Below are 144,179 nucleotides of genomic sequence, written 5' to 3' on the forward strand. Positions count from 1 at the left end.
TGGTAGGGAATAAATCCTGGTATTCGCGGAGAAATTCAACGACTTTATCCACCGCCGTGTCATCCCAGTAATCTCCAATCTTCGTGAATTTGGGCTCTGCCTCCGTACTAATATTTACTTGTTTCATTTTCAGTGGTGTGGTTATATCAAGATTCTCAATTTGCAGTCCTTCAACCTTGCGATGACCTTCTATTTCAGGGATGTTAACCTTTCGTGGATCCTCATCTTCTTCTTCAGTGATTACATTATAGCATTCCAATGCCTGACTCAGCTAAGTAGTCCAATTAGGCTGAATTAGGTCCAAAGGATCCTGCGGTATCCCAAAGATTGTTGCTTTTACTTCTTGTAGCACCTCATCGATACAGTCAAACCCATCTTCAAAGCTAAATGTCATTATAAATCCCTCACGCAGAATATTCCATTCACCTCTACCATGGTGAAGCTTCGTTTCTAAGCACTAGTTCATCGGGATGACATCTAGGGTGTGACAAAACAAGTGCACCCATTCAGGTTGGGGCTTCTCTCCATAAGCTTGAGCCCATTTTTCCAAGTGCGCGTGCGGATCATCCTGCACATCATATTTGTCTATCATTGTTACCTTCGGCTTCCCAAAGCATGTTCTCATCATCCTCCTACATTCACGCCAATCATCAAAGCTTCCCTTATGCGTACCCCACCATCTTGCGGGCATAGCGCGCAGTGCCCAGTCCAAAGCTTAGAAGCGTTGCTTATCTAGTACCTCCCTCTCAAATGCATCCAAAAATATATCTACATTATTCAGGCCATCATAACTGGGCAAATTTCTTACCTCCGACGATACACAGTGTAGTGACTGGATCATCATGTTACAGCTCAGTGTGGTTACTTCATGTAACCGATTCTGCCAGCACTCTAGTTCTTTATCAGATTCTGAGGTGCAGGAAATCTTGTGATCCCATGTAATTCGTCCATCCACTATTGGATTCACCCAATCTTGGTCTCACGTTGTTATCTTATATATACAGTCCAGATCGTCATCGCTCTCATAATTGCGGACTGGTTCAGTATAGTGCGATCCTTCAGTAGGATCTAGGGGTACTATTACGCAGAGCAGTTTCTTCTCAAATATCATCTTTTGCTTCTTTAGGTTGATTACCCCATTCATAGTAGTAGCCCAATCAATGCCAAGGAGTGTAGGGTAGGGGTTGTTATCATCCACAATTTCTATTATTTCAAAGTCAACCAGTGCACTCGTGCCTTCAATATCTATAGTCACCCCTTACAACCACCCCATGGGGATGATTTTCTGCTGATTTTCCATCCTTAACTAAATCGAAGACCACTGCAGCGCGGGTCTTCCCATATGTTCCCAAGTCTGCTTTGGTAGGACGTTCACGTCTGACCCTAGATCCAAAATAACTCGATCCATCTCATACTCTCCTATCCGCACGTCCAGTCTCATCTCCCGTCCTGTCCTTCTTTTATTCTTACCAATATTTCATACCACGCGTGGTTCACCCAGAGTGTTTCTGACGCATATATTTATAAGCTCCTGTAATCCCTTCAGAGCCTTGCTATCGCGCAACAACTTCATGCAAGTTTCCAGAAAGGTCGTAAGCATAGAAGGGTCCAGTTCCTGATCAAGCTTATCCTTGCTTCTTGAGGTGGAGGCCTCAGCGAAGCTCTTCTTTGCTTCCATGAATGTTTCGCGTGCGCGCTCCAAATCAAAGTCAACCTCCTTCGTCAGAGGTTTGCGAGCCCATGCATTATCTTTGGGCTGTTTCCTCTTATCATCTCTTATCGCAATTCCACTTTGGAGCACTATATTTACATTCGGATCCTCTTTACAAGGCTCAGACCTCATCATCAGCAGGTTCTGAGTCGGCTGAGGTGATAGCGCCCCTTTGTCGCGTATCCTTGCTATCAGTGTAGGACAGTCCTCCATCTCATGATCAAACAGAGTGCAATATTTGCACAACAGACGCGTTGGGTTAGTGCAATCGCGGGCATAGTGTCCTAGTCCTCCGCAATTGTAGCAAATCAGCTGTCCTTGACCTCTGCCAAGTCCTCCTCCACCTCGGTCTCGTCCGTGCCCCTGAAAGCTTATCCGCGCCATCCCTGCGCTTTGGTCAGGGGGCCACGTTTCTTCCTGAACCCTATAGGTGGGTGTTCTATCCATCATCATTTCATAACTCATACAATTGTACTCCTCATGCCGTACCGACCTACAAAAGTTGTAGAACAATTTCTGTGGCGTTTGTACAAACTTCTGCAGCAAATGACAGTTATCTGTGGCATGTTTTCCTACTACCTGACATATAGCGCACCACAATGCAGACCCCGTGTTTGGTCCTGCTTGAGCTTCAGGCCTCAAAGGCATCAGTCCTCCTCCTGCCATGTAGTTCATAAAGACCAGGCAATGGTCTTTGTCATGCTTCTGACCCTTGCATTTTAGGCACCATACCTCTTCGCGCACCTCTGGTCGGACTGTTCTGTCCTGCTTCAAACTTTACATCTCAAGGCATAAATTTTTCAACTGCACATGGATCTGTTGAACCCCCAGACTTGGATCTTGCATCGGTGTTTCATGCAATCTCATTGCAATCTCCAAGGCCTCTGCCTGAGTCGTTATCTTCTACTATGACAGTGCAACCCTTAGGTGTGGCAGGAGCGAAGCCACAAACCACTCGCAATGCTGTTCGTCTGTCAAGTTCATATTAGCTCCGCAGATCTGACACTTCAACCTCTGATCTAATTCCTAAGGTGTCTCGCCTAGCTTCATCGCGATTTCTTTAAACCCCATAATCAACTATGCCCCAAATTTAGGCCTACTGAATTCTTTGTTCAGCGTGGTCTAGATGTCTACCACTCCAGCATTTGGGTTATCATTAGAGTACTTAATGTACCAAGTTAGCACGCGATCCTGCAGCGCACTAACTAGTGTTGCCTTCTTCAAGTGATCATCTGTAACACCTTGAGCTTCCCATACAACTTTCACCACGAACCAGAACTAGTCTGGGTCCTCATTTCCCAAGCCTTTAAACAAAGGCAACTTCATTGAAGTTGCCATGCTGAACCGCGATGGAGGTGGAGGTGGTACAGGTGAAGTCGCAAGTGATGGTGGTGAAGTTGGAGGTGGTGTGGGTGGAGGTCGCAGTTGCAGGAATCCTTGTCTTATTAACTGAATGGAACTTCATAGAGAAGCTTGCGCTACTCCCTCTTCGTCACCCAATGGAGGTGAAATCAATAGACTATATTCAGGACCCTTTCTTCCTTCGTTCTTGTAAGTTTTTCTGCTTCACGTAGCTTCAAACATCAAGGTAGCTGCATAACCTATTTTTCGCACAATAAAATTTCAATCCAAGTATTCAAAGATTTCAAGTACTTATCTCGCAGACCTTTGAAAAGGTGCCACTTCACCTCGCTGTAGCTGACTGAGGTGTTGACCACGAATTTAGTCACAAATCCTCCTATGATGTGGTCGAGCCAATGATCGACAGCGCGGGAAATCTTGTCTTCAGAGGCTTCCAGTCTCTATACTAACTCTAGAGTCCAAACAATAGGATCGTCAAGTCTCCACCTTCCTTGGCTATCTTCTAGCTTCGCGATCCACTCGTATAGCTCAACCAGAAAGGAACATAAAAAGATCTCATGTATTTCTATATATAGGTACCTATCCAACCACTGTTCCTTTGTCAGTCACAGACTTCTATTCTCTTGCGCTTCGAATTCGTGGATCTTCCTATCCAACTAGTCTCTGATATCTTTCTTAGTTGGATTCCAGTGATACGACATCACACATATCTTATGCAGATTTCAGTCCCGGCAACGGAGCCATTTGTTGGCTTGGTGGGGCCTGACCCATGTTCAACGTTAGTTAGCTAAACAAATCCCTACACTACTAGCCCTTTCGGCATCAGCCCGCAGAGCTCGGATCGAAGTCTCACCCAAAGCAGTATGGGGGGATGTTGGAACCAAGTTTCCGCACCCTGAGATGGTCGTGATGTCGTTTTATTCCTTCTATTCTTACTTTCGCGCAGGTCGTTAAATTTTAGGGCTCTTTCTGCCTAGCCCTTGATTCCTCCCTTTCGCAGATACCCCTACGAAAGGGTATGACTGACCTTCGCGCAGCCCTAACCTGCTGTTCAGGTACTTTCGCGCTGCTAAAGCAGCATATAGAATAGATTCCCAAACTAGCTTAAGTGTCTTCTTTATCTTATTAAACAATCACAGTTAGCACCGTGTAAACAGATATCCTTATTTACATTTAATTATTCAACATAATTACATACATTCGCGCATCCCATAAGTATTATAAATGAAATTCATACACAATATGACAAGATGCATTAACAGGAAACAAAGACATAAGATTTGTAGAATACTTCTCTTTATTAATATATTCAGATGATTACGGACTCTACCCACCATGCGCACATAGCTGCAGGGCTCCACGCACTCAGCTGCGGACTTCTACCCTAGGCTTCTGCGCACTCAGCTGCAGAGCCTCTACCTATGCTACGACCTGAACTTAGACTTCTCTCCTTATCTCTCAAGACTTCTTACTAAAATTCATGAATTGTTTTTTTTTACTTAGAGCTTACTTACTTAGCTCTTTTTATACAATCCGGTAGATCTTTACAGCTAACTTTACTTTACAAAATTAAGGGTGGACAACCCTTTATGACTCATGACACCTTCGTGTTCTGCAACCACAAAATGCGGAGACTTTACAATTTTATTACAAAATTTGACCCAAAACATGGGCTTTTAGCCCCAAAACTGTCCTTGTTGTATCCCGTTCCAAACAATCCCTCTTCAGGTTTGCCCAATAATAAAACTTCTTTACTGCAGTCAATGTCTTTTGATAACCTGGGTGACCCAAATATGGTTTCGCATGAAACTCTCTCAAGATCACCTTTTTGAGCTCACTATTGTTTGACACATATATCCTGTCTTTGAATCTAACTGATCCATCCACTTTAAGACAATAATCCACACCCTATGCACCATGACAAGTACCTGTACATGTACATGTATTATCACCTATGCCTGTACTATCATCTGTACTTGTACCTATACTATCACATGCACCTATACATGTACTACCACTTGTTCCTGTACCTGTACTCTGCTGCAACCTATGCATAATCTCCATGTACCTGACATTCTTCTGACCTGGCTACAAGATCCTATCCTGTAGATTTGTCCCATAGGAGCTCATAGCTACTAAGTGATTTACCTATATCCATCTACTAAGAGCATCTTCCACTATGTTTTCTTTGCCTTTGATGTACCTAATCTCACAATCAAACTCACTGTGGTCACTCATCAGTACAAATCTCCTGCCAAAAAGATAGTGCCTCCACATATTCAATGCATGTATGATCGTTGCTAACTCAAGATCATGTGTGGGGTAGTTCTTCTCATGCTCATTCAATTTCCGCAACTCATAGCATACCACCTATCCATCATGCATAAGGACTCCACCAAGTCCTTTCTTGCAAGCATCTGTGCATACTATAAACTCTTTATCTGAATCTACAATCTTTAACACTGGTGCATGTGTTAACAACTTCTTGAGCTGCTCAAAACTAGCCTCACACTCCTCTATCCATTCAAAATTCTTACCTTTCCTCTACAATGATGTGATAGGATAAGAAATCTATGAGAAGTTCCTGATGAACCTCCTATAATAGCCTGCCAACCCCATAAAATATCTCACCTCATCTACATTCTTAGGAGCTACCCACTCCATGATGGCCCTTATCTTTTCTGGATCTATTGTAATGCCCTCCTTTGAAACAACATGTCCCAAGTAGTATACCTCAGTCTGAAAGAAACTACACTTACTGAGCTTAGCATACAATTGATGCTCTCTCAACAACCTCAACACTGCTGCCAAATGCTCAGTGTGCTCTTCCTCATTTTTAGAATATACCAATATGTCATCAATGAACACAATAACAAACTAATCCAAGTAAGGAAGCAACACACTATTCATCAAGAACATAAATGTAGTTGGAGAATTAGTCAAACTAGATGGAACTAAAACAAACTCATAATGCCCATACCTAGTCCAAAATGTTGTCTTGTAAATTTCCTCCTCTTTGATGCCTACCTGATGATATTTGGATCTCAAGTCGATCTCGAGAACACTGTTGCTCCCTTCAACTGATCGAACAAGTCATCAATCCTCAGCAACGTATACATATTCTTGATGGTCACTTTGTTCAACTTCCTATAGTCAATGCATAATATGAGAGTACCATCTTTATTCTTCAAAAATAATATCGGTGCGCCCCATGGTGATACACTTGGCCTAATGTACCCCTTTTCCAACATTTCGTTCAACTGTAGCTTCAACTCCACCAACTCAGGTGTGCTCATCCTATAAGGTGCTTTTGATCTAGAGCTACCCCTTGCACCAACTCAATAGAAAATTCTACCTCCTTGTGAGGTGGCAACTCTGAAATGTCCTCAGGAAATATATCCTTGAACTGCAGAAAATTGGGTACCTACTCAACACATATGCATCCTCAACTTCCTTACCCTTATCACTAGAAATGTGCACTGCAAATAACATACACCCTTTCCTGCAACTACACTTTGCTTGAATAGTTGTGACCATCCTAATTAATGTGGCTTTCTTCTTTCCCTGTAAGGCTCTTGGTTCCCCATTTTCATCAACACCTCAATAGCTTTATCATAACAATCCACCTTGGTTCTATGAAGATACAACCAATCCATGCCCAACAACATATTGTATGATCCCAATGGTAATACATTCAAATGTGTTGCGGTAGGCATACCATTCAAATCAAATGCACAAGCTCTTACCCAATGATGAACTCGCTTCTTCTTACCTGTAGCCAACTTCACTAACCAAGACTTTGCATGCAATTCCTTATTCAAACCACAGTTATCCACCAAGTCAGGACTAACATAGCTATAATTAGATAGAGGGTCAATCAAAATAGAAATAAATTGATCATCAAGATTATCATCCATCTCAATGATAGATGCCTGATGGTTTGCCTGTTTTTTATCCAATGTTGCATAAATGCGAGAAACACTCTGACCAACATCCTCAATAGTTTGTGCCTCCTGCCACTATATATCTGAGGCCTACCACCCTGATTCTGCGTACAATATCTCTTGTGATGACCTTTGCCACAAGTCCAACACTTTATAGGCTTCCAACCTGTCTTCTTGTTCTGTTCTCCTGATTAGAATCCTTGTCTTTGTATGTACTAACATTTGATCATTACCATACAAACATTCAACATCAACATTAGAACCATAGGGAACCAATCCAACCTTTCAGGCAGCCATCCCCTAGTCCCACTGAACTTTTGGACAACTTGATCTCTATACGCTCTCATGTTATAGGCATGCCAGTGTCCAGGGACCTCTGGACACTCTCACAGACCTGCAATACATTGTCCAGGGACTCTCTTTGTCATTTCTGTGCTAGCATCCCTAGGAATTAAGCCACATTTTCAGGCCTAGGGCCTAGGTCACTGCCCAAAATTGCATGATACCTTCATAACAGTAAGATAACATGAAAACAACAGTGTTAATGAAATTTCTTGAGTAAGACATTGACTGGACCCCTACTAGCCATGGCAGGCATTTCGTCAAACATATCACGAATATGTAATCTATAGGTGTAAATAACATATCTGAGCATAGGGGTCTCATACTTAGCTGAGAATCACTAAGAAGCATTGATGCCTCAACACATCAACTACCATTTCATCCATTAGGTCACATATACATTGATCATTCATTTACAAGTAAAAACATGAGGAGATCCATAGATAGCTATTGTCATAAAACATTTAAATAACTAGCATAATAGTAGCATAAATACTCATGAAATCACAACCATATAAACCACATATAAACCAATATAATACTCATAGATTTACAAGGAGAAATAACCTCATATTTATGATGCAAAACCCATACGTGGGATGAGACTTCCATGTTCCACCCGCTCGTAGAATGGCTGAGCCAAATCTCTCTTCATCCATTCACCCTCCTGCCATATTCCAAGCATGAAAGTGGGATCTCGTAGAACACATCAATCAAAAAACTATTCAGGGCTTCCAAAGGCCATCCACCTCAACCCATTAAACAATGATTCCACCTCACGAATGGACATAAAAAAACCATCATCAGATTGGTCTCCATCCAAGCCTTCCAGGGCTTCCATAGTGTTTGTTCCAACCAGGGCTTCAAGGACTAGTAACTCAACCCACAGCTGTCGTCAGGCTTCCAGAGCGTTTGTCCAAACAAGGATTCCAGGACTAGTAACTCAAATAACCAAGGCTTCCAGGACTAATAACTCAACCCAAGATGTTACAGGGCTTCCAGAGCGTTTGTCCAACCAGGGCTTCCATGAAATAATAACTCAACCCAAGCTAAGGAAACATGAGAAACAAGAAAAACAAAACAAGGAAATAAACCCACAAACTCCATGATTATCTAGGAAATGGCAACGCTAGGCAATCTATGTCAATCTAGGAAATCCTCCATGCCAGTGACAGATCATGACCAAAAATCCACATGCATATGCCATGCATGCCAAAACTAGTGAGGAAAACATACATGCAACTCGGTACCTGTAAGAAAATCTCGATGTAGCTGTTGATCCCGATGTCCTCTTGCACTTTCTTGCTCTTCCTTTGCCTTCTTGCTCCAAAAATCCAAGTATGCCACACCCTCCAAAAGTGCTCTAAAAAAACTTTAAGTAATCAAGAGTATGAAAGAGAGAGAGAATAATGAGAGAACTCCAAAACTGAACTAACAAAAGGTTACCAATTGATCCTCATAAGCCTTTTTATGAATGAGGCCTCTATTTTCTTCATTTTCCATTATTTTCCTTCATTTTCCTCCTCACATGCAACCTATGACCTTTCACCTCCCTTTTCTCCTAATTTCCATTATTTTCATAAATAAATGTGCCAAAAATGCCATTTTGCCTTTCCAAAGCCTTAGCCATTGCCTTTGCCAATTTCCTTAGCCATTAAAAATCACAAATGATCCCCGTCACTAGGATTTTGTTCAACATTCATCTTGGAATAAGTGTTCCATCCACCGTGTTTATTATTTTTCCTTTATTAACTTTTATTACATGGAATTTTCACTAGGGTTGTTACATAAATGAAGCAGAGTTTTCTTCTTTTGGACCCCAATGCAAGTTTTTAGCAGAGGTATTGAAGATCCAACAAATACTAACCTTTGGAGTCAAGGTTCACTGAATGCAGAGGCATTACATTTAGTCGGTCAAGCTCTAGAATGTCGATAGGAATATGTAGGGAGGATGGTTCAGACTTACAGAGCAATGTTTGAAGAGACAGGAGATGCTCCATGACGGTCGGAGAAGATTTGGAAAGTTAAAGTTACAACAAAGTCCAAAATTTATTTTTGACTGGCTATAGAAAATAAAGCTTCAAGCTTTGACACGACATGGGAAGTGTCACAGAGAAATGCCACATAAAGGTCGAGAATTTGATTTCTTTGTAGACATATAGTGGAAACAATTGGGTCGGGAAGGTCATTCTCCTCTTGGCTAGAGGACAAAACTCTTAGCATGAGTGCACCTTGCTAGACTGTATAAAGGTTTGGTTCAAGAACAGATCCTTTAAGATCCTTATCTCTTTGCCTCTAAATGACTCGAGTGCCATTTGATTCACTAGAAACTCAATTACTTTTGGAGGTAAGGAGATCCCTCCAATTCAGGTGCAATCAATTATATGAAGGAATCAAACTCTATTAAGAAAATATTACCAAGGAAGACAGATAATATGGAGGTAGATAAATCTCATGCATGTGTATTGATGGTGCATGCCAACGTACCCATATATTGGCATGGGGTGTTATTTATTTTAATGAAGCACATAAGATCTCCTTCAAAATTGGCTTAAGTGCAGGTACAAATAAAATTGTTGAGCAATAAGCATCAATTTTTTTCTTTGTTAAACATGGTAATAGGACATGAGGTTATTCATCTACAGAGGCTGGGAAATTTTGAGCTGGTGAACAACTAGACAAATGGACAAACACATATGCATAATATTGTTCTAAGGCCATTATATGATGAGGTTAAGTTTGCAGAGTACTTCTTAGCATAATTCAAAGGACTTATTCTTGGATTACAAATAACATTGTTGAGCAGTAAGCATCAACTTTTATCTTTGTTAAATATAGTAATAGGACATGAGCTTATTCATCTACAGAGGTTGGAAATTATGAGCTGGTGAACAAATAGACAAATGGACAAACACATATGCAGAATATTGTTCTGAGGTCATTATATGACGAGGTTAAGTTTGCATACTAATATGACCAAGAATAAGTCAAAAATTGTGCATTTGCCATTATTTTTTCACATGTATTGGGATTTGTCTAGGCACGTAGGATTTATCGCTCTGATAATATGTTTCCTTCGTAGTTCCAACTCCGTAAAATTAAATTGACGATAAGAAAACCCAAATATTTATAATTTCTCCTTATTTATAGCAGGTAACTAAAACCTGAAAATCATCCATACCACATCTCATTGGAATAGGTTGGACATGACAAAAGCAAGAGGTCGAAAGGCAGCGCATGCTTATGGATACTTACAGTTCAGAAGTTTTGCATAGGGAGGTCAAGGAGTTCTGGAGGCGCAGGGAGGTCGAGGAGTTCTGAAGGCGTAGGGAGGTCGAGGAGTTCTGGAGGTGCAAGGAGGTCGAGGAGTTATGGAGGCACAGGGAGGTCGAGGAGTTCTGGATGCGCAGGGAGGTCGAGGAGTTCTGGATGCGCAGGGAGGTCGAGGAGTTCTAGAGCTCTGGAGTTCTAGCACGTTTTGTTTTGGCTCGATTTTGAATTCAAGTCGCCCACCCGCTACCCTCATTGCATTAACGAGCGGAGTAGTCAAGCATCCGATGCCTAGCTAGACGGAAGGATGTGACTAGATCAGATTTGGAAAGATTCTAATTCTGACTGATTCTGATAGTCACATCAAACGGAGCCACGTCAGAGGGGTTGAAGGAATGTCAGTCAGAGCCGATTTTTTCCCTGCCGGGAATGAAATCCGGGCAATTCCTCCGCTTAGCTAGACTACTCCTATTTTTTCGTTTTGTCGCCTTTCAGTGAAAGTTTTCATACTCCATCAAGTTTGAGTTGAAATTGATATAAAATTACTTTTTCATTTGTATTATGATTATTATTAATTTTTTATTTATTTTATATGAATATGAATTTCTCGAAAATTGATAACTTTAAAAACTTGATTGTTATTGAATATAATTATTTTATAAATGTTACAAATGGACCACTTACAACTTAAACCTATAATTAAAAAAAAAACAAAAACAAAGTTTTCATCATATTACTCTTAAAAAAACAAAGTGTTCATCAAATTACTCTAATTAAAATTTGTTTATTAATTTAAAAATAAAAATAAAAATCAACCTTATGTAATTGGAACACTATACAAAATTCTTTATTTTTAATTTTAATTTATCAATCTTATTCGTAAAAAAAATAATATATATATGTTTTTGTGGACTTTATTAAGATCTCTTTGATTAATAAAAAAATATTTTATTATTATAGTTGATATTTACAATATAAATTTAAAAATAAATAATAATATATTTATTACTATAATTAATTTCTAATACAAATTTAAAATAATAATATATATTTAAAATTTATTTTAATTTAAATGGGAGGGGCTAGTTCCCAAGAGAAGCGGAATGAGACCCTCTTTTAATTATATTATATTGTCAGACCAAGCTAACTAATTCTTTTTTATTACAATTTAATAAAAAATAATTTTATTATTATAATTGATATTTACAATATAAATTTAAAAATAAATAATAATATATTTATTACTATAATTAATTTCTAATACAAATTTAAAATAATAATATATATTTAAAAAATATTATAATTTAATAAAAAAATATTTTTTATTATTATAATTGATATTTGTATTATGTAATATAAATTTAAAAATAAATAAAAATATATTTATTATTATATTTATTTTTTAGTACAAATTTTAAATTATATAGGTATATATATATAAAATAATAATAATAGTAATAATATTTTTATTTTATATCATTTTTACTTGTTAATTATATAATTTAACATAATTTAGCCCCACGGGGTAGGTGAGTTGGTAATCACAATGCACTGAAGTTCCTTAGAAAGGCGGGCTCCATACTGAAGGTCACGAGTTCAAATCCCCCGGACTAGCTCGAAAGCTGTGGAGAGGGGCGGGTGCAGTTTCCCAGGGGTTATAGTGGTAGCGGTCAGAATCGACCTCATGTAACGCGAGTTGTGAGGCTGCTCCAGTGGCCGATTCCTCTGTAATTAAAATATATATATATATATATATATATATATATATATATATATATATATATATATATATATAATTTAACATAATTTTATTTTACAATTATAATATATCGTAACATTGATGTGTCATTTATCAACATTGTTGTAGTGAGGGACCTTTGCCTAGTATAGTAGAGATGTTAAAATGTAATGTTTAATATTTTGATTAAGTCAAATTAGATCAAATAGAAATTAAATTAAATTAAATTAAACGATTAATGCAATGTAAACATTTAAGGAAAAACTCTAAAAATAAAAATAACCCTATAAAAATAAAATAATAATAATAATAATTGACCATGGTATTCATGTGGAATATAGTTTGTTTAAAGGGGAAATTAAACCAACCTAGATCCATCTTAACTTTGGATCTACCGAGAGCCGAGAGGGACCAAATCTCTTGATATGCAAACTTCTTTTAGAGTGAAAAGAGATTTGATCCCTCTCGGTGCCATTAATTTCTACTACAAATTTAAAATAATATTATATATTTAAAAATTCCCCTGATGGGGGTGAGTGATCAATGGATCAAATGGCCTCAGGGCCCCCCTACCTAACATGTGACAAACACGCTCTCAGCCATAATGGTTATTAAATGATGTGATATCCAGACTATGAAGCCTCTAGAAGCAATGGGTATACTTATTATATTGCTTAGCCGAATGTGGAATGTTGCTGTGAATTGGGAGATGAATAGAGGGTGTAGGGTTACAAGTTTCAACAGTGCCCACCAAGAGGGCTTGCTCTTAGAGTCGAACGGGTGGTGAGAGATTGCGGAGGGTTTTAATGTTGAAGTTTTTATACTGGTCAACCCTCAAGTGTTTATTTGGGGTTTAGGAGCGCGATCGTCCTCCCCTAAAGGTCTCCTTCTTTGGCTAGGTTCTACAACCGTCAACGACGACTTCCACTAGCGTTGTTGGCCCCTTTCCTATGAGTTGTTCACTGGCATTTAGGTATTCCATACTTTATGTTTGTGGTTTTGTCATAGGTCATTTCTTTTCATGGTTATAGGAACCTTGTTTCCTTTGTAAGGATTTTCATGCTTTAGGTATTGGGATCTCTTGTTGCAGCCTGACTTGTGGGGTGTTTACGTCGTAGAGTTGCTCTCACTCCTCTCTAGGTTGTGATTACGGTCGTGTCACCAATGGATTTTCGGTGGGAAAGTATTTGTGTCCCTTGGGTCCTTCTCCATTATGCCACTAATTTTTCAAAGGTTCTTTCAGTCCAGCCCCGCCCTGGAATCGTTTCATAGTGTTTGTTGTTTTAGTGCTCCGGGAAAGTCTATTTGGAGCTTGGTCTGTCGCAAAGCATTATCTATCTGGGAGTATTGGTTGGGGTGGGGAATTATTATAAATTTACCAAGTCTTTCCGTCGCTTGGAAGCTCTATCTAGGGTTGGCCAAGAATTTCACCACCCTTGAGCTATGTGGGGTCTGCCAAGCACTGGGGTCTGTCTTCATTCCTCCTAGTTTGGTCTATCGGTGTTTGTTTTGGGTTCTTGTGGTGGGTGTCATCGAGGGTGTTGGTGACCAAATTGTGGTCCAGGTCTAGGTTATAAGTTTGTATGCATGTATGCCCTGAAAGAGGGGTCAACCCCGTAGAGGTGGTCGTTAACATGGGCAGGTTGTGACATGAGAAGATAGAGAAAATTTGTCTACTAAAGATTCTGCGAGCATGGAGGGAGAGGGCAAAGTTTCCCAGGATCAAGGTCGCTCCCCGAGGCATGTGGACCTTCCGATCAACTTGGAATTGCTAGCTGAGCAATTGAGGGGCATCCATGCCAACCTAGATATCCTCGGGCAGCATAGATATCAAGGCATGAATGCGTTAGTGGCATATATGAACGACATCCAATATGGTCAGATAGAAATTCTAGAGTGGTTAGCCAACTTACGCAGGAGCCAACAACAGACTAATGATTGCCTGCATGAACTGGAGGCCAGAGTGGAACACATAGATTTCCACATGCATGAGTGTCTTGGCCTAATGGAAGCTCCTCCTATGCGCCCTCCTCAACCACCACCCTGATATGTCATCCACAAGATGTCTTCTTATTTTGTCTCTCTTTTGGCATGTATGACTATTTAGCCCTTCAGAAATAAAGGCTCACTGGAAAAAACTTCTGCACAATACTCTGATTCTCCTAACTAACATATCCGGTTGGGGTGAAGCTGAGAGAATCAATAAAACTCATTTTGTATTTTCATACTAATATAATAAAAATTATTTGAATAACAATAAATAAATAAATATAATTTATTAAAACTTTTCATATTATTATAATTGATATGTGTAATATAAATTTGAAAAATAATAATAATATATTTATTATTATAATTCATTTTTAATATAAATTTTAAATAATATATATATTTAAAAAATTATTTTTATTTTATATTAATATTTTTGTTTCATATAGTTTTTACTTGCCATTATATAATTTAACATAATTTTATTTTACAATTATAATGTATCATAACATTGACGTGCCATTTACTCAATATTATGTTATTGCCACGTCACCAACTTAAATATTGTACTTTTGACTCTAGCGTGTTTATCATTTTCCATTGTCAGGAACAATACATAAACATTTCTTTACTGGCATGCATAGTTGTCAATTATTTAGTCAAGTAAATGATTAGAGCACATGGCAATATAGAACCGAATTTCTCCATTGGACGTCTTTGCATGCATTGGGGAGACTATGGTTTGATTGATGATGACATTGAGGGCATCTTTTGTCTCTATGTGCCATTTTTGGAATATCGATGAAGACAAAGAGACTTTAAAAAGCAAAGGTGGTAAGGGGAAGTGATAATTTTTTGCTTAGCTCACATCTTTTGATGAGGTCAATTCACACGCATAGGATAGGATCCAAGATCTCTTAGGTCTTTCCTGGAAAGGCACTATTCCAGTCAAGATGAAACCAGTTTTGTTATGGACGCCCATGGTTTTGCAATTTAATATTTGAAGCACTCTTTTTCTCAACATGCTCCCGGGGTTATTTACATGTAGGGGGTAGCTACCCCTGTTTGGACATGGAATGAGTTTGACCTAGTTGGGTAAATTGGGCCAACTTTGTTAGATCGGACATGGGAATGAGTTTGACCTAGTTGGGTAAATTACGCAAACTTTGTTAGACATAAGTTTTTAAATATTTTTTTGGGTGAATTTTTAATAAGATATGCAATATTTAAAGTATATTTTTAGGTATTAAAAATGTTAAATTTTTATCATTTATAATTTTAATTAAAAATTGAAAATTTAGATTAATTTAAAATTGGTAAAATTTTTAAAAATATCGTTTTAGTATATATATTTTTCATTATTATAAAATTTTGTTATTATGAAAAAAATTTGTTATTTTAAAAATTTATTAGATTTTTGGGTGAAAATAAAGTTTATTTATTTCAATATTAGATATTTGATATCAATATATTGTAATATAAAAACTATGTTTATAGAAATGATTAATAAGATATTAAATATGATCAATTAAATGAAATAATTAACTCATGTACAACATATATATATATTATAATTTAATTTAATTTATTTTATTTTGTTTTGTTTTTATTTTTATTTTTATTTTTTTTATATTTTTATTTTATTATTTTTATTATTTATTTTTTTTTTATTTTTTTATTTTTCAGAACTAGGCATAACTTAGGTCGGGTCTATCTCTAATGTTGGATGGAATATATATATATATATATATATGGAAATTTACATTTTGCTAGTTAATATCCACAATCCACTAAAACAAAAAATGTTCCATAGTAAACAACTTATATTGCCAAACAAAATTTTCAAAACCATTAAGAGAAAAGACTCCCTCCAACACCTATCTAGACTTTCAAAAGAATATCCTTGATTCTAAATTTCATAATAACATACAATACAAAGAATACTAGAAAATAAATCAAAGATTCCAAACTCGGTATGAAAAGAAAGTCAATGAGTTAAATGATGTCACAACTCTCTCAAAGATTCCAAACTCGGTATGAAAAGAAAGTCAATGAGTTAAATGATGTCACAACTCTCTCTTAATTATATAATAAGAAATTAATATTATTGTATTAAACAAATTTGCAAAATAAAAAGATATTATTTACATTGTATCAAAAGATTTCATTCTAATATTTTTTAACATGTCTTTCATACTCTGTGCATTCAAAAATTTAATAAATAATTTCAAAGTCACAAAACATTGACACAATCTTGAAGATTAAGTTGATTAAACTTTAGACATGATTATATTCTAAAATTAAAAAGATAAAATAAAAGACTCAATTATGTCCAAAGACAAATATTTGATTTTAGAAAAAGCTAAATGTTCTATGCTTTTTACTTTTTCTGGTTCATCATCACTAAAATGTATTGAGAGATATTCGATAAAAGTGCAATTTTAGATAGATAAAAATCTTGATTTTTTAATAAACACCCTTAAATAATCCTACTATAGCTAAATTTTGTAATGCTAACATATCATATTTACAATCTAGTCCAAAATAGTTCTTATTATATTTTAAGAAAAAATTGTAAATTTCTCCATCCCCTTATTTTAAACTATTGGAAAAAAAAACCATTCATCACGCTTTTATACTATTTATTTGATTTTTGCAAAATTTTATTTTCACACCAGACTAAAACCAAAATACCAATTCATCACACTTTTATACTATTTATTTGATTTTTGCAAAATTTTATTTTGCAACAAAACTAAAACCAAACATACTAGGTTTGAAATTCATATTTAACGAAAGTAGCATTATAGGTTTGTTTCATATTTCATATTTCATGCTATGATATATAGATTATATAAGTTTGAAAAATAGATTACATTTGATAATTATAATAGGTTGGCTCCATGAATTGTGGAGAGGTTCCATCAATAAAAATCCGTGCCTCGTGATTTGAATCTAATGTGTCATACGATCACAAGATAAATGAGAGAAGTCAGTAGCACCATAAGACATGTCTCTATACTAACGAATATCTCTCTCACTTTATTTACAAATAACACATTTTTGTATATTAAACAATTCTTACAACTATCTCACTTTATTTACTAAGATAAAATAAGATGAGTTTTTTCAAATCATTCATACTAACATAAGTAGTTATTATCATGCATACACATCATGTAAAGAGATAGCACAGAAACAAAGGAAAAACCTATTTCCTGGTCCAACTATAAGAAATGACCCACCAACCATTCAAGTTGACCCAAATGTAACTTTGATAAGGATAAAGGTATATTTCCAACACTAACTTTTAAAATTGTTGTTAAAATTTCATGCTTTGGTGTGTTTGAGTTAAATGTGTTTTGGGATGTGTGATATTTTAAAGAGTCTTAGTTATTTGGTTCAAATTTGTAGGTGATGGTTAATTTCATGTGCTTGATTTTATTGTCAATACTACTTTTTCACCTTTATGATAATGGCCAACTGTAATGAGTAAAAAGTAGATTATTCAAGCTCATTAAAAATCAATAATTCTAACTAATGTTCACATGAGATATATGATATTTTAATAACTCACTCTTCAGAGTGAATCATAAAAATAATATCTCACATGCCAAAATGTGTAGCTTTCCTTAAACTTATGAATTTTACTTTGACCAAAAAAACTCAATGAAATCTCAAAAAGATTTATATATTAAATTGTTTTTAAGAAATAATTTTTTTAATCGTTAATTGAATATTTTATTTTATTTATAAGATTAAAGTTAATTATTTAAAAAAAACTTTATTTTTATTTTTATTTTATATTGTCAATTAGTATCTAGTTTTATTTACGAGACTAAAGTTAAATATTACTTAAAAGTATATGATTTTAGTGTACAGAAAATTTTAAGGGTTAATATTCATAGGTAGGTTAATTTTCTATGTTTTTTCCAAAAAAATAAATTCACCAATTTTTTTTTGTCCAAATTTTATGGGATATATATATATATATATAAGCTAGGTTATGTGAGTTTTAAGATGATTGGCATGCCTAACCTGTAGCTTGAGTAGTCTCGATTTGGGGGCATCTAAGTCGTGAAAATCACTTGGGGATCACACCCAGCCTAGGCCACAACAACCCTTAACATGCCACGAAGTTTCAAACCAATGACCTTTACACCATGGAGTGTCTTCACAAAGCACTATGTCACTATCTATTCTACGCCCCATGGGCTTATAGTATAAAATTATTTTACCCTAAAAATTGCCAAAATTTTATAAAGGCTATAAAAAATAATTAAAAATTTGAATATTTTTACAAAAATATCACCAAATATTTTACAGTTTGCATACTAAGGACTAGAAAGCTTCACCAAAGTTTCTAAACTTTAAAATAAATTTCTCTCCTTAAAATTTTTAAGTTGAAATCAATTTTTAGTCCTTTACTTAGATTTAAAACTACTTTTAATTATCCAAAGATTCATCTTCCTCAAATATAAAGAAACACGTTAAAAACCCAAAATTGAAAAACATTTAGAAAGAATATAAATCTACCTTTTAAAAACTACAAATAAACCATTTCAAATGTTACAATTTTTTTTTTTTTTAAATAAATAATCAAAATCAACGACTCTTATTTATAAATAATAAATACTAATCAAATATCACTTAACCACCAAACTAAAGAAAATTTTACTATCTAAAATTACTTACCACCTAAAATTATAATACCACCTAATAATACTTTAATCTACATAAAATATTTATTTAGATTAAACAAATAAGTATCAATTCATACTATAATGTTCATCACTCCACTTACGAAACACGAAAACCATCGAACCTATGTCTTACAGGGGGCTTGCTTATTTGCTTTAAAGAGTTAAATTTTACGTGGTTAATGGAGCGTTCGTAAAGGACTTATCACGAGGAGACCCCACAACAATAGGTGGCACTCATTCAACATAGATTTTTGCTAGGAAACATGTTTTAGTACTTGCCACTTCAATCACAAGTCCCTTTAAATTTAATATATGATGTTTTTCTATTTCAATAATAATAATAAAAGTCTTATATCCTAAATAAGTCAAATATCTCTTACTTTCAATAGGGTTAAAAAAAATATTAAACTAAAAATACTATTAATTTAATTTATCAAAATATTTTAATAAAATTTATATTAATTATAAATTATAATAACAAACGAGTTTTAATGGGCCTGGAGTATGCCCTAAAACTGCTTCTGCTTGGCTGAGAGCTCGTCTTCCTCGGACGTAAGGAAACAGGTTAACGGCCCAAGACCCAGAGGCATCTGGCAGGAGTGAAAGCCTGCTCCCTTACGGACCACCAGCGGGTTATTTCAGGTGGCGTGGTTTTCCTTGATAACAGTGATGTGTCAATTGACATTCGCGGATAGCAGCCAGAGATGGCTGTCCTCACTGTTGGTTTGACAAACTGAGTTTGATAGGTTTTTCCACCTTTTGAAAAAAAAAAAAACAAACGAGTTTTAAAAATTATATATATATATATATATAAAATTTTAAGATACCATTACATAATTTTCACGCTAAAGGTTTATGGGAGGAAGGTAAGCCAATCAATATTTTTATTTTTTTTTGGGAGAGATTCCAATAAAGTTGACTTACTTTTAAAAATCTAAATTGTTGGTATGTTTTGTTATTTCTAATTGTTTTTCCATTAATGTAATCCGCTATCATGTAATACGATATCAAATAAATTGTGCATGGTATTTAAAAATAAATTAAAATAATATTGATTAATAAATTATTAAATAGAGTAATAAAAATAAATATATAGTAATACTAAAATATTTATTGATTAACGAAATTTTTTCGTTTACAACCATATAAAATAATTTAATATAAATGTATTTTATTTTTTATTTTTAAAGTATAAGAGAGATTTTTTTTAAGTGTAAGTTTAAGTTGTATAATATGTAGAATTTGAGTGTTTAATAAATTTTTTAAGGTGTTGAATTTATTTATGCATTCAAAAATATAATTTTAATAACAAGAAATCACAATCTTGCCCAAAATTACATTGCTAGATTTCGACAAAAAAAAAAGAAAAACATCTAATAGTTAGACTACACCATATAATATTTGTCTATTTCCTAAAAAATGACATTAACCAAAAAAAAAAACAAAAAAACATCTAATAGTTAGACTACACCATATAATGTTTGTCTATTTCCTAAAAAAGGACAAAAATAAATAAATAATTTTAAAATTCCCATTTTTTTTTTAAAAATTCAATGTACATTAATGCAATATAAATCCACTTTAACATTAAGGAGATTCATCTAGATTTTATACCAAACTTATTATATAAATCCACTTTAACATTAAGGAGATTCATTTAAATTTTATACCAAACTTATTACATAATACTTTAACGTAACCCAAGTTAATTACCACAAATGACATATAGCTATAATAAATAGATATAATTGAATTCTACTTCATTTTATAAAGTCATGGTTTGTCCATAATTCTATAGAACATGAGGTAAATTTCAAAGTATTATATCCTCCATTCATTTAATTATGTTATAGAGAGGGTTGGGTACACAACACATGAGACTTTTTTTCCACTGGAAAAATCGTAATCTTTCATTAACTTGAAAAATTACATATTGTAGATGCATTGTGCATATGCTGTAAGTTCTTCTGCCTCATGTGGGCACAGTTTGTATGTCTATTATGTCTGTTATAAAGCAAAAATCATCACGCAGGATGTTCCTTGTTGTTCTGTTTATATATACATATTGCCACGCAGGGCTTCTGATAAGTAGTACTGTCATCTATGTACAAAAAGTTCAAAAAGTATCATTTTTCAGATCTGTATCTCATGGTCACAACACATGAGACTATTTGTATTCTCTTTATATATATATATATATATATATATATATATTAGGAGACTTAACATTAAGGAATGGAGTTATAAACAAAAATAGTAAGAAATGAGTTGTTTTAGAGGTAGCAAGAAAGGTATTTGAAGGATATGTTTCCACTAAAAAGCTTCCTAAGGGAATTGATCATATTAACCATGTTAGCTTATAGTGGTCCCTCGATTGGAAGCTTGAAAGTAGGTAGTGAAAGATAAAGTAACATTGTTCCAAATATAATACTTAGTATCTATTTCTTTCCTTTAAAGGATAGACTTATAGTTGTGAGTGGAGACAAAACTATATAAGAAGGGTGATGGGTGGACACAAGCAAAGGGTCAAATAGAAGATATGAGGGACATGACTCTTTGCTAGTGATTTAAACATTATACCAATGAGCAAGGATTAAATTAATTAGTATTAGAAAAAATGGTTGAAATGGATAAGGCAACATTTACCTATCCATGTAAAAGGGTTCCCATGAAGGTGACATCTAAGCCTTGATGCAATGAGGATACAAAAGGCGACCCTTCTTTGGGAAGGGAGTCTTTTTTTTTTTTCTCTCCTTTACATCTTTCTCACTAAATCTCTTAGACATCATGTCTTATAACAAGCTTAATTTTATGTTAGAGGGGTATTGTCATTGAGAGTGGAAGTTAGAGAAGGGCCTTTACACACGTTAATACATAGCCTCAAGTTAAGGGTGGTGCTATTGTTACATTACCTATAGTTAGAAGACAAATTATTTTTTAACAACCATTTTATACATAGATTCAATTTTGATCATAAATACATATATTTTGTTTATTTGTCTTAAATAGCTTGTTTTTTTTCCCGTAGAAAAAGTCGTAATTTCTATTAGATCATAAGAAATTACATTCTGTAGATGCCTAAGCATATGCATAATGAGGCTGGCCGCCTCCCGGATAGTAGCAAGAAGAACACAGTTTGACTACAACTATGTACAAGTAGCACCAAGAAAAACCAGTTTTTGCCTCCACGCAGGGAGTTACGGATCTCAGATGGATGTTGTAGCATAATACAAAGAGGGAGGGAAATTATTTTTTTCTCCCCTTTTTCTTCTCGACCTTTCGCCACTCTCCTTGAGTTGGAGAGGATGAAATAAGGGCTAGAGAGGAATCCACCACAGTACAAGGCGCGTCCTTATCTGAATCAGAGTGTTCTGGAGAGTGATGTCTTTTAGCCCCGCTAGTGTCCTCAAGAACTGGATTTTTCTTCGACAAAGAGGCCAACATTCCCTGAGCTGCCAAAGTCTCTGATTCTGGCGACATGTGAACTTGATTAGGTGCTATGGGAGAGGAAGCCGCGGCTTCGCCCCCAATTGGATCATCGTCATGTTCAGGTGGAGGGTTGTCTGCCTCCTCGTCTTCTGTTTCTTCTTCTGGGTTCTCAGTGTGTTGCCAGCCTCTTAGTTTTTTTGCTTGTTTCTTGTTCCTTCTGTTTTCCCTTTTGGCTTGAGGGCAGTTATTACGGAGGTGACCTGTCTGTTGACAGCCTCGGCATCTGAAGGTCGTGTTTTCGTAATCTAGTGGTTGTTTCCACTGGGAGTTGTTATGGATCAAGATGATGCTGTCAGGAAGCCCTTGACTGAGGTCAACTTCGACACAGATTCTGGCAAAAGTGTGTATGCATCTAGCAATTCTTTCGATGTCTTGCTTGATGTATTTGCCTATTGCATTCCCCATTGCTTCAAATACTTTGGGAAGCCAAAAGTGAAGCGGGAGATTATGTAACCTGACCCAGATCGGCATTTTGGAGACTACCATAGAGGAGGGGTCAAATCCCGGAAACCAGGGGGTCGTAAAGAGCCCTGCATTGCCCCAGAACCATGGCCCCTCATGGAGGGCATGGTCTTTTTCCTCAACTGAGTCGAATTTTACAATAAAAGAACCTTTGGAGCATAAAAGGATGTCACATTTTGGTGTCCATGTGGAAAAGATCCAAAGCCATAAAGCATCTGTTTTAGGCCAAAAGCCATTGAATCTACAAATGACTGCCAAAGAAGAGAAATCAGCATGAAAGTTGTTTACCTCCGCCATATCGATTGTCAGAACTGGATTCTGCTTACTTTGCTCCACTATATAAGGACCAGGCAGATCTTGTGGTGGTGCTGGCTTGTTGGTGGCTTCCCCTTTTCCTTTGACAGCATCCTTGAACGAACCTGTGCCCTTTGAGCTAGATCCAAAGCTTCCTCCTCTCAGCCTCATACTCAGAAAAATTGTTGAATCTCTCACAACTCCATAATGCTGCACTGTAAATTTTTTCTGTAAAATGTGTCCTGCATAGACCAAGCTCAGCAGACTTGCTGATATGCCTAATAATTCTTGAATTTCGTCCTTTAAGTTTTTTATCAGCCTCCCTATTCTTATTTGCATGCAGATTGTATTCCCTGACAGGGTTCTGATGAAAATTTGAATCTCTTCTAGACCGGAATCCTTTATTGCTAGTTTTGTTTTTTGCCTGGCTCCTTCTGCTAGTTGATTCTCCAGCACAAGAAGGGGAGCAGGCTTTTCATGGTCGATTCTCCTGCATTCGTTTAAAGTATCTGGAGTGTTGGCATTATGATACATATGTTGTACTTGATGGCAACCCACTCATCTCAGATAATAAATTATAGTGTAGAGAAAAGTTCACGCACTTATATGCAGAGAAAAGTTTATTTCATGTAGAGAAAAGTTCACGCACTTTTATGCAGAGAAAAGTTTATTTCATGTAGAGAAAAAGTTCACGCACTTTCATGCAAGGAAAAGTGCGTATATGTTGGAGAACTTACCTTTGGTCCATGGTAGTTAGTCCTTGGTATTTGAACCTACGAGGAAAAGCGCGTATATGTTGGAGAACTTACCTTTGGTCCATGGTAGTTAGTCCTTGGTATTTGAACCTATGGTTTTGGCCCGTGGTATTGCATCCAAAAGTGTTGATCTCACGCACTTTCATGGTTGGTTCATGGTATTAGTCCAACAGTTTTTTGATCCTATGGTTTTGGCCCGTGGTATTGTGAAAGGCCTAAGACTATAAAAGAGGAAGGAGATCATTTGGCAAAGCATCTTCTGAATTATCGAATATCTGATAAAGTGCTAGATCTGGAATATTGTGATTGGGTTTTGGTGCAGATCTGGATCTGAATGAAGAAGGAACCTGAGCGTAAGGAGAAGGATAAGTTCTATTGATGGGTCAAAATCTTAAGGCTGGAATAGTGGTATCTCTATATGATTTTGATCAGTGATATGTGGCATACGCTTGATCTATAAATCTAATAATCTGGGTATGAATTATTGATGCATGTTTTATTTTACACATGTTATGATCTGGGTATGTCTGATGTAACAACTGCAAAGTTATAAGGAAATATTTGCAGATCTGTATGCGGGTTGGCTTTGGTGAAATCAGAGATTGATGATGCAAGTGTAGTTGATGGGTTTTTGATGTTCTTGGATCCAGTTTGAAAATTTATGAAAAGTGGTCCTTGAAAGAAAAAGGGGGTTGTAGCTCCCTTCCAGGAGAGACTGGAAAACGAGAGAGAGTTGTAGCTCTCTGCAGGTTGCAGCCTGCGTACTGGTAAAGGACTGCACCAGTACAAAACCATTGTAAAAGGAGTTTCTAATTTGAAAGAAGATAGAGACATATTGCAGCAGGTGGTTTTCACCCACATTGGGTTTCCACCTTACATCTTGTGTTCTTTGGTGTGACTATCTATTTTCTTTGTTCATGCTCATTATTTTATGGTACTGACATGCAAAAATAATTCAAAGAATAAATAAGGAAGATTTATTAAAAGAACTTGATAATACTGATTCACCCCCCCTCTCAGTATTATTTCCAACAATTGGTATCAGAGCAGGTCCTTCAGAGAAGCTTGATCGCTTGAAGGAAGATCATTCATCATGAGCAACTACGAGAGGGAAGCATCAATCAGGCCACCAATTTTTGATGGGACAAACTTCAATTATTGGAAGGTAAGAGTTACTGCCTATCTTCAATCTCTTGGTACAGAAGTTTGGAATATCATAGATACAGGCTACACTTTTCCTTCAGCTACTCCTACAGATACGGCCGAAAAGAAGAAATATGAAACAAATGCTAAAGCAGTCAATACTCTACTGGGATGCTTATCTCAAACAGAATTTGTGAAGGTTATGCAATATAAATCCGCAAAAGAAATATGGGACAAGATTGTCTTGAGCTACGAAGGAGATGAACAGGTAAAGCGTGCTAAACTTCAAACCCTCAGGATTCAGTATGAGAATCTCAGAATGTATAATGATGAAAGTGTGGCTAACTATTTCCTTCGGGTAGATGAGATTGTTAATTGCATGAAAAACTTGGGTGAAGAAATAAAAGAGGCTATTGTGGTTGAAAAAGTTCTAAGATCATTGTCCCCCAAGTTTGAATCTAAAGTGTCTGCAATAGAAGAAAAGGAAAATCTACGAATTCTTACTATGTCTCAGCTACACGGAATTCTAACTGCTTATGAAATGAGAAAGGGAGGTCCATCAGACAGAAGAGAAGCTGCTTTCAAGGCTTCAGGCAAAGGAGACTATTATGAAGCAAGTCACGTGCCAGAAGAAGAAGAAGAAGAATCAAATTTTGTCAGAAATCTTCAAAGGGGAACTGGAAGGTTCAGAGGTAAGTTACCTTTTAAATGCTTTGCTTGTGGAAGAGTAGGTCATTATGCTGCAAAATGTCCTCATAAGGATAAAGGAAAGGAACCTGCTAGATGGAACAAGAAACGGATTGCAAATAAGAAAAGCTACTACACTCATGAAGATAGTGATGGTCTATCAAATAGTGACGAAGATGAACGAGGTAATGACTATAAACTCTTAATGGCATTTGAAGATGATGATTACATGGATGCTATAGATGTGGATAACTTTTGTGAAGAAATTTCTAGACTCAAGACATGTATAGAAGAAAAGAATAGGATCATTGATACTCTACAACTTCAAATTGATGAAAAAGAAAAATATCTTGAAAAGTTAGAAGGCGAAATTGTTGGTCTTAGAAAAGAGATTGAGAAAACAAAGGCTATTAATCTTAAGTTTGTCAAAGGATCTGAAACTCTGGATGAGATCATCAATGTACAGCGCTCTCCTCTAAACAAGACAGGTCTGGGCTATAATGGAGAAACTTCTCAAGCATCCACCTCAAAGAGTTATCTTGATGCAGCAAGAAGGAATGAGCAAAAGCACAATGGAGATCACCAAGTAAAGCAGGGACCAATTACAAACAAAGACTATCAGGCAAATCAGGGGCAATCTGTCTTAAGGATGAACAAAAGCTACAATGAGCCACATGTAAAATCCTCTCAATTTGCTTCAAGAATGAATGACAATAGAAATTACAATCGTTTGGCCGGAAGATTTGATAACCGCAGAAATTTCTTCAATGGACAATGCTTTTCTTGCCATAACTTTGGTCACAAAGCAGCTCAATGTGTTGCATATAAAACGATCATGACTAGAGAAGCTCAAAAACAAAGAAGTATGACCGGGATTACAAAAAGGACCTATAACAACTTTTCGGTTCTTGAAAATGAAGTTGAATGTTCTATTTGCAATAACTTTGGTCATGAAGATTCTGAATGCAGGAGCAGGTTTCAGCAGACAAAGGAACAAGCCTCAAGCACCAAAACATGGAGAATAAAGGAACCACAAACAGAAAGATGTGGGATAGCATTTTATGCAGAGGGACAGGAAAATCTATGGTACATTGACAGTGGATGTTCGAAGCATATGACAGGTGATAAATAAAAACTTGAATCATATTCTGATCTAGAAAAAGGAAAGAAAGTTTCTTTTGGAAATGATACTCCTGCAACTATAAAAGGAAAAGGCACTGCTCAGTTAAAAGAAAAGGTCAAAGTTGGAAATGTTTTGTATGTTGATGGATTGAAACATAATCTTCTAAGTGTCAGCCAGATGTGTGATCAAAGAACCGAGGTGATATTCAGATCAAATGGATGTCTTGTTCGTGATCTTGATACAGGTAAAACAGTGATCAAAGGTAAAAGAACTCCAAATAATCTATACATATTTGAAGAAGGACAACAACAATGCTATCTGAGCAAGGATGATGAGCACTGGTTATGGCACCGAAGGTTGGGGCATCTAAGCTTTTCACAAATAAGGAAAGCATGCAAATATCAGGCAGTTCGTGGTCTTCCAGATATCAAAGTTCCAGACGACACCATATGCAAATCATGTCAGTTTGGAAAGCAAACCAGAACTACCTTTCCGGAAAAGGAAGGATCAGCTAGCATGCCTCTTGAGCTAGTACATACAGATACATGTGGTCCATTCAGGAAAAGGACACCTCGAGGAGAAGAATACTTGATATTATTCATTGACGATTTCTCCAGGTTTGTCTGGTTAGGACTTATGAAGCACAAAGATGAAGCATTCGAAAAATTCAAATCCTTTAAAGCCTTGGTTGAAATTGAATCAGGATACAAAATTAAGTGTCTTAGATCCGACAGAGGTGGAGAGTTTACCTCAAATGAATTTTTCGATTTCTGTGAAGAACATGGGATAAGAAGAGAATTCTTTACAGCTAGAACTCCTCAGCAAAATGGAGTGGTGGAAAGAATGAACAGAACTATCCAACAAATGGCTCGTGCTATGCTTGATGAATCTGGAACTCCCGCAACTTTCTGGGGTGAAGCAGCACATGCTGCAGTTATTATTCTCAACAAAACAAATGTCCGAGTGAACAGCACTCAAACCCCTCATGAGCTCTGGTATGGTGAGACTCCTTCGGTAAAGCACTTCAAAATCTTTGGGAGCAAATGTTATATTAAAAATACTGATGAGCAACTTGGCAAACTTGAACCTAGAGCAGATGAAGGCATCCTTCTTGGTTATTCTCCACACAGCAAAGCATACAAGTGCTATAATAAAAGACTTGGAAGAATTGTTGACAGCATTGATGTAGTGGTTGATGAGAAGGGATACATTCCTAGGCAAGTAAATCATGAAGATATCGAAGAAGATGAAGGCCATCCTCAAAGACAGAATGATGAAGAAGAAGAACCTCAAGAAGAACCAGAGGAGCAGATAAGGATAGAAGAGAAGACTCCATCCAGATATGTTCAGAAGAATCATCCAGAATCTCAGATTTTGGGACAGAAAGAAGCAGGTGTACAAACAAGAAGAACAATTGCAGAAGCTTCAAGCTATTTGGCATTACTCTCTTCCACTGAACCACACAATGTGAAAGAGGCATGCAAAGATGAATGTTGGGTCAAAGCAATGGATGAAGAACTTGAGCAGATCAAAAGAACAACACTTGGGAGCTGGTTCCTAGACCAAAGGATAAGAATGTTATAGGAACAAAATGGGTCTTCAAAAATAAATTGAATGAAAATGGAGAAGTAATTAGAAACAAGGCCAGACTTGTTTGTAAAGGGTATGCGCAGCAAGAAGGAATAGATTTTGAAGAAACTTTTGCTCCTGTTGCAAGACTTGAGGCCATCCGAATGTTCCTTGCTCTCTCAAGCTTTCAAAACTTCAAAGTATTTCAAATGGACGTGAAATCAGCCTTTCTTAATGGAGACTTGGAAGAAGAAGTATACATTGAGCAGCCAGATGGTTTCATTCTTGGAAATGATCCAAATCTTTTATGCAGATTGAAAAAGGCTCTCTATGGCCTCAAACAAGCTCCAAGGGCTTGGTACTATCGTTTGGACAAATATCTTCATCAACAAGGTTTTTCAAAAGGATCAGCAGACAACAATCTTTATATAAAAGTTGAAAATGACAAATTGCTGATACTTGTTGTGTATGTAGATGACATTATCTTTGGCAGCAATGAAGAAGCTATGAGTCAAAGCTTTGCCTTGGTGATGCAGAAAGAATTCGAAATGTCCTTGCTGGGAGAACTGACATATTTTCTTGGTTTGCAAATCCAACAAAATGAGGGAGGGATCTTCTTGTCTCAAACCAAGTATCTCAAGCAAATTTTGAAGAAATATGGTATGGAAGAAGCAAAACCAGTATGTACACCCATGGTCACAGGATGTAACCTCAGTGCAAATGATGAATCAACAACAGTGCATCAACCAACTTACAGATCTATGATTGGAAGTCTACTTTATTTGACAGGTACCCGACCAGACATCATGCATGCAGTGGGAATAGTTGGAAGATTTCAGGCAAATCCAAAGGAAATTCATCTTCAGGCAGTAAAGAGAATCTTCAAATATCTTCAAGGGACTCAAAACTATGGCTTATGGTATCCTAGAGATACAGATCTCACACTTCATGCTTATACAGATGCAGATTGGGCCAGAAGCGTGGATGACAGGAAAAGCACAAGTGGTGGTGCATTCTTTATGGGTTCCAGATTAGTATCTTGGTTCAGCAAGAAACAGAGTTCGATTGCCTTGTCTACAGCTGAAGCAGAATATGTTGCTGCTGCATCTTGCTGCACTCAACTCCTTTGGATGATGCAGACCTTGCAGGATTTTCAAATCACTTGTACACCACCCATCTCCATCTTATGTGATAATACAAGTGCAATCAACATTTCAAAGAACCCAGTCATGCATTCAAAAACCAAGCACATACCAATCAAGTATCACTTTCTTCGGGAACAAGTGCTTGAACAAAAGGTCAAGTTGGAGTATGTTCCTTCTAAGGAACAGGTTGCTGATATACTCACCAAACCATTGCCTAGGGAGACCTTTGAATACCTCAGGCAAAAGCTGGGGGTTGTTGATGCATCATCTTGTTGTTGAATCTCTTCTGATTGTTGGTTGTACGCAAGGTTCATCTGAAGTATATGCGTACATGTGCTGGGTTGCGGATTGGTCAAAGATCGAATGGCACAGGTTCAGGGGGAGCATATCATGCATTGTTGGCATTATGGAGGAAGTACAGAAGGAGATCATGGATGCTGGTCTGAATATTGCTGCAATACGTCTCTATCTCTTTCATGGTCATGGATTATGGTTCTTCTTTGCAGATCTGGTTTATAGTCAGGGGGAGCATGTTCTTAGGGGGAGCATAACCCTTTGCCCTTGATGTCAAAGGGGGAGAGTGATTGGTTTTTGTTGCCATCAAGTCCAAAGGGGGAGATTGTTGGCATTATGATACATATGTTGTACTTGATGGCAACCCACTCATCTCAGATAATAAATTATAGTGTAGAGAAAAGTTCACGCACTTATATGCAGAGAAAAGTTTATTTCATGTAGAGAAAAGTTCACGCACTTTTATGCAGAGAAAAGTTTATTTCATGTAGAGAAAAGTTCACGCACTTTTATGCAGAGAAAAGTTTATTTCATGTAGAGAAAAAGTTCACGCACTTTCATGCAAGGAAAAGCGCGTATATGTTGGAGAACTTACCTTTGGTCCATGGTAGTTAGTCCTTGGTATTTGAACCTATGAGGAAAAGCACGTATATGTTGGAGAACTTACCTTTGGTCCATGGTAGTTAGTCCTTGGTATTTGAACCTATGGTTTTGGCCCGTGGTATTGCATCCAAAAGTGTTGATCTCACGCACTTTCATGGTTGGTTCATGGTATTAGTCCAACAGTTTTTTGATCTTATGGTTTTGGCCCGTGGTATTGTGAAAGGCCTAAGACTATAAAAGAGGAAGGAGATCATTTGGCAAAGCATCTTCTGAATTATCGAATATCTGATAAAGTGCTAGATCTGGAATATTGTGATTGGGTTTTGGTGCAGATCTGGATCTGAATGAAGAAGGAACCTGAGCGTAAGGAGAAGGATAAGTTCTATTGATGGGTCAAAATCTTAAGGCTGGAATAGTGGTATCTCTATATGATTTTGATCGGTGATATGTGGCATACGCTTGATCTATAAATCTAATAATCTGGGTCTGAATTATTGATGCATGTTTTATTTTACACATGTTATGATCTGGGTATGTCTGATGTAACAACTGCAAAGTTATAAGGAAATATTTGCAGATCTGTATGCGGGTTGGCTTTGGTGAAATCAGAGATTGATGATGCAAGTGTAGTTGATGGGTTTTTGATGTTCTTGGATCCAGTTTGAAAATTTATGAAAAGTGGTCCTTGAAAGAAAAAGGGGGTTGTAGCTCCCTTCCAGGAGAGACTGGAAAACGAGAGAGAGTTGTAGCTCTCTGCAGGTTGCAGCTTGCGTACTGGTAAAGGATTGCACCAGTACAAAACCATTGTAAAAGGAGTTTCTAATTTGAAAGAAGATAGAGACATATTGCAGCAGGTGGTTTTCACCCACATTGGGTTTCCACCTTACATCTTGTGTTCTTTGGTGTGACTATCTGTTTTCTTTGTTCATGCTCATTATTTTATGGTACTGACATGCAAAAATAATTCAAAGAATAAATAAGGAAGATTTATTAAAAGAACTTGATAATACTGATTCACACCCCCTCTCAGTATTATTTCCAACATGGAGGACCTGCAGGAGACAGGGAGACCTGGACCTCTCGACTATAAGGGATCTTGGAAAGGGGGGTCCGGAGCTTTAATTTTTTCGCTGCCGAGATGGTAACCGCCCAAACCTGCGCTACAGAGAACAGAGAAAACTCAAACCGCAGGGAAGCCAAGCCAAAGCTCCCGCCCCATACTTGGTCTTCAACCAAGCCATTTGAAGACAGCCATAGAGCGGCAGATCGGATCCGCGGCTTACCGAAAGGGGGCAGAGGAACAGGCAGCCGCCTCTTTTTCCTATAGACGCAGACAGATCTGCCTAGCCTGGGCAAGACACCCGCGGAGGAGGGCGCATCAACCCGAGACTGGGTAAGGACCGGTTGTTTTGAAACAAAAAACCCAGGACAATGAGGAAAGGTGTCTAGCGCCGCCCTGAGAAAAACGACCTATGCCAAGAAGGGGGAATAACCTCCGGTCTCTGTTTGCTTTGGTTCGAATCATGAAGCTCCTTTCCAGCACAGGTTCCGGGCTAGAACCAGAGGGTAACATCGAGCTTTGAGAAACCAGCGGTCAGGCACCTTACCGTTTCAGAACAAAGCAGATCTTTGGGGGCCGCGGCGGCACAGAGCGGACCTTCTGAAACCCTAAACTCACGTACAACCGCCATCGCTTTTCAAAATCTCTAGAGCTCGTCTTAAATAGCTTGTTGTTATTGTAATTACCATATTTACTTTAAACAATAAATATACTATATAATATTTTAACATGTTTCAAATTAAATAGCACCCATGACATATAATTATAATAATTATAATAATGGATTAAATTGATTTTTTTTATGTACCTATATTTTAGATATCATTCATCCATCTTTCCCTAAAAATTAAAATTTAATTTATAAATATTAATTATTTTATTATCACAATACTATCATATAAAAAATTAAATATATAATCAATTGAAAACCCATTATAAATATTACCAATTTTAATATTACAAAAATACATTATTTAATTTATTATAACATAATTCCAAAAATTGAAAAACCATTATAAATATTACTAATTTCGATATTACAAAAATACATTGATTAATTCATTATAACATAATTCCAAAATTTATATTAACATAATTTATAATAAATTTTCCCATATTTAAAATTAATATTAAAGTAAAATATCATTTCAACACAATTTATAATAATTTCCTATATTTAAAATTAATATAACACTAGAATATCATTTTAACACTTTAATGCATGGAAAGTACATTTACCGATACATCATAACACAATTCAATGCATCTACTAATACATCATAATGTAATTCCAAAATCTCCTTTACCCTAATTTATACTTTTCCATATCTAAAAATATCCCTTTTCATATTTAATATTATAAAGACTACGATATCTTGTGACAAGTGGATATATACCTACGTTATGAAGACTCTATGATATCCAAATACAAGGGGATATCTCCATATAAAAAGCTGCCATGCAGTGGAGTTTGTATGCTTGTGTGCAGGGCAAGGCCTAGATGATAAAATGGGAACCAAATCCTCAATTACCTTAGTTGTTCTAATCCTCCCATTATGTAATCAAATATATCTATCCAAAATGGCAAGCACATGACACTCATAACCATGATTAAAGCTAGAAATGCCTTGACCCTAGGTCTACCTACCCACCATTTAACACGATCTGCTTCATCCCAAGTTTGTTTATTTATATGGTTGATGGGAAGTGGCTAGTGGGATTTATTGTTGTCCTCGGTAGGTTTAGTCTATTATACTTCATCCCACCACCATTGATTTCATTATTAGAAGGGTAGGTAGTGAAGATAATGTGGAGATGGGTTTATAATATTCTTTAATTTGTGTCCAAGTTGTTTTTTTTTTAAGTAATAATTTGTTAAAATTAATTAAAAATATTTATTTTCTAGATAAATATTTTTGATTTTGTATGATATATTTTTTTGGTTGATTTTGTTAGATTGTAGAGGAAATTTGTAATCTTTTGATTTCAGATTGATTTATCAGTGGTAATAAATTTTTATTAATTTCTGTAAATAAGGTGGCGAATTTGTTTCTAGAGACCCCTCTCGATTTGTGATTCAAGATCGATTCATCAGTGGTAATAAATTTCTATTAATTTCTGCAAACAGGGTGGCGAACTTGCCCCTTGAGACCCCTCTATTCGTGATTCCACCCCATCATGGATAATTGAATTGAATCAAATATTTTTACTTTTTATTACTTTTTAATTTAGCAGCCATTATGTTTTAATTTAATTAAAAATATTTATTTTCTATGTGAGTAGTAGATAAACATTTTTGATTTTGTATGGTATATTTTTCGGTTGATTTTGTTTGAAATTTGTTAGATAGTAGAGGAAATTTGTAATCTCTTGATTTCAAATTGATTTAGCAGTAGTAATAAATTTCTATTAATTTATGCAAACAGGTGGCGAACTCGCCCCTCCAAACCCCCCTCGATTCGTGATTCAAGATCGATTCATCAATAGTAATAAATTTCTATTAATTTCCGCAAACATGGTGGTGAACTCGCCCCTCGAGACGCCCTCAAGACCCCCTCGATTCGTGATTCCACCCCATCGTGGATAATTGAATTGAATAAATTATTTTTACTTTTTATTACTTTTTAATTTAGCAGCCATTATGTTTTAATTCAATTAAAAATATTTATTTTCTATGTCCGTAGTAGATAAACATTTTTGATTTTGTATGGTATATTTTTCGTTGATTTTGTTTGAAATTTGTTAGATATTTATTGGAATTATAAATTTGAGTTGTGCAATATACATATTGGGTTTTTCAGGGTGCTTAATCTATTTATGCATTCAAAAATGCATTTTGAATAACTAAATATCACAATCTAACAAAAAATTCTATGATCAAATTATAACCCAAAAAACTAAAACATTGAATAACTAAATATCACAATCTAACAAAAAATTCTATCATCAAACTATAACCCAAAAAACTAAAACATTGAATAATTAAATTACGTCTTTTTTCACCCAAAAATTATATAAATTCATATATATATATATATATAAAGTTAGGCTCTTTTCATTCTGTCAAATGAGGATTACATAGACAAAATTTTCTGCTACCTAGTAATATAAGTTCAGAGTATTGGGGTTGCTAAGACCTCATCTAACTAGAGCATCTAGTAAATAGAAACTTACATTGACATGAGAAGACCAAAAAAAAACTACTAGTGTTGCAAGCAACAAACCAGTGAGTCATAGTAATTATTGGGCAAAATCTCCAAGCATCCACGCAGTTGGTCAATACCCTCATCCTAGGAGAAGGAGACGTTGGTTGATCTCCTAGCTAGAATGACCAACTTGTAGTCAATACCATCAATTTTTTCCTCTAACTCTACCAATTTGATAAAAATCTGATGTTGATTCCTTCTGTACGTCCCTATGCCACTTCCAATATTTAAATGACACTTAACCTTATACAGACTTCATGGCATGAATATATTGATCATGCCATGGTCAATATATTAATGAGAACACATGCAATGTACTACCTATAATAAAAGTCATAAATATAGTGAAAGTCATAAGCACTTTTGTATGAACACCATACTTGTGAAAATAAATTCTTATAATATAAAAAAATTTAATAAAAAGGTTGTAATTAATCGATCTTGTGGACATAATTTAGACAACCAAAATATCCACTCGGAAAAAAATGCAAAGGTATAAAAGTTTTACCCAAAAAAAGTAAAATTGAATCGTACATGATTACACTAGGAATTTTGGAGAGGTCATGGTCACCTACGAACAAACCTAAATACACTGAAATTTAGTACAATGAAGCGGGCGGCCAATCATGTGCTCAATTCCCAGATAAACAAAACAGACACGGGAAATATTAAAAAGAAAAAGGTGAAAATGGGGTCCAACTAATTATTAGCAATAACTTTAGGCCGTTTCTCTAAATTCGCATTCGTCATCGCCTCAAAAAAAGAGGGCGGCCGGTCGTTGGCCGGTAAACCACCCAAGTTCCAACCCCTGGCCAGAGGTGCGGCCCACAGCGAGCAGAGAGGGTCTCCACTCCGCGGCCGGTGCGCCACGTATTCAGTCCGCGAGAGGTGGACACGTGGAAGGCCGTGGGTTGCGCCCGTGATGTGACCGCGTGATGTATGGGATTAAATGGATAAATAACGAGATGACAGGTACGTACGTGTGAAAGGCCCCGGAGAGGGGCAGGGTTCGAATCTCGGCGGGCGGACGGACTTTCCCGGCGGGTGAACGAACTGCTACAGATTTTTATTGTTTATTCCCTTTTTGCTTACCTAACCGCCTTCTATCCTCTCTCCTTATCTCGTTGTATTATTTAACAATCCTCTGTTTCTGTTACGCGTTTTTTTTCACGCGTCCGTTCTTCGTCGCTCGATCCAGAGCTCTCGGGAGGAATTCGATCGATCTCACGACATCCGAGAGTCAGCGGATCCGGCGGACGAGGAATTGGCGGAGATTTTGTCGAGAAGAAAAATTTGCGGTTTATTTCGGTTTTCCTGCATCAAGAAATTTTAGCGGGATGGAGGACGATGGGTAGGCCGAGCAGAATGGTGGTTCTTCGATTCACAACGCCATCAAAAAATGGTGAGGCCTTTTTGTTTTGTTTTGTGGGTTCTTTTAAAGATTTCTGTTATGTGGAATTTCTTGTGGCAAAGATTTAGTGTTTTTCTTGTGAGCATATTTTTTGGTCAATTTTTTTGGAAGGCGGATCTGTGTACTGTTGGATGTACGATGGAGAAATTGCCGGCATTTAATGCCGGGGCTGTATTTCAGGTAGGTGCATTGTGTGGATCCGCGAGTTTCTTTTTCCTTAAGGTTGGGAATTTGAGGGGATTAAGGAAGAATTTAAGGCAGGGAATTTATTTTGTGTGTTTTGGACGGGCCGAGGGCTGTCTTGCGCGTGGTGTTTCGGTGTGGTTTCTGATGTGCCCTGTTTTAGAAATCTTGTGACGAAACTTCTGTATTGTGTGTTAGGTGTTAAATATTTTGATAAGACGCGTTTCTTGACATCTGTTTTGGGATTTCCAAGAAACGTACAATGTGTGTGTTGCGAAGCCTTTGTGAATTCATTTGCATACTATTGTTTAAGATATATACGATTTTGCTTTTTTTTTCCATAGGCAAATAATCATAATGATAATTTTTTTCAACAGCCTGCTCCAACAGCCTGCAAACTGGATATACCAATGACTTGTGTCTTAACAAGAGCTGAGACATTGAGTGGATAAGGCATGCCTCCTATTAAACCCTTTTCATAATAGGCCAAACATGTCCCTTCAAATCAACCCAGGTGATGGGAAAACAAGTCGTGCTCCCAACCATTCAAACTGAAAGGCTGAGTGCTGTCTTCGTAGTTGTGTTTAGGTTTGCGTTGAAAAATTTGTATGTTGTCTTCGGATTCGATTGTTGACTTTTTTTTGGTATTTGCAAGAAACGTAAAGCGTGTAAGTAGAAACCCGTGTAAGTAGAAACCCGTGTAAGTACGTTGATTATGATATCTATGATTTTGCCTCTTTTAGTTAATATTTTGTTTTAGTGGGCAGAAGCTCAGGATCAAACGAAAGTCCATGCATATTAGGCGTCCACATCCTCGCCATGGCTGGGAACGTCCACATTGTTGGTATTATATAAAACTCTCTTTTCTGGTTCGACAAATTTTGTCGATATTATATAAAACTCTCTTTCTTGGTTTGACAAATTTTGCAGAACATGCCCACGTGAGATCACCTTGTAGGATTTGGAACTTAAACCAGGGCTGGATTTTTTTTTTGTACCTGTGTTGTGTGTCCACGGATCATACTCCATGATACTTGAATTGTTGGGCACTGTCCATTCGTGGTTTGCATATTATCTGTCTTTAAGAGTGCAGTGTCCTTATATGCATGATTATGGATTGACGATCTGTAAGAAACACCAGTGTGATCAAAAGAAAGTCACTCCATTATGTCAGAGTCTTTGATATTTTGATCCACTGACAAAATGCACTCTGAAACATGATTCCTTAACCCAAAAACCATACTTAATTCATATTTTTGGTTGGCATCTTTTAAATGCACGATCTCTGAATCCGATTCAAAAACTTGACTGCAAGAAGTCAAGGAAGTAGTGTTTTACTAGGGATTTTATGATTGCATTGCTCCACTTCTGATGTTCTTTGTTTTTTTCTCATTTTTCATTTACTTATACATGCAATTGCTGCTTTTTTGTAGATATTACAAGATTATTTAATGACTTGTGAGGTATGAGAGTGTCATGTCCCTTCCTAAATCATTTTGGAACAAGATTAAATTTTGTATTATGGGGCCAATTTTGGAGTTAGTGGACCCCATTTGATTTTATTAGGAGATTAGACTTAGGAGAAGATGTTTGTTTTGTCGTTAAGTTACGCATGGGGACCACCCTCACTAGGGAATTACGCACTCCTTAGTTCGATTTGCATGGGGGTGTTAACTTTTGCTCGATTTGCATGGAGGGGGGTTAACTTTTGCATGATGGTGGTTAAGTGAGGGCCCATGATGGAGGACAAAATGGAGGGAAAAGTGCTCCACGAAAACTATATAAGGAAGGCAACTCTCCTCTTCTCATTCATCATTGGAGTATATCGATTTCTCTTTGGTTGCTCGAGCTACTTAGTTGAGTCACTGGCTGTTTAGCATGAGTTCTTCAGGGAAAGAGCTCACCCTTTCTTCGGGTGACTTCAAGTGCCACCCTAGGAAGGTTTTCTTCATTTCTTTAGGAGGAGGATCACATTGTGATTTCCAGCAATAGCATTTCCTTCCAGGTGGTGTGTATTATTGGAGGACGAAGTGGAGAGGAGGCTGAATTTGTTGGTGGTGCTTAGCAGTGGAGATTTGATGTGAGATTTTTTGGAGAGGAGGCTAGGGAGGATTGTCAGCATTTGGGAAAGCTTGGGAGCTTATTGAGCTTTTGGCTTGGCAGTGTGACTTTCACTCTACTTGGGCCAGCCTAGAGGCAGTGTGTGGGAGCTCATTTGGTGGGTAGAGTATCAGTTCTTGAGGCTGAGCTTTGCCATGGAGGTTAGAGGAGATATTTGGAGTGGTGTTTGCTTCCCTTTTAGAGCTTGGAGGAGGACTTTGTGGCCATTCCTTGCAGGCCGTATTTCTGGAGCTGTTTGGAGGGCATGAGCCATAAAGGAGGTTGAATATGGGAGGTTGGATTCGGGGCAAACCATTTCTGGGTTTTTATGGGTTTTTGGCCAAGGAGCTTGCGACTGAAGTTTCATTATTTTTTGAGCATTGGAGACAGGGTTTCTTGCAGCTCCTTTCCAGCCAATAGTTGTTGTTATTGGGAGACAACGCAGAGTATTAGAGGAGCAGTTTTTTCCAACATTGAGATTACTATTTGACACCTGGGTTCTGTCAAGCTTGCCCTTGAGGCAAACCTAGGTGCATTTTCCACACTATTGTACTTGCTCCATTCCATTAATAAAATGGCTCAAATGGTTCTCATTTCTGTTGTGTATTGAGCATTTGCCGATCGTTTAATTTTTCTGTGTATGAATCATATTTACTTTGTATAGCACTGTTTGATTAAGTTTGGAACATTACAGAGAGTGTCATTGTTGGTAATTTTGTGAAAGTTCATGGCGCGTGTCCTTGTTTCACTAGTTGTTGATTTAAAACAAATGATTTTAGATGGTAGTGTCTTCCTTCTATTTGGAGGGCCATTAAAAGGAACCAATGAATTGATTGATGATATCACTTGGAGAATATTTGGGGTTGAGGGGGCTTCACTATGTAATCTTGGGAGAAATCCTAGATCAAAGAGATACATCACTCTTAACATTCAAGGCTAGGGGGAAGAATCTCCAAATAGGAGGCAACTCTTTGTATATAGTGAGTTTGACTTTTGGCCCTTCTAGTGTTGGTCTAATTACTTGGTTGGTGAGATTTGTATTGGAATCGAAAATTGGTGAGATGTGACATATGAGGTGTTGCTTCGAGTTGGTCTCTTGTAAGTGACATAGTTGGCAAGTCCTCTAAGGCTGTGGGTTGTGGTGATTTGTATTAACTCAATGTTGATGGAAACCTAGTTTCAACTACCCAAGGGTGATCTTGAGGTTGTGTGTCCAATGTTTGTTTGTAATACTAATTTTCAACAAGAAGACTACGTGTCAGTTGCATGAAGTGCTTGAAATAAAATGCCATCAAAATAACGATGACCTTAAGGTGCAAAGGATGGGCCTCAAACTTTGCCGAAACATGCAATGGGATATTGTCTATTTGCAATGGACGATGCATTATGATAGAAGGGTCTAGACTCTATACTTTCTCTTCCCTAGCATAGCCAGTGTGAAGCAAGCTTGGTCCTTAGAGGTTGAAACTATAATTGATAGTGGGTCTTATGATTGTGTCTAAAAGGTGCATATTGAATGAGATATTTTGGAAGTGAAGATGAAAAGCACTATTTCTCTAGCTAGGCAAGGGACTATATCCCTTGTTAGGTTGAAGTTGGAAAGCATACCTCAAACTAAAATGAGGCTTTGCAAATGAATCTCTAAGTGCATGTACTATGTAGGTTGTGGTAATATTAATCTAACCCCCTTGAAATTAGAAGTGGTGTTTTGAGAGAGCATGCTAAGACATATTGAAGACCATAACCTTAGTCTGACTAAGGTTAATCGCCAATTGTTGAAGGCCACTAAAGTTGGATAGGGTGTCAATCTATCTCTATAGCCACTCAACTTAGGAGGCCCAAAGAATCATGTTGTTCACAACTAAAATCAAGGAGATCAAGTTGTTGTGTAGAAGACAACATAAACATCTCAAATATTCTTCGTGAGATGGAATTCCAACTCATCAATATATAGATTCCAAAGAGTCATCGGATGCATGAGAGGGAGTGACCTTGTTTGACCCCTTTGGTGCTCTAATAAAAGTTTAAGAGGTTGTGGCAATGCAAAGATACCAAGCATTAACTAATATATTTACATGATAGTAACCAAAACGGTCTATAAAATACCAATGTCATGTAATCTTTGGAACAAGACCTCTCTTGGATTAGAATAGAACACCTTTAAAAGTCCACAAAGCCAAACAATATTTTTGAAGAGTGATGGCAAGTCTTATTAATGATGAAACAAAGGTTAAGGTTTTGTTATTCATGATGATTTTTTTCTATCCTCTGGCTTCGAGGTGCCTCCACTTCAACTTATCTAACATCCAGGTAATGTAAATTGTTTTAATTCTCTTGTTTAAGGAGTGATCTAAAGTCAATATTGAGGGATGTTAAAGGGAATTAATGGAAAGCACTACTATGCAAGTAATTAAATGGCTTCTTGAAATAAGCAATGAATCATGAAAGATGGCAATGGAGCCACCCTCTCAATTTTTTGGGAGAAATAAGTGCAAAGTATCAAAATTGATAGATGTAGTTTTTGTTGTTGAATAGTTAAATGACATGCATTGCTAGTGTATAGAAACATTAAGCGAGACTGTCAAACAATCCTTTTGGCAATGGTGTTCTATTGGTTTTGTTTGGTCAAATTGTTGGGTAATTCCTTTGGATTCATAACAAGATGGGTTCTCAGGTTTCTTGAGCCACATATCGTGTCATTAGAGACCCCAAAGTGTTAGTTCTCCCACATTCTTCATTGTAGGTGTTATCTCATGCAAGTAGTAGGTATATGTGAGCTGATGTTGTGACTTTGCATGTTAATTGATGCTCATTGTAATTTAAGAAATATTGAAAGTGAGTTTCTCAAACTTTGTATGGACAACTCTAATTAATGAAGTGGATAATTATATGGTTACTTGTCCCTTTGGAATCTTCTAGGTGTTATGGGAATTCTTTCAATTTCGATTGCTCTCATTAACTAATGTGGTGATGAACATGAAATGCATGTTTAACAAGATTTTATGGTGTACATTACCTTGTTGAGCATCACTGTGCATTAATTTATTAATGGATTTGTTTCACTAAAGCATTTTGGTTCTATTGCCTAATTGACATTAGCATTGGTCTAAAGTGAAAAAAAATCCTTAACTCTTATCAAATATTTTTCATCATTGTTTCTCAAGAGCTATATTGAAAATATTAAGGAGAAATTATGGGAATACCCAACTTGGATTAGAAAAGCGATGATCCTAAAGTGAGAGAATCCTTGCCAATGATGGGGGGGCATTACTTCTAAATTTCCTTTTGGAGACCTTTGAAATATTAATCTTTTGGAAAATATTTCAAGTGGTAGATTTTAGGGTTAACATTTTGGCATTGTTGTTGGAGATAAGTCCAAGTGAGTGTTCGTTTTTAGAAGAGCATACATCTCACCTAGTTCTTCATTATGAGGGATTGAATTATTTGAATGATGACAATCCTAAAGTGGATAACAAAGAGGTATGCCCCTTTGGTGCTTATTACAATAACTGGGTATTCTAAAGTAGTTACTTGTGGAAACCATTGCTAAAAGTTCCTTGCAAAGTTTCAAGATTTCAATTGAATTTGTCCCAAAGAGCACCTGGCTCTTTATTATAATTTTGCTAGTGCCTTTAATGTGACTCATGGAAGATCTTGTGATTAATGTACTTGTATAAGTGTTATGCAAAAATATGGTGCAAATGCTTAAACGTGGTGAAATTGTAACATGGGTTTCTTTTGAGTATGTTTTTGAAGAAGAATGAGGTGAGACCGTAGAGAAACCATTTCTTTATTTTTGTCAAATTGAATAATTTTATTACATCTCCATTCTTTTTTTGGTGTAGGGCATATGAAGCTCTCTCATCACAAGGATTGTTGTGGCATGTTTGGGCAAATGGTATATATTCATTGATCATCGTGAAGAAAGAGAAGGTCAATGTGAAGATCATCTAGAAGTAGTGGGCGAAGCTTATGAATAGAAGATTTGTGGACAAGGAACATTTTAAGAGGAACAAAAGGGAGATTGCAAGACTTGTTGATATTGCAAAGGTGTTTTGTAGGCTGATCATAGTTGTAGAATCAGTCTTGTTGATGATTTTGATTCTAATGGTTCATAAGAGTGCCTTTTACCCATGCTTTTAAAACTTTTAATTTATAGATTGCAGGTTGAGGATATTTATTACTTAACTGTTGTTTTGAAAACTTTGCTTGTTGAATTTAATATTGTATCATCAAGAATATTTTAATATAAAAAGGAGTCAATGTTTTCAACAGTAAGGAAAAATGAGCAATATTTACTATTTATAAGCGAGAAGACACATTTGCAAATTCGGTAAAATTTCACTGTCTATCTCCATATCAAAATTAAATCTTGTTTGAATTTTGCCTAGGTATAGGTGGTTTAGGTGATTCAATTAAGCCATGGATAAAATGTGTTTATAACATCAACTTGCGATAGTATTGAGTTATTCTCTTTTGTTGGAATGCAAGGTATATGAGCATTTAGTGGGTTGTGGTTCATAACCAAACTATTACCTCGTCTCCTTGTAAGGAAACCTTCCACCTAGTCAATAGATTACATGATTGGTTGCTCTAGGTGTTTGACTTTACTCGACAAGTTGTACGTTTTGTTAGCTAGGGTATTCTAGGTAGATCTTTGAGTTGGATCAAATTATTAAATTATAGCTAGATTCTAGGATAATCTTATGTGTTGTCTTTCTAGTGTTCCTTTTATCATCTTCATGCTAAACAAACATTGTCATGAATTGTTTCCAAAACATGACATAATGGTTGATGTGAGACTCAATCGTGAACTTTTAGGATAGTAGATTACGTCCATAGGCAATTGTGCCACCACATCATATAGGAAGATTGCATGTCCTATCTTTAAGTTGCAGGGTTCAAAGTTAACAATTGTCATTGTTGTTTACATAGATTCCAAGGTTGTGAATATCGCACAAGGGGATTTTGTCCCCAAGTTTGACCCATTGTTAATGCCGAAATATGCACCTTTGTTTGAGGGCATTAATTTTGCAAGGGTGAAGGTATATCACAATGAGATGAGTAAAACTTGATGGCTTAAGGGCCGGTTGGTTACATATCTAATTTTTTTGGCTTTATAATTTTCTCTTTGAAGATAATGCAAGTAGATTTGCTAGAGGAAGGATGGCAGGTTTTTGTTGGACTTTGGTGAATGTTATGAAAAGGGGAGGGCCTCATTAAAATTCAAATACGTTTCTTCCCTCTTACACAATGTTAATTGGGAGTGGGAGTGAAAACGGGAGCGGGAGCGACATTTTCAGAAGCTCCCGGTTTGGGAGCGAATCCCGGAGTGATTTTTAAAAAATATATATATATATATATATATATATATATTTATCTTTTTTATATTTTGATACATATATGTCAACAAAAACATGTAGAATGATGAATTAGATAAAAAAACATAGATTGATCATTGAACCATATCACATCAATCATCTAGAAGTTATAATCTTCATCAACCATGTCCACAAGTTAGTAACATACATATTACAATTGCAACATATTGAGTCTCGTGAATCATGATTCATCAAATTCAATCTTAAAGTTTCAACTTCAAGCTTTCAAAATTGAAATTCAATATATAACATTTATCATCATTGATCACCAAAGTTGTTCTTGTAAGCTAAGTTTAACCATTACAAGAAATAATATCTTAGATATTTCTAAGTTCTAATTGTTAACATGAAATGAAATGTTATAAAATGAATTATGAATAATGAAATGAAATGAAACAACTTTAGTCTTTCACGAAGCATCATATTCATAATTCACAATCATTACCAATGAGTTATAATTGCCAACTTCAAACTTCAAACTTTCATTGTCATAGTCATATATTGTTTACAAAAAATATCATTATGATATGAAAGAGTCAAGAGTCAAGAGTCAAGAGTCAAGGACTCAAGACTCAACAGTTATGAAAACTAATAGAAACTAGAAAAGACAAGTAAACTGTAAATCTACATGTGGCCCTTGCCACGAGAGTTTCCTGTATGAGCAGGTCATGGTGGTCTTCTAGGAGTCTTCCGCACAGACCGACGACCAGAACTAAAAGGCACATGCGCTCCACGTGAGGGTGTAGATGGAGGTGGCGACAACAAAGGAACAAGACTTGGAACTCGAGCACTGCTACTGGATGGTGGAGGTGGCATGGCTGCTACAACTGCTTCATCTTCATCCCTTATAAGTTCCTCTTCTAGTTCTTCAAGATATATAGTGCCATCCTCCAAATTGTCATCCTCTGGGTGGTTGTCCCAAATTTTATATGTTGGATCCTCATAAGCTCAATCACAGTAATGACTCAACAACCTCAAGTTGTAGTGCACATAAACCAAGCTTTCTGCCGGTTTTCATTGAGTTTGTTTCTTTTCACATTATGTATGAAGCTGTAGGTGCTCCAACACCTCTCTGCAGAAGAAGTATTTACAACTTGTGATAGAACTTTTTTTGCCAATTTTGGCAAAAGTCCCTGGCCGCCATATGTTTCCCACCATGTGAGAGAATCAAATCTGTCTCTGTCTTCCATTGCATGGAAGGTACCAAACAAACCAGTGCCACTGAAGTATCTGCCTATTTCAAGGCGCACAGCTGCACATTCCTCCCTGTCAGGTATCAACTTTTCTAATGCATCCAAATATCCTCTAGTTACCTCTGCATCTAAATGGGGTTTGGTCCTAATCCCACCCCCTGGTGCAGGTTGGCCCAACCAAGATGTAGAGTAGTATTTTGGCGTAAGGATATACGCTAAGCAATGTAGTGGAAGATTAAGTTTATTCCACTGTACACACACACAATTGTGAATCAGTTTGTACAAGTCGGGATATTTGTTATGAACAATATCTTTTATTTGCCCCAACATGGTATCCATCTGCTCATACACCTCACCAATCACTGGTTTATTTGTATTTGCAAACTGAATCATGTGATAAATGGGCTTGGTGAAATCCAATACTTGCCTCACTCTTGACCAAAACATACCATCAAGAGCGGCGTCCTCCACCAGTTCAAAACCTCGCCTGTCAGTTGCATTTGTAGCCCTTTCCTTTAATACCTAGTGTGGACTTGATACCATGCTAGCCAATGACTCTCTTACCTTCAAAAGGTGCTTGAAGGTGAGGTAATAGCTACCAAATCTAGTCCTCGCAATCTTCAACAACTCCAATCTTGAGTGACTGCGGAAAAGGCCATGGGTATTGCCATGATTTGTAATAAATTTTATCATTTGTTTGCCTTTCTTGTACAAATCACCAATCCATTAGTATTGTTCATTTTTGTTCTTAACAACATCATGCATCAAAAGGTTCAATGTGTGAAACAAACACCCAGACCAAAATATGTTGGGGTATTTATCCTCAATAATTGCTCCCGCTGCCTTACAATTAGGAGCATTATCAGTGATGACTTGGATGACATTGTATGGCCCAATACAGTCAATTGTTTCAAGTAATGCTTCTGCAATGTTGATGCCGGCCTTGAACTTCCCTGAGTAATCATATGCATTTAGAAAGATGGCACCACTAACAGACACAACAAGAACACTTATCAATGGCTTGCCTTTTACATTTGTCCATCCATCAGATACAATGGACACCCTATGGTCAGTCCAAGAACTTGTCATTCTATTCAAAGAATGTGATATTTTTGCTTTTTCATGATCAGGTCCAACGGTTCTTGCCTTGTCATACCCAGGGCTCTTGTATCCTTTAGGGGCATCATTTATGGCAGAAACCATTTCGCGCCAATAAGGTGAGCGAAAAACATTGAATGGTATCCCACATGCATAAAGAAACTTGTAAACTTTTGAATCCACATCATTCCTACACTCCTCATCAAGGAAATGTGATATGGTTCTACGCCTTAAAGCTGGTGACCCTATGCCTCCATATCCACTGCCTTGGGAGGATGCTGAAGGAGTTATTTATGCTTGTGATTGTGAGCTTGGTTCAAAGAAACCCCTTGATTTTTTAGATTTGTATTGGGCTTCCTCCTCTTCCCTTATGTATTTGGCTCTATCTGCTGCTGACAGTTGCACAAGTTTTGATTCCTATTTGTTTATCTCCATCCCATGGCCTTTTCCCGTAGAGGTGTTTTCTGGCACAGGTGTATGAACCTGTGTAATTATTGTTGCAATGGGGGCAATGAAATTTAGTGGTTCCACCCCCTTTCCCTGCTTCAGGCCTGTTAACATATTTCCACAATGGGGTTTGGTCTTGTTTAGTTTTTTGAGAGTCATGTCCCGCTCCTCCTCACCGGGGTTTTCATCAAATCTAGTTTCTCCAGCTTCTTCATCCCCCTCTTCATTTTGGCCCCTCCGTTTCCTACTCTCTAGCACCATAATAACCAGAAAAGGGAACAAGAAGCAGAAAATGCCAAGAAATATAACCAGGTCCATGATGTTTGATATTTGTAGGCTTTTGAATCTGCAAAAATTTAATGGGAATGGGAATGAGAAAATTAAAAATGTATTTAGTTTTACTATTTATTAATTTAATTTATTTAGATTCATGATTCATTTACTAAATAAGTTATACATTTACTAAATTACTAACTAAACTAAACTAAATTACTAAATTACTAAGTAACTAAAGTTTAATCTATTAAATTAATAAGTTACTATCCTCCATGCAGACTTGCTCCTTGCTCCTCGGCGCTCGCTTCTCGCTCCTTTGCACAATCTCCTTGGCCCTCCTCAACTCATTCAAGTCACAATGAAATAAAAAATGCCCCCCAAGCCCTTATAAAACAATTTTTATTTTTTTTTTTTTATTATTTTTTTTTTTTTTTAAACTAAATTTTTTGGTGTCCGCAATTTTTCTTTGCGCTTTTCGCTCCCGTCGGTGCGGGCGTCGCTCTCGGAGCGAAAATTTAAAGGCCGGGAGCGATCACTCCCTGATCGCTCTCGGGCTTTAATTTTTGCTCTGGGAGCGATGCTCCCGAAGTCGCTCCCTGTTTTGGCAGGGAGCGCAAATTTTTTTATCGAGAGCACGCTCCCGAGCCGCTCCTGCCCGGAGCGCAGATTAGGAGCGGGTTCGGGGGGAGGGGCTCCCCCGCAACTCTTCTCTTACATATTATAGGTTGCTTGTCAACTTGTTGGCTAGTGTGAAATTTGTAAAGCCTTTGGCACTATGGCAGCCTGACAAGTTTAGGGTTCAAGCCTTTGCGATTTTTTTTGTTGCAAGACCTAGATGTCAATCCTTTGATTGAGTTGAGATGAAAAATCTCGTTGGATTTGTTAGGTGATTGGAGGATTGGGTGAACTTAGTGAAGGGAAATGTTTCAACAAGAAAAGACATCAAACACTTGAATGCTTGGGATGATGCAAATTGAATCCCACAATCGTAACCAATTTAGTGGCCAATGGGCCTAGATTGGTAGTTGGTGACCTCCATGTTAGCAAAGGTTGCCATCTCAACATAGTTGGTCCAATGACAAAGTGTCATGTGGCATATTTGTCATGTACACATCAACTTGATCACGTTAGTGATAACTGTTTGGTAGGTCTAGTCATTCATAGGTGGACATTCTAGATATTGACAAGTTAGGTTTCTAACTATGAAAAATATACCTCATATTGGCACTGTTGAAAATTGCAGCAAGAAATTTTCAATTTGATTTTGCCTTGATTAAATTGAGAAAATTCGAATTTCCACATCAGCAGACAACTTGGATGATGTTAACTTGTGTGACATGGCTTGTGTCACCTAGTTTACTCAGTAAATTCGAGTTGGAGGAGTTAGAGTTCAATAATTTGTAGCAATCAATGTCAGTGATCTCAGGTTGTTTTCAGTTAAACTAGTTCCAACTTTTGGAGGAACTAGTGGAGGGTTAGTTAGCAGTGAGACTTTAGTCAAACTCAACGATCATCCGGTTAATTGATCAATTAGCCCAAAATAGCTAGTGCATGCAAAGAATTCGAGTTACCCAGTTGAGGTGGAGATTCCAAGGCAGTGTAACATCAGTTGTAGACTAGTCTTGAGTGTACAGGTGTTGCATGTAGTCAGATGATTAGCCTAAGGAATTGCGCAATTCAATTAGAGGAATTTCCTAAATAATAGGGGCTAATTCCTCAAGGAACAACACAAGGAAATAGGAGCTCAAGCTGAGGCAAAATTTGACTAAGTCTGGGTCAGAGGCCTTCAGTGAGCAGAGAGATAGGTTGTGCACTTGCAGGGTGAGCTTAGTTGAGCAAAACAATTGTAATACATCTCTATTCATTTGATTAATGCAAGCAAGCATTGGGGTTTTTAGCAAATTGCTTTCCCTAGATAAAAATACTTGTTGCATGTGTGTTATTTCTTCTTGCATGTTTGAGATTTTTGTTCTAAATTGTGAATTAATGTTCGCAGAGTAGTAGTGTAGGTTTGTGTCTTGTGATTTTGATTAAAACTTCATGAGTAGTTGCAAATCTATAGCCTAATTTCTACAAGAACCACTATTGCCAGCTCAAAGCAACATTTGAGAACTTTTCGAACATGTTGGAAAATTGAATAGATTCTAAGGCCCATGAGAGATTCAAGTGCTAACCATTCGTTTAGAATAGGAGTTAATGATTTTGGGTTTGTGGGTGGATTGACCAAACCTTTAAGAAACATGATTAGGCCTCTCTAGACATTCAAAACTTGCCATAATTCCATTTCATAATATTTCAGGTTGGTGGAGTTGGGCAAATGAAAAGGCCCTAAAAGTAGCTAAGACTCATGGTTTTTCAAATGTTTGCGATGTTAATAGGTGTCCCTACAAGAAGACAGGTCTTGCAAAGTGCATATCTATATCAATTTGTTACGCCAATAGTGAAACAATAGGTGGCTTTTATGTTGACAAAGAATGGTAGGATAACAGAGTTGAGCTCAATGAGTAAGTGCCATTTGAAAGCCTTGTATTGTAGATGTTGGCATGATGATGTCAAATTACATGTGGATAAATTAGGGTTGGCCACATGGCATATCATGGGGGATTGTGCGCTAATATAGTGCACATAATACTTTAGTTTGTGGATTTTGGGAGAAATGTGCATCCCTTATTTTGATCTCCTTTGGTTGCTTAAAAAGCTCATTGCTTGACTAGAATTGCATTGAAATGTATTTTGTCTTTGATGAAGAAGTCTCTAAAATGAGTAAGGACTCATACCCTCTTGAATGCCTACAATGCTACCATGTGTATGAATCTCATAGGAATAATAGGTGGCACCTACACGAGGCGACCAATTGTTAGCTTCCATGTCGCAAATTAACCTATGATACATGTACTTGCATTTTGAAGTCTTGATATTTAGTATTGAAGTGGTTGTTTGCTTGGAGTGGTTGTCTCTATCAATTGTCCCAAGAGATAGAGATAGAGAGCATTGCATCATTTGATTGGGGGTCAATCCTCAAAATGTGGGAGAGAAGGGGCTACAACTCTAGTTTTAAAACTCAAAATTGATATTTGACTTGGCCACCTATTAAATCAAATTTAGACCTAGACTTAGATCAACTCAGGTTCAATGAATTGGTTTTAAAAAAAATACACAAAATAGTTAAATTTTAATGAACAAATTATTTTTAAGATTCTAAACATTGGTTCCAAACCATTAGAGACAAAATATGCAAAGTTTACTCATTTATATAACATGTAAGTGAATATTTCAAAATGGCATCGAGAGCAATATATATATATATATATATCAACAAAAAGAATACATAATTAATGAGGCTCTTAATGTCCTTTGGAATCCGAAAATCATGCTATAGGCTATTGGGCCATTGACCTACTATAAATCGTTGATCAACATGATCACTTATCAAACTCATCACCACTAGTAGAGATGGGATCATCAAGAAGAGCTACATAAACATCATCTAGCTCATAATCTTTAGACTCCTTAGAGTCCTCAAGGACATCTGCAACCTCAACAATAGTAGTAGTACTAGGCCTTGTAGAACGCGAATTGGAGGTGGTTGAGCTGCACAACTAGTGCTTGCATGTGCCATACTTGGTGCTTCACTTTCTTCAACTCCTAGTTTGATTACTAGATCTGCATTGGCATCAACTCTCCCAACTCCATGGCATCATTATCAAAATCGATATCAAACTATGCTAGCTAAGTCTCCTTTACCCATTTTAAGTTAAATCAATATCATCCAACACACTGGGATTTGTATCAAGTCTTTTATTATGCAATTGTTGGTATCTTAGTTAGAGGTTGTATTGCGTGAAGACGATATCATTTAATCATTTTGTTGCAAATGGTTTCTCTTCTTTATTGTGAACCTATTCAAAAAGAGATCAATTACACTCACCAAAAGCATTGCAAGTTTGTGGGGACTCTAACTACAAACTTTTGCAATTGAGGACATTGATTGTGAAATTTCCACGATTGCAATAAATTGGAATTTAATCTTCTATCTATTGGAGATTATTTGTCTTTTGTAATTAACTTCACGACAAATAATGATTAAATCACTGTTGCAATCTCCACAACTAAAAATGCTGCGAAATATGAAATCTGGAACTGAGAAAATATGCACACACATAAAAATATGACACTATTACTTTTTGGGTAAATGTACATGTAAAAACCTCGAAGGTAAAACCAATGCAATAGGGTTTTATTATTATTTAGCAATTTAGAAGAAATTACAACTAGTGTCCTTTCACTTGCAAACCCCTGACAAATACTGATCTCCACTAGAAAAATAATCTGGAGACTAACTGTTTCTCTCTGTTACTTAATCTGTCCCTCTCCCAGCAACTTACACTCTCCCAGGCTATTCACACTGCCTCTGGGAAATGTGCACTGCGATTTTTTTTGAAAATTTGTTCAGCCCCAAAATCTCCCTCCTGCAAGTCGTCTTGCCTCCTTGACTGCTCTAGGCCCACTTGCTCTGCCTCCAGATGATAGATTTGATCTTTGGCTCACTAAACAAGCTCTTCTGCTACTTGCATTGTCAACTGGCTACTCACATTCGCTGAATACGACCTCCTTCACAGATAGTTTGGCCCCCTTTTCCTGTCTCTCGGAAACTAGAAAACACTGGGAAATTCTTCTTCGGATTCCTACTCCCAAATCTTTGCTGAAACCCTTGCTACTGATGCTTCCCTAGCTTCAACTGCGCCCTTGCTGAATACCTGCAATTGGGTAGCCGATTTGATGTCTTCTCCATACCCTTCGACTTGCTCTTATATCTCTCGTTGGAGTCTCAATGACCACGATCACATCTCAACCGATGACTAAGATTATCTTGACTCCGTCAATTAACTTTTTCGGAAGTCTCTAGAGAAATATTGAACTCCCACAATTAATTCACTTTAAGTAACCAGTTTTCCCAGGTTAGGCTTAGGAAATATTTTAATTATGGCTAATTAATTTACTTGAGGTGTCTCCAAGTCTTTTCTTGCGAAACCTTTTATGGTTTTTGGAGATCTTATGTTCCTTAGCCTCTTAGACATCATAGAGACTAGAACACCTGTCTGCTGCTACCATAATCTAACATTAGTTACCGAATGACGCCCACCAATGTGTTGCAAAGACAAAGACTAAAGTTAGTTCACTGTTCAACAATTTATATTGTGAGTCTGGTTAAAAATTCAAGTATTTACAACTTGATTTTTAAACATTTAAACTTTAAACAAAAATTGGAATTGCTTACTTGGTTGGTCTAAGTCTTTTTAAATCTTTGCTAGGTTTTTGACAAAGGTACTTGTGGCCCTAGTGAAAGTACTAATATGTCGAAGTATAGCCAATTGCTCAAATTCGTTAGGGACCCTACCCACCCATCTTTGATCTCCACTATTTGAACTTCTCCTAATCGAGCTTTGTAATGATACCTTGGGTTCATGAAATACCTAGCTGCATGTATAGGGCGAAGGAGTTGATTCTTCCCTCTGTTTTCAATGATCTCCCAAATAGGTCCATACATGACTACTCCATCCTTGTAGCCTGCCCATATCTGCTCCTTTGCTTAATCCATAGCCTCATAGATGTAGCCCATGGCCAATTTTTCCCCATTCACAAACCACAACGCCTTAACAAGGGGCTCAAATAATTTTCACAATCTTTGATGTTTTTTTCCAAAAGGTGTTGTCAAAAAATTTCTTTTTGGCATCTTTTCCATCTTGTTTGCAAGCCCACCAAGATACATTCTAATCATGACCAGAAAACATTTTTTGCAAGTTCTGTGCTTGGGAAATCAAAGATTGCAACACGAAGAAGTGAATTGCAAATCTCATGATGGCGAGCCGAACAAGCTCCTTGCCCTTGATGTTTTTCCTCATTAGGCTCAATAACCACGAGTGGTTATATATGTATTTTGTGATACACTTGCCATGCTCTATAATTTTCTTTATCCAATCCGTTTTGCCCATGTCCTTAAGCACGAAGTCTATGCAACGTGCAACACACGGGGCCCAAAATATGGTCCTATATTTTGGGCAACTATGTTCTAGTAAGAACATAGTTTGAGGCATTATCTCTCTTGATTTGAACAATGTTTTGCTGCCCCGCTGTCCTAACCATCTTATCTAAAAGATCAAATAGTAGGTTTGCATTTTTCACCCTATCAAATGCATAAATTAATTTCAAAATCATGGTTCCTTGAGGGCAAGAGACAAAGAAATTTATGATAGTATGATTCATTACATCAGTCCATTCGTCTGACATGAATGAACAACCTGTTTTGGGCCATAACTTTTAAACTCGTTCAAATATTCATCTATGGACATAATCTCTTTTTGCAAAAGGGATCCCCTCAAGTCATGCATACTAGGGGTGAGGGCTAGCAACATTGAAGGGGATATCTACATCATGCCACCATCTGGCAATGTATTCAAAAGCATATTCTTTGGATTGCTTCTTCCAACGGGTATATAAGATGGGTTGTGTTAGACTTTGTTGAGAGGCACTAGTAAAGGTAGAGCTAAGGAAAGGTGTGAAATAGCTCTTAATGTTGTTGTTCTCCGTTTTACGTTGTCTGTGAGACTTAGGAGGGGGAGGAAAATAATGGAAGGGATCATGGACATTGGTGGAAGGGATAGAGGAAGAGTCTTCAAGCTCAAAATCACCACTAGAACTTGCTCTCATAAGTAAAAGTTGTCTCTTCCTTGCAACTTCTTCTTTTATTGCCTCTTGCCTAGCCTTCTTTTGTTCAAAATTCTCAAGTTGTCTAAGCATTTATGCTCGAACATGTTCTATCACTTTCTTTGGTGCACCACATGGAGTTACTTGGCCTCTTACACTAGCCAAGTGTTTTTTCAACCTATGGATACCCCCCTCAGATTGAGTGTTGGCAATATTTGCAAACCATCTGGTTATCAATAACATCACAATGGGACCATGTGATGCCTTTGACTCTTGGAGCCATGGATGATCGAAATTAAATAGAAAGAAATCTACAAATTGAAGACAAAAACGTGCAACAAATTACAATGTGAACCCTATCTTAAATTTAAGAAAAAAGAGGGTCAAATTTAGGAACAAGGAGTGGCTCATTTTAACTTGAAAGAGAAAAAAACAAAAAAACAAGGTCAACATTTAGATCTGCAATTTCAAAGGAGAGAGCATACCCAAGAATGAAAAGAAGGGTTGTAGCTTCCTCCTGAAGATGCCAACTCCAATGGATAACTCCAAAGCATCTCCAATTATATCCAAGATGCCAAACCAACTCCAAGCTTGTTATTGCTAGACTATTGCTGAAAAACTCAACATTGTTGTAGATAATAGGAAGTTCACATATTCTCACAAAATCTCACAATGAGAGGTGTAAGGCAAATAGGAGGGGGCGAGTTCTCTTTATAGCAAAGTGTTAGGTTTTAGGGAGGGATTTTACACTTTTTCTATAAAAAACAACTTAGAAATCCTCTCAAATCCATACATGTGGGGTCTATGTTACTAGAAATGAGAAATGAGAAACGAGAAATGAAACGAGAAATGATAACGGGATGAGAAACAAAGTTTTGGAGGCCTCACATTCAAGAAACGAGGAGAGAGAAAAAATAAGAAAAGTATAAAAACATAAAACAAAACTTTCATTATTTACATAAGTGAAATTGTAATAGTAACCATGGTTGATTAAGGTCAGTTAACCTCTACATTAGTTAACATTGTAAAATTTTAACAGAATTCTAACAGTATTCTGCTGAGCTAGAAAAAGGATTAGTTAACTTGTCTCATTAGTTAACATTGTAAAATTTAACAAAATTCTAAGCCAAGCTAGAAAGATATCTCGTTTAGTCTATGAAGCCAGAAATATATGTGGCACAAGTGTCTATTTCAGATAAAACATGTGTTACTATTCATTTCAAAAGCTTACTTTGGTAAATGATTTAGAGACATGTTACATGTTTGCAAGTGACAATTTGCAAATAAACAACCTCTAAAGTCAGATCTCCGTCTTTGTACATTTTTCCTAGGGAACATCTTGTGCATTGTGTGTAAGTGGTTAGGTATTTGTCTTTGTACATTTTTCCTTGGGCATGTCTTGTGCATTGTTTAAGATATGCAGTGGAAGCCACCTCACAAAACAAAAATGTAATAGAAATTTCTGAGAGTTGAAAATGAAAACGAGGACAGATGTAGAAAATGATATTCTTTGTACTGTCTCGTTTCTAGTATGTTTCTTTCCAGGAATGGTGGCTACCATCCCATTTTTGGTAATAGAGTGTTGGGTCTGCGACCTACTTGCCTGGTTCATGATGGGATTAGTGGGTTTGGACTGGTTTGTATTGGTTTGGTACCAAACTGGTACAAATCGGTCCATCGGTTTGGGTTGATGGTCGGATCGATACTTCACCCTACCCAACTAGATGATTTGATCAGTGCTAGTTTGGATTGGGCCATTTTTTTAAACCTTGGTTATAAGTGTTATTCTTGAACAAGAAAGAAATCTTGATCATTAATCTTTATTTGGGATGTGTCGTGGAGATTTGATTAATGAAGACAATAGTCCCTCTTTAGATCAGGTGTAAATTTTCATATAATGTAGGAGATGTAGATTGGTAAAGAGATGAAGATTAAGCAAAGCAAAAGCAGTGCACCAGTAGAAGATAAATGATAAATTGAAGTAGCAGACTAAAGCTAACTTGAATTGTTTTAATTATCTCTCTTATTGAGTTATCTAAACTCATTATTGGGGGAATGTGGAAAGAAATTAATGGTGAGCCCTAACGGGCCAGTGATTATGTGGCTTCTTGGAGAAATATATGCTGGATTATGAATGAAGATAATGGGGTAACCCTTTTTGATTCTAGTAGAAATAGGTCTAAAGTATGGAAATTGATTAATGCAACATCCTTTATTAAAGAATTATGTGATGTGCATTGTTTATCTATAAAAATGTTGAGGGAGACTAGGAAGTAATTCTTTTGGTATTGGCAAATTCAATTGCTTTTGTTCAGTCAAGCTACTAGCAACTCCTTTGAATCCATATCAGAATGGGCTTTCAAGTTTATTGAGACACATGAAGTGGCATCTAAGATCCCAAAGAAGTTATCTACAAGCATTCTTCACTGTAAATGTTATATCTTGAAGTTAGTGTGTATATGTGAGTTGATGTTGTGAATTTGCTTGTACCACGATGCTCATTGTAACTAAGAAACACTGGAAATGAGTATCATAGGCTTTATTATGAGCATCTTTGATTAATGAAATTGATAGTTATTCGATAAATTGTCTCTTTGGATTCTCATTGTTAAGGGAATTCTTTCCATATCAATTACTTTCATTCACAAATGTGGTGATGTACTTTAAATACATGTTTAATAGGATTTGTTGGTTTACATTTCCTTGTTGATATCCTTGCACATTAAACTATTAATGGATTTGGTATAACCAAGCATTTTGACTCCATTATTGAAAGACATTTGCATTAGTTTGAAGTGATAAAAAGATCTTTTCATGTGCGATTAAATATTTTTTATTGTTGTTTTCTATGAGTTCCTTTGGAATCTAAAGTAGAAACCATAGGACTACCCTCTCTGGATCAGAAAAGCATCGATCTGAAAGTAAGAGAATCCTTGTCAGTGATAAGGGCATTGCTTTTAAATGTGCTTTCAGGGCCTATAGTATATTGTGCTCTAGTGGGCAATATTTCAAGGGGTATATTTGGGAATTAACAAGATCCATATGCCAAAGGCTTGTGCCATGAGGCCTTACAAAGGTTATGCCTCTAACGCTCCCAAGGCCCATTGGATATTTTTTATTATTAGTAATACAAGTGCACTTTACATATATAAGACTTAGTATGCTATCCAAGAAATTACATTCACACCAACTTATATCTTGAGAAATATATCTTAGACAATAATTTTTTGCATAGGTTTAGTGTGAACATGCTAGAAGTAGTTCAAGTTATTTTGAAAAGTAATTCTTTTTTGTAATTCACTTTAGTAAAAATAAAAAGTTTTATATTTAGTTGTTGAGTCTAATAAAGTGTATTTCATGCATTTATGACTTGATGGATCTCAATCGTAGATCCCATTAAGAGATCAGGGTTTTGGTAGATTAGGAATTCAGCTAAAAGTGTAAAGGCATGTCAAGATAGAGGTTAAGACACATTTGAACAATTGAGTAGGTTGAGCAACTGATAGAGAGAGAGCACATGGATTTAGAAAAGAGGTGGATCCGTATAATAGGTAGAGGTCATACAGAGCATATCTATATAGTTTGTATAACTATATGGAAGATGGAATAGGACATACGATCATAAAATAGGGGTAGTACATCAAGTTTTTGTTTTTTTGTTTGTTTTATAGTAGGTCATGCTTTCTTAGTAGGTCACATACTTGGTTCAGAGTCATGCAGTTGTTGGTTTTTAGTACATTGTGGAGGTTTTCTTGTAATTTTTTTTAAAGAATGAAAAGCTGATTTTGAAATAGGAATTACCTATGTATGCATGAAATTGTTTTATGCTTCTACTATCTACATTTCCAGCTATTTTGTGATTGATGCTATGGTTTGGATTCAATTTTTGCATTAATTGTTTGGCAATTTACTTGTTTAATTGAGATAGTAAGGACGACAATCATTTAGGGTTGTAAAATCTACATATTGAGATTTTCAAGGATTTGCATTAGTAAATTAACCACAGTAAAGAAGGACCAATAGTCAGAGGGTTTCAAAACTAATTTTCAAATTTGGGAGTTTGGGTAGTAGATCCTAGAGATGGCCTCATTTAGCCTCAAATTTGAGGATAGATTGGATGGTGCCTTGAATTTCTTATCATGGAATATCAGTGTTATACTCTTCCTAGATAAGATGAGATAATTTTATTAGATAAGATGAGATAATTTTATTAATATTTGACGAATGATCACAAAGTAGGTCAATGGGACTAAAGAGTAGAACTAGTATGAATATAATGTGAGAATGCACGCACAAGTCATAGAAAATGCTGAAAATAATATGAAGAAAGAAACCTACATAAGTATAACATTAGAATATATGTATGAGGTATGGTGATACAAAATACTAAATGAGTTTGTCTAAGAGTGGAAAGGTGGATAGCTCGAAAGCCTCTCTCTCTCTCTCTGTGAAGAAATTAGATGATGAAGCTAATGGTGTCAAGGTTTCTTGAGTTTGATGGTCGAGGGAAAGGGGGTTGAATTGGGCATTGGCTCACCGTTGGAGTCCTTTGGAACCATCGAGGGGTCCGGTTGAATGATCTTGGGGGGGATGTAGGAGCGAGGGATGCTCCTATCATTTGAGGTCAAAAGAAGGGAGCTTTGAATGGACCTTTAGTTGCTCCTTTGGAACTAGGAGGTAGTCTTATAGGTGGGAGGTGCTCTCCACTTTGGATTTGTTTGGTGCTGATATCTATAATGCTTTGAGAATTTGTGGCCTAATGTACGATTTGGCATCTTAGAAAGAGAGTAATTTTTGGGATATTGTGCCTGTGCCATAGATCCATAGGTGTTGGTAACTCACAAGAAGAGGGAAGTGAATGCCAAGTAGATGATCTTGGATGATGATGGGAAAGGAAATGTTCAATTCTCTAGTAAGTTTCTACTAGAGTGAGAAAATAAACAGGAAGATGATTTTGCAAAACAAACTTAGATCCATAAGATACAATAAATAACCACAAAAGTAGGTCAATGGGATTGTTGATTGCAATGATTTCGATACAAGAAGGAGTACTAAAATGTCTCCACTAGAAATAACAAGAAATAAAGTAGAACCATAATGTCTATATGCTAAATCATGAAAAATCCTTGATTCCAATTATAGGCTACTACAAAAGGAGCCAAGGCCTAGGTCATGATCCACTAGATTTGGATCCATCTCTCTTAACACTCTAGGTTGAATGAAGAAAACTCAAAATAGTGTTTCCACAAGGGAGAGTTGGGGGAAGATCTAGACCTATCATTAAGAAGAAGTAACCCGCTGTTGGTGCCTAGGTGACCTCGACTACTTGTTGGTAAAAGATTTGGTCTAGTGGTGTCTTTGAGGGAGGGGAATGGTCCCTCAGTTATATACCAATTGGGAATTTGAGGAAATGCAACTGTTGGTTTGTCTCTTGGCAGCCCTAGCTAATGGGAGCACTGGAAAGGATTGAATTTGTTGAATATTATTTGGTTGAGTTGGAGCCTAGAGAATAGGGGCATAAAGTCTCAGGGCTTCCTACTTGTAAATGGATAGACATATTTAGTTTGAGTATCAAAAGAAACTATAGCGTGTTTGGATCTCCTTGAACAGGCAATGAAATCTCCCATCGATCTCATAATAAAGGGGGAAACTAAAGATGAAATGCTTCTCAATCTCAATCTATTGGAGATGGAACGAGTGGCATATCTTGTTTGATTAGCTAATCTGGTGGTTAGTCTCAATTCGTAGTCAATGAGAGTGAACTTTGAATTGTCCTAGGGGGGATCCAAAGGGAATGCATTTATTGTCGAAGTGTTTAATGTGTCTGAACAATGAGTCAATCCCTCATCACCATGAAGTGCTTAACATAGAAATCTAGCTTTAGACGTAAACCACCCTGAGGATTTATCCAAGTGGCTTGCACATAGAGATGACCATATTAGACTTGGTCATTGGTTACCTTATGAAGGTCATATAGGTCTATGATCACCTTGCAATTAGTTGGGGAGAAGGTTGAAAATGAAGAGCTAGTGAACATGGCATTGAATGGAGTCCTAGCTTTATGTGAATCATTTGTCAAAGACATTTGAGCTCAATAGTACCTCCCTAAATTTGAGAGGCTGTGGGATGACTGTATCTAGGAGGAGACTTAGATGGAGTAAGAGGCTAGCAAGAAGGGCGCTGATAAGAATGTAGGTTTATTGGTTAGTCAAATAAGGGTGGAGCTAAAGGACCTATCAAGGGTATTGGAAAGAGAGAAGAGTTAACCTTATAGCTTGGAAAAAGGAACTTGAGTAATATCAATTGCTTCATTTGCAATAGCACAATATTTATGCATCATAGTGTCTAGTTGAAGAAGGGTAAAAATGTGACAATAGACTCAGGTAGTAGCCTTTGCAGAAAATCAGATAACCAAGTTTGCTACCTAGTTCAAGGATTTCTAATTGGTATCTTTCCTTTTTACCAACACGATTTCAAGGAATGTGTGTAATTTGGATAGTGGGCATCTTGACATATGACATCAACCCAACAATATTTTCTAGTCTAAAGAAGCAGGACTTAGGAGCACATGTTGAGCTTGGTGATGATGCCAATTACCCTGTAGCAAGAGTTGGTACTATTCCTTTACAACTCAAGTTAGGTAACTCTTCAGATTTTGAGGATGTCTTATTTGTTCCAAGTCCTAGGAAGAACATGTTTTCAGATTCGATCATGATGGATAAGGGATTTGTAATTGAGTTCAAGAACCAATAATTCCTCATAAGACCAAAGGAATCTCATCTAGATATAGCTAAGGTAATAGAGGTTAAAGAAGTTAATCTTTACAAGTTGTAGGGTGAACTTGTACAAGCCCTAGTTCATAACATGACAACTCGTGTAAATTGTGGCACGAGAGAATGGGGCACTTAGATCATAGGGTGTTGCCTATTTTGAGCGAGATAGTCACAGGTCTTCTAGAGTTTAGTATTGAACAACGTGGTTTATGATGAGGGTGCATGCTTGGAAATCATGCTAAGGTTGATTTCCCAAGTGAGCATAGGTCTAAGGGGATTCTATTTCAAGTACATTTGAATGTTTGTGGATTGAACTTAGTAGTGCCGATTACAAGAAATATTTACTATGTTTCCTTCATTGCTGACTTCTCACAGAAGAATCAGATCTAATTCCTAAAGATTAAGGATGAGGTCTTTAGCATATTTTAGGCATTCAAAGCTCTAATTGAAAACCATATATGGAAGAAGATCAAAGTCTTGAGATAGGACAATGGATGTGAACATACCTCCAAGGATTTTGAGGGTTTTTGCAAGGAGGCAGGTATTAAGTTGGAGCTGATAAGAATCTATCCGACAATCCTGTCTCCAAACATTGTTGATCTCAATTTGCTGGTGCCTTCACGCTATCACTGTGCCCTTGCTCTTACTGCAAATCTATGTCTCAATCTCTCACTGATGTATTCTCCAAAAGCCCCATCGATTTCCTTTTATAAACTCTTGTTGAGCAACCAACCACCATGATCTAATCTCAATCGATGGCTAAGATCATGTTGACTTCTAAAAATAGCTTTTCTGGAAGCCACTAGAGAAAAATCAATTTACCTCAATTAATCCCGATTAATTAAGCCATTTCCCTAAGTTGGAATTAGGAAAATTAATAAACTGGCTAATTAATTCTAATTAAGGCACTTTTCCTTCAAAACTTTTTTTGGGTATTGGAGAAAATTAATCCGTAGTGTTCCTTAGCCTCATAGACACAATTTGAGGCTAGAGCACTTGTCCGAGCTACATAAACTAACACAAAGGGGAAATGGAAAGGCATTAGTGAGTTCAAGGTGGCTCTACAACATGAAACATGTACTCAGATATTTGAGGGGCATAGTGGAGTATGGTTTAAGATATCTTGGAGATGGTGAAATGCAGTTGTAAGGGTGTTTAGATTGGGAAGGCAATGTAATAGAAGGGAAGAGCACTTCAGGGTGTTGCTTTAGCTTCATATTAGTGATGATATGCTACTTCAGTAGGAAGTAAATTTTCATGGCACCTAGTTTAGTAGAGGCATAATAAATGGCAACCAATATTGCTAGTTGTGAGGCCATCTAGCTTTGCAAGTTACTTATAGGATTGTTTGATTAGGAGTTGGACCCCACAGTCATTGGTTGTGATAATTAGAGTTATATCAAACTCTTTAAGAGTCCAATATTTCGTGATAGGTCCAAGCATATAGATATCCGATATTTACTTTTCTATCTATTGTGTGATTGATGTTGTGGTTTGACTTTGATTTCTCCATTAATTAAATTCAATGATTTACTTATTCAATTGAGATCATATGGACAATAATCATCTAGGGATGGAAATTTCTACATCATCAAGGTGGTTCTTGTTACCCACAATCTTGTGGGGTAACTTTGGGTGGTAACGAAAGTACTTTTTTGAAGACAATGGTCATGTTGCTATTTGTGGAGTTAGATTTGGATTTGAATGATAATCTAAGATGGAGAATTTGGGTAGAGTTGTTTTCATAGGGTCCTATATTTTGGGCGTCTTGTAATAGTTGAGTGCTAATTGAAGCTAGTGCCTCTCTCACATTAGAAGATTCTAAAGCTCAAACGCCAATTGATTTGCTCCAAGTGTAGCGAGTTGTTTCTAAAGAAAAAAATACAAGAATTACGAATCTCTTCATCTAGGAAGTTGGTGCTAACTATCAACTTGGGATTGGAAATATTGATATACAAAAGTTGCAATTCAAGGTGGAGTCAATTCAAGGTCCTTGTAAGGATATTTCTACTACAAAGTACCATACTATAGTTGTGAATTCTTTAGGTGAATTGTACACTTGGGGATTTGGGAGGGGAGGTAGATTAGGCCACCTTGATTGTGATATTTGCTATAGTCAAACTGCTGTGATTACCCCTTTTAAATATTCAGTGGACTTGGATGTGTTATAGTAGTTGGTGCAATAGAGCACCATTCTATTGGTGTAATTGTTGAAGGGGAGGTGCTTACTTGGATCAAAACTTGAGGGTCAGCTTGGATATACCTTTGTTGATACACAAGCAATACCTCACTGAGTTAGTTCTCTCAAGAGTCATTGTAGTGGCAATAGCCAATAAACACAGTGCAACATTAACTAAGTTTGGAGAAGTCTATACATGTGGATGTGATTGGGATGGTTGACTTGGTTATGGCATTTCGAATTCTGCATTGTATTATGTTTCTTGTGAAGTTGAGACTTTTAAAGGCTAATGCCTTTTCATAGTCTTTGAAGTGAAGTATTATAGAATGGTTTTGAATTCAAATAGGGAGATCTTGAGATTAAATACTTTGTTGGTTGCACAATTGGGAGGACTTTTGGAGCAAACCTATTGGGGAGGTAATCTTGTACACGACAACAAAACTCTAAACCACTAAAATGGCGCCTATATTTACAAGCCTATTCATAATTTCATATCACACCTCAACAAATAAGCAAGGTGCTTAATTTGCAAGTAATTTGTGACTTTCTCTATATATATTGGTACTAGAAGAAAATTTCACTAAGGATAATATTGGGATTTGACCTCATTGTTTGAGAGGATTGTAAGTTTGATTTAAATTTAAGGGCCAACCTACAATGCTAACTTTGATTTTGGGTTCAGCTTGGACATTTAAGAACTTAAAAGATTTGATTTCATCAATTATGGGGCATTCAGGTTGAGGCCCTTGCAGATATTGAACTCTGCATCTGGAAGCCCATAGATTGAATTGTGGAGGAGACCTATGAGGAATAATTTTCACCATGAAGATTCATATTGTCCACTTGTGGGATTTTGATTCATGGTTTTGTGGGCTTGTATGATGTTGAAATTGATGTATGCACCTTTGAAGGAAAACTATGGGTGTCCCTTGCATGACTTACGGTATAAAAGGATTAGGGGATTGAAGGCTAAGCATCATCATAAAATCCCATCTATTCACTTTACAAATGTTTCTTAAAGTATGAACATGTTTTGAGGGGCCTTTGGAGGCGGGATGCCACACTTGGAAGCCCGTTTGATGTGGTGTCTCATCTTTAGGTCTTTTTGCCCCTTAGAATTTGTTCATGTGGTATGGGTTGACATTTAAAGGATTGTAAGTTTGATTTAATTTAAGGGTCAACCTACAGTGTTGACTTTAATTTGGGGTCCAACTTGGACATTTAAGGATTTAAAATGTTTGATTTCATCAGTCATGGGGCGTTCATGTTGAAACCCTTGCCCATATTGGACACTGCATTTGGAAGATCATACATTCAATTGTGGAGGAGCTTGTGAGTGTTAATTTTTGCCATGAAGATTCATATTGTCCACTTGTGGGATTCTTACTAATGGCTTCGTGGGCTTGTTTCATGTTAAAATTGATGTATGCACCTTTGAAGGAAAACTTTAGGTGTCCCTTGCATGACTCATTGTATGAAGAGACCAAACATTTTGGGGGTTTGAAGGCTGAGCATTCATCATAGAATCCCACTTGTTCACTTTGCAAAGGTTGTTTGAAGGATGGACAAGTTTTGAAGGGCCTTTGGAGGTTAGATGCCATGATTTGAAGCCCTTTTGATGATGTTTCTCATCTTTCATGTATTTTTTCTTCTTAGAATTTGTACATGAGCCATGAATAGCTCACATTAATTGTATTTTTGATATTTTTTTTTTTGTAGGCTAACTGATCCAGGTGGATATTGGTGGCCACTCGCCTGTTCCACTTGGACCCCCACTATTGTTTCTTTTTAGTTTCCTTAATTGTAGTACAACTTACAATTTTTGGTAGTTTTTTGGGTCCTAAACTTTTGGAGCCGTTTTGAGGGACTAAAAGATGTTTTTAGGGAAACGGAGAGACTGTAAAAGTCCTATATTGGCTTGCTTATTTGTTTTCGGCCTCCTCTTCAAGAATGAGGTATTATGATAGCCAAACGGAGATCGTATGCCAAAGTTACGACCCCAGGAAGTTGATGTACTAGTTTACCCAAACAGGGTGGGCCCACAAATTTGGCGCTTCATCTCCTACGGTTAGGTTTTTGGATGTTTAGGGTTTTCCATTGTTTCTCAATAATAAATAGGCCTTTCAGCGTCGTTGTAACATAGTTCAGAGGCATGTAGCCGCCACATCTCTTCTCAGAGATAAGCTACCATTGCCCGAGCTAGTTTATTTCCATTTCTGTATGTAAGCATATTTCAGTTCTTTGATATTAATGAAATGAAGTTTTATTTCTGCTGTATTTCTGTGTTTATGTGTATATCTGTATTTTGTTACGTTCCTGCATAAGTTCGGATCAATGGTATTAGAGTGGTCTGCTCTTTCTCTGTTTTTCTTTGCATGTCCCCAATGAGGTTAGGGTATAAGGAGTTAGGGTTTGAACTGGTTGAACCTTTGCAAGACCAACCTCGCAAACCTTGACGACCTCCCATGGCGGAAGAAAAGAAAGACGAGGGCGAGGAGATCCTTTCAAAATATTGCTTGAGGAAGCCCTCGAGCGATAAAGGAACGCGATGATGGATAACTTTGCCTAGATCCTTCGACGGCTACCCACAGGTGACGCATCTTCATCCAACAGCCACTCTGGAGGCGCCACTCCTTTTAAGGTACAAGTTAACTTTGACATTCCCATATTTGAAGGTCAGATAGATGCAGATGTTGTAGATAGATGGTTAAATCTGTTGGAAGGATATTTTTCAGTTCATGACTTTTCCAATCGAGAAAAGATTACTTTTGCACTCCTCAAAGCCGCCCCACATGTCAAGGACTGGTGGGAAACCTACTGTGAACAAAAGGATGAGAGGGAATCCTCACTATTTTCAGCTGCACCCACTTGGAATTCTTTCCGAGACGCCATCAAGGAACAATATTACCCTGTCAGGAGCTATGAAGATAAATACATAAAGTGGACCACGCTGCAGCAAGGAAGGGACCAAGATGTGTCAGAGTTCACAAATGTTTTCCATACCCTCCGCACGACGCTGGGTATCAAGGACTCTGAGCGGCATTTGGTACTTAAGTACCGCGATTGCCTACACAAGTACATCAAGGACGAGATGGAGTTCTTGGACATCTCCTCACTTGGAACCGCCTATCGATACACTGTCAAGATCGAGCAAAAATTTAAACAGAAGAAGTGTTGGGACTCAGAAATGTCATATTTTCATCCACCTTTTTCTTCACTATTCCTTACATTTCATCATCCCATTAACCTTTTATCATATCATTTTCATAAATACATTTGGGTTTCACCTTCTTATTTTCCATTTTATTCATTTTTGTATTACAAGTGAATTTATGATTAAATATTAGAAAATATACATATTTTTATATATATCTCAAGAATATGTGAGTTTTGTGATGTGTAGGAAATATGTGAAGAATTAATTCCAAGAGACTTCTCAAATATCTCCTCCACCATATTAAGGAGATAATTATTCAAGTCTATTCCTAAGGAGAAGGTCATGGAGGATTTGGTTGGCATATCTTATCCAAGATATGTGAGAGATGTGTGGAGGATTCAAAGGGATCAGATTTTGTAATAATGGGAAAGTAGTTGAGAATGCTTGAGAGAATATTGGATATGTAATTATGAGATGGTTATCTTCTTCATGTATATAAGAGAGTGCTCTCTCTTCATTTTGAAAAAAATAGAGGTTAGCTTTAAGAGATAGTTTTGTAATTAGGAGAAGGGGATTCTTAGCTTTGATTCATATTATTTTATTGTTACACTCTCATGATTTGTTATTTGGTTCTTGTAATATAATTTAAGATAGCTTTATTGTTGTGAGCTCACATATGTTGTTTGTCATTCAATTCTTCACATGTTGTATTGTTTTTCCCTTATGCAATTTCCTGCTTTCCTAGTTAATGTTTCAATGCCTTTCTAGATTAATTTGATTTCAGTAATTTAGATTAAATTAGTTCCACTTCAGTCTTGCATATATAGTGCATGTGCCTCGTAAGCCTACGAACCTCGGATTGACAAATTAAATAGTTGGGTAAGTCCTACAACAGAATTAAACGAACATATTTTCACCCAACAAGAAGTGAGACTTTGGTTCTGTGAATCCGAAGCAAGGGAAAGGCGCCCCCCAAAGGACAAAGCCAAGACAACCCACTGAAGCTGCAAGCAAAGAAAAACACCACGAAGACAAAGAAGGTCACAGGGAAATATTGTGAGTTCCATAAGAGCCCCACTAACAACACAAGTGAGTGCTGAGCCAAGCAGTCACTAGTGGTCGAGTTGAAGGCTCTTTCGAATCAGATGATGTTTCGACTTTGAGTCAGAAACTGACAAGGGTAATGACAAAGGGAAGTAGATTATTGATGCAGAGCTTAGTGCCACTGTTGCCACCACCAAGTTCTAGAAGGATGAGCCCGAATATCTAGAAGAGTGGGAGCGACTCTTCCACTCATAGATGTGGGTGAAGGGTTCTCTGCTGCAGTTCATTGTCGACAACGGGAGTCAAAAGAACCTCATTTCAGCAGAGGTCGTGAAGCGGTTGGGCCTACCGACCACACCACACCCGCAGCCATACACCATTGGGTGGCTTCACCAAGGGCGAGATCTCCGCGTCAACCAATAGTGTCACCTTCCCTACAACATCAAGCCCTTCACAGATGAGGTATTATGTGATGTTGCTCCTCTTGAAGTTTGTGATGTATTATTAGGCCAACCATACTTGTGGAAGCGACATGCTGTGTATGAGTCTAGGCCTCACACTGTTATTATTACTTTGGGCAATAAGTTGTATAGGATATCAGAGGTAGCACCGCCTACCGCCATTTCTTTGATCACTGCGAAGCAATGCAGTAAGATCATTTCCCAGATCGGGAAATTTGTTTTCCTTATGATTCGCCCTTAGGGCAAGAAGAAGATTGTGGCCACGACCTCCAAACAGGGCTCCTCTGCATGACAACAACAAATGGACAAGGTTGTGGAGGAGTACAGGGACATCTTCACCTCACCCACAAGGGTACCTCTACACTGTCAGGTCAAGCACTCCATCGATCTGACCTCAGGCACGCTGCTACCCAATGGACCGATCTATCAATGCTCTGTTATGGAGAACAATGAAATCAAGAGGAAGATTCAGGAGCTGTTGCAAAAAGGGCACATCAGGCCAAGTTCATTTCCCTGTGGGAGCTCGATCGTGTTGGTACAGAAGAAGGATGGGACATGGAGACTTTGTATTGACAATTGGGCGCTGAACAACATCACTGTTCGGAATATGTATCCAATCCTAAAGATTGATGGCCTTCTGGACCAGCTCAATGGGGCCAAATATTTTAGCAAGATTGACTTGAAGTCTAGTTATGACCAGGTACCGATCGAACCCTCTGGTGTGTGGAAGACTAGCTTCAAATCTGAGGAGGGCCTTTTCGAATGGTTGGTCATGCCTTTTGGGTTGACGAATGCCCCTACAACCTTCATGAGGTTGATGGACGACATCTTGCGACCCTTCACTAACTCATTCGTGGTGGTGTATCTGGATGACATTTTGATCTTCTGCCAGAGATAGGAAGAGCACCTCCACCATATTCGACAGGTCCTCCAATCCCTGCGGCAACACACACTGTGTGCCAATTTGGAGAAATGCACTTTTGGACCCAACCAAGATACAAGTTGTTCGGGATTGGCCAACCCCAACCACTCTAATAGAGCTCTGCAGCATTTTGGGCCTTGCCAACTTCTACCGCAAGTTTGTGTTGGGGTTCTCTCATATCACCTGGCCTTTGTGTCAAGTCACCAAGGGAGAAGCGAAAGCAAAGTTCTTTTTGTCTGAATCCCAACAAAAGGGGTTTGTTGAGTTGAAGCATCGCCTCTACTTTGCACCAATGTTCACATTACCAGACTTGCAATGACCATTTGAGATCGAGACAGATGCCTACGACTATGCTATTGGTGCAATTTTTACTCAGTAGCGACATCCCATGGCATTTCACAGTGAGACACTTTTAGACAAAGTTCGAAAGTATCCCACCTATGACAATGAGATGTATTCCATTGTGTAGGTTTGCTGATAATGGAAGCATTACATTATGGGAAAGGAAACGGTCATCCACATAGACCACCGACCCTTGGAGTTCATACAGACATAGGGGAAGTTGCAGAATGATCGCCATCAGAAATGGTCCACATACCTGCAATAGTTCCATTTGAACATTAAGTACAAGAAGGGAAGCACCAACAATGTTGCAGACTGCCTCAGTCGACTGCCAGTCATGGCGCTGACCACTGTGCTTGACTCTTGTGGGCATGAGACTACGGGGTGGTCGCATCTTTACAAGAGTGATCCAGAATTTGGCAACACATACCAGATGTTCCTGGAAGGCAAGCAAGTTCCAAATTTTCACCTCCAGGGTGCACTGTTATGCAACCTGGGACACCTCTGTGTCCCTTCAAGCGAGTGTGCCAAGATGATTTGGGAGGCGCACTATAGTCGGCCAATAAAAATACTTTTGCAACACTTCCACTGTTTTCTCTACCCCAAAATTCCTCTGCCTACTCCTAGTTGACCTTGGGAATCCATCTCCATGGATTACATGTAAAGCCTTCCTTCTACTAAGTAGGGCAACGATTGCGTTTTCTTGGTCGTCGACAGATTCTTTAAGATGACCATTCTGGCAGCCTGCAAGTAGAGTATCACAACAGAAGCCACTGCTAAGCTCTTCTTTGAACAAGTGTGAGTACACTTTGGGATCCCACAGTCCATTTTCTTAGATCGGGACAACATGTTCCTAAATACATTTTGGTCAAGTCTCTGGTCGATGCTGGATACCAAGCTCACTAAGTCCATGACTTTCCACCCCCAAACTGATGGCCAAACAAAAGTTGTCAACATGATGATTGTACACATTTTTCGTATGTACAACTCGAAGCACCCACGCACATGGGATGATAGCCTCCCTTATGTCTAGCACAACTACAACAGAGCTCACCATTGCTCACTTGGTCACAGCCCCTTTCAGGTGGGGTTGGGATTCTAGCCACCATGTCCCATTGATGTCGCCATACCATTTGCAGCTACTGAGGCAGATTCAACTCATGTCCAGTCCGAAGCTGACAGGGCTAACAACTTCATTGAGCGCATTCAGTACATCTGCCAGTAGGTCCATGGCATATTGGATAGAGCCAATGCTAAGTACAAGCAGCGTCATGATCAACATTGGGTGCCACACAAGTTCTAGGTGGGCAACAAAGTTTGGTTACATTTGCAGAAGGAGCGCCTTGCTGGGCCCCACCACAAGCTTCACCCACTTCAATATGGGCCTTACACCATCACTAAGGCTGTAGGGGATAATGCTTTCGAGCTCAGTATTCCACCATTCCTTGGCCTGCACCTAGTGTTCAATGTGGACCACCTTCGACCATACTTTCCACCATTACTGGACACATCAGACATTGCAGAACAACTCACACCAACAAAGTTAAACCCAGACTGCATGGAACAGGCCACAACTAATCGGATCATGGACACGTAGATCAAGAACACTCGCCAACAGAAGATCCAACTATATCGGGTTGTCAAAGTTGGCCAACTCTTGCACCAAGGCAAGTGGCTCACCAGGGACCAAGTTCAATAGAAGTTTCCCCATCTCATGGAGGCACTCAACGCAATGGGGACCATTGATTCCTAAGGGGGGAGGACTGATCTAGGTGGATATTGGTGGCCACCTACCTATTCCACTTGGACCCCCATTGTTTTTTCTTTCAGTTTCCTTAATTGTAGCACAACATACTATTTTTGGCAGTTTTTCAGGTTTTGAGGGACTAAAAGGCGTTTTTAGGGAAAACGGAGAGATCAGAAAAGTCCCAAACTAGTTTACCAATTTGTTTTCAGCCTTCTCTTTGAGATCTTTGAAACGAGGTATTATGATAGCCAAACAGAGATCGTATGCCAAAGTTATGACCCCGGGAAGTTGATGTACTAATTACCCAAATGGGGCCCACAGTTTTGGCACTTCATCCTAATAAATAGGCCTTTTAGCCTCATTGTAACACAGTTCAAAGACATGTAGCTGCCACGTCTCTTCTCAGAGATAAGCTACCATCGCCGAGCTAGTTTATTTCCATTTCTGTGTGTAAGCATATTTCAGTTCTTTGATATTAATGAAATGAGGTTTTATTTCTGCTGCATCTCTATGTTTGTGTATATCTGTATTTTATTGCATTTCTGCATAAGTCCGGATCACTAACACCCACGAGGGATGTGAATTGGTGACCTATCACAAGGAGTGCCTTAACAATGCACCCATTTACCATCAATCCAAAGCCTCGTGGGCTAATTGTAATCTTGATTAGTGAAGAGGGCCTTTTGCCCCCTACATAGGCTAGATTAGCTAGATTAGGGGCTTTTAGCCTTGAAAAATAATATTTTAATGTAAAGGAAGTTGGGCACCTCCTTTATAAATAAAGGTACAGGGGAGAAATCCACTAGCACGTTTGAATTTCTAAAATTTTCTCTAGTTTCTTAATTTTTGGCTATGGAGGAATAAGTAGAGTGACATCTTAGAAGATTTCTTTGGATGTGGATGGTCTTCTTTTGCTGGATGAATATTGGTAGAGCTTTGAATGGATGCATAGTGATCTAAGTTTTATTTCTTCATCTTGGCTATGTTTATGGATGATGGTTATTGAATATTAACCAAAGTGTTGCTAGTATCTTTATCTCACTACTCTTGTTGAACAAATCTTTCAACGAGCTCTTTTGAGGTGACCCGAGTGTAGCTCACTTCCTTATCCATCTTTAAAGATGGATATATGTCTAGGTCGAATCTCTAGGGCACATGAGTGGGTTTTCACTAGTCTTTGAACCTAAGTCCACTCCTTTTCTCTTTAAATGTGTTGACCCTTGATCCCATATGCCCCAAAAAGAATGTTGGCAAGCTAAGACATTGATTCTCTATCCTCCATTGCCTTTTTCTTTCATAAATCCTTTATTATGTTTTGTTGGGGTTTACTCTTCAAAATCACTCCTTTTCTCTTTAAATGTGTTGACCTTGATCCCATATGCCCCAAAAAGAATGTTGGCAAGATAAGACATTAATTCTCTATCCTCCATTGCCTTTTTCTTTCATAAATCCTTTATTATGTTTTGTTGGGGTTTACTCTTCAAAATCACCTTGTATTTCCTTGGTTGTACATGTTTGGGCATCTTCTCTTTGAACTCAAATCTAGAGACTAAAAAACCTGGCAATCCTGTGTTACGCCTAAACCCTAATGGTTCAATTGTTTGGTTTATGGTAATAAAAGTAGAAGTCTTAGGGGTCTCTTGACTTGGTTTGATTGGGGTATGAGATCCTTATGATCTACTAGGGAGGATCCCCCTTGAGTTGGAGGAGAATTGGCCAAAAACGAGAGGAGGTTTGGTGAGATGATAATGGCCCCTCTTGAGTACATAGGGCTTTGCAATTGAGCTTTAGGACTTTATCTCAAGAAGTGTGAGATTTTGTTGTAATAGTTCCTTAGCTCCACAAATCTAGTAACATTGCATTTACAAATTAACCTTAACTCCATTACCTATTGAAAGCTTGCATCTTCCTTCAATACACACTCTAATTGAAAGTTAGCAACACCGTTCACAATAATTATGTTGATGCACCTAAAAATCAATAAAGTACAAAATATGGCCTTCTAGTAGATATTTATAAAGTTGCGGTCCTCCAAAGTACGAAGGTGATGCAATTTGAAATTTTAAAAAAAGTATACCTAGATCTCAATAGAAGAAAAAAATTGTTGTGCGAAGGAAACCTTCATTAGATTGGGAAACTTCCCTCTAATGCCAAGAGCATATTATGATTGTGCTATTTTTCCACTTGTTTTACATTTACATCTAGAATATGCTATCGATGGATCCAATTTTGTGAGTTTATAAACACTAGGTTGAGAAAGGTCTTAAGCTAATTGTAATACCATCATCATGGATTGGGCTTTCTATACCTCAAACACATAAAAGCAATAAACTAATATTGTAGGTTTAGTGTCATAGTATTCAAAACTGGAATCGGTGACCTCATCGGTCCACCTATCAAACCAGGTTTCAAATTCGGATTGGTCAGATCTCAATGAACTGATCTTTAAAAAAAGTACATGAAATAATTAACTTATAATGAAAAAAAGTTATTTTTAAGATTTAAAACCATGATTTAAAAGTTAAAACCAATAGAGACAAAATATGCAAAGTTTACTTGTATATATACCATGTAAAGGTGAATGTATCAAAATGGCATCGAGTATAATACATATCAGCGACAAAATACATAACCAATGAGGCTCTAAATGGCCTCTAGAATCCAAAAACAACGCTGCAAGCTATGGAGTGTTGAGAAATCTAGGGCATGAATAGTTAAAAGATTTCTCTACTTGATAATTGCTTGTGATATACTTTTACTTCTTAGCTTATAGTATTTTCTTTGTTATGTTATTATTGTGTTCTTTTCATCAAGACAATTACCAATATGCACAATAAAAGACAAGTGACACAATATGTAGGCTTGTCAACCAGGGCCAAAACCTCTCACCTCTTGAGAAGAAAACCCTATCAAAATTCTTCTTCTAGATCTTCAATTGATGAGTACCAAGACCATGACACAGACCCTTGACTCTAGTATCCTCCCAAGAGCCTTGTTACTAACCTTGATGATCTGCCTCTTTCCTTTCTCGACTTTCTTCTTGATCTCGAATTGCTCTCCTCGACTCCTTTTAGAGAAACTCGGTCTCTATCCTTCACACTGCTTCTTCTCGACTTCCTTTAGAGAAACTCGGTCTCTATGATCTCACTGGATTCCTCTAGAGAATCTCGGTCTCTAGATCTCTATCTCGATTACCTAGAAGAAACCTCCTTCGCTACCCTAGAAGAAACCTCCTTTGCTTCCCAGAATAATCCTTCTTCGCTGCCCCAGAAGAAACCTTCTTCGCTGCCCAGAAGAATCCTCCTTCGCTGCCTCAGAAGAAACCTTCTTCGCTGTTCAGAAGAATCCTCCTTCGCTGCCCCAGAAGAAACCCTTCTTATCACTTCTTCGCACTTCTTCACCGAGTGTATGTCGAGTTGCTTGTCGAATTGCTTTTCTTCAAGTGAGGCCAAGTTAGGCTATATATACACTTCTTCTCATGTCCTTTAGGCCAACACAATCTCAAGAGTTAGGCCGACTTCTTCTAGCATGTTCTTCCATCGTTGTAGGCCGACTTGAAGAGGATAAGTGACAAGGTCTTGGAGGATACTTTACATAGACAATTTTGACCTTTTACAAAGTGTAACATGACTTCATTACATGACAATGACTCTATCATTTTATGACTAGATGACAAATAATTCCTAAAGACTCTCAATGGGAGTCGACTGAAAAACAAAATCTCTTGCTCATGAAACCCACAAAATCTCTTGCTCATGAAACCCATGAAGCAAGTCAATACACTAATTTTATTTTTCTTCTTTACATGACATTACATAAATTCATAATTACATGACATTAGATAAAATCATAATTACATGACATTATGAAGACCGAACCTAGTTACACTTTTCAACACTCCCTCTTAACTAGGGAGGTATTCATAATGGTACTTGGACTTTCTCAATCTGAAGAATTTCTCATAAGAAGAATTCGGATTGGTAACTCATTTGTATAGCATCATATCAACCAGCATTGTCACATAGCAAGGCCTTGACTAACAACTCCATATCTCCACAAGATCTGAGCTCAATGCTGGCGACACCAATGATTTATAGATACTCATCATGGTCTCTCTCGGAACATCCCCTACCTGGGTACTCAGGGTATGTTTCATGAGGACTATTCTTATCTTCGACTCCCCAACCCTCAAAGAATATCTGTCCTCCACGACTACTCTTCTATTGGATGCCCTATCTCATCCTCAAAGAGCTTCAGATGCCAAATGATTACCCAATCCTCCATTCTGTCTTTCCAAGTGAAGATCAAAATGTCATGTCTATCTCTCCCTCTCAGATAGGGAGGACATATTCCAATAAAGGAATGTACTCATTCCTACCAAAAAGGAATGTACCTAAGCTCCCTCTTGGCTTAGGAATTTCAAGTTTCTTCCAAGTAAGAAACTTCTTTTCAGGCTCCCTCTTTACTAGGGACCTACAACAGAACAACCAACTGCTTGAAGAACTCCTTTCTTCTTCGATGTCATCAATTTCTTTTGTCATGGAGTCTTCATCTTTCAGGGACTTCTTCATAGGGCACAAACCATCCATCACTTTCATCCATGAGTTAGTCATGTCCTCATTTCATCAGAAAGTGATCCATCAGTTTTCCATCTGGCTTTGCTTCATGTCATTTTGCTTTCTTTCATGCCATATTTTCTGGAAGGATCTTACATCCTTCAATATGGTTTTCCTGGAAGTCATCCACAGATCTTCCCTTTGGCAGTCCTACATAAGCCCATCCAGATATTAGTTCAAAAATAATAAATGAACACTTAAATCAAACATTACCTTTATGATGGTCTTTCATCATGACATCTTCCTGTAGGTATCAGCATCCTGCATACAGGTTGCCACATCTCCCATTGTCAAGGGTCTCCATCTTTTTCCGACTTTCTTCAGTGTTTTCATATCTTTCCAGGAGATATTCCAGTCAAATCTGCTTGGACTTCGGATGTTGAATGCCTTCTACCTTTGTTGCATATTTTACAATGTCTTCCTTTCTTTTCACACAGTTCATTCCCAGGAGCTTCTAATTAGAGTTCCTTAATTGTAGTCAGCTTCCTCATGGTTCATATGAGAACATATTATGTTGATTTTATCTAGTGTCACTTATGCTCTTCTGCAATCTTTTAGAGGAGGAGATCTTTTCTTCTTTTGATCATATTTCCCAAGATGGAAATAGTGATCCATATTTTCTGCAACCATATGAGTTTCATAATATCCTATGTAAGCATACATACCTCATGTTTCTTTTTCGTCATCCAGATTTCCTGTAGCAACTTCATTTGAATGAAAGGAATTTATCCTTTAGATCTGATTTCTTGTTATGTCATCATACCATCATCCCTTGAACCCCACGAGTTGGAATTCCTGATGAAACTCTTGCTTTCCTTTTAGATTGGTGAATCCTTTCATAAGGATTCCATCATAGAAACTTGAGGATCTTTCATTTCCTTACCCGACAGATGTTTCCTTATTGGCTATTGTATGATGATCCCAGTCGATGATGACCTCTACTTCTTTCTTTAAGTATCACTTGAGGTTTTAATGAGGTTGCCAAGAGCTCCCATTCTTTGTAATGAATAGAACTTGTTCAAGACATCCTTTCTTCTTCCCATGTCAAGAGCTCTTACTTCTAATGCTTTTACTACGATGCTATTTTCTAATCTGATGCATCTTATCTTATTTACACTACCTCCTATATATAAATTACAAGTGGAAAGTACCTTCTTAGTGAAGAAGATCATCTTAGTCATAGTAGAGATCTTTTTGCTTCTTCCTTCTTAAGCTTCTTTGTCTTAGTTTCTTTCACTTCCTCAGTAATATGGGCTTCTTCCCTGTCCCTCTTTCATTTAGGACAATCTCTTCTATAGTGTCCAAGTTTCTGACAACCATAGCATCTTTCCTTAGCCATGTTCTACTTTTTCTTTAGAGGACCAAACTTTCCAAATTTCCCTTTTCTTCTTGTTATTGATTGATCCCTTCTATCTGATCTTTTGTTACTTTCTTTCTTCAACCTATCTTCTTCTGCCTTGCAGAGAGACCATAATTTGATGAATGGGATAGCTTCCTCTTCCCTAGTAGATATGAGGTTACCTTGTTCATCAGTCAATGCATTTAGAATAACAGAGATCATTTCGTTATCAAATACCATCTCTCCTAGATCCTGCAATTGACCTTTGCCTCAAAAGATTCTTAAGGAATCTATTAAAGATCCTCTCACTCCCTATGTAGACAAGCTGGAGACATCTAAAGAAATATATGATAAGTCGATAGAACTTTTCTCTAAAAGCACAATAGAAAAGATCATATCACTTAGATATGATCTATATAAATTGAAGGTGTCAAAGGATGAAGGGATATTGTCATGTCTCTCAAAAGCATCTCAAGTTATGTTATTATTATGTTCTTTTCATCAAGACAATTACCAATATGCACAATAAAAGACAAGTGACATAGTATGTAGGCTTTTCAACTAGGGCCAAAACCTCTCATCTCTTGAGAGGAAAACGTGATCAAAATTCTTCTTCTAGATCTTCAATTGACGAGTACCAAGGCCATGACACAGACCCTTGAATCTAGTATCCTCCCAAGAGCCTTGTCGCTAACCTTGATGCTCTGCCTGTTCCCTTTCTCAACTTTCTTCTTGATCTTGAACTGCTCTCCTCGGCTCCTTCTAGAGAAACTCGGTCTCTATCCTTCACGATGCTTCTTCTCAACTTCCTTTAGAGAAACTCAGTCTCTATGGTCTCAAAGGCTTCCTCTAGAGAATCTCAGTCTCTAGATCTCTATCTCGGTTACCCAGAAGAAAACTCCTTCGCTGCCTCAGAAGAAACCTCCTTTGCTGCCCAGAACAATCCTCCTTCGTTGCCCCAGAAGAAACCTTCTTTGTTGCCCAGAAGAATCCTCCTCCGTTGCCCAAAAGAAATCCTTCTTATCACTTCACACTTCTCTTTGTAGGCTTTCTTCTTCACACTTCTTGACCGAGTGTATGTTGAGTTGCTTGTCGAATTGCTTTTCTTCAAGTGAGGCCGAGTTAGGCTATATATACACCACTTCTCACGTCCTTTAGGCCGACATGATCTCAAGATTTAAAACTCAACAAACTATTAAAAGACGAAAGTGACAATATATATACTAACTTCACATACACATTTCCATAAAGAAAAATGTTGAAAACTGAATCAAATACTTGGTGAAATCACAAACGAAAAATGCTAAATTGAGCAAACGAAAGGACAAAATGTTGAGAGGGAAGTGGGTGGATCGTCTTGTGTGACAATGGGAGATATTATATATCATATACACCAATGCCAAGACAATTCTCATCTAGATATAGGTTATTTAAGCAAAATCTTAGATCCAAACCTGCCTTTCTCTTCTTCCAAAGTGGAAGTGGAGAGGGTTAACTAGTAATTTTAAGAGTCATGTATTTACGTTATAAACATTGATCCAATGCCCTTTAAACTAGACTAAGTTAATTATGATTCAACCTAACCACTTTGTTAACTCCACCTACACTATAATATGATATATCCAAACCTCACCCATCTCTCATTTCTAAGTGTAAGGGGAGAGGGTTAAGCAATACGAAATGTTAAAAGTCATGTATTTACTGTTATTATGATTTAGCTGAGCTGCTTAGTCAAATCCACCTACATTTCTTAGGAAAAGTGTTTGTGAGAGTATGTGAGGATGAAAAGGTCCAAGTAACCAATGGTTTAGGCTGGTTATGCCTAAATACAAGCTGTAACGCTGAAATCCTCGATGAAACATAATCATACAGTCGAAAACTTCATTAAGTTCTGACAAAGCAAAAGAATATCAACCTATTATGTGCCTCTATGTACACTTCTTGTTGATTCTTTGCAGTTTGCAGCATCGGGTAGACATTCTCCCATGAGGTCATGCTAATTTGACTAGAGCAGAATGATACATTCACTCATGGGGACATGGCTGATTTGGCTAGGGGTGAATGGCTCGGGGCAGTCTTTCTCCCATTAGCTCTAGTGTCTGGCTTGGGGATATTGGCCCACGGTACCCACATTTCCTACTCCGGGATGGAGTGATCTATTTTTTATAGAGCAGGTTTGATTTGTTTATTTAATGGGGGTTTTCACCCACCAGTGGAATAAACAATTCTAGTCTAATGTTGAGTTGTAATGTAGGCTCAATAAGTGAAGGGGTTTCTTGTGATGAGGGGCTTCTTGACGGGTCGCTACTCAACATTAGAGCTCAATATAAATAGACGTGCATGTGAGGAGACACTAAATCAACATAGCAAACTCATTTTATCTTTTCTAGTGGAGGAGAAATTTCAGTCGAGGAGAAATCTGTTCATCATTTCACTTCTGCTCTTAGAGGCTGCATGTGTGATGGTTTGACCGAGTTTGACCAGCGAGTTGGTTGATCTGTACAGTTGTAGTTGACAGCAGTGTGACTGCAGTTTGACTGTACGTGTGACTGTAGTTTGACCATAGTTGACTGTTGACCAACATTAACTAGCAGAAGTTTGACCAGGTTTGACTGGTGATTTCAGTTGTAAAGTTGGCTCAGATTTCTAGACAAATTCTGATTTGTAAACCTTGCTGAAAAGACAATTTCTCCTTAAGAAAAGTTGCTGGGTTTTCTCTTGGATTGGGTTTCCCAGGGTAAAATTTATTGTCTATTGTGCATGGCTATATTTCTATAATCTTTATAGTTTCCGCTGCATTTACAGTTGAGATTTTGTGGGTGTAATTATTCAATGATAACAATGGCATGAAAAATACTGTTTGAAAATTCATTAGGAAGTAATTATTACATCAGAAAATTGTATTCTACTGCACATGCTATAGAATTTTGACATTTCCGAGTGTACTTTGCAAAAGGCATGGGAAAAAATTGTTTCACTGTAATGAGCTCATCTTTATGGTCAAAACTATTGTGCTGTTCCAGAAATTGTTGACACTGGTATCATGTTTGAATTAGGCTTTGATGGTGGCATGCTAATGTTGGGGATGTCCTCTTTTGGACCTTTCCTAGAAGCTCATTTTCTTGTAACAACTCATGGCAATTCTATCTATCTAATTCTGCTCGGAGTAAATTGTTTAAAGCTTCATTATGGGTTTGCTTTGATCTTATCTCTCAGCTTGAATGATTTCTATTTCCATGCTTTATATGGTTTGCATGTGCTCGTTTGCTAATTCTTTCATGTTTACCTTCCTTGCTTCTTGTTCTTGAACATTTCAACCATAAACTTTTATGTTCTTTTATTCTTGCTTCCAATGTATTTCACATGGTTATCAAATGATGTACTGGTTCCCTTGTTTAATCTTTAATTTCTTTAAATATATCATGAATTCTTCCTCATTTTAGATGGCTTGCTCTCTTGTTTTAATTTTTTGAAAGGTTATAGGTTGGTTTGGGTCTTCTTCCTTAAACTCCTCTTGTAGTTCTATTATTGTGAAGCATCGAGTGGCTTAGGAGCATCTATTTCATCTTCTTCTTCGTCGTTCTTTTCCTTCTCCCCTCCTACTTTAATTGTGACAAGGCTCTGTCACCACTCATTTATGAGTTGCAATTAGTTGATAACTTCTTAGAGTGTACAAGCTTGATATAGGAGTAATATGGTTAAGGAAACAATATTTACCACACTATTCTTTGTATGCTCCGATTTTTCGAGATGCATTTCTTGGTATCTCATCGTCATTCCTTAAGGTTTTGTTAACTTAATTCTTCATTCTTCTGTTTGAGATGCTTTCTCAAACATTTTGTAAACAAATGTAGCAAGCCATCCCCTTGCAAATCTAAGTTTGACCAATTCAAATCTGCTTGGTGCGTGTTATCGAACTTAGTTTTCTTGCTTTGGGACACAGGGCATGTCCAAAATCCAAAGTGGTGCACTTTAGTTTTGATGGTGGGCTAGGAGCTTCAAAGTAGGCAAACACACCAGGGCATCAGGTGATTGGTCGCAATGGACCTCAAAGGTAGCAATTGCCAGAATTTAAAAGAAATGCCTTTAGAACCTGTTGATTGTAATCCATGTGTTCGATCATGGTCTAAGTCAAAAAATAAGGTTTTCCTTGAGAGCACAACCTCAACCGTGATTGATCGATTGACATTCCTTCTTTTTAAACTTCTGAATAAATCTTTCAACTCTGAATACTAAAATAAAAGTTTGCCCCACTTGAAGACACATGCCACATTTTGATTAGATGGAACTTTTGTAAGTGTTAGGCATGTGGTAGTGTGTCATTGGTGCTTATTGTAGGCCTCACATAATGGTAAAACTGAACCATATTCAAACTTCCGTAAATCAAGGTTGCACCCTTACCGTTTGGATACCTTAGGGACTGTAGATGGTAGTGCTGTATATATAAATCGAGTATGCTTTTGACTTGAGATTGCAATTGGGTTAGTAAATCATGATTGAGGGAGAATAATAAAATCTCCCTAAAGACCCCTCAATTTTGAAGCATGTTGATGGAGGGTGTCGCCATCAAGCCTTGCTCAATTGGGATTAGTGTAAAAACAAGGTCACAGCTTGTGTGAGATTGATAGACTTGGGTGTTATGCCCCACCAGGTTTAAAAAAAGTTAATAAATAGCCCTTGATCCTCTACAATTGCAATCAACAAAGGTTGATTGCATGTCAAGAGGAGATAGAAAGCATTTTCAAGGGCCATGATTGGTCTCAAGTGTTGTGTTTGATCAGGTTGGAGATCTAAATGAAAATTAACTCCTTGCTTCTTCATGATTGCAACGCTTGTGATGGGGGGATCCACTATCGAGAGTCAAAAATAAATAAAACATGTCGTGACCCTCGTGTGGTAAATTGACTTCAAAGGTTGTGTATAATCTCACTAAATAAAATAATTAAAATACTTCGGTGGATTGACAAATGATCAACACGATCAAGGGGGTATGACTGGTCTAGTATGGGATAAATGATACTCAAGAGTCCCACTTGTGAGCCAAGCCAAATGGACAATCGAGCATTATGATGATTTATTCCCATAAACTCCAAAATAAATAAGAGCACAAGAAAGATCAAACGTAGTAACTTTATCTTTTCTGCTTGTTCAATCTGGTGTTCCTCTTTTGCTTTTCTTCTAAATTTCTTGTACTTCTTAGTGTCTTCCTAAATTTGTGAAGTCTAACTAAAAGAAGATTAAGTAGGTCCAATACTTGATGCTGGAGTTTGGCAATAAGAAATGAACTTTCTTAATGATCAGAAAGTGTGTGCCCAATGGATATTCCAAACATACCTTATTAGCATCTCCAGTGTAGTTGGTGAACTCTTAACAACTTGCAACAATGGATGCAAAATGAAGCTCTAACTTTGATGGGGAGATTCTAACTGGTAAGGATTCACCCAGTCCTTCATGAAGAAATTATTATGTTATGACAGATCCACACTAGTCCTCCTCAGTGTGTTATGGTGTCCATTTCTCAAACACCTTTTTATCCTTTGAGCAAGGGTTTGATGGGACTCTGTCTTGAAGTTGAACCTTATGGCATAGAATAATAGGGGACTGTCCCATGATAGTGCTTTACTTGACAAATTTGGTGTTTAATGGTTTGCTTTTACACTGATGTATACATTTTTATATGCATTTATTTAAATTTGAATATTTTTATGTATCTTTCACTACATTGTTGTTTATATTGATTTTTCATTTAGTTCCTGTTTGGTTTGTAATGTTGGGGCAAACTAGTTTTGATAATGTTGCTCTGTATCCAAAATGTTACTACAACGACAACTATAGAACTGAAGCTAACAACAAGAAATATGATAGCAGTGAGGCACACAACAATATAAATAAACAAGCACAAAAAAGAGTCGGGGGCACTTGCACACCCAAGGGTGGATAGCACCTTCAAATCTGAATAATATGGAAGAAGAGCCCTCAATGAAGCTTTGATTATATTGACAAGTAATTCCTATTATCAAATAGGGGTGAATCCCTGTTTTACACAAAAATGAGGGAGAAACCCTAACTTAAATCCCAAGTTACCAATAAAAGTGATTAGGTCCTTATTACATGACAATGACTTTTGCAATCATTGAAATAATGCCTAATACATAGTTGCAAAGTTGTCTCTTCCTCCACACTTAATGGCCTTTTGCAGTTATTGAAATAATGCTAAAGACATCAGTCTAATTTTTTTTTTCACATAATTATGAGCTTAGAAACAAAAGATATCACATACTTGGAGTCCAATACCTAATAAAAATGTGGTTTGGTACACAACATATCCCTTATATACCAAGTTATGTCTTGCATATGAGTACAGTTCTTTACCAAAATCCAAATAGTATGGAGTAAGAGCTCCTGATAAAGATCTGATTATATTTATAATATAATTACTGTTATAAAAGAGGAGGGAAACCCTTGTTTATACAACCCTAACTTAAACCCTAAGTTACTAATAAAAGTGATTAGGCCCCTATGTACATGACAATCGCCTTTTGCAATTATTGAAATAATGCCCCAAGGCATGAGACTAAAATATTTTTACATAATTATGATCATAGAGACAAAGTAGCTAATATACAGAGTCTAATTATGTAATAAAGATGATGTTAGGTACACAACGTATCCCTTAGATACCAAGAGACGGCTTGCGTATGATTACAGTTCATTTTCCAAATAGCTATGGGAAAGATGTCTAACCTTAGTGACTCAAAGCCCCTTACTATAAAGTGTAAGAAATTATTATGTTTGTGCTAATAACCATGTCTCCTGTGAAGCTTGCTGGGATTTCCATTTTCCTGACACATGGCCAACATGTGATTGCAATAGGCATAAAATCCCCGTAAAGTGTGTAACTGATCTCTGTGGAAAATACAAATGTACAACTATGCATCTACCATTTTCTCCTGGTAGGTGTCCATTTGACCAGCATGGACTTCAATACATTCATCCATATCCAAAATGATTCCAACTCAATACATCACCTCCAGGACAAAATTTCTACAGTTTATAATAATGCAAGTATGACCAGCACAATTATAATCATAAATCTAGCTAAACATGTACTGTCATCATAACTATCACCATAAATAAGTTACATGGAAACATACCCTACAATTTACCAATTTAGTCATATCCATTTTGGGATATTGGTTAATGAACTCATGCGAGCTTCATAATTGGGAAAGAAAGAAACTAAAATGTAGTCAAACTCATTATTACTTTTGATCTAGGACCGAAGTTACTTCTTCAAATGTGATTCATTGCATAAATTTTCAACAGATGCAGGCAGGTTATACTCTCTTTCTGTGAAATATGTTGTCAACATCCTAACTTCATCAATATGTTTGGTGCAGTTACAATCCTTTGCAGGTTTCTGTGCTTTCTCATTAGGCTGTATTCCATTTATGCACGTTCCAACTCTACACAATAAACGGTGGCTACCATCCTCATTCTGACATTAAATGCAGGCAACGTTCCTCACATGCAAGTGGCTGGCCAAAATATGCAGACTTCTGTCCTCAGAATGCCGAAATACAGTAAGAATTGTAAGCAAGAATAAAGGAGGTTGCGGCCCTTCAGCCCAAAAACACAAAATGGCAAAGTCATAAATGATGATAATGATGAGGAAATGAAGCAAATTAGAGGAAATTTATAGTACTTCCTTTGTCTCAGACACCATACCGAGGACTCCCAGCTGATGTGCAGTTTTCTTATTTAACATACAAATGCAACCTTGTTGACATGGAGCTATCTTGGTTAACCTTGTTGAGGCTAATGTTAAAGTGAGGGGCTCCTTCTTATATTAATGTTGCTTCTTTTTCTCATATTTAGATTCTAGGCCTTGATTAATTAACCTAAATGTCAGGCTAAACTGCATCTGCATCTTGTCATTAACTTACATTTATGCATAATAACTTGGACAGCAATCAGGAACAATATCCAGGCCACCATCAAAGCTTTTCCTTGTACTTCATTTTTCTTAATTAAAATCACAATCAAACCATTGTTAATCAACCTCATATTTAAGTAAATACCTACTTCTATCTGAGACACCAGTAAATACTTGTTTGTGAATCAATATCTTTGCTTATAAGAAAATACTAAGGAATGTAGGCCAGTAATTCTTCATGTAAGCATGAGCTAAATAATGGAAATTCTGGGTAAACAGTGGAACTGTGTGGCATGCTTATGAGAATTGAACCTTGGTTTCATTTGTTGCTGAAGAAGGATTTCTTTATTTTTCATTGTAATTAAGTAGTTTTTTGTTGTAAGGCATTGTAACTTTCTTGTTACTGAGCAGGTGAAGGGAAGACTTTGTGTGAGTGGAGAAGATAAAACTGGCTTAGAAGTCCTTGGCAGGAAAAAGATCCTAAAGAATTCAGAAACACTTCATGGAACAAATATAAATACTTATACAATGGCTAGGAGTGGAGGAGATGGACTACGGATTCGGGAATCACGAAGGGTATTATTTTCCGAGAGGGCAGAAAAGCTTGCACAATGCAAAGAAACTTCAGAGATTAGGGCTGATTTCACAAAATGCAAGGTTGATAAGTTTAATACAAGTAAATCTTGCTGGATAGATAATATTCCTTTCTGTCCAGTGTTTTCTCCTACAAAGGAGGAATTTGAAGATCCTTTGGCATATATTCAGAGTATTGCACCGGTTGCATCAAAATATGGTATGATTGTTTGTAGGCTGTCAAAACTGGACTAATCTCTTATTTTTTTGATTGCTTTGATTCTAAGATACATGTTCAGACAAATATCTTTATGCAAACCCCCATGCTATTTACAGTGGAAGATCCCCTATGCTATTTACAGTGGGAGATGATCTCATGTATTATTCATTCTTTGCTTAGAAGCATTACTTAAACATATTTCAAAGAAATATAACTGTTTTTCATGATTATAAAGAAAGTGCACTACAGTACTCAAGGTAACTTTTCTATTCTAGAATATTTTTTTGGGGGTTCAAGTCTGCCTGTGGCAATGGAATCATGGATGTATATTTGCTTTATTAGAAAGGACATGTTATACCATTGTGATTGCACCTTTAATCAACAGCTGGAGATCAAATGTGTTGGCCACTTGAAAAAGCATTGACAGGTTATTTGGAACTGAAAGGAGGTTGCCCATGTACTATTTACCATTGTTCTTAGAACTATTATTTTCAGGGTTTGGTGTACATCTATTGTATTAGAGGGGATTTTATTGAGAAATACACCTTATAGAGTCTATTTGGCAAGCTGCCATGCTACGAAGGGTGTGTATATGCCATCAGAGTCACCCAGGACTTGCACCTGGCCTCATTTGCACCCACTTGGGAGGTATTGAACCTGGGTCTAAGCCTGATCACTTTGCTGCTTGCCACTGGAGTCTGGACAACACAGCTGGAGATCAAATGTGTTGGCCACTTGAAAAAGCATTGACAGGTTATTTGGAACTGAAAGAAGGTTGCCCATGTATTATTTACCATTGTTCTTAGAACTATTCTTTTTAGGGTTTGGTGTACATCTATAGACTATTGTATTAGAGGGGATTTTATTGAGAAATACACCTTATAGAGTCTATTTGGCAAGCTGCCATGCTATGAAGGGTTTGTATATGCCATCAGAGTCACCCAGGACTTGCACCTGGCCTCATTTGCACCCACTTGGGAGGTATTGAACCTGGGTCTAAGCCTGATCACTTTGCTGCTTGCCACTGGAGTCTGGACAACACACAGCTGGAGATCAAATGTGTTGGCCACTTGAAAAAGCATTGACAGGTTATTTGGAACTGAAAGGAGGTTGCCCATGTACTATTTACCATTGTTCTTAGAACTAATCTTTTTAGGGTTTGGTGTACATCTATTGTATTGGAGGGGATTTTATTGAGAAATACACCTTATAGAGTCTATTTGGCAAGCTGCCATGCTATGAAGGGTGTGTATATGCCATCAGAGTCACCCAGGACTTGCACCTGGCCTCATTTGCACCCACTTGGGAGGGTATTGAACCTGGGTCTAAGCCTGATCACTTTGCTGCTTGCCACTGGAGTCTGGACAACACTCCCATGGGTGTATCATAGGATGTTATGGCAACTTGCATTTCAATTCCTGAATTTAGGTGTCTTTTGAAATCAGTGGAAAATCTTACAAGACTCTAGCAGTGGATCATTACAAGAACATTTATTACATGCACTAATGTGAGATAGACTAGGAATCTAGGATAATTGGCAGTATATGATTTTAGTCCATCAAATGAAATATTTCTTCCAGAATTTTAAATCATGAAGCAAGTTTATATGATGTCTGTTTTCTGTTACTGTTTATGTTACTCTGCAGCTGGGTCTTAAAAGTTTTGTCTCAGAGTAACTAGAGCTTAAAGAAAATTCTTGCAGCTTTTGTTTTTTGGGTATCAGCATTTCAAAGTAGGTGATGTGTATCTACTTTCAAGCTGTGATGATATGGGAACCCATTTGTCGTAGCCTAATTTCTCTTATCTAATTGCAGGGATCTGCAAGATCATCTCTCCCTTGGTTGCCTCAGTGACTGCAGGCATGGTTCTGATGAAGGAGAAGCCAGGGTTTAAGTTTACAACTCGGGTGCAGCCTTTGAGACTTGCCAACTGGGATTCTGAAGATAGAGTTACATTCCTTATGAGTGGAAGGTGAGTTTCATAACTAGTTGGTTTTCATTGTTCATCAAGGGCAGGCTGGTTCAGTTTGATCAACCTCTACTAGTTTATAGTTTAATTTTTTAACACTATTTGGTTGTTCTCTACTATGTTTCAGACATTATTCCTTCCGTGATTACGAGAGGATAGCAAATAAGATATTTACTAAGAAATTTTCTAGTTCTGGCAATCTGCCTGCTAAGTTTGTTGAAGAGGAATTTTGGCATGAGATATCTTGTGGCAAGACCACAACTGTGGAGTATGCTTGTGATATTGAAGGAAGTGCCTTCTCGTCATCAGAAAATGATCCACTCGGAACTAGCAAGTCGAACTTAAAGGTTAGATTTTAATCTTCTTATGGTTACATTATGCAACATGAGTAAAATTTCTACACTTTATGTTTGAACTGTTTTAATATGTAAGTTTATAGTACATCAATTTCTTCCATATTGTGTCTCTTCCAGAGTGTGATTTGTAATTTTGTTTAATATACCTGCAGCATCTTTCAAGACTTCCAAACTCCACCTTACGCCTTCTTGACACTGCTATTCCGGTAATCTCATGTACTTCCTTGTAGCATATATAACCTTAGGATAGAGATCAGTGACTTTTGTAAAAGTCTCTCATTGTATCTTACTGGACATTGACAGGGAGTAACAGATCCCATGCTTTACATTGGAATGCTGTTTAGTATGTTTGCATGGCATGTTGAGGATCACTCCTTGTATAGGTACGTGTTCCACTGAGGTCTATACCCAAGTATCAATTAACAGCTATCCAGCTAGTTTCAGGAAGGTTCCTGGTTTAAACCACTTTATAGAGATTTTTTTCTAGTTTGCAGATAGGGAACATTTATGACAGTCTTATTTCCATGGCAGCATTAATTACCATCATTGTGGGGCACCCAAGACTTGGTATGGTGTTCCTGGTCATTCTGCTTCTGACTTTGAAAATGTAGTCCGAGAGCATGTTTATGATAAGGAAATACTCTTAAATGGAGGTGAGAATGCAGCATATGATTTGCTTATAGGGAAGACAACGATGTTTCCTCCAAAGATTTTATCTGAGCATGGAGTCCCTGTTTATAAAGCTGTGCAAAAACCTGGCGAGTTTGTTATCACTTTTCCTCGAGCATATCATGCAGGTTTTAGTCACGGTGTGTATTTTTCAGGTCTTTGTATTGATTCTCTTACACAAGTTACGCATTTTTAAGGCTTCTAATTTTTTCATCCTTGTATTTTCTGACTTACTGTTGAGTGATTCTTTCAGGATTCAACTGTGGAGAGGCTGTGAACTTTGCAACAATTGATTGGTTTCCAATGGGTGCATTGGCATGCAAACGTTATGAGCTACTCAACAGGATGCCACTTCTCCCACATGAGGAACTGCTTTGCAAAGAGGCAATGCTGCTTTCTGAGAAGGCCTCTAGCTTCAATGGTGAAGCAGGAAATAAATCCTCTGTAAATTCAGTAGGTCAGAGGTACTTAAAGGTTGCATTTGTGCGTCTGATGAGATTTCAGCACCTTGTGCGCTGGTCACTGAAGAAGCTAGGAGCACAATCAAACTTTTTAATGGGACACCCAAGCACATTCATTTGCAATCTTTGTAAACATTCATGTTATGTGGCATTCATTACATGTGAATGCCATTTTCAACCTGTATGCCTCAATCATGGTATGACCAGCTTTTAGTCTCATTTCTTTCTGAGTTATTGCTAGATATGCAAACATCTTATGTGATTATACTCTCTTATATCTCAATTTGATATTTCCAAGGTAAAGCAGCAATACAGGGAAGGGATTGTACGTGTGGCAGTGCAGGGACTGTTTTTATAAGAGATAACCTGTCAGAAATGGAAGCCGCAGCACAGAAATTTGAAGATGAGGAAGGAATTCTAGAGGAAGCTTTGAAAGAACTGGGAAGAGATAACTCAGATGTGGAATGGAGGTCTCTTAGTTATAATAAACATGATGGATATATTCCATACTGTGATATAAATTCCAGCGATAAACTTGGACAAGAACTCAGTAGATCAATATCTGAGGAACAGACGTCGTCAACAAAATATGGTTTGTGTGACAATATTATAAACGGTGACAGTGGTAGTAACTGTGCACCATTGTGCCTTAGAAAAAGCTCACTTGAATGTACTGTTTCCTCTGGATTTGAAAGTTCAGCCAGACCTTCCGTTGTAAAAGGGCAGATACATGCTTCACGAGGCAGTTTTATTCTTTCTGTTAAGAAGGTGCATGACAAATTCTGTAGCTGCTCTGAGGTAAATGCATTTTATTTAGTTTCATTTGTTGCTTTTTTGTTGTTGTGCAGTTCAAGAAATGACATAAAATGTAGAGCATCTAATTTGTGTTAAATGCAGTGTGTTAAGACAGGCAGTGACATGCAACATTTCTCATCCAAGATTATCTCTGTGAAAAGGAGGATTTTGGACAAAACTAACTCAGGTAGTGAAGGCCTTCTTGCTTGCAACAAATCTACTTCAAAGGAGTCATTTCAGAATCATGCTGGCTCTAAAACAAGTAGTACTGGTGATCAAAGTGAAAATGATTCTGATTCTGAGGCATTTATTGTGAAAAGACGACGCATAGTAACTCAGAAGGGAATCTTGGTGCAAAATATCACGAATTTGGAAAACACTAAACAGAATTTGGTATGGGTGATACTCAATGTGAATTATGTTGCCAATCATCCAAGATTCCAATCCATGGAATATTGCCACTATTATTGTTTATTCCCCTTTTGCTTACTGTTTTATACCATTGTATGCATTTTTTTTGGGGTTTAATTGAGTATTTTACAATGATGGAGCTTACATGGTGAACTTTGATGAAACAGGGAGGGACAGCTGTCACTAAATGTATGGTTCCCAACAGTGCATATGCACGAGAACATAGGGGAAGGATGTTTAGTGCATGTCAAACTTTTGATGGCTTCTGTGTCCTACTTCTTTCAGATATTTTTCATGAGCTAGAAGTGAAAGATTCTGCTGCCCCTAAGGTATTGAAAATAGAAACTAATAGATAATATTCTCTTTTCTCACCCCTTTTGAATCTAGGAGATGTAACAAAAGTGTGGTGCAGGTCTTGAATGGGTGGCAATCAAAGGGTATCTCTAAAGGTTTTGATTTGAAGGCTCATCGAGTTGATATTCAATGTACTTCTAGTATTGACATGGTTAAGGACTATGCACATTGGGGATTATCACATCAGGTACTTACTTTGGTATTTACCATTTTTTGCTTCAGTAGTGATTAAAGTTAGGTAAATAGTTCTATCCATGCAAACAATAGATCACATAAATGCAATCAATAATTCTGTGATAATGTCATCATTTTTTTTCAAAGAAAATTCATTAGTGCACACAAAAAGGTCACATCATACAGCTTTACCTTAGTGGGCAGCATGGAAATGTGGGCCTCCCCTCCTGAGTCCTGACATAAGTGAGGAGGGCCAACATGTCTTCTTTGGTCCCCATTATAGGACATTCCCATTATTTTCCTGAAAATTCATATCCTAGTATAATACTAAATGGCTAAATCTGACCTATAAGTTACCAACTTACCCAAATGTAGCATTTCCTTTAAAAGTTGAACGGAAATAACTTGGAGCTTAATTTTAGCTAGTAAATTATAACTAATTCAAATAATCATGTTTCCATTTACACTATGAGCAGACCCTTATTATTTCTGCAGTGATTACATGTAGAATTAACATTTTATATCTGCTTGATTTTAGTGATTCACATGAGATATATTCTAAATATTGTTCTCAACTAAAAATTTAACGAGACACTAAATTTATTAACTTTGTTTTTTAGTTAGTTTGTGAGTAGTCTAGACTAGTGTTGCACGAAATGCCCCCCGGGATCAAAACCCTGATTCGCAACCAGTACGGATTTGTGGGTGATTCGGCCCTGGAAACATGTCCCGGAAATTCGGAAACACGGATTGGGTCGGAAAAACAATTCTTGGTTTGTGGCAACCGTCCAGCCTGATTCGCATTTCCGTATACCCGAGATGTGGTTTTGGGGCCGGATCACCCGATGGATTCACCGCAGATTGGGGCCGACTCTTGGCGGATTTCGACCGCTTTCGTGGGCCGCCGACCAGTTCCGTCGTGCAGACCCACAAAATCCATTTTTAAAATTTTTGTTGTTGTTTAATTGTGGTTGGGGGTGGGTTTAACTTGGGTTAGGGAAGATAATGAAGGGAATAAAAGTCTATTTCTCCTCTCATTTTCTCACATTTGTATTTTTGGAGAGCTTGGAGAAGAGAGGAGAAGAGAGACTTGAGGAGAGCTTGGAGGAGTGAAGGAGGAGCTAGGAGCAGTGAAGGAAGAGGAGCTTGAAGGAGTAAAGAAGGGCTTCCATTTACAAGAGCTAAAGAAATAACTGCAAACCCCAAACTCCCTCATTTTTCTGTCATTGTTTTTTGTATTTTTTCTCCTCCCCCTCCTACTCTTTTCCATTCTTTCTTCTTATTCATTTAATTGCACATTGTCCACCACCTATATTCATATTCCAAGATGGTGTTCTTTTGGCTTCTATGTATCATTCCACTTTCGGTTTTCATGATGGCAATGGGGAGTAGGAATAGAAGGGAAGAACAACAAGAGGATAGTGGTCCCCATATAGTGACCCAATGTATGATGAGGAGGAAGGGTTTGAAGAGGAAGGGTATGAACTTGAAGTGAACATTGAAACACTAGAGAGGAAAGCTGCATTGACACCCTTGTGGAACTATGTGACCAAACTTGAAGGGGGAAAAGGTGGTGGAAGCTACAAGTTTTTGTGCCCTAGTGGTTGTCATGAAGGAAAACCATATAGTGGTTCATATACCCATGTGAGGAGGCATCTTTGTGGGGTGATGGACAGTGATGAGAAAAAGGGTGCAATAGGGATACAAATTTTCCCAAACGTTTCAACTGGAAAAAGAAGAATATACATCCAAATAGAGGAGGTTGCACAACAAAAAAGCAAGAAACAAAAAAACTTAGGCTGAATCAAGTGCAACCTCTAGATTTGGTAGCTCATCTCCTCATGGTAGTTTTGCAACCTTTGGAGCTAGAACAATAGGGGATTTCCTTAATGCCGCTGGGAGGGATGATGTGGATGGAAAGATAGTCTGATTTCTCTGTGCTTGCAGTGTACCATTCAATGTGCTTCGCTCTCCCTATTGGCATGATATGGTTAAGGCCATCAATGAAGCCCCAAAAGGATACAAAAGCCACAACTATGAGAAAGTTAGAACAATATGAAAGAGAAAAAGAAAAGGTTCAAAGAACTTTGACATATTTTAAAATGAGTGGGTGGATTGTGGGGTATCCATTGTATTAGATGGGTCGACAAATAATAGAAACCAACATTTGATAAATATTCTTGGTGTTTCTGCTAGTGGTGTAGTATTTATTACGTGTCATGAATCCTCCTCTGTCAGTGAAACTTCCCAAAACATTGCAGATCTCCTATTGCAATCAATCAGAGATGTTGGTCCTAATAATGTGGTTCAAGTGATCATTGATAATGCAACAAATTGTAAGGTAGCAGGAAAAGTTATTGAACATACTCATCCACACATCTTTTGGTTTGGGTGCTTGGTGCACACATTGAACCTTTTGGTGCATGATATTGTGAAGCATAAAGAATGTGGATGGATTAATGAGCTTTACAAGAGAGGGAAGCAACTCATTAAATTTATCATAGGGCATACAAGGGTAAACTACTTTTATGGCACTTCAAGTTGCAGTTGCTTAAACTTGCAAAACAAGATTTACAAGTTATTACCTCACCTTTAGGCGACTAGTGAAGGTGAGACAAGCTTTAACTAATATGGTGACATCTGAATCATGGGAGGAAATTAACACTGATAGAGATAATGCTAATGTAGCCAAGGACACTATTCTTGACATGTTATTTTGGTCACAGATTAAATATGTTTTGCAATTCACCCAACCAATTTAATACATGATCAAGTTTGCAAATTTAGATCGACCAACAATTGGGGAGATGTATGAGCAAATGGCGACTATACGAGTTGGTACCCTCAGTTTTCAAAGTGAGTCAGGTAATCCTCTCCATCTTAGAGATGTCCTCTATGTTTCAGGCTTGAAGAAAAATCTTGTTTCAGTAGCTACCCTCGAGGACAAGGGTTATGATGTCATCTTCAACAAAGGTAAGGATTACCTCCAACACTTAGCTTCTGGATGTAATAAGCAGATATGTGTGAGGAAGAAGAATCTCTACAAGTTCAAGGTAAAGATAGGCACAACCTTGAGCAGTATGGCAAGAAGTGTGCAGAGTAGAGAAGTGATTGTTGAGAAGAGTAGAGCTCTGAGGGAGTCCTTAGAGAAAGAATAGGCTAGAGTACATGAGAAGAAGGTACTCAAGAAGGAGCCTCAACCAATATCTCAGTTTGAGCCGTAACTAGTTGCAGTGGGGGCTGACTAGCCGGATGATTAGGAACAAAGCCCAGGGCAAGTGGGGGTAGCCACTCAGTCAGTGACTCCCAGTCTAGGGAGAGTTGGAGCCAAGTGGGCAAAAGAGTTGTTTAGGAAGAATCAAAAGAGAGTTGGACCTCCTAGTACCACCTTCAACCAGAGTAAGCGACCGCAAAGATACATGGGGTACATGGAACTTATGACTGAGGTGATAGACTCATAGAGCATGATTGGAAAGAATAGGTCATCAGATCAGATTCCGCAAGAGAAAGCAAGGAAGTCTTTTAGTTCAGAGAGAGCAACTGCAATAGCAGAGAATGTGGTAGTGTTGAAGATAGATCTAGGTGGATGAGGCTCTTCCAGTAGTACCTTTTTCACTAAGAGAGAGTGTTGAAAATGTAGCGAGCAAGGTCTTGTTGCTTGTGCCTTAGCTAGTGAAGAAATCGAGTTGTCCTCATGAGTTAGACTTTAGTTAGGATGAGTTATTTCTAGTTTACTGGAATAATCATCAAGTTAGCATGCGTAGAGTTGGAGCTTCAATTAAGTGGAGTCTTCATCAGTTTGACTATAGAATGAGGTGGCAGTTAGCAATTCAGTTAGAGCGATTTAGATCCCCAATGTTGATTGGAGAGAGAATGAGTTAACAACTCCAGTGATGATTGGAAGGAGAGCGAGTAACACTCTTAGTTAACTCGCTATCAGAGCTCAAGTTCTAAATTAAGTTGGGCCTCCTTGCATGGATCAAAGTTCACCTATAAAGAGAGGACAAAGGCACAAGTAAATTATAATTGTTTTGTGCACAAAGGTTTGTGACAAGACAAAGCTCACGAGTTTGTGAGAGAGCCTTGATTGTGGAGCACAGGAATTGTGTCCTAAGAATTAGGAGCCACAAGTGCGCTAGGATTTAGGAACTGGTTGTGCCTAGGAGAGAGGAGATGGGGTCCTAAATAATAGGAGGTAGGAAGTGTGCTAAGAAATAGGGCCTGGAGTACACTAGGAAATATGAGATCAATGCAAGGAATGAGGGGCTCAAGTGCGCAAGGAAGGAGGAGCAGAATTAAAGCAAGACAATAGGGTTTGTAGAGCAAAGTCAAGGAGAAAGTAGAGGAAGAATTGTGTGCAAGAACCAAGATCAAGTAGTGATCAAGGCAGGCTAAGATCAGTGGTATCAGCTGAGAATTGTTTGAGAAGTAGAATGCCTTCTCAAGAGAGACAAATTGCATTGTAATATATTCAATTTCTCTAAGAAAAATCAATAAAATAGCCACATCAAGGAAGCATGTTTTCCCTATTGGGTTTCTTGAGAAAAATAAGTGTGTCAATTTGTGTGATGTGTTTTTATGTCTGTGTTTTTATTCTGCTGCTTATAAGTTGTTAAGTGGCTCCGTATCTTGGTGAATGTTAACTAGTTTTAGTTTTTAGTTATTCATCTAAGTAGTTGTAGAGTTTCATGGAAATTTAACAGGAAATGCTCAAAACACCACACGATAGACTCTGTTTAAGGTTGAATTGGGAACCTCAGGATCTACGCATCTTCTGTAGGAGTGACCTTAGAAATGCTCACGAACCACTTCAAAAAAGGATTCGGATCTGTTGAGGAAGAAGGCCGATTTGGCCTTAGAAGATAAACCTCAGTGAAGAACCACAATAGTAAGATGAAGAGCCCAAGCAATCCTAAAAAATTCAACTTACTCCTCTAGATTGGCGTGACTACTCAAGAGGCAGAACATATTTCATAGATATGTCGATTTGTTCTTGAAAGATAAATCGAATGAGGGCTAAATGAGCTATACTTATACCAATGTTGCATGACTTGTACTCGGCAAATACTCGGTCGGCATATCACTCGTTTGGTAGCCGTCTTGGCCATACTCGGCCCACTCGACGAGTAATCACCAAGTCGTACTACAATGACTTATACTTGTTGAGCCATACTCGGCCCTACTCGACGAGTAATTATCGAGTCGTGCTACAATGACTTATACTTGTTGATGATGCTTCTAGAGGGGCCAGCCAACTTGACAAAGCAGGGAGACGACCTCAATTTATATTTTCAAATTTGGAGCCAAAAAATATTCTTCTTGGAGACTGACTTGACTTGGCGGTGGAATTCAACTAGGAGACCGAAAATAAAATATATAAATTGCTCTTGACCATTTAGAAGGAAAAAATGATTAGGATAGGTTCATCTATAATTTTTAAAATTATTTAAAAGAAAATAAAACAAGGAAGCCACAATCAAACCAATCTAAAGGCTGCATGCCAGATCATATTTGGGGCTTTTAACCACAAATGGGGCTACACATTTCAAAGAGGCATATCACCGTAACCATGAGGGGTTGTGAGATGTGCCACCTATCATTAGAATCGACTTGAGGGCCATCAAATGAAGACGATCTTGAGCCCCAAAACCCTGATCTTTTCCTTGTAATTTTTTTCATTGAAAGCAGGGCTTCTTCTGACTGCTGCTTGGGTTGGACATTAATGACAACCAATTTTCAACAAACTCATCTAACAAAGGTTTATCTTGAAAACTCATTTTATTTCTAGACAACCACGAATCCCATGCCTTACAACACGCTCTATAAGACAGTATGGGGCTACCTAAATATTTGAAAAGTATTTATCTTGAAAAATAATGTGATAAATATTTATCTTGAAAATCATATTATTTTTGGAAATCTACAGACTGCATAAGACATAACATGCCGAGGTTCTATGAGCTTTGACGGTTTTATCTAAGTTCCCAACTTTCAAGGAGCAGAGACCCTCTATCCCAAGAGGCTATTCCATTTACTAGTTGCAAGAGTTCTTTACAGACAGATCGTGAGAAAGGTCAGAAAACAAAAAGATGGTGATCTGTTTCACTGTCCTCTTTGCACAAGACACATTTACTTGGCCCATCCCAGTTTTTTTTCAGCCATTGTCCCTAATAAGGTTTTATTAAGTAAGGCTAACTGCATGAAAATTCTTGCTTTTAAAGGGATTTCCAGCTTCTAAATCAACTTCCACCACCAAACCCTTTCATCCATAAAACATGCTTCCATCTTGGCTTCATACCCTAGTTTTGCTGTAAGTGTCACAAAAGCTTTCCTTTTTGACTAGTTCATCTTGATCATGTAACACAATTGCATCATGTTTTAATATAATGATGCAATGAGACTATACTGCTGCCAAGTTTCCTTGTAAGTTGAAATCCTCAGTACAGCTCCTTTCCCAAAAACATCCTCCAGGCCCCACTGGATTAGAGACATCAACAAGCCTTGTCAATCCTTTTGCATGAAGTTCTTCTAACAAAGGAGGGGACACTGTGAAGTTTCCTTTGCAACCTATCCAGCGGTCTTCTCCGGACCTTAACTTATCACCTCTCCCAATCTTCCAAGCAACCTAGTTAACAAAGAGTGGGAAAGCCGTGGCCAACCTTTTTCCATACTATTCTAGCACCCTTAGTTGATTTTGTTTTCAATCTAACCCAGTCCTCAATTCGTCTGTCTCCCATGTATTTTTCCTTCATTACTTTGGCCCATAACCCTTCATTTAATAGGAACCTCCACAAGCTTTTAGTGGCCAAGGCTTTACTGAAAACATAGATATTTTTTAAACTCCAACCCCACAACTCTTTTAGTTTTGCTAATTTAGACCATTTAACCAGGAATGCCTTCATTTTCCTTACTTCCTGTCCAAAGAAAACTAAAGGATCTTTTGTCATATTTTGTCTAGAATATCTTTTGGGCTGTTGTGTGTTATGGATGACCAATACATCAGAATACTTTTGAGTATTTTATTTAGACCATTTAACCAGGAATACCTTCATTTTCCCTACTTCCTGTCCAAAGAAAACTAAGGATTTTTTTTGGTATTTTGTATAGAATATCTTTTGGGATGTGTGCTATGGATGACCAATACATCAGAATACTTTTGAGCAGTGCCTTGACCAAAACCAATTGATCTCCACTGGACAACCATCAGTTGCACCAGCATGAAATCCTTGCTTCTGTCTTCTTGTCTAAACACATCTAGTGTGCAACTTTGCAAATTTGTAATGGTTGTGTTGTAAGTGGAACCCCATCTTTTTGAAGCCTTGATCTAGTGGGCCTGAGGTCAGGGAAAGACTTGTGAAATTTGTCCTTTTAGCTTAGCCTCCAACCTATTAAGTGTACAAGATTTACTTAACTTCCATTCTTGTTGCTCCACAATATGTATACATAAGAGTTTTATATTGCTTCAATTTCTTTAGGGAACCATATGTTAATTTTTAGGGCTATATTGTTCTCTGTTGTAGATAATTGCAATTTTAAACTTTTCAATGTTTTCATATAACATTCACCCCATAACATCATTTCGTCATTAACAATTATGTAGAGAGAAAAAAAAACATCAACAATGCACCAGAAAAATAAAGAACAGTAGAAGAAAAACATGCACAATAGAGACACCAGGATTTAGGTCAGAGACTAGGGCAAAACCCCACAAGGGGGAAAAGCCAACCAGATTCTTATTGTTTAGATATTCATCAAATGTTCAGTTGAGATACAATGTAAAATAAAAATGAGATACATCAATCATATTAGGCCTCCTAGGGCCAACCCAAGTCAGTTCACAACTATGTTTGTGAACTGAACGATCTGATCTCTGATAATCAAATGAGTTCAAGAGAGCTGCTACCATATCACTGTCTCAAGTAGCATCATCCATCTCACTGCAATAAGTGTCATCAATATTGGGAGTTTTTACTATCAAGGAACATCATCATTGTCAAGTGACATCATTACTGTCATGTACCATGAGAGCAAGGTCACTGTCATCTATATCTCACTGTCATCATAAGAGCATGGTCACTGTAATGTCAAGGATATAGGGTTACTGCCATACATAAAGGGTTACTGTCATATCATGAAAGTTACTGCCACACAACACTGTCATAATTCTCATAAATGCACTGTCAGAAGATACTATTACAAATGTCATAGAGCATTGTCATGCTAGGTCACGGCCATGTCACTACTATCAAGGTTACATTATCACTATCATCAACATGGGCACTGTCATATATTAAGGTCACTGTTATCCCAGGGTTATTGTTATACATTGCCATACAACAAGGTTACTGCTGTCATCTAGGGAATGCCATGACTGTTATATAAATATTGCCATCACATAGATCACGGTTTCACTGTCAGAAGCACTATCAATAAATTCTCCTGGGGGGTCTTTGGGTTCGTTCCTATGGGGAAATTTGTCCCATAGCTGCCCCCAAATTTCAACACCATAACCTAAAAGCAAGGTACCATCAACAAAAATCAGTTGGGTGATGTACAATGAACCTGCACCTCTAATACCTTTGGTGGCTCCTTGCCTTTGACCTTTAATATTAATCTTTTTAATCCTTCTGTTACTAATGAAAACAAAATGCAAGATGGTTGGCATTCTTACCTGAAACCTCTCAAGGCATTTTAAAAATCTGATGGAGATCCATTAATAAGCACAACAAAAGTGGCTGAGGATACACAACACATAATCCAACGAAGATTTTGAAGGTTCATACCCATTTGCAAAAGCACCAACCTGAGATGCAGCGAATTCATCTTGTCATAAGCCTTCTCTAAATCAATCTTCATAACTACAGTTGGCATTTGTTTTTCAAGCTTAATGGTGTGCAAGCCATCTTGGGCTGTACCCATAGCATCATAGATCTGCTGTTTGAAAAGGAACCCAAATTGTTCCTGAGATATAAAACTAGATTGCATACCCATCAGTTTATTAGCTGTGATTTTAAAATAATTTTATAAATAAAGGTTACCCAAACTTCAAAGAGATGGGCCTTGAATCCTCTAAGCAAAAGGGATCTTTCATTTTCAGATGAGGGCTATGAAAGATAAATCGATGGCACCCAGGGCTTTCCTAAAAGGTCTAGATTCCTCATTTACTTTTAGTAATGACACCTCTAATAAATCATTAAAAACAAGGTCAAATTCCACTGTCCAGCCATTAGTGACTGGGCTCTTATCCTTCGTGAAGGAATGGACTGCCTTTAACTCTTCTTTTGTCACTTCAGCCTCTAAATCTTCATTCATCCTCTGTTCAAACAACCTAGGAAAGATCCTTATTACGTTCACCAAATCTGCAGTATTAGCCAAATCGGGCACTGTAAATAGTTTTTGAAAGTGTGCCTTGCCATCTCTTGCATACTAGATCCATCAGTGAGCTCATCTTCCCAAATAGTATTGACACTTTTCTGAAATTTGGAAAATTGTGAAAACTTTGTGTTGTTATCACCTTCCTTCAGCCAACCAAGTACCTCTGCTTTTAAATCTCTGTCCCATTTCTTCATTGTCTAAAATGATCCTTTTTTCTTTCTTCAGGAGTTTTTAAGGAGAGAAGCTCCTTGTTGAAAAATACTCCAGAGACCTTTTCAAACAAAGAAACAATATTACCTTCCTACCTCAGATGACTCCTTTTCTGACTCGTCTTTTTCTTCCAAGCCCAAGCAACTGTAAGCTTTCTAACCTGCTTGAAATTGCAAGCAAACTGATACATAGCTGATTCCCTGAAAAAGGCATCAAACAGCTTCCAATTACAGGAAATAAAAAATTTGAAATCATCTTCTCCTAAGCAAGCATGGTTAAACTTACAATGTGCTTGAGGTTTATGATATTCTTCCATTTGAAGTAGAATTGGGGTGATCAGAAGATAATCAATTCTAGCCCAAGATTTATATCTTGTTACCTCTTCTAAAACCTTTCCAGCCCCAAGGAACCTATTTAAATATTTTAGAAATCCCATCTCTTCACCTTCTAGAGTTTCTCAAGGTAGGCACCAATTCCACAGGCTCAACCAAATTAAGTTCCTCAAAATTGTGAGACAAAAATTCTGCCAGAGGGTGTACCCTAGCAGTTTCTCCACAGACTTCCCCAGAGTTAAGAGTCAGGTTTAGTTCTCCCCATAATAATATTATCACCATCCAGGGTTTGTTGATCCTTTAATTGGTCCCAGGTGTTGTTGACCCTGTAGGGGCCCCACATAAATTAAAAAACTTGAAATTTTTTGCCAGAATCTTTGCTCCCCCCAAGAATAATACCTGCAGAACTAACATGTGTTGAAAGAGCATCAATGCTTGAACTCTACCCTGTCAAAAAGCCTTCTGATAAGCCCTCCATATCAACAGAGAAAAAACTTCAGTTTTTATGAAAAGAAGACAAAACAGAAATGGCCTTTGTACCTACACACAACTTTCATTATAAGATTTTCTGTACTTATTGTTCTGATTTCTCTGTCAAACTGCTATCTGAGAAGCTAGTTTTTAACTTATTTAACAAGTGCAAGATGTGCATCCTTTTCAGTGTTGGATAAGATTTCATATACTATTGATGATGTACATTTGTACACATTTCACTCAAATTAGATTTGTGGTGAATATTGAAATTTGGCCTGATTGGCTTTTGCAGGGTTGCATATGGCTAAAGCAAATTTTGCCAAAAGCAGAAGGTTCCAAACTGGAGCAATTGATAGAAAGTGTGTTTGGGAAGTCAGCATCGACCATAAATTCTGCAGTTCATGCTGAAAAATCTAAAGAGGCTAGTACTAGAAGCAGCAGAAAAGGAGCTTATGATACAATGAATGAGGTTAATGATTCTGAGATTGCTAAGAGCTCAGGTACTAAATATAATACTGGTACACTGAAGGCATCCTTGAAATATAATTGCTTTTCAGAAATTGAAAATGGGAATGCTCATGGCAAGGAGTCCCATGTGAGAGGGCCCCAGGAAGTTGAATATTATGATAGCAAGCAAGAGAATGAATATAACCAAAATACAAATAAAGCAAACTCATTATCTTTTGTTAATCTGCAAGAGCAGAGCACAATATGCAAGCCAGTTTCAAAGCACTCACCCCAAATAACCTGTCCTGCAAATCAAGAAATTGCCAAACAAGTTGAAGGTTCTTTGAGGAAAGGAACTTGTAGCGATTCTGGTATAGAGACTAACAAAAGAGTACCCAGGGTTAGTCGATTGAAAGTAAAAGGTCCATCTCTTCCTGCCTGTTCTAAAGCTCTTTCTTCAGTAGAAAATGAAGTCCATCACTCTGATGGTACTTTTGACATTATCCAAGCTGCAAATTCTTCCAGTAATAATATAACTTCAATACCAAAGTATAGCCATTCTATGGAAGATAAGGGCCACCTCCAGATACCTACTCAGGATTACCACATTTGCAGTGACAGCCAGCCACTCATGCAAGAATATCTTGATACGAACAAGAGCAAGGTGAAGAAGGGAAATGAAGAGGCAGGAAAGTTGAGTATAAACATCTATTCCGTAGATTTTAATTCAGAGGCAACTTCAAATGAACCACAATGTTTGACATTGGACAATGTAGGAAAAGAAAAGCCTTTTCAAAATCTGCAGGGTGTAATTCATCGGGAGGGACCAACTGAGGCAAATTTGAAATCAGTAAGAGATTTTCATTATAAAGTTTTGGACCCCACTTCCAGTAAACATGTCCACAAAGGTCAGAACATTTCGAATAACTACCATACAACTCTTGAAAGGGAACAGAGTATTGCTGATTCAGGTGACTCTGGCATACTTGGGATATCCTCTGGAGTAATAGTCCCTACAGGTCCTTGTGGCATTCAGAATAGCAACATGGATTTCGTAAGTAGTGAAAATGTTAGCGATGACCTGGTTGCTTCAGTGGTAGATCTTGTTGATGACTATGTAAAAAATACCCAAAGAGGAGATGAGAATCTTCAAAATCAAGCAAATATTTTGAGATCTGAACACAGTGCTGAGAGACCTGCCATTGAGAAACTGCCAAAAAGAATGGGATCTCCAGATAATCAGGTCACAGAGGTGTCTCACCATACTTTTGGAAGTACTGAAGATTCAATGAAAAGTCCGCTTATTGGTTTTCCAGAAGACTTTGAAATGGAGGACAGTATGAAGCAAGAGAATAGTGTTATGCAGTCAAGGGATGACTGCTACCACTCTCAGGCAAATGAGCAAGAAGTTTCTTCTAGATCTAGGGATTTAAATGACAAGGTAGGTTTGGGTCAGCAAACAAGATCATACAGAAAAAGTTTAAGAGATGTGACTCAGGTAGCATCTGATGAAGTTCAGAATTCATGTGGAAGATCTGAAAACAATGTTGGTGAAAGGTGTGCTTTAAATACGAGACCCATAACCAATAACAAGGTTCCATTTTTCAATGGTTTAGATGTACCACATCAGACTGATTCAGTGGGAAGCTTCCTTTCACGGCACACAAATCTGATCAGTTTGTATGCACAAGAAGGTGATATTAACTCAAAAGGAAGGGAAGGAAACTTTGTGCTCTTCAATGAAGCTCATCACTCCAATTTGGATGGCATCAAGGAAATAAATGGACCAAACGAAGTCGTTGCTGATGACCATCCATTACACATGTGTTCTACCCAATGCTCTCATCCACATCGAAGGTGCAATTTCCAGACATATGCAAATAAAAAGAAAGAAAAGGTGGACTATAATTATCTGAATGATCCACTGCAGGGCAGAGATAATTTTCAAACTTCTGAGGCTGGAGGAACTTCAAATAATTCTGAAATCAATTTTGCAATCAGGAACAAGTTGGAATGCTTTCCGAATCAGATTCTCATTGAAAAGGATGATTGTCGATTCTAGTCAATATTGCATCAGAAAGGTATGTTAACAGGGAAATCTAATGGTGTACTAATAGAGTTGATTCACGGGTCTACATTTTTTGAAATTGCAAAAGAGCTCCATTCTTTATTGGGATATGGCCAAGCAATCAGACACAAGGAAGGAAATAAAACCATCTTCTCTGGAGGCTGAAAACTCAGCTTTCTGTTTAGCAGTGTAGTTTTTGTAGGTGGCAATGGCATGATCATACTCCAATAAATGGCGAATTGATATCGCGAGAGTCAGACATAGCAAAGCAGTTACCTGACCAAAGTCTACCATTTGATTGGTGGGTGACGTCTGGAGCCAACTTGTTCCTGGTTGGCTGTAATGGGACGAGCTTGACTTCCATGTTCAAGTTTAATTTTCATGGATCATCTTGTTTATCAAGGTCAGAGTCTGAAATTGAGATTCATTCTACAAACGGCTTGCATTCCTAATTTCAGTCATCAAACAGTTTTCTCATGGACTATTATGAGTGCTATCGGGGCTAGCCTTATGTCGTGAGCACTGTATTGAGCTAACGAATTTACAATCAGGACCGTACCATTTAACTTCTGGTGGTTCAAAATAGTACTAAAATGCGATGGGCCAGTTTGTACACTATTGTCAATTGCTTCTTTCATTTGTATTGACAGGCGGCATTTCCCTGTCTATTGTATTTCTTCCTGCATTTTTAGGTCATTCTTGGGGTCAAATTCTTTATTCTTTTACAGTGCTGCTGCACTTGGATGTGAATAATTACAATGATGTAAATCACGCGAGAGAGCTGGCAGCCTGTATTCATCCTGGCAGTGAGGCTAAAGAAAATTGGAGCAAAGCTTTCACTGTTTATTCAAACTTTACTTTTCGTAGTTAAATTCTGGAATTGGAGATCCCCATATTAATTAACAAGATTCTTGTAGAATTGGCCCTTGGATATTATTAATAATTTTTTTCGACTTGAGGTAGATTTCTTGCCGTGCTTGCCAAATAACGTTTTTGTATATTGCAGGCTATTTTGTAATAGTTTGGTTATCAAATATTCCCTTGTGACAATATTGCAGAAATGCCGATAAATTATGATTTCCTTGCCAGCATGAAGTTTCCTTCTTTGAAGGTCTCCGAATATAATGGTGAAATAAGAACTTTTATTCTACCAAGCCTCAAGTAATGTTATTTACAAGACAAGATGGTACTATTTTCCTGACGCAAAAAATTATTGTCTTGGGTTTTTTGTCTTTGAAATCTGAAACTGGACAAAAGTGAATGAAAAACGATCAGTATAAAAAGATTATTCATTATTGTCTTTGGTTTTTTGTTTTTGAAACCTGAAATTGGACAAAAGTGAATGAGAAATGATCATTATAGAAAGTGTACGATCTGAAATTGGACAGAAGTGAATGAGAAATGATCATTATAGAAAGTGTACGAAACAACATCGTTTTGGAAGTAGAATTTGTTGACCACTTAGAGTGATGTTTTTGGTAGCTTATTCATATTGGTTAATGAAGTTCAAAATAGAGATGCTGCCTTTCATTTGGGATGCTTTTAAGGACAAACTGATTCTTGTAGAAGTAATTACTTTAAAAAATTTCAAACCTGAAACTAAGAGGAGGAAGCATAGGGTGCCTATAATGCCTGATTTGGAGGTAGGAGTGCCATGGGGCTTCTTTGACGGGTCCAATCAAGGCACTATATTGGAATGCTTTTCATTTCCCCTGTAGAGGTAAAGAACAGAGGGATTCTCCATGGAATTGATTTCATTGAGAAATGGATTCCATGCACACTCTTTGTTTTCATGTTCTTATATCTCTCATGTTCAATTTTTTGACATGTGCAGAAGCAAATATAAGGATAAAAAACTTCATTGCCGGTACAATTTTTTCTTACTACATTGCTTGATGGGATTGATATTTTTTCATTTATAGATGAAATGCAATCGTTTCGCATATAAAGCATTGACAATATTCAACTGTCTTTATCAGAATTTTGACTTTTAATGCAATTCTGAAATTTCATCTCAGTGGATCTGAATTATAAATAATAACAAACAGTATATGACATTTCAATTCACTTAACCCCATCCACTAGGCATTTCAAGAATAAAGATACTACCCCACTCATATGCCCACAAGTTTCATCCCTCAGGTCATACTTTTCCAAGCATAAACTGGATCTGAAATCATTTTAATTACTGCAAAAATACAGCAGTGAATCTACTCTATTATATTCGATATGTTTGTCAAATCACTAAACATTTTCAACCCTTAATATGTGAAATCAAATTGGGCAGCTGGAAATTATCCAATCAAGAGGACATTGAAAACTGGAAATCAAATATGCAATTGCACGAGTATTGGACAGCTCTGGAAATTTACTACATAGCTATAAGAATGAAGTGTATGCACATACTACGATTTTATTGCAAAGCTAGTACAATCTTTCAAGCTCTGCAAAACCCTAGCTAAGAAATCACCAAGAAGCAAGCATCAATACTAGCAAGTCCTTGGCCTCAGAATTTTGTGTTGTCAAGCTCTCCCGTTAGCATGATTTTTTTCTTTAAGACTGTAAAACCCTAGCCAAGTTAGATCACAAAAGTACACGACAAGAGAACTTTGTAAGGTTTGAATCCTTGAGCCCTAGGTCTTTCATTTTTGCATTATCACAAAAATCAAGACCTCCATGGATACTCAAGAATACAAGAATTCTGTGATCTTGCCCTAGTCTTACATGTCATAAGAACAAAGCTTCAAAAACATGTAAGGGGTTAGCTCCACCCTCCATTTGTTGTAGGAGGATAGAAACCATATCATTGCAACAAGAGCCATAAGAACCATCATCATCTTCAACATGATGTTCTCCGTAGAATTTACATGTAGATCACAAATCCTAGTCGTCACATGAGCAAACCCTAGCATCGCACAAGAGCAATCTCTCTAAGAAGATCCAAGACCTCTCTTTTTCCTTAATTTTAGGGTCTTTTCATGAGCCCTAATGCCTAGCTTCTAGGGTTTTCTCATGAACCATAATGCCTTCGAGATTAGTACAAAGAAGAGTACAAAATGATGAATGAATACTAGAGTTCTCAACGCTATAAATGTAAGTAGGAGAGGGAGGTTAACATAAATTAAGGACATGTGTCCATACAAATAATCAACAAGGCAACCCTACATGCAATGCTCTATAGTAAAAGGATACATGCATGTCAAACTAAGGTTTATTCAACCCCCAAAGTGAATAAGAACATGTGTCCATACAAGTAATCAACAAGGAAATCCCACGTGGGGCACTTTGTAGTACATGGATGCACATTTGTCAAATTATAGTTTCTTCAACCTGCAAAGTGAAATGCTCTCGAGAACGTGATTTAGGGCTCAATGCCCTCCACAAAGATAGTGCACACTCAATGTGATGTTATCCGAACACTTGCTCTTCTACAATTGTTCACTGTCAAGTATCTTCATGCAAGGTGCTCCTCCTTTGATTATGTGCCACATGCATTCTCACTTGTCGTCTATAAGCTATATATCACATGGTCCCAAGCTCCAAGGGTAAACTACTCTCAAAGTGTCACACTACACCTAGGTGGGTACCTCTCATAGTCAAACAATTGATTCCATTTTGTGCACGCATTAGTCAAAAAATCAACTAGGGTGTCAACCTTTTAAGTAACAGTGTCATTCTAGCACTCTAACCAAGGGTCAAACATCCACCCATACTGAATCATCCATATGTTCATGAAGCATCACCAAGGGGCTAGGAGACAACCATTCTCTGGGCAAGGTGAAAACACTTTTGGAGTAACCTTAAAAACTAACATTTTCTCTTTACAAGAAAGGCATTTTTTATAACATCCATCAACTCCCTTTGAAACTACGAACTATAACTCAAATGCTTCTGCAAAGCTGTAGGAATAATCCTCCACCATGATAAAATGTCATACCTACTTTGCAAGAGTCACACCCATAGGTACAAGTGTGCATGTCTTTGGATTCAAGCGACCATTGTTCACAAAGGTGTGTTTCTCTTTAAGCAGTTTGTAGCTTGACCTTTGGATGGTGAACATGCAAGAAGAATATAAGGTAACTTGGTTTACACGATCAAACCGAGCCACTACCTTTTCTCCTCTGAGAGGGGTTTTAAAAGAATAACAACTATCTATGAAATTGAAGGAAACATAACCTTGGATTATTGTTTCCTATTGAAATTTGAAATGACTCTAGAATAATGAATACATCAACAATAACTCAAAAAATTCTAGTATCCCTATAGTCATCATCACAACCCAAGATCCCCTGGCATTGCATTAAGAGATGCCTGAGACATTTTGCAAAAGAATCACATCTCCATACAAGACTGAGACAAATGAATCAAATCCATCAAATCACACGATGAAATCTATGTGCATTCAAATTCAATGATCTCAAAATACCAAGCCTGATAAAACAACAAGAGTCATCATCAAATGTCAACATGAGATTCCCTTTCATGCATCTCTAAATTGCTAACTATTGAAACAATGGCCTCATCATGGTCAACTACCTTTTATTTGCGAGAAATTTGAAGCAAGAGCTACGTCATGGTCAACACCCTCTGTGTAAGAGAATCAAACAATCCTATCCCTAATACTCATCATTATTTCCAACAGTGGCATGCCCAAATCAATCATTGATTCCACCACCATAGGTATAGGTTCTCAAGATCACTAATAGCTTAGCATCAAACTAGCTACTGTATCCATGATCAATGTCTTCACAAAAGTACATGATGTAAAACCAATACTATCCCCTAGGGCAATGCTTGAAGTTCCTTCTAAGGCAATCATTGACATTGAGTAAGGTCACCATAACAACTCAACCAAACATATTAGCGAATAATCACCAATCTATCAAGAATGAATCAACCCATTTCGAGCTCCAAAAATCGGTAATCAAATGGTCAAGAATGTCTATCATAGGCATTAGTCTATTCCAAGCACAAACACTGGTATATATTGAGATGATTCAACAACTTATCATAGGTTCTCTTGGGCATCGCACCCATTCAACTATAGTCCACATAACAACCATCAATGAAGATCCTCCACCTATCAGAGCACATTGGCATCCACTAAATCAAATCAACCACCTATTCTAGACCCTTTTGGGCGTCTCACCCATTGAAAATAAATCCATGCTATCTATAAATTAAGTAGAACATGCTGGTATCCACTGACAAAAAAATAGTACTCAGGTATCTCACCTGTTGAAAATAAATCCATACCTGCTAATAATTAGGTCGATTCACAACCTCTCACAATTAGGAAACTCTGATTTTAAGACAATTATGAAATTTCACCTCACATTAAAAATCTCTCAGATCCACACACTGAATATTTAGCTTTAAGGTTCATCTTAAATATATGCTACAACAACAAATAACAAACAATACTTTACTTCACTTCAACCCCAATCTATTAGAAAATTCAAGAGTAAAAATTTTAGACATCTCAACAAGTTTCAACCCTTAAGTTTACACTTTTCCAAGTGCAAATCAGATTTGAAATCAATTTAATCATTATAGAATTACAACAATATATTTTCTCTATTATCTTAAGTGTGTCAAATTACACAATAATTTCAACCCTTAATATGTTAAATCAACATGAACAATAAGTGATACAAATTTTCCAATCAAGAAAACAATGAAAGTTGAAAAATCAAATTTGCAATTACACAAGTATTGAATAGTGAGAAATTGAGTACATTTGTACAAGTGTTAGGATATTTCGACACATAGGAAATAGTTAAGTACAACTTGGTCTAGTATAGAGTTAGGTATAGAGTTAGGTAAAGTGTGTTTCTTTACCGTTGTACATTTTGTAACTTACAATCCGACGGTCACGATATGAGTGATCCGACGGTTCATTCTCTCCTCGGTATTACCGACACTTGATCCGTGGCTTGACACCCGATTGGTCCATGATTTCTATTTAAAGCGCATGGAGGGTCATTTGTAGGGTAATCCGTGCATGAGAGAAGCATATGTAAATTTTCATTCTTTTATTAATAAATTGCCTGAAGTGGCCGCGTTGGCTCAGGCCGTGGACTGTTTCCCTCTTTGAGGGTTTTAACCACATCAAAAATACTGGTGTATTGATCTGTGATCTGGTTGTGAGTGGTGTCCTTTGGTGCTCTGTCTGAGGAACTTACCCTGTAAATTCCTACATGGTATCAGAGCTATTTGAGGGCCGCGTCCATTGGTGATCCAAATCTGAAGCCGGTAGAACTGCATTCGACTGCCGTTTCCTAGATCTACTGTTTCTGACTACTTTCGGGCCGAGAGGACTGCTCTGTTGTGTTGGGAGCATCTGTTCCAGTGAGGAACCCCTTTTGTTTCACTCGAAAAGGTTTCCGGTAGCCCTAGCTGCGTCATTTTTAAGATCTGGAGGTATACAATGTTTATTTGCAGTTTACAGTTATTTTCTCTCTGTTTATTTCGGTTTCGGTTTATTTAGCCTTTTTTATTACCGGATCTATACCTTTCATTTCTGCGTATGCTCTTTGCCCTGCGACTCTGTGCGATCTGGGCAAATCAGAAACAGAAAGGAAGGATTTTTCTCATGCGTATGCTCTTTTCCCTGCGCCTTAGTGTGATCTCGGAAAATCAGAAACATTGAGAAAAATATTTAGTTTCCGGCTAAAGCTAACTTTGAGCCGCAAGGTTCATTTTTGAAAATATTTAGTTTTTCAGCTAAAGCTAACTTCGAGCCGTAAGGTTCGTTTTCTTTGCATGTCCGTGTTGGGTTTTGTGTTTTTTGTTTTGTAGGGAAAAAAAGCTTTTTAAAAGCAAGCACGCAACCCAAAGCGCCCCCCCCCTCTCTCTCAAATTTTTTGTATAGCTCAATTGGTTCAAAGCTATTTTAAGAGAGTAGAGGTCTTGGGTTCAAGTCTCCATTTTGTGGGGGCGGACTTTTTCATTTCCGCACATTCCCGCACTTCGTCGGCGACTTCATCAACGTTTTTTCAAAAAGCCATAACTTCTTCATCCGGAAGCCGTTTTCAGAGCCGTTTTTTTTAAACCAGCCTAATTTTTCGAGATCTATCCATTGGAACACTTATTTTCAGCATCTTTAGCTTCAATTTCCGTTGAAATGGAAAGTCAATACCAAGTTACCCTTGACAGCACCAACTACTTCCAATGGTTGTCCTACATTGAGGATTTCTCAGAAGTAAAGGTCTCTACAGAATAGCCTCAGGCCAAGAAAAGAAACTAAAGGATGAAGATAAAGCTGCTAAATGGGAAAATAGGCAAGATCAAGCACGTGGATTGATAGGGATGTCTATTTCTCCAGATCTTAGATTCCATATTGCAGAACTTGATACTCCTGATGAAGCAATGAAACAAATCAATAAAGCTTTTGGGATTAAAAATGAACTTAGAGCCCATCAACTTGAAAATGAGTTGCTTACATTGGACCCTAATAATTTTTCTTGCATTGAAGATTTCTTGTCCAAGTTCAAGACCCTTAGATATCTCTTGGAAGGTGTTAAAGTTAAGAAAGAAGATAGTAACCTTATCTATTCCATTCTTACAAAGTTGGGACCAGCCTACTCTGTGTTTGTTTCCACCTTCCATTCTACAAGAGAAGCCTTCATTTCTCAAGGAACAGACTACAAGTCCCCTTCCTTTGACTCTTTTTGTGATTCTTTAATAAGAGAACAAGAAAAACTCTTACACCTTGGTCTTCTTAATCTTGGAAACTATTCCAAGAAAGCGTTAGCCACCCAACAACAACCAAATTCAAAGAATCCTAAGAAGTCATATCCTAAAAAGAATGGTCCTAAACCAAACAAGGGTCCTAAGCAATCTCAGCCTCAAAATGAAAAATCATTTCAACAAAATGATAAGACAAATAAAAACAAATGGAAGAAGACTGATAGACATTGCAACTTTTGTAATCGAGATGGCCACTTAGAATCCAAATGCTTTAAGAAGATGGAAGCCTTGGAAGCAGCGATGAAGAAACATAACATCCATGTGGAGCATTCTTCAACTTCAACTTCATCTTCAGGAATGGCACTTTCTGCATGTGGTTGTCAATCATCTCGGTCTGGTTATGCATTAAATGTATCTTCTTCTTCTCATTCTCATGAGTGGCTCATTGATTCTGGAGCTTCTTATCACATGGCAAAAAACAAAGCCATGTTTTCTTCTTTAAATGATTGTAACACCAAAAATATATATGTTGGTGATGATAGATCTCTTAGTGTTGTAGGGACTGGAACTGTTCATCTAGACAATGGTCAGTTTAATGATGTATTATGTGTTCCAACCTTATCCTGCAACCTTCTATCTGTATATCAGATAACTCATTCAGGTGAAGGTAAAATCGTTGAATTTTCACCTCATGATGTTGTAATCAAGGACCTAAGAGATCCTAAAAAGATTTTAGCTACTGACATTGCTGATGATTCTACAAGGTTGTATAAGTTTCACAACTTTGGGTCATCAAATCTTCCCTCAGTATTTGTTGCTCATAACGATGAAGTGAGCAAACTTTGGCATGAGCGATTTGGTCACTTAAACTATCGCTCCCTTCAACATCTATGTAAAGAAAATATGGTGACAGGTCTTCCTATGGTATCTTGCAGAGATGGTGTTTGTTCCGGATGTGTACTCGGAAAACATCATCGGGACAGTTTTGAAAAACGTGCCTCTTGGCACGCCTCAGCCCCTTTACAGCTTGTGCATAGTGATTTATGTGGTCCACTTCCAGTTGTGTCATTCTCTGGCTGCAAGTATTTCTTAACTTTCATTGATGATTTCTCCAGACGCACTTGGGTATACTTCTTAAAACTCAAGAGTGAAGTATTTAACACATTTTTGGCCTTCAAGGCCTTGTTGAAAAACAATCTGGACATCAAATTCTTAAGCTAAGATCTGATAATGGCGGAGAATATGTTAAAAACACATTCATCAACTATTGCACTGAGAATGGAATTCAAATGCAACATACTGTTCCATATACTCCACAACAAAATGGTGTAGCTGAAAGGAAGAATCACACCTTAAAGGAAATGGCTAATTGTATGCTACAATCTAAAGGACTTGGTCTTAGTTTTTGGGCAGAAGCAATTAACTGTGCAAATTACATAATAAATCGAACTCCTACTAAGGCTTTAAAGAATATCACTCCAGAAGAAGCATGAAGCTCAATCAAACCAGATGTAAGTCACTTTCGTGTTTTTGGAAGTGAAGCGTGGGCCCATATTCTAGATGAAAAGCATAAAGCTTTAGAACCTAAGAGTGAAAAATGTACTTTTGTTGGATATTCTGAAGATGTCAAAGGCTATAGACTTATTCCATTTAAGCCCAAAAATGTTATCATTAGAAGAGATGTAAAATTTGATGAAAATATATCGGCCTGTGAGCCTAGTCCGGCGGATGTGCCACCTCTTCCTATCTCTTCTACTTTTGAAAACATTTCTTCTTCAGATGATGAAAGTGAGGATGACAATCCTCCCCCACCATCTCAGGATCCTCCTTTAGCTCCTCAGCTTCCAAAATGGGTTCGTGCTACTCGAGATGCAGCAGGTGATCTTGCCGGTGATCCTACAGATCAGCGACGCACATGTTCTCAGTTTGACAGAGCCTCTTCTTTACTGGCTCAAGCTCCAGTAAATTATGATCCTGACACCTTTGCAGAAGCTTCAGGCCATCCAGATTGGGAAGCAACTATGAATGAAGAATATCATTCATTATTGGAAAATGATACATGGGATACATGGGATCTTGTTCCTCTACCAAAGGGACGAAAACTTGTTAGATGCAAATGGGTTTACAGAACCAAGTATGGACCAGATGGGAAAGTTGATAAACATAAAGCTCGTCTTGTTGCTAAAGGTTTTTCATAGGTTGAAGGCATTGACTACACTGAAACCTTCTCCCCTGTTGCCAAAATGAACTCTATCCGTCTTGTTCTTTCCCTCGCTGCCTCGTTCAAATGGGAAGTCCATCAGATGGATGTTAAATCTGCCTTCTTGCATGGGGACTTGCATGAAGAAATCTACATGGAACAACCCATTGGCTTCATAAAAACAGACTCCAGCCTTGTATGTCGGCTTAAGAAATCCCTTTATGGTCTCAAGCAAGCTCCTCGAGCTTGGTATGCCAAAATGGATAGCTTTCTTTTAGAATCTGGCTTTTTTAGGTGTCATTCTGACAATACTATCTACACCAAGCAAGTGGGCAAGTCTCTTATCATTCTTGTTCTTTATGTTGATGATCTTATCCTTACCGATAGTGATCCCAACCTTATAAACCATGTGAAGTCTAGCCTTAAAAGGAAGTTTGAAATGACAGACTTAGGACACTTACATTATTTTCTCGGTCTTCAAGTCTTGCAATCCAAGGAAGGTATTTCCCTTTCTCAGTCCAAGTATGCCTGTGATATTCTCCGCCACTTTCACATGGAAGACTGTAAGCCAGCCCCTTCTCCCTTTTAGTCTGGAGTCAAACTTTCAGTCACTTGTACTTCTCCTGAAGTTGATGCTACCTTATACCGTCAACTTGTAGGAAAACTTTTGTATCTAACCCATACTCGTCCTGACCTTTCCTTTGCTGTTGGCCTTGTTGCTCGGTTTATGCAAAACCCACGTGAAAGTCATTGGAAAGCAGCTAAAAGAATACTTCGTTATGTTCGAGGTACAGTTCAGTTTGGGATTCATTACAGTGCCGAAGCAGCTCCTCTATTGGTTGGTTTCACTGATTCTGATTGGGCTGGTGACCCTGATGATCGGAAGTCTACTGCCGGTTATGTGTTCACTCTTGGTTCAGGACCTGTTACATGGGCTTGTAAGAAACAAGCTGCCATTTCTCTTTCATCAGCAGAAGCAGAGTATCGTGGTGCCGTAGAAGCTAGTAAGGAAGCCTTGTGGCTTCGTCAGATCCTGTCAGAGTTTGGCTTTCAGCAGCAGCATCCGACTACACTTTGGTGTGATAATCAAAGTGCCATTCAGCTATGCAAAGATCCAGTCCAACATCAGCGCAACAAACACATTGAACTGCACATGCACTTCATCAGAAAGCTCATTCATGACCATGTTCTTGAAGTGCAATATTGTTCAACAGATGATCAAGTTGCAGACATCTTTACAAAGGCTCTCACAGAGGTGAAGTTCACTAAACTTCGATTTATGGTTGGAGTTCAGGAAGTTGTCACTAAGGGGGGATAGGCTCTAGTGCCTCCTTCCTTATCCTATTGTGTCATATTTGTAAATCCTTCAATCCTATCCCAAGTTGTTCTTAAGGGGGGATGTTAGGATATTCCGACAAATAGGAAATAGTTAAGTACAACTTGGTCTAGTATAGAGTTAGGTAAAGTGTGTTTCTTTACCGTTGTACATTTTGTAATTTACAATCCGACGGTCACGATATATAGTGATCCGACGGTTTATTCTCTCCTCGGTATTACCGACACTTGATCCGTGGCTTGACACCCGATTGGTCCATGATTTCTATTTAAAGCGCATGGAGGGTCATTTGTAGGGTAATCCGTGCATGAGAGAAGCATATGTAAATTTTCATTTTTTTATTAATAAATTGCCTGAAGTGGCCGCGTTGGCTCAGGCCGTGGACTGTTTCCATCTTTGAGGGTTTTAACCACGTCAAAAATACTGGTGTATTGATCTGTGATCTGGTTGTGAGCGGTGTCCTTTGGTGTTCTGTCTGAGGAACTTACCCTGTAAATTCCTACAATATGTACATGCAATAGATTTATCACAAAGTTGGTATAAACTTTCAAGCTCTCCAAAACCCTACCTCAGGAAATCATTAAAAGCCTAGCTATTATCAAGGATCTCCAATAAGAAAGTATGAACATCAACAAGTCCTTGGCTTCAATAACAACCTTGTGTTACACAAATACTCCACATTAGCAAAATGGTCTTCATTAAGACTAGACTCTAGCCATGCAACATCACACAATTATAAGAAAAAATATCTCAAGTGCTAGCCTCTAAATCTACGTGTCCATTCCAAGTTTTGAATCTTCAAACAATGGTATTTCACTCAGTTTTGAATCTTCAAACAGTGGTATTTCACTCTTGTATCATCCTAAGCAATCAAAGTTATCAATTTAACGATAATCATGACCTAAAAAAGAAAACTCTAGTCCCAAAAACTCATATTTTGTGTTAAAAACATGAAAAAATATCTTTAAATGCAAAAGTGGTGATGCAACATCACCCCTTTTTTAGGATTAACATTCCAACATTTTTCAATCATGACATTAACTTCAAAACTCCAACATTTGTGCTACTAGCATCACCCATTTTTATTAGGGTTAAAATTCTATGGTATTAAATACCAAATATCATGATTACGAAAAACCTTAAAATCAACACCTAAATCAAATAATGGCTCCAACAAGAACAATTATTTATATTTATTTTATTATTATTATAATAAGATTAAAATTATAACTCCTTTGAAATCTTAGCCTAAGATAATTTTGGTTAAAGTTCTATGGTATTAAATACCAAATATCATGATTACGAAAAACCTTAAAAATCAACACCTAAATCAAATAATGGCTCCAAGATGAACAATTATTTATATTATTATTATTATAAGATTAAAATTATAACTCATTTGAAATCTTAACCTAAAACAATTTGATCTTTTTAAAAAAGTGTTAAAATTCAACATTTTTTAACTATGGTTTATAGAAACAAAATCATTAAAAAAACATTTAAAAAAATGTAACATAACGCAATATTATCATTATTTTTTTTAACTAAATACTCCCAATTAAATAATAAAAAACCGCTTTCAAAAAATTAAAACAATTTATAAAAATATTTAAAAAAAACTAAAACACAATAATTAAAAAAAATTATAGATATATATTTTGGGAAAATTTGATTAAAAGTTAAAACCATTTAGTTAAAAAAAATAAAATAAAAAAATTAACAAACATTTTAACATTTTATAGTGAGTGAAGTCGAGCATCACTGTTAATTCTTCCGCCTTCCCCTATGGCTGTCGCCGACAACCCACATGACATTGAGGATTGTTGCATGGAGGAGTGACCTTGACCCCATGCTTTCCCCTATGGTTGCCTCTGAAAACCCACACGACAACAAGGACTATTGCATGGGCTGTCCAGTATATCCGTAGACCATTGCTCCACGTGCTAGTCTTGGTTATCACATAGGCTGCAATAGTGGTTGGGGCTGGTTAAGGGTAATACTCAGCGTTCTCCTCTCTATACAATCTTTGGGTTTTTTTGGGGTGACACAGAATCCATAAGTAGGTGGGTCTTGTACTCCCATGCTATGAGGTCGATTCCCACCATTCCGACTATAATTTCTACGACTATAATTTCTAGTTGAGTGTTACACAAGTGAGACACCAATGAGATTTCAAACCAATAACTATTACACAAAAAAAATGTCTTAATAATATACCATTTCACTCATTATTCTATACTCCATGGACATTTGTTATTTTTTTATTAATTTTTTATAATATATATATATATATTATAAAAAAAACAATTTTTTAAACTCTCAATTACATATTTATTTTTAATTTTGAGTTTTTTTGGTTTTTAAAATTATATATATATATATAAATTATTATTAGTGTTATTTTTTTCATGGGTGTAATTTTTTTGTTGTTGTTGTAAGTTTAGCCAAAAGATTTCCATTAATGCTAAAAGATGTTACATTAATAACTGATCATACTTTCCAAAAAATGCTCTGAGAGGTTATAACTTCAACCAAGGGTAGCCAACAAACACCATAACTTCAACCAATGGTAGCCAATAGACACCATAACTACTAATGAAAACAAAGAACAAAAACTTGACTATGCTAGAGACAAAGCTACCCTTTTGTGCACTGATGCCTTAGAGTTTTACATAATTTAAGGAGAAACATATAAAAACTAAATAACGATAAAACCAAACTTGCTAATTCAAGGTGCCATGCTGAATTGCATTTGGATACAAAAAACAAGAAATGAACTATGTGGCATAGTGCTATGCTGAGAACCCATTCTGACGACAAGTGGAAAACCGTGAAATATCCAACAATTAAGACGAGTGCTTGAGGTGACAAAGACCATTAGTAAGAAATGATGATCATAAAGAGGGGAGAGGAGTTTGCTCGAGGAGAGTTGCAAGTAGGAGCATTAATAACTGTTGGTGCTTCATGCAGCTCATCAAACTCAATACCCGAATCAGATACCACAAACTGCTCCATCCTCATTAGTCTAGTCACGATGTCATCTAAGTTGTAGCGAATGTCCCGTAGAATTCTCTTAAGATCCTCGACCTGCAAAATATTTGTAGTTGACAACCTGGTTGTCACGAATAACCATTTGGAGCAAAGAATCCAGTTGTTTATGTAGAGAGAGGGAATGGAGAAAGTGAAGCCTATGCTTCCTAGATTTCCCAGGATTAGGAACCCACTTGAGGTTGGTGCCTCCAATCTTAGAATCAGAAAAATATAGTCTGTCACCAAACTCCTTCACTTCGAGATGATGAATTTTGTTTCTTACTTTTGGAGGAACAAAGTCAAAGTGATTCGCCACTGACTCCCATCCAAACAAGCACCGCCGTCGAGAGAAAGATGAACCTTGTGCGCCACGATAATCACTGGACAATCTTTGCCGTAGAGCCATAATTACATAGAAAATAATATAGTAGTTTTAGAAAACATTATAACCCAATATTATAAAATATTAGTAAACTAAAGAGAATAATATTAAACCAAAAAATTAATATTAAAAACTTAATAATAATAATAATAAAACAACCTTAATAATTATTATAATAAGAATTTATAATAATTATTATAAATAAAAGTTTAATAAAACCTTATAAATAATTTTGTTTATTGAAATTTATTAATATTAGTAAATTTGTTAACTACTTTGCTTAAAATTGACTATTATTGACCACCATAATAATAATAATAATGATAATGATTATAAAGAGATTATTAACAATTAATATTAGCACTATTTATTTATATTAACAATGTTAATGTCATTAATGTTATTAATTAAAAGTTAATAATATTAATGTGATATTAAAAATGTGAAATCTAAAAACTAATATTTCACAAAAGTCCATGAGGTCTTGGATAGAGTGTGATCAGGGGCTTTGTTAACACACTCCTTGATATGAAGTCATGGGTTCAATTCTGTGCCTGGGTGATATATTGGACATGATAAAGATGTAGTCGAGCCAAACTTACAAAAAACAATATTTCACACATAATATTATAAAACCTAATATTTTAAGTGCAACTAAATGATTTATTTATTATTATCAATTTTAAAATAAAGAATTATTTTAATTTTAAAGTTTTAGTAAGCTAATAATATGATTTTTTTTCTCAAAAAAATATAGAAAATTATAATTATATACAAAATTTATATGTGAATTGTAATATTTAATACATAATTAAGGTTGCGATTTGAAAATGGGATAATATATTGGACATGATAAAGATGTAGTCTTGCCATACTTAAAAAAAAACAATATTTCACACATAAATATTATAAATGTAACCAAATAATTTATTTATTATTATCAATTTTAAAATAAAAAATTACTTTAATTTTAAAATTTTAATAACTTAATAATATAATAATATAACAATTTTCTAAAAAAAAATTAGAAAATAATAAATGTATACAAAATTTATACGTAAACTATAATATTTAATACATAATTAAGGTTGAGATTTGAATATCAAATTGATGGTTAAATTTGACCAATTCTATTCGCGTAATGCCAATTTTGAGAAATATAAAAAAGTAAAAGGAAAATGATTGAGGGTTGCACCTTTAATATAAATCCCTCCCACTTCTTGTGAGATTGAGACTCAATTTCAAAAATGTATGTTAAATGTAACCTTTTTAAGGATAATATGAGGTTATTTCTGAAATATTCATTAGACTAATTTTAGTACCTAATTTTTGTGGAATTTTCAATTGATTTTCAGATTGGGTGGTTGCTTGTTTTTAATTTCTAAAAGGATATATAATTGAATTTTCATCTGAAATTTAGTAACATTCTCATTTATTGTAAATATTAAGTTTTATTTATTTTTATTGTATATTTATTTTTGCTTTTTGTTTTGTTTTATTTTGTTTTTTTAGCACATAATTAGAGAATAATTACTTCTTTTTTAGATATAAATCATCTCAGTTAAAAGAGAATATGTGAGACAATTAAGAGGAACTAAGAAAAACTCTTATCTTGAACAGTTAGCTCGAGAGGAGAATTGTATGTAATTGTCAGTTGTTTTTGTTTGTTTGTTTTTGTTTTTTTGTTTTTTTTTTTTATTTAGAGAGAAAAAACCATCATAACTTATATTAAGAGAATATAATGATCTGAATACATAGATATATTGGAAACAGATTTTCCAAATATACTGAAGAGTATCAGGTATTCCAAATAACTAATTACCAGATACCAAAAATATAATATCATATCAGTCCAAAAACTTTCAGAATTGTCTTAGACCGATCAACACATATTAACAGGCCAAACTGAAAAGATTTACAAGATTGAAACGCTTTCAAAAACAAAACATATCAACAATCCCTGATAAGAGACACATAATTGAGAATCAAGGTCCAAAATCAGCCATTTAGGTCGTGACTTGCCAAAATTCGCAACAGAATAGAGTTCAGAGGCGCCCTTGAATCTTGAAAAATATTAGCATTCCTCCATTTCCACAAGAACCAGCAGACAAGGATAAACAAAGTTCGCCGGGATAAACTCTGCTCGCTCCACCATTTAAAGCCATCCTGAACAGAGGAAAAGACCAGGTAAGGAAAACCAAAAGACAAAGAAAGTTCATACCAGATATGGAGAGATGAAGCACATTGGAAGAACATATGAAAATTTGTCTCAGCCGCATTCTGGCACACGGCGCATCTGCTCGGACCATGCCAACCTTTCTTTTGAAAGACCTCCCAAGTAAGGTTCCTGTTCCTGAAGACCAGCCACGAGAATAAAATCATTTTAAGTGGGCATGCCGCCTTCCATAATTGAGGAGGAAAGAGCAGGTCGGAATTACACGAGAGGCCTGAAGACATTGAAGCATATAAATCCTTTACTCGAATAAGCTGAGAAGATCGCGGAAGAGCCTAGACCAGAGCATCCCTGGAGCCCGAACGATGAATCCCCAAGCTGTTTAGGCTCTGTAAAATAGAGTGCCAAAGGGGACGCATGGAGAGAGGCAAAAGTAAGTCCTCCCCTTCCTTCCATACAGGAGATGAGTGAGACCAAGTTTTAATCAGCTTGTCCCACGTGAAAATACCCTTTGAATGAAGGAAGGAAACCAAGCGAGGAGAGAAAGAGGAATCCAAACCATTAACTATGGAGTCGAAACCAATGAGAATGCTTGAGCCCGAGAATATTTTCCATCGTAAATTTTCCATGAAAAAAGGCTGAATTTTCCTGAAGCTTAACCAGATAGCAGACCCTTTTTTAATGCCCAAAGATTTCCTTCTGTACCAGGACTCCAAACTCCTGCCTTTTAAATATTTCATATTAATAACTTTGCTCCATGGACCCTTACCAAAGATACCTCTATGAAGGGACTTACAAAGAAGGGCTTTCCCGAAAGTCCTCATATCTAAAAGACCCCAGACCCCCGCCTTCTTCAACTTAGAAATAGAATCCATCTTAACTAAATGAATCTTATTCTGAAAAGCTTTACCTCCCCATAGAAAATTGGCAGCCAATGAACTCATTTTGTTAATAATAGAAGCGGGAAGGAAATAGAGGTGGGCCCAGTAAACCGCTAATTGAGATAGAACTGCTTGCACTAAAATAAATCTGCTAGCTAAAGAAAGAAATCTTGACTCTCATCTAGAATTTTTTTTGTAGAAGCGGTCAATTAACCATTGCCAATCCTGTTTGGAATTTCTTTTGCCTTCAGGTTGAAACCCAAATATTTGAACCCTTCCTTGATCGAAACCGGGTTGATGCCGATCAATGCAGCTATCCATTGAACAATATCCATATTTGACTCATTGTGATACATCGAAGATTTGTTCCTGTTGATAACTAATCCAGATGCTATCTGAAACTTATCAAGGATTTCATTTAGGCAATACCAGGTTGCCCTGCAGAGCATGGCAAAAATGAGGACATCGTCAACAAAGAGATTGTGTGATAGGAAAGTGTCCTTGCAGATCCTGATCGGCCGACATCTTCGTTCTGAAACAACTTTGTTGATCTGTAGGCTGAGAGAGTTCATAACCAAGATGAATAGCAGAGGGGAGAGGGGACAACCCTGACGAAGTCCCCTCTCCGCTAGGAAAAAAGATGATGGAATTCCATTTATAATGACTGAATATCTGACATTTTCCACACACGCCATTATCCAGTTGATGCCTTGTGATCTCAACCCAGTTTTTGCCAGCAAGATTCTTAAGAAGCCCCAATCGACGCAATCATACACTTTTTTCAAATCAATCTTTAGGATAGCCTCATCGATATTGTTTGACAACATTGAGAACAAACATTCCTGAGTCATGGCCACAACATCCAATATGTTTTGGTCTTTTAAAAAAGCGTGCTGATCCCTTGTTATAAAGGAGTTAAGAACTGGCTTCATCCTTTCAGCTATAATTTTTGAAATGATTTTAAACAAAATATTACATAAAGAAATAGGTCTGTAGTCGTGAAAAGAGTCTGATCGATCCTTTTTCGGAATAAGAGCAATCATCGTGGAAGATAAAGCACTGTGAATACTACCTGACATACGGGAGGCCTCCACCATCCCCAGAAAATCCGCTTTAAACATGTCATAGAAGTGTGAGAAGAATTCGATTGGCCACCCATCTGGCCAGGGACTTTTATCCCTTTTGAAAGCTTTGATAGCAGCTTGGAGCTCCTCTTCCGTTACCGGCTTAAAAAAGTTTTCATTTGCTGCCTCGTCAAACATCTCTGGCATCAAGTCCACAACCCAGAAGATATCATTAATGTTACCCTGTTGCCTTCTATATTGATTCTGAAAGAACCTTGTTGCTTCTGCAGAGATTTCTTGCTGAGAGTAGAGGAAACCTCCATTGCCATCTTCGATCTTCCAGATAGAGTTTTTCCTTCTTCTGGCATTTGCAAAATTATGAAAATACTTCGAATTCCGGTCCCCTTCCTTGAGCCATATGGCTCTGCTCTTGAGCCTCCATGAGGCCTCTTCCTTTAGCAGCAACATTTGTTTCTTTTTTTCCAGTTTTCTAATATGACTTTTTTGCTCAAAAGTCAGGCAGTCTGGGTTTGCTGAGTTGATAAAAATTTCCAATTCATTTTGGATGACTTTCAGCTCCTGTTTATCCTTGTTTTTCTTTCGGATTTGCCAGTCCTTTACTACGACCTTCAGACTTTGGATCTTTTCCCGAAAAGTCATGAGAAGGGCCATTTCAGATTCCTGTAGTTCCTTCCATTTTTTTAATATAGTTTCATTGAAGGATTGGTCTTCTAAAAAGATCCTGTTGAATTTGAAGGAATAACCAAACCTATAATCCTTTTCACACCATTCAAGGAAAATAGGCCTATGATCAGAGGTGAAATCATTCCCAATAAGAGAAAACGGCATTCCCCATTTCACAATGATGCTAGCATGAATGATAAAACGATCGATCCTCTTTGCAATGTAGGCTTGCCCCGTCCTACTATTATCCCAAGTAGGCATCATCTTATCAGGCATGATATCCACTAAGTTCCTATTTATAAATTCCTTTCGAAGTCTGTCAGCCAGAGGATATTTTTTCCTGCAATTACCCCAGCACTCATCAGATCTTAAAGTCACATTTAAATCACCTGCTATCATCAACGATTCAATCTCAAGAATTTCCGAGGCAAACAGCCTTTCCCAGAAAGGGAGTCTATTCCTGTAAGGAGCGTAAACATTCAGAATGTTGAAAACTAGAGCATGGCCCCTGATTGATGCCGAGATAAGGATTCCGGCGCAGCATTTAAAAGCTTTAGCCTTTATCCAGACTGGATCCCACAGGACTGCCAAACCTCCAGACAGACCATTTGCCTCAGTGGCAACCATAAACCAAGATGGAAACATTCTTCTAAAGAAAACTAAAGTTGCCCTACTTGAGTGCATGGTTTCCTGAATAAAGATAATTTTAGGATGAGCCGAAGAGAAAATTTCTTTTAGCGCCAAAAATTTTGGGGATGCGCCCAAACCCCTGATATTCATTGAGACCATGAAAGTCATTTAGAAGACTCTCCAGCCATACATGCTCTAAGAGGCTGAGATTCAGAGGAGTCCAAAATTGGAACTTCTACTAGGGATAAATTTGTAACACCAAAGTCAGAAACAATAGATCTTCCTCTGAAGTGATGACTACCACCCTTTTGTTTCTTTCTAACCATGATGTTCTTTGATGAATTAGGGCTGATAGATGGATAGGGAGGGAAAGAAGGTTTATGGATGGTTAAAGGTTCAAGTTCTGAAGAATTTCTATGAAGAAAGAGATCTATATCACTATCAAATTTATAGACAGGCGATTCAGCAGGGGAGTTAAAAGGAGTTGGCGTAAGCAAAGGGTCCTTTCCTCTCGGAAAACCAGAAGGAGGTTTAACAGGAGAAGGAGAAGAAGAGGAAATCTGGATGGGATGAGAGCCTACCACAAAATCCCCTTGATTCATAGCAGGAGGAGAGGGCACTGATTTTTCCTCGATAGGCTCAGGAATAGGGGGATATCCAAAAGCCGACGAGTTGAGAGCATCAGGATGATCTTGAGAAATTTGCAGTGAGCTGAAGGGATCCGGATCCTGAAGATTTAAAGGATTCTCAGGATTGCTTACATCTTCAGAGGAGCGTTCAGATTCAGATTTTCTACCCTGTTTGAAAGAAAACTTCTTAGTCCTGCGATTGAAATGAAGACTGCAATTTTTGACGAGATGGCCTGTTTTGTGACACAAAGAGCATCTGAATGGTATGCCCCAGAAATCAAGCCTTTGGATGATTTTGAAACCATCCCAGGTTATCTCGATATGATTCGGATAACCTCCTTTATATGGTTTTTCTATCAAAATCCACGCAATCCTTTTATCTTTCTCACCTCTACACCAGGGATCCACATAAATGAACTTACCGATGGAATTCCCAATCTCAGAAAGGGTTTCAATCGACCACAACTCTAGAGGCAAATTTGGAAGTTTCACCCAGATCATGCAGTTTGACGAGGTATTCTTTAATGGATCAAAGCCCATGTACCATCGAGATAGAGACAGAAAACTTCTACCGAAAACCCATGGCCTGTTGAGGATGATCTCTAAATCAGAAACTTTAAGAAAATGAAAAGAGAACCATTCCTTCATCAAGCGAGAAATGGCAGGAGTATATCCAATCAGAGGAGACCATTTATCCGCCAACCATTTCCTCATATCCTCTTCATCCATTTCTGGGAATTGCCATTTCCCAATCAAAGCCAACTTTTGTAGACTGTCAATGCGCTCTGTTAAGACAACACTGTTCATGGAAATAGCCTTTGGAGGAGGGGCCATTTTGACCGGATTCCTAGATTTATTAAAGTGCTGTGCATGGTCATGTGACCATCCTTTTTTAGAACGGTCCACATGGGCTTGATTAAGCTGATCGTGACAAGCAGGATTAACCATCATATTTTCCACCGTGGCTTGCCAACTGTTACAATTACTAGACTTGTCACGTGCTCTTTCAACCTCAATAGTAGCCTGAATGAGGGCTTGTGTGGCGGGTGAGTCAGACCCACCCGTCATATTAAATGAGGAACGAGCCCAGAAGAAGCTGGAAGATACTAGAGCAATGTTCGTATCTGGAAAAAATCCAGCCGTAGATCCTTTCTGTAACAAGTTGCCTGGATAGAATAACTGCTGAAGAGAGAAATTAAGAAACAACAGTACATAAAGGAGTCCGATCCTTAGATCCTGTCAGAGGCAAAGGATAAAGCTAGATAAGAGAATTAAAAGAGCATCTGAAGGAGGAACGTTGAAACCCGAGAATGGAAATCTCAAGGACGAAAGGGTAAATTCTATCGAATCCCAATTCAAATACTCACATGATGTGAGGGGTCAGGCAAGGATATTTCCTGCCGTCGATTTGACTTCTGAGAGGATGACAGGATTCCAATGTTGAGGAGCGGAGGAATTTTTGTACCTTGATAGTTCAGAGGGCTCAGAAGTCTTAATGAGAGCTTTTAAGACATCTGAAAATATTTGTAATTTTTAATTTTAATTTTAATTTTAATTTTAATTTTATTATTTATTTATTTTTTTACCGGAGAAAAGGATGCCAGAAATTCTGAATTCCGGAAAAGATCTATCAGGAGAGCTAGGAGAGCCGAGTAACAGACAAGGCAGGAAAAAACTATTCAGAAGGCTAGTTTTGACAGTCGATACAACAACAATAGATCTGAAAAATGCACCACCAACGACCTATGCTAACCCGAAAATCAGAACAGGGACTACATATGAATATAGACGCCTTTATCTTGTTAAGGAAAGATTTCAGCATATTTTTAAGCACTTCCAAAACAGGACATCAAGAGACCGAGCTTTGAGCTTATGAAAAAAGAGATTATGGTGAGAAACCTATCATCAAGCTACCATATTGAGCATAACCTCACGATTCCAAAGACAGACCGTGCATGATTAGATTTTACCAAAGACAGATAACCAAATACTGCCAAATAATTACTTCAATACCCAAAAACAACCAGAAACATCCTGCAAATAAAAACCATCTGATCTGGAGGAGGGACAATAGATACTGACCTTTATGGAAGCAGCGTCAGGAACACCGGGAGAGCACGACGAAAGAAACCATAACCGAGCGTCGAAGCAATAGAGATTGAAAACTAGGATGAAACCGAAGAAACCCGACTGGAAAGCGGAATGAAGCCCAGTCTCAGAGGGCAGGGAGCTTCAATTTTCAGAGAAAAAATTAAAAGCTACGTTACCTAGATCACCCACACCAGGCAACTGTCCATAAGAGACCCAGACCCGGGGAGTACCCAGTACCCCGGCTGGGAGGCCGAAAGAGAAACCTAACTCCGCTCGCAGAGGACTTCTCTTAAAGGATGACAGAATGAAGTTACAAACCAAAGGATTTCTTACCAGGTGTCAGCCTGCATGCAGGGGGCAAGCCAAAAACTAAAAGCGTGTCCTGAAAACTATTAAGGTGGTCATGCAGGAAAAGGTGGCGCTAAACCTGGTTGGCTGTATCTGCAAGGTGGCTCTAACACCTGGTTGGTTGTATCTGCAAGGTGGCTCTAACACCTGGTTGGTTGTATCTGCAAGGTGGTTGGCTGAGTAGTCGGCCGCTCGCTGGTCGATGCTCTCCCGTTTTCCGACGCCTCTCAGCTTCCATCGAGTTCTCTACATCTTGTAATTGTCAGTTGTTGTCTTACTGCTTTGTGAATTCCCTAAGAGTCTATTTTTTTTTTAATTATTATTATCTTAATATTCAAAAATGATAAAATTTTTCATAATTAAATAGTTAGTTTCTTTTAATTATAAATTAAATTAGATTTATGAATGGGGTTGAATTTAATTTAATTACTAAAAAATATTAAGTCAAACATTTAAGTTAGACAAAATACTCTAGAATATTTTTAATAATAGTTGAGATTTATTTAAAAAATAGTTATGTTCCTTTAGCTCTTTTAATTAATTTGATTAATTAAAAGAAAAGTCATATGAACATGTAATATATGAAGCTAAGTTATGGGTTTTTTTAGTATGTGGTATTAGTAAGCCATGATATTGGTTCATGACACTCTAACAAAATCTATTTACAAGTTAAGAATATCTATAGTAAAGTAGGGTGAATTTCCATAAAATATTCTATGTTTTTTTCAAACATAGATATGTGTAATTCATATATTAATTCTTTTAATAATAATAATAACGATGAAGAAGAGGTTATAATTTTGATGAATTTTTTTTGTTTTGTTTTGAGAATGTGAGATGTACTATGAAATGTTTCCATATTGATTATGAATTGATGTTTGTTGATGTTTATCATCAATTTAATTTATATGAGTACCCTAGTTATACTTTTTTTATTAAAAACTAATTTAATAATATGTGAAAAATATTTTAATATAAAATTATCAAATTAAGATTAAGATTAAAAATTAACTAACACTTAACTTTTAATCATTTCTATTTATTATAAATAATATATATATATATATATATATATATATATATATATATATATATATATATATATATATATTTATTTATTTAAATATTATATTATTAAATTTAAATGGAAATAGGTTGAAAATTCAATAGTTTTGATTAGATAATTTTGATTTCGAAATTAATTAGCTGAAATAATTTGCAAAAAAGACATAAAAATACTTTACATTATAGTAATTGTTTAATAATATATGATATATGATTATTAATTTTATCTTTTTCGTAAATAAATAAGCTCTTCACCCACATCTATAGTCATGAATTTAAAGTTTCTCATAAATAACTTTTTTTTCAAATTTGAGTTAAGAATATGATAAGACATGAATTACAAAGTTAAGAATATGATAAGACATGAATTATCTAAATTCACAATAAAATTGAATTGGAGAACTTGGTATAAGTTTAGATGGAAACATAACGATGGAAAATATAAGAGAAAATCTAAAAGATGAGGTTGGGAAATGCACATAAACATTGAATATATTTTGTTTAAATTTATTATATAAATTTGTAAACTACTATTATACATCATTATTATATATATATTTTTTAAATTTAGACGATGTTAAAAATAAAATTTGTAAAATTGGGATTCATAATTTCAATTTTTTTGGTTGGCTTGATTTATTGGGGATTTGAATGTTAAATATCATGGTTTTTACAGCATACTTCATAACACTGCAATCATCTATTAAATTACTCTGTAGGATTTAAAATTTGAACATTAATTGAATGCTATTTTTTAAAATATCATTAGTAATTAAGTGTCAAACTGTAACATTTAGCGTTAAACTTTATTTTTTGAATTCTTTGGCAATTGATTTTGTTGATGAAATAGTAGTTTTATGTTGTTTAAATTGCACTTTTAAATATCTAATTGAATTCAAACCCGTGTTTCCAACAAATCTTCACTAAATTTTGATTTTTTTTTTTTGAAAAAATCAATCAAAACATAACAATTTAAACTACTACATGTATAGGAGTACCAATCCTCAAAATCTTACTTATTAGTTCATTAAATAAAAAAATCTTAAAACATCCATCATATTTTTTATTATAAAGCTAAATTTTTATTACTAAAAAACGCTAAGAAATGCTCTACAACCCAATACAGTAAATATATATATATATATATATATAATGGAATATTAGTAATTTTATTTAATATATTTCGTAAAACTTACATTTTTTCACTTTATTTAAATTGGATTAATCCAAAAATTCCACTAAACCCCATATAAATTTGTTTCTACTATTTTTTATTTTATTTTATTTCTTTTGCATATTCAATATCTTACTATTGTTGGTGATATTTGAAAAACTTTTAACTTGCCAATTTACAACATTGAATACACATTAAAAAAAACTCAAGGAAAAAAGTTAACACTGTATTTAAATTACTGAAAAATTACTAAAATTCAAATAAAAACCAGAATTAAAAACTTGTTCCAATTTATGTGCGTCTACCTAACCATCATCAACACTCCTTACCTGACTTTAGAATGGAAATATGTACTTAACCATCAAACTTCAGTACATTCCTTGTCTAACGGTATCGATTAAAATATAATTATGTGTGAAGTTTTTAATATTAAAAGTTATTAAATGAAAATAGTATTTTTAATATTATGCGTTTATATTTTAATTTTATTATTATTATTATAAAAATGTCCATGGATGGCCTTATATCTAAAATTTTGGTTGGTTCTCACTCCGTACAATAATTTAAGGGATTTTATATTAGTGTTATTATAGATTTGGGTTACATTATAATGAAACGTAATATTTGATTTTAGATTTTTATGATCTATATTGATTTTGATAGTGTCTTTCTGATTAATCACATCATAAATTGTTGATCGACATTTCAAACCATTTAATGTGATTCATCCTCAGAACATATCCTTTTAGGTGCTCGTTATATTTTTGTAGTAAAACGGTGTTAAAATTCTTCCATTTGTTCTTTTAGGTGTTAGGGATAATTAAACAATTATATTTTTGTGGTAAGACAGTGTTAAAATTCTTCAATTTGTTTTGATCAAACACATGATAAATATGCTATATAATTTAAGATTTATAATTAAAAGTCTATTTGTATTATTTTATGGATTTTTTTTTAATATTTTATTTAATTGAAGGTGTTTTTGTTTTATGTGTTATTTTAACTTCAAAGTGTAATTATTTTATTAATTTTTTATTAAACTGAGCAATACTTTATAGTTTTTGGTTTTGTTCATTTATTTATTTTATTAATTTAATTATTATTATTATAATATTTAACAATGTTATAATTTATTATAATTAATTTGTTTATATATTTATCTATATATATTAATTCTTGGAAGTAATTTAATTGGCAATAGTTTTGTAAATGAAGAATTATGGGTAAATTTCCTACATGTTGCCTTGTACAAGCAGAAGAGACATTTAGTGGTGGGAAGACACCATGTCATGAAAGTAAGATTAATTATATATAAAGAATATCTTAATAAAGATAATTTGTGATTGTGTTGAGGGTGCTATATGGTAGATGTGTAGGTGTAAAGTAAGAGACATATTTAGTGGTGGGAAGACACCATGTCATGAAAGTAAGATTAATCATATGTAAAGAATATCTTAATAAAGAAATTTCTGATTGTGTTGAGGGGGCTATATGGTAGATGTGTAGGTATAAAGTAAGCTATGTTGCTGTGATGTCCCCAGAAAAATTGTAATTATTTTATTTACTGTAGTAAAAACAAAGACTGAATTTTATTATTATTAACATTTGAAATATGTATTAAAATTTTGTTAATTATGAATGAAAACAAATATGGAGTGTTAACAAATCTTGTAACTCTCTTTCATATCAAGAAGTTGGGAATAGGTAGTTACCTAACCCTAACTACTTCCCTGATTATGAATTCTCCAAGAAGAGATCAAGAGGGTAACGAAAAAGTACTTGAGAGAATTGGAAAATGACTGACTGACAGACAGTTTGTGGACTAAGTCTGGTGGTGACCAGATAGCTGCGGATGCTATGACTGATAAGTCTTGCAAGAAGGCATCTGTCTTGTGAGCAAGAGCTCGGGGGGAGGCTTGGACCTGAAGGAAAGTCTCATGGTTGGGAGGATAAATATGTAAAGTGAAGTGGTGACTTCCACAGATAACTGATGTAAGTTTGTATCCAGATAAGTATTGGATCCATTGTATTTAATTTAAACTATAAACTGTACATATAGTAACTCTTAAAATTAGTATACTAGATGGTTTGGGGGCACCTGTCTGTACTATGTTAATATAGAAATACATGATTAAGAGAACCTGGGTAAACCTAGGGATAAAAGAAGAGCAACTGTAGAGATTTTAATACAGGGAAATACAATAATGTGAGATTAACTAAAGGAAAATCTTTCGTTGTACATATACATAGCTGTAGTATTCATAACAGAAAAACACTGATTTTCCAGATAGCTATTACAGTAAAAAAAAAAGATATTCCTGGAAAATAAACATTTGAAAAAAAGAGGAATCATTACAACTTGTTGACACCTGATCCTCACGATTGGGTGAATTTATGTAAATAGTTAAATTAGGAATGTGAACAGTCATCAGGAGATGAACTGAGCAGTCACACCCTTTTGTATATAACAATAGCATACCTAATGAAATCAATCGAATCAGTTTTACTGCCTATTGGAGAGTTACTGCCTGGCCTGACATGGTATCAGAGCCAGTTCTCAAAATAAGTTGTAACTCCCTTCATTTTTGCTACTGTGGGCTGTACGCTGGTCTGAGCACTGTCCACTGAGTGCTGTTCTCTGTCGTTCTGACCTGAGCACTGTTCTGACGCCTCTGTCCTCAACGCCTCTGTCCTCTGCGTTTTTTTCCAGTGAATTGGTATGCGTTTAACTGTATTATTGTATGCGTTTCTGAAGTGAGCACTTTCCTCAATGCCTCTGTCCTCTGTCCTCTATGATGATGCGTTTAACTGCGCTGGATTGAAATGGAAATCGTGTTGATGGCGTGTTGTGGCGTTACGCTGTTGAATTGACATACGCTGGTTATGAAAATTTTGAAACACTGGTTATGAACGTTTTGAATGCCATTTCAAACAAATACGTTCGCTGCTGTTTCAAATAAGTTCGGACCAGTGTTGAACTGCACATTTCCCGTGTACTGGAGGCCGACGTCCATGGAGTAGGCCTTACCACTGAGGGCGGCACTACTGGCGGCTTGAATTTCTGGATTGGAATCAGAGCTTCCTATTCTGCGGATATCGCCTCTCCAAACCACGCAATACTGCCTCATGGTGCCATAGCGGAGATCCCATAAGTTTTCAAACGCTGGTTATGATTGTTTTCAATACTGCCTGAATGGTATACGATCCAACGAATGCTGCTGTTTATTTCAAATACGTTTTGAATGATGCCATTTCAAATAAGTTCGAATGCGGATGTTTCAAATAAGTTCGAATGTTGTTGTTTATTTCAAATACGTTTTGAATACTGCCATTTCAAATAAGTTCGAATGCGGATGTTTCAAATAAGTTCGAATGCTGCTGTTTCATGTGTTCATGGTATTTTATGAACAATGTGTATGGTAACGAATTCCATTTGCTATGCAACATTTCAAATAAGTTCGAATGCAGCTTTGAATAGTTCGAATTCCATTTGCAACCGAGATTCTGTGCTTCTGTCCCTACAGTTGGATCTGATTTGATTGTTGGTGCCATTCATATGTTTGATGCTTTGCCGAAGTTGACCACTGTAAATTACAGTTCAAAGAATGCGCATGACCATGGTATTTATAGGTGAAGTTTTATGAGATTTATATAAGATTTATAAGGTGAAGTTTTATGAGAGTTATATGATGGACTTATATAAAACTTATATAAGGTTTATGTGAGGTGAATTTACACAATGATGGATTTATATGGGTCACATTGTGGATTTGAAATCTTTTGAGAATGCTTTTTTGAGTACATTGGCAGAAGTATTCTTTTCTATCAGCAAAAGTTTTTTTTACAGAATGCTTTCAATCATCTCCATGGTAGGAATAGTTCTCACTGGCAAGGAGAACTACACTGAATGGTCCCGGATGATAAAACACACCCTCATCTTCAATGAGTTGTGGAAAGGAGTGTGTGTCGGAGAAGGAGACAAAGACCCAGTACAACCTACCTCAGACAAAGAGCTCGTCATTTGCGAAAACAAGAACAACAAAGCTTATGCATTAATTCCAGCATCTGTAAATGAAGAGGTGAGTCGCCATATTTCTTCATATTCAACTGCCTTTGAAGCCTTACAAAAGCTGAAAGAACTCTATGACTCACATTTTGCACTTGAAGTTGTTCAGCTCATGATTAAACTCTTCACTCTTAAACTGCAAAATAATGATCCTCTTGCTCTTGCATCTGAAGTAAAGTCTATAATGCATGATATCAATTCCACTAAGGTTGAGCTGGATATCCCTCTTATTGCTTTTCTCAAGGCAATTTATCCTACTTACTCCAATTATCTTGAGTATTTGCAAGCAAATGGAAATCTCAAATATATAACCTTTGACTCTCTTGTGAAAAAGTTTGCTGAAAGAGAGAAAGATTTTGGAAAGAAGACAACCCCTGAGTCTTCTGAAGAGACTGTGTGCCTTGCTCATAAAGAAAAGCATCCTGCTCAAGATTCTACAAGAGGAAGAGGTGGACGAAGAGGAAGAGGAAGATATTTTAGAGGCAGGGGGGGCAGACATTCTCAAGGGGAAAAGGCAAATTTACACTGTATTCGCTGCAAAAGAAATGGATCACATGATGCCTCTGCATGCAAGCTACCATGGGACAAAATTGAGCAGAAAAGAAACCAACAGAAAGGTAAAACTGATGATACAGACAAAGGTAAAGCTCCTGAATCCGCTCACTATGTTGAGGCACAATGTAACATTGGAGTAAATGAAGATTTGTTTAATGCTTCACTTGCATCTTGGAAAAATGATTGGTTGCTTGATTGAGGAGCAACATGTCACATGACTCATAGAAAAGATTTTTTTGAAGATTTCACTAACAATGTTGATGGAGCAGTATACTTTGCAGATCAATAAAAAATCAAGCCATCAGGGCTTGGCACAATCAGGCTTAAACTGCCTGGTCTTCCAGACTTTCTTCTGGATCATGTTCTATATCTCCCACAGCTCAAGAGAAACTTTCTGTCCTTGGTCCACATCCACCAACAAGGTCACTCCATTCATATGTTTGATGGAAAGCTTGAGGTAAGAAAAGCATCTGACCACTCACTTGTCATGAGGGGAATAGAAGAAGAAAGGCTTCTCAAACTGCAAGGAACCTCTGCTCATGCACAACATTTCTCATATATTTCTCATCATGAAGAAGGTACACTTCCATCAAGTTTATTATGGCATGCTAGATTTGGACATTTAAACTATGACAGTCTCCACTTATTGAAGAAAAATGGTGTTGCTGGTTTGCCTAAAATTCCTAGAAAACTTAAGCAATGTGATGCTTGCATTCTAGGAAAGCATAGCAAACAGTCTTTTCATGATTCACATTCAAGAGCACATAAGAAGCTTGAACTTATTCATTCAGATTTATGTGGTCCAATGCCTGTTCCTTCTGCAAATGGAAATAAATATATCATGACATTTATTGATGACTACACCAGAATCTGTTGGGTTTATTTATTGAAGAACAAATATGATGCTTTCCAGACATTCAAGAATTTTCATAAATGGATTGAAAATGATGCACAATCTCATATTGGGTCCATTCGCACTGATAATGGAAAAGAATATACATCAAATGAATTTGAAAACTATCTTCGCCAACATGGGATCAAACATCAAACAACTGTGCCTTATAATCCCCAACAGAATGGTGTAGCTGAAAGAATGAATAGAACAATCTTGAATATGGTACAATCCATGCTTTTCTTCAAAAATGTAAAGATAATGTTTTGGGCTGATGCTGTTCTATGTGCTGCATATATAAAGAATAGATGCCCATCTAATGCTATAAGAAACAAGACTCCTTATGAATTGTGGTATGGACATGTTCCTTCGGTAAAACATCTCAGGGTCTTTGGTTCCACCTGTTATGCTTTGATACCAAAGGTACATAGAAACAAACTTGGTGCTAGAATTCGTAAGTGTATCTTCCTGGGGTATTCAAACACCTCCAAAGCATACTGCCTCTATGATGAAGTAAATAAAAAGTTTGTTGTATCTAGAGATGTAATTTTTCTTGAATCATCCAAATCTGAAAATGTTGTTGAGCGGCAACTTGATTGCTTGGATATATTCACAAAAACGAAATCATTTCAAGAATTTGATAATCAGATTCCACATCTTGAAGGGGGGATTCCTATTCTAGATCAACATGTGGAATCTTCTTCTGAAGAACACTCTCCCCCGAATGAAACTCCAACAACGGATGATGCTTTAAGTGATGTAATTGATAGAATTAGGAGACTCAATCTTGATTTAGTCACAACTCAATCAACAGAGTAGCCTAGACCATCTCAGAAAGGTCCCCCAAAGTGGCCGACAAAGACACTTGAAAGTGTTCATCCTGATGAAATTGGAAAAACAGGAACCAAAAATTCAAACCGGCAAAATGGAGGTGATGTAGATGACTCTAATTCACCTGTTGATATGGATGTTTCTTATGATTGTGAATTGAACTTGTCTACAGATTTTGAACCAACTTCCTTTAAAGAAGCTGCTTCTCATGATGAATGGAAAGAAGCGATGCAAAAGGAGTATGATGCCCTCATAAAGAACGGCACTTGGAAGCTGGTTGACCCTCCATTTGGAACCAAACCAATTGGCTGCAAGTGGGTCTACAAGAACAAGTACAAAGCTGATGGCTCACTTGACAAGCACAAAGCTAGGCTTGTGGCAAAAGGTTTTGCACAGAAGGAAGGGGTCGACTATGAGGAAACTTTTTCCCCCACAGCAAAATGGGCCACCATCTGGACACTCTTTGCACGAGTAGCTCAGAACGGTTGGAAAGTCCATCAAATGGATGTAAAAACTGCCTTCTTGAATGGAGATCTAAAAGACAATGTTTTTATGTCCCAGCCTGAAGGATTTGCTGTGAAAGGACATGAACATAAAGTATGCAAACTTGTGAAGTCCTTGTATGGCCTCAAACAAGCACCGCAAGCCTGGTATGAAAAAATAACTGTGCATCTTTTGAAACTCAACTTCAATAATTTTGATCTTGATGATGCAACTTTATTTGTCAAGAAAGTTGGAAAAACAGTTGTATATCTTGTGGTATATGTAGATGATCTTTTAATGACAGGGAACAATGAAAGCTACATTGCATCCATAAAGAAGGAATTAGGGAAAAGTTTTGAAATGACTGATTTGGGCTATGTTCATTACTATCTTGGCATTGAAGTAATCCAACATCCAAAGTCCATATTTCTTTCTCAAAAGAAATATATTGGAGATTTGTTAAACAGATTTGGCATGACAGGGTGCAATCCTCTTACTACTCCAATGGAACAAAACTTAAAGCTCACATCTATTGAAGGAAAGGAATTTTAGGATGCAACAAAGTATAGACAACTTGTAGGAAGTCTCAACTACCTTACTACTACCAGACCAGACATTTCATTTGCTGTTGGAATCCTCTCCAGGTTTATGCAAAAACCTTGTGAGGGACATTGGTCTGCTGCAAAAAGAGTTCTAAAGTACTTGAAGGGAACTCAAGACTTTGGAATCAAGTACACACAGGTGGATGACTTCAGTTTGATCAGATACTCTGATTCAGACTTCGATGGAGACAAAGAAACTGGGGTATCTACTTCAGGATATGCTATGAGTCTTGGATCAGGAGCTGTCTCCTAGAGATCACGCAAACAATCAGTTCCAACAGATTCCACAACAGAAGCAGAATACGTGGCAGCAGCTGAAGCAACAAAAGAAATTGTGTGGCTCAGGAAAATTCTTGAAGATTTGTAGGTAAAACAAGTACAATCAACTCCACTTATGATTGACAACACATCTGCAATAAAGTTGGCCAAGAAACCAAAGTTCCATGATCGAACAAAGCACATCAATACTAAATATCATCTGATCCGACATCATGTTGAGGCCAAAACAATCCATCTCCATCATTGTTCCACAAATGAGCAAATTGAAGACATCTTCACCAAACCGCTTGGAAGAGAAAAACTTGAAAGATTCAGAATGATGCTTGGACTCACCAACATCCCTTCAGATTAAGGGGGGGAATGTTGACACCTAATCCTCATGATTGGGTGAATTTATGTAAATAGTTAAATTAGGAATGTGAACAGTCATCAGGAGATGAACTGAGCAGTCACACCCTTTTGTATATAACAATAGCATACCTAATGAAATCAATCGAATCAGTTTTACTGCCTATTAGAGAGTTACTGCCTGGCCTGACACAACCAGACATAAAGTATTTACAAAGAAGGTGTCATTTCTGGAAATAAGCACGTAGAAAAAAGGGAAAACATTAAGGGCCGAGCTTTAGGTCCATAATATTTCAAATGTATAAAGCTAACAACCAAACGACAAACTCTAAAATTATATTTACCCTATTTAGCAGATCACGAGGGATTGCGGGCGACTGCATAGGAAACAGGGCAACGATGCTGTAAATACCCTGCAATATTTGGGTAGTAGAAAAACCAGACTAAGATTACCCTGTTAAGGGGTTATCACCCAAATCTTGACCAAGTTTACATACAACAAATATGTATTTAGAGCACAAATAAACATAAAACCGAAGCTGAGCTTGGTCAAGATTTCGCCATGAACAAAGCAATCTAGGCAAATATTAGACATTGAAATTCCATATCCAAAACCAAAGAAATGAATTAAATATTATCCCTGTTCAAGATTTAAATGCACCAGCACGAGTCAAAATGGGATTGAACCCTGAGAAGAAAATCTAGAAAAATAGCCAGGAAACAAACCCTCATTAAAAATCAACTTTCAAGCAGAGCATTCAATAAAGAAATGCCTGAGCATTTAAAAGTTATGAATATATATGTAGAATTGTAATTACAAAATTTCGAACTGCCGGTTCAAGCCGAGGAATAATCAATAAGAAAACTCAGAGTAGATTCGATGCCGTTGCAGGGCAGCTTCTAATTAAACTAATATGTAAACTTTACGAAACCTGAGGAGAACCCTCATTACATGAAACTAATAGCTATCTTGATCATATAAAATCTTCACAGAGGTGGACCTCAGAACATATAAACAAGTTCATTAATAACCATAGAGACCAGTAGAGTTATAATCGCTTCAGGAAAGTCAATAAACGTTCTAGGCATTAACCCTTTGAGCTCGGAATTCAAGAATAAAATCAGAATCCACTAGAACCCTTAATGACGAAAAGAAGCTTGCACATACCTAGAGCAACTTTTAGGATCAGGCCATAGCACCATAATAGAACGTCGGAGGTGGTGCCTCTCATTGTTGCTCGGAGCACCAGAGGACCTTCGGAAGCACCTGTACCAAACCCATAAACCGCATTATCCTCTATGATAGTGAGAAAGAAAGAAAAAAAATTACAAATGCATCAATTGACAAAGGACTTTACCCCTAGCTTAACCGAAGCTGCTAGACAAAGGCTCAGCTGTCGGATGAGCTAGAGCAAGCGTAACCATTGATGGAGTGAGGATGTCGAGGAAGGATAGATAACTGGTGAGCAAACAACAGATGCACCGAGATCTACTCCCGCCAACACTCGGGAGTACAATAGGAATTAGATCAGTGTTAATGTAAATCCCGTCAACGATAAATGACAAGCATATGGTGTACAGAGCATTCAATCGCTAAGTAATGTGATGGTATGGTTTCGCAAACAGTAAATAATAAAGAATTACATACATTTTAGAGTGATCCTTTATGGTATGATGAACAAAGTTTATATGTGATATATGAATTGTTATATTTTATCTGTGATATATGAATTGTTATAGTTTTGTTATAGTTTATATGCAATATATGAATCTTTATAGTTATATGCGATAGGAATATTCTAAGTAATTTTTTTATTTTATTTATTTTATGTGGAGACATGACAAGTGGTATCAGAGCACTCAGGTTACAAAACTGAGGCCTCTGGAAATTAATGTTTAACAATGTGGGTGATTTATTTATTTATTTTCCTATATCCAGTAAAAGAAACTAGAGCAGCTGGCATGAAGAGAACAGACAACACATCGCATAGGACCATGACGGGTTTAGGACCTGCATCTTTTCAAGAAACTAACCCTGAAGTATGGGTGCAACTGGGAGAAGAACCACGCAACACCAATACCACCATTCTGGAAACGGTGCAAGAGTTGAAAAGTGAGATGGCACGGTTGAGGGAAGATAATGAAAGGCTGATGCAAGAGCAAGAGAAGATTATGAAGAGTCTATCAGATAGGAAGAATCAGCGTCAACCAATCCCCAGCCCAGAACACAGAAATATGACTGGGGAGCAAGAATATCAAACAGAATATCTAGAAACGGAAGGAGGGGAAGAAAACCAGGAAGAAAAATATGATAGTGCATCAGAACATAAAACACAGAAAAGGCAAAGGATAAAATTGTAAGGAGAATTCTGGAAAATAAAATCGCCCCTCTTTGATGGTGAGCAAGAAGAGGTAGCTGAAGCCTGACTTATTAATATGAATAAGTATTTTCAGCTGTATGAATATGATCATAATTTAAAATCTCACTTGGCCATCTTCCAGCTGCAAGGGAAAGCCACCCTGTGGTGGGAGGAAGTAAAGACTGTGCATGGGGTAAATGAACATAACATAACATGGGAAAAATTTCAGAGGTATTTCAAGGAAAGATATTTAACTGAACGATTATATGACAAAAAAGCAAAAGAGTTTCATGACTTAAGATTGGGACAACTAACAATGGACGAGTTCATTACAAAATTTACATCCTTACTTCGGTATGTACCCTACATACGGGAGGAGAAGGTGAATGTGCAATGATTTATCAGTAGCTTGCCATTGATCATGAAGGAGCGTCTCGAATTCGATAACCCAAAAACCATGGATGAGGTTATAAGGAAAGCCTAGATATGTTATCAACAAAGCAGGCAAAAGGGAGATGTAGGAAGGAAATGGACTGATAAAAAGGGAGTTAAATTCCCTGTTGGCAGCAAGGGAACCAAGTCTATAACTAATAAAGGACCCCACAAGGGGCAAATAAACAAAAATCTTAATAGAAATCAAACCACATTTAGAATTCCCAATGAATCCAAGACCAATGAGCAGTCGGGCAGAACTGAAGTTGAAATTGTAGCAAGACCCCCAATACAATGCTGGGGATGTGGAGGGCCACATTACATCAAAAACTGTCCCAATCACAAAGGAACATAATAGATTTCGCAGCTTTAGGAGGCATCCAATGTAGGAGAAGTGGCCCAGAGCATCCCAAAAATCAATGCTGCCTTTGAAGACCATCAAGCGGAGTACCAACCAACCATGGTGGAATTCGAAGGTAAATTTTTTTACCAAACTATATTTGTTTAATTGACCCATGAGCTACATTAAGTTATACTAGTCCTAAGATAGTTGATTAGTGCTATTTACAAGCTGTAAAATTTAAAAATCATGGGTTAGTACAACTAGCCACAAGGGCAAAAAGACGAGTGTTGGCCAAAGTCAACAACTGCCCATTGAAAATAGCAGGTCAGTCCCTAATGTTTATCCTGAATGTATTGCCCCTAGGATCTTATGATGTTCTAATAGGCATGGACTGGCTGGAAAAACATTGTTCCCTCATAAACTGTAAAACAAAAGCTATCCACTATATGGATGAGGAGGGAAAGAGGTAGGAAATACAAGGTATACTAAGGCCGCTAAAACTAAGACCAATAACTACCTCACATTTAGCAAAATGTATCAGAAAAGGATGTCAGATTTATGCAATTCAAGTGGGATATGGCAACCCAAAGGAAAAATCTAGTTCTTTAGAAAATATACCGGTAATACAGAATTTTCCGGATGTATTTCCTGAAGAGATTCCGGGACTCCCTCCTAAAAGAGATATAGATTTCACCATTGAATTGATACCGGGAGCAGCTCCGGTGTCCCAAGCTCCTTACCGCATGAGTATACCAGAGTTGACAAAATTAAAAATGCAGTTACAAGAACTGCTGGATAAAAATTACATCTGTCCCAACGTGTCACCTTGGGGAGCCCCAATACTTTTTGTTAAAAAGAAGGATGGAACTCTGTGCATGTGTATGGATTACCACCAGCTAAATAAGTTGACTATTAAAAATAAATACCCTCTACCATGTATAGACGAGTTGTTTGATCAGGTGAAGGGTGCAACAATGCTTTCAAAGATTGATCTACATTCAGGGTACCATCAGATCATAATTAAGGAAGAAGACATAACAAAGACAACCTTTAGAACTCGTTATGGACATTACGAGTTTGTGGTGTTACCCTTCGGGCTGACCAATGCTCTTGCAACCTTCATGTGTCTCATGAATAGTATATTTCATCAGTACTTGGATAAATTTGTGTTAATTTTTATTGATGATATATTGATTTATTACCGCAGTATAGAATAACATAAATAGCATCTCAGAATAGTGTTGCAAACTCTTAGAGAACATCAGTTGTATGCAAGCTACATCAAGTGTGATTTCTTTAAGGAACATATTCATTATTTAGGCCACACCATTACCAAGGATGGAATCGCTGTGGACCCAAAAAAGATAAAGACTATAATGGAGTGGCCCATGCCTAAGGACATGGAAAATATAAGATCATTCATGGGTCTAGCTGGGTACTACAGGAGATTTGTTGAAGGATTTTCCAGAGTGGCATACCCCATTACCTCCCTGCAGAAGAAAGGAAAAGCCTTCAAGTGGACAACAAAATGCCAGAAAAGATTTGACCAGCTTAAGCATTTACTAACCACCGCACCTATCTTGAGCATTGTAGACCCAAATAAAGATTACATAGTCTACACAGATGCTAGCAATGAGGGGTTGGTGGTGTTTTAATGCAAGAAGGAAAAGTGATTGCCTACGAATCTAGGAAACTCAAGGAGTACGAGTAGAAGTATTCAACCTATGACTTAGAGCTAACAATTGTCATTCATGGACTAAAAATGTGGCGGCATTATCTGATGGGTAAGAAATTTCTCCTAATGATTGATCATCATAGTTTAACTAACTATTTTAAGCATCCCACAAGCCAGATGGATCAAATTCTTAAGTGGTTTTGATTTTGAGATAAAGCACTTGAAGGGTAACGAGAATCAGATCGCGGATGCTTTGAGTCGGAAGGTACACTGTATTTATGAAATATCTTATAGTGAGGTATGAACTACCTTCCATGAGTTGATCAAGGAGGTAGCCAGATGGGATCCAGAATATTAGTGTTTATGGCAACAAGAAAAATCTTTGAACAGCCATAAACAACAACTGGGATATGAAGTAAATCATGAAGGTATGCCGATTTATAAAAGAAGAATGTATTTTCCTAACCAGAAAAATATTAAAGACTTAATTTTGGATGAATATCATAAGGATCCATATGCAGGCCACCCTGGGTACTAGAAGCTGAATTCTGTGCTTTGAAAAGAATTATTTTTCCTTGGCATGAAGAAGGATGTAGCTAAGTATCTAATTCGTTGTCTGGAATGTCAACAAGTGAAAGCAGAGCATCAACATCCAGTCGGGTTACTGCATCCCCTACCAATTCTGGAATGGAAGTGGAGACCATTTCCATCGATTTCATTACAAGACTACCTAGGTCCAAAAAGAAAAATGATTCGATAATGATGGTAGTGGATAAACTGAGCAAATATGCTCATTTCATACCTGTGCAATCAACATACAAGGCTATCTGGATCTTTCTAGAAAGCCTTATTTGAGGGATTGGGCACACAATTGAATTTCAACACTGCATATCACCATCAAATGGATGGGCAAACCGAACGGGTGAATTAGGTGGTGGAGGACATGCTACGAACTTATGTGATGCAACAACCCTCCAAATGGGAGGATTACCTACATTTGGTAGAATTTGCTTATAACAATGGCTATCATATGTCATTGCAAATGAGCCCATTTGAAGTGTTGTATGGATGCAAGTGCCGAACCCCTTCAAGTTGGGGAGGGTCGGAAGATAAGTTGATGTTGGGACTCGAGATGCTAAAAGAAATGGAGGAAATTGTTAAGAAGGTCCGTTCCAATTTAAAGGCCGCTCAAGATTTGCTGATCGAAAAAGAAATTTCCGGGAATTTCAAATTGGAGATCACGTTTATGTAAGGGTACGACCAAAGAAAAGTACATTACAATGGAGCGGATGTGCCAAGTTGGCACCTCGATTTTGTGGCCCTTTTCAGGTCTTAGCACAAGTCGGACCAATGGCTTATCAGCTCGCCTTGCCTAACCATATTCGTGTGCACAACGTTTTCCATGTTTCAATGTTGAAAAAATATGTTTACGATCCTAAACATATAATTAATTGGCAAGATATACAGGTAAAATAATTTTAACAATCTGCCAAAAGTTAAGTATTAAAAGTTAAAGGAACTGACTAGAATATATTTTTTTGTTTATAGGTCGAACAAGAAGGCAAGTTCTTGGTTGAACCTCTGGTTATACTCGATCAGAGAGAAGTAATGCTGCAGAAACGAGCTATCACCCAGGTTAAAGTGTAATGGCAACACTTTGGGCTGGAAGAGGCCACCTGAGAGGATGAGCAGGTTATGAGGGAAGCCTTTCCGGGTCTATTTGCAGTAGAAAAACATCGGGACGATGTTTGATTTTAGGGGGGGGAGATGTGATGTCCCCAGAAAAACTGTAATTATTTTATTTACTGTAGTAAAAACAAAGACTGGATTTTATTATTATTAACATTTGAATTATGTATTAAATTTTGTTAATTATGAATGAAAACAAATATGGAGTGTTAACAAATCTTGTAACTCTCTTTCATATCAAGAAGTTGGGAATAGGTAGTTACCTAACCCTAACTACTTCCCTGATTATGAATTCTCCAAGAAGGGATCAAGAGGGTAATGAAAAGGTACCTGAGAGAACTGGAAAAGGAGAAAGGGGAATGTTTGTTGTGTTGGAAGGACATATGGTTTGTGGGCTAAGTTTGGTGGTGACCAGATAGTTGAGGATTCTGTGACTGATAAGTCTTGCAAGAAGGCATCTGTCTTGTGAGCAAGAGCTCGGGGGGAGTCTTGGCCCTGAAGGCAAGTCTCATGGTTGGGAGGATAAATATGTAAAGTCAAGTGGTGACTTCCACAGATAACTGATGTAAGTCTGTATCCAGGTAAGTACTGGATCCATTGTATTTAATTTCAAGTATAAATTGTACATATAGTAACTCTTAAAATTAGTATACTAGATGGTATGGGGGCACCTGCCTGTACTATGTTAATATAGAAATACATGAATAAGAGAACCTGGGTAAACCCTAGGGATAAAAGAAGAGAAATTGTAGAAATTTTAATATAGGAAAATATAGTAATGTGAGATTAACTAAAGGAAAATATTTCACTGTATATATACATAGCTGCAGTATTCATAACAAAAAAAATACACCAATTTTCCAGATAACCATTACAGTAAAAAAAGATATTCCTAGAAAATAAACATTTGAGAAAAAGGGGAACCATTACAACTAGACATAAAGTATTTACAACAAAGGTGCCATTTCTGGAAATAAGCATGTAGACAAAAGGGAAAACATTAAGGGCCGAGCTTTAGGGCCATAATATTTCAAATGTATACAGCTAACAACCAAACGAAAAAATCTAAAATTATATTGACCCTATTTAGCAGATCATGAGGGGTCGCGTGCGACTGTATAGGAAACAGGGCAGCGATGCCGTAAATACCCTGTAATCT

The 144,179-nt window shown here is 37.1% G+C and overlaps 1 protein-coding gene across 6 annotated transcripts; it reads left to right on the forward strand.

Annotated features, from left to right (window-relative positions):
* The first annotated feature begins 35,965 nt into the window (after positions 1-35,965).
* On the forward strand, positions 35,966-104,048 carry LOC149250626 (uncharacterized). 6 transcript variants are annotated; one of them, XM_089459152.1, is made up of 14 exons: positions 35,966-36,291; positions 42,429-42,633; positions 84,611-84,992; positions 86,807-86,963; positions 87,088-87,307; positions 87,469-87,522; positions 87,620-87,699; positions 87,848-88,125; positions 88,239-88,643; positions 88,754-89,244; positions 89,344-89,634; positions 89,820-89,981; positions 90,065-90,193; positions 100,864-104,048. In XM_089459152.1, exons 2-14 carry the CDS (start codon positions 42,556-42,558, stop codon positions 103,078-103,080), a joined length of 4,944 nt encoding a protein of 1,647 aa, XP_089315278.1. In that variant the 5' UTR covers positions 35,966-36,291; positions 42,429-42,555; the 3' UTR covers positions 103,081-104,048. The 6 variants fall into 6 exon arrangements, with proteins under 6 accessions (XP_089315278.1, XP_089315277.1, XP_089315279.1 ...); XM_089459151.1 differs by having other exon boundaries at positions 35,967-36,291; positions 88,745-89,244; XM_089459154.1 differs by lacking the exon at positions 42,429-42,633 and adding an exon at positions 83,664-84,092 and having other exon boundaries at positions 35,969-36,291; positions 88,745-89,244.
* The last annotated feature ends 40,131 nt before the right edge of the window (positions 104,049-144,179 follow it).

This window comes from Pinus tabuliformis, chromosome 7 (assembly GCF_031772625.1).
Source record: "Pinus tabuliformis cultivar Carrire ecotype Pingquan chromosome 7, CPIR1, whole genome shotgun sequence".
NCBI lineage: Eukaryota > Viridiplantae > Streptophyta > Pinopsida > Pinales > Pinaceae > Pinus > Pinus tabuliformis.

Excerpts from the sequence above, each read along its gene's own strand:
- LOC149250626 (XM_089459151.1), top strand. The coding sequence starts at position 42,556 with ATGAATAGAAGATTTGTGGACAAGGAACATTTTAAGAGGAACAAAAGG. Across the intron at positions 42,634-84,610 it reads GACTTGTTGATATTGCAAAG|GTGAAGGGAAGACTTTGTGT; the intron begins GTGTTTTGTAGG and ends GTTACTGAGCAG. Across the intron at positions 84,993-86,806 it reads ACCGGTTGCATCAAAATATG|GGATCTGCAAGATCATCTCT; the intron begins GTATGATTGTTT and ends ATCTAATTGCAG.